Below are 121767 nucleotides of genomic sequence, written 5' to 3' on the forward strand. Positions count from 1 at the left end.
CCTGAGATGTGTTCCCTTAAATTTTATATAAAACCAATTGCTAGAAACCTGGTGTTTTATTGGACAGTGATTTGACTCTGTTGTCAAAGCTATCTTTTTTCAGCTCAGGCTCTTTTCCAAGGTCAAGCCGTTTTTAACAAGAAAAGATCTCGAAAAGGTTATACACGCTTTTATTTCAAGCTGGATTGATTATTGTAATGCCCTCTATGTTGGTGTTGCCCAGGCCTTGATTGCAAGGTTGCAATTGGTCCAAAATGCTGCTGCACGTTTTTTTAACAGGAACACATAAACTCTTGTCTTGGCATCCTTATACCGGCTCCCTGTGCAGTTCAGGGTCAAATTTAAATTATTGTTAATTGCCTACAAAGCCCTGAATAATTTACCACCTCAAGACATTTCTGACCTTCTGAAGCTATATAGTGCAGCACGATCTCTCAGGTCTGGTGAGCAGCTTTTACTTACAGTACCTAAATCTAGGATGAAGAGTCGGGGCGATCGCGCTTTTCAGTAGCAGCCCCTAAACTTGGGAATGAGTTGTCCCTGTACATCACGCAGGCCCCGACTCTTCCTATTTTTAAATCTCACCTTAAGACCTTTTTATACACATTGGCATTTAATACCAATGTGATGAGATGTTCTTCTCCCTGTTTTTATTTTACTATTGTGTGTTTTTATTGTCTGTTTCTATGTCTGTAGCTATTTTAGAATGGTACAGCACTTTGGTCAACTAAGCTGTGTTAAATGTGCTTTAAAAATAAATTTGACTTTGACTTTGACACCCTGGACAGGTCACCAGTGGAGGTGTGATATTTACTTGGAAAAAACTGGTGATGCTGCAGAGGTGGGCGAGGACATCAAGGGCCTCACTGTCACTTGAGACAATTTTTACCTCCTACTCACTTGCTCAGGAGCTTCTGCAGAACATAGTAGCCTTGGTTGGACAATCAAGAAAAATAAACCAGAGCCTTTGTCTTTGTAGGTTGTTGGGACCTACAGCTGCAGAAGGAGGACCAATCAGTGGCCACAGACATTATTTTTAATTTGGTAGACATATCTGCATAGCTTTTCCTAGAAGAACTGGGGAATTCTCTGGTCTCTGAATCAATATTGTTGAGCACCTCCCTCGCACACTACTTGCTGCCGCACTGGGAAGAGAGATGCAGTCTTCTGCAGCTGTGCCTCCAGACACAAAACCACAGACACCAGCAGATACCAGAAGATACCAGCAGCTCACACACACACACACACACATACACACACTATAATATGCTGATATAGTCTGTATAAAAGCCAGAAACTAAGCTTTCTATGCACAGGCCTGTGTAAAGGGTTTATGGGGCCACTTGGTTGTCAACAGTAAAAATCACAAATTTTACCTCTTCCCAACAGGGGAAACCACCAACCATCAAGAATTGCATGATTATATAGTGTCATGGCTGTGCAGTCAAAAAATGTCGTTATAATGGCAGTCAATGAGGCAAAAACATCCATGAACAGTAGTCAGGAAAAATAAAATCTGATGCTGCACAAAAAATAACAATGCATCAAAATCAATGTTCTTACTAATCTTTGACATATCCAAAAATGTGATAAATGGTAAAAAAAAGTATCCAGTCCACAATCACTTTTATATTGAAAATAAGGCATTTTGTGTGTTTTCCCCAGATCGTGGCATCGCTTATGAAATTGGCATTTAAAGAGTTAAAATCCTGGAAATATTTTTTTAACATTTAGTTTTGATTAGAACTGACGGTGATTAATAGATTTATGCAAAAAAAAATAAAAAAAATATTTATCTGATATATTTTTACAGCACTTTATTTTTATTTTAGTGGATGTTTTCATCCCGAACATAACGAAATGGTAGCGAAGTTATGTCCCCCCCGGCTACCCTATTCTGGTTGCCTCGTGACTGACGCTGGCCAATCACAGGCGAGAGGGCAGAGGGACGACAACAAAAAGCGGTGCGTTGAGGCGAAGTGGATGTGCAGTTTTTCGCTGTAAGAGCAGAATCAGTCGTTGTAGTGATTTGGCCAAATGTTTGTTGATGTGTGTTTAGTCAGGCGACACAAATAACGTGAACCCGTCGGAGGTGGCAGTGGCTCACCATCATCTCCCTAACGGTGATGTCAGATGGCCCAGAGTCCGTGTGAGGCTGACATGCTAGGACCATGTTCAAAAATGTGTTTGGTTCAGGGTTTCTGGTGCGAACAGCCCATGTGATTCTGACTTGGGTCGTCGCCCTCATCCTCTTCCTCCATGACACAGGTATGTGGGTCCCAGAATGAGGCTTGTTCTCTTTAAGGTGGCTGATGCTGCACAGAGCTAACACGCTGAGGAGCCTGGCATCCTCAGCAGGACTCAACATATTTGCACTTGTGTTTTGGTTGAAGAGCTGCGGAAGCAGGAGGAGACGGGCCAGCTGGTCCAGCCTGTGCTCTTCGTCCTGCTGGTGTTGGTGTCGGTGCTGCTTTACTTCGCCGTGTCTCTGATGGACCCAGGCTTCATCCTGTCCGATGACAGCAACCTGCAGGTGATTACTGACGTCTGGTGACTCACCGAGCACCTTTCTGTCCTGAGACATATTTACTGATTCCAGCTGATCTCCTGCTGTGTCCTCATGGCATCACAGACGTGTTGTGTCACAGTGCAGGGAAGTAGTAGACACACTTTAAAGTTGGTCTTAATTAGATCGCATTTTTAAATGTTTTTTGTTTTTTAGGGCAGCAGATCAACAGGTAATTGTAAAAGTTTGTACTGAAAATGGGCAGTGGCCTCACTGACCAGCTTGTCTCCTCTGTGGGTCCAGTTCATGCTGGGAGTGACTGAGGAGCAGCAGGACATGATCCCACCCAGCACCAAATCCCTGCGACAGCGTCGCTGTGGCCACTGCCTGCTGCAGGTACGCAGAGTGTCAGCGTGCTGCGTGGGGCTCACGGGGCTTAGGGTGGTCATTTCAGGACAACAGGTTAACACAATAGGAAAAAAAGAGTTTTGAGTTTGTTTTTAAATCTGTTTAACTTCTGTGCTTGAGGTCATACACTGTCCAACTTTTCTATCTGACTGTGAATTAGAGTTTAATGTCTGTGATGGTTTCTATTGCATGTCATTCATTGTGGGCATCATTTGCTCAGGTGTCAAGTATGAACTGGTGTTGGACAGGCTTGTTAGTTGTCATCCTCCCATGGTGCCAGTGTATCTTGCAGGCTGAAATGTGATACATGCAGTTCTACAATATAGATCCAGAGTGGTATAGAATAACAGGTTTCCAAACAGCACACTTGTCTTACGCCCCACAGCCATGATAGAGGAGCAGCTTTCTGTGCACAGCAGAATGCCAGCTTTGACTGCTCTGCTTGGTCCCCACATCAGATTTTGTTCTCAGACAGAAAACTGTGTTTGAGGAAGCCAAAACTAAAAAGTTGGATGCTACAGGAACCAAAACCAGAATTGATACTGTGGCTTTTCAATGGGAACAACTGAGAGAGAAAAAAACGTGCTGAAAAGTGGCCGTATTTCTGCTGGAGAGATCGGTTTCGTTTTGTCTGGGGAGGATTTGTTATTTTCCTAGAGAGAAATAATGCTGCCTGTCCATGTAACACGAATCCATGTTTTTTTTCATGCAGACCTCTGTTTATGTTTCTTCCAAATACAATGACCTTTGTTACAAGTAGCAGCCAATGCGATCGAAGCACTGCCAGACATGTCAGCACTGTGTCCGGCGTTATGACCACCACTGCCCCTGGATTGAGAATTGTGTTGGTGAGAGGAACCACCGCTGGTTTGTCCTTTACCTGGCTGTCCAGCTGCTGGTACTGCTGTGGGGGCTGCACATAGCCTGGTCAGTACAGCTTTCTCACCAATTATTATGGGACGTTCATACTGCGGCTGCAAACCCTCTACAGATTGCTTCTCCCCTCCTTGTTTCCTCAGGACAGGGTTCAGTTACGCACCCACTTGGCAGCTGTGGCTGCGGACCAATGGCATGTTGCTGGCTGTGACCGTGCTGGTGGCTCTGCTCTCACTGATTGTGCTCCTCCTACTCGGGTCCCACCTCTACCTGGTTTCTCTCAACACCACAACCTGGGAGTTCATGTCACGCCACCGTATCTCCTACCTCAAACACTGCGGTGCAGATGAAAACCCTTTTGATCGCGGCACCTTCCACAACCTTTGGGGCTTCTTTTGCGTGTGGGGCACAGTGGTGTGGGAGCAGGTGTACTTCAGGGAGAGCAGTGACCAAGTCTAGTGAGGTGAAAGCATTAACAGACTAACAGATTTGGATTTTACTCATGAAAAGTCTTTCTGCATTTGGGGGATCATGCACTTGACAGTAATGTAAAACTATACTGTGTGCAGTTTACCTTTTATATAGGCACTTGCCACTGCCATAACTCTTTAATCTTTCCTTCCTTTTTCAAAGGTCTTTCCTCTCAGTGGTTCAGTACTGCAGTGAATTGCTTGCTCATGTCATTTTTGGTTTTTGCCTTCAATATCTTTCCACATTTCCTGTTTTTTTTTTTTTTTTTTTTGTTTTTTTTCCTTGTCTGCCCAGGTCATGGCTGTCAAGTGACAAACAGACAATTATCCACAGCCACTTTAGCAGCCCATTACAAGACGTTTAGTAAAGCTAGTCTTAAAGGCCAGCTGACTCCAGCATATCCTGCTTGACCCACACTCCTGCTTCATCCGCTCAATCATTTATTTGAGGAGTATTTAAATAGTGTTACCATGACAGTAACATGGTAAACCTGACTAATGAACTGTTACATAAGTTTACTTCCAGTACATGTCAAATATTGCACCAATGTTTCAGTAAAAATTCTTGTTTTAGGTTTGTGTGTAGACAATCCAGATGTAGGGTTGCTTTTGTTTCTCTCATCACTTAGTTCTCTCATCCTGATCATAAGTTTGGAGAATTCTTTTTAAAACTGGTAAATTAAAAAGTTTTTTAAATTGTCTTAGTTAGTGTAGAAAGTTTCATTTTGTTTAGTTCCATGTTATAAATTGCTATTTATTCTGCACAGTGGTTTTTACAGGGTTCAACAGTATGTGTTGCTGTATAGTAAGCTGTAAGTCCCAATGAGGGAATCTTGATTTTTTTTGTAAACTTCTAGTTGAAAAAAACAGTTTTTAGCATTTAATGCAACCACTATGTACAGGATGCTTTGACTTTCAATGGACAAAGTGTTTTATATTGTATATGATTTTAAAACTATTTGCAGCCCCAAATGTCATTAGTGTTTTGATAGACTAACTGGGAGAATACTGTGAGAATGAGTAGAAAACTTTGAGTGTAAAACTCTAGTGGTATTTCTATTTGAGCTTTTCTTTGTGCAATAGTAAACTTGTAAGACAGCAATAAACGTGGTGAATTTGATGTACTGTAGTAATGTTGGATAATGAGGTCTGGTTTATATGAATTAACATTTAATTCATGTAATATATTTAAGAATTATATGCAATACTGTCATGCAACATTTTTTAACATTTTGAAAACACTGTATGAATTAATAAAATGTTTCATGAAGAGTTTCCTGGTCACTAAATGTCCAGCAGGTATAAATTTATTAATCTTTGCTTCGGGAAGTTTCATTTCACATATAGGCTGGTTTGTTCTACACAAGGATAATCTTCATAATAGCATTGTGTTGGCTGAGAAATAGCTATCAAGAAACTAAAAAAAATATGAAACAAAAAATATAGCAATTTATTATGGCCCACCATAGTTAATGTTAGTTAATGTTCAATGGATGTAAAATGATTATAGTACCAGCAAAATATACATGGAATTGCTTTGTCCTTCAGAATCAGTTATTATCACAAGAAGAGCATTTACAGTGTAGTACTTAGGACTGAGAAGGTAGTGCTGATATTCTGAACATTACTGGCACAATATTCTTTTGTAAGAAAATCCTGAGCAAAAATTAATTTTGCAGTTGTGACACTGAGTTCATAACCATAATACATTTCCTTCATACAGCGTAAACATTGAATGTTTCGCCCCAAGGCTCGATGATCTAACAGTCAGAATGTAACAGTTAGCTCACCATCTGTTTGGTAGAGTCAAAGGTCAAGTTAAAAAGTTAAGACTACCATGAAATCAGAGCGAGCACTAAAATGTGGCAGTGAAGCAGTTCAAGCTGGCAGCTGGGCCAGGTTGCTGGAGAACTGGCTGTCTGAAGGACTACACAGGCCACAGACTTGATGTGAACCTTAAAATGTGGAAGTGTGTGGACATGAAAGGGGCAGGACTACATTTCAAAATTTCTACTGAGTCAGAAGAGCTACACGAGAAGTAAAAGTAGGTACAAACGCACTTTGCCTGTGATCATGGCAGGACTGGTGGAATCCCTTTGGTCAACTCACTAAAGAAAAGTCAAAGTCTGCAAAGATTTCTTGCTGCTCAGTGGTGAGGCTGCAGGGTGTTCGTGGGAGGGTAAGGACCGGTTTGAGGCGAGTAAACTCCTCGTCGAAGTTACTGACGTCCTGCGGTGCCCTGATGACTGGTAGGAATGGTGGCTTCACCTTCTTGGCCAGGAGAGCTTCCCAGTGCATTCCCTGTCAACACACAATGACTTAATGAGCAGCAGGAATCCCTGACCTGTTGCATACAACAGATGAGTCAAAGTGAAAAACCTGCCAACATGATCTAGATTCAGTATGCACTTAAGTAGTGGATGTGCTACCTTGGTGGTGTACAATGAAAATATATTGGATTTGTTCATAATGTATTCATTTTTTTCACAGTAGTGTTCCTTGTGTTGTCAATATCTTGCTACTACAAATAAAAGGTTGTGTTCAGTGAAGAGTGCAGAACATATTAATAACAGCACATTTAAAATATCAACACAAACAAGATTTCTGTACTAACAGCTCCACTCTTTATTTCCTACTCTGTGACAGTTCATCTGCTTTGTCTCTTCACTTTCACTTCAAATGCTTTCAGTGCTTGCACCTTCAACCAACATCTCATTTCACTCTATATACTTCAAGTGGTATAAACTTCTTGTAGTAAGTATATATCTGCAGATATGGACCTGATGTACTGTGCCTTTTTTAGTTTTGGTAATGACTTGGAAAACAGTTTGTTACAGAAATTTGTAGAAGTATTGTTGTGAAGGAATTACATGGAAGGTGTAAGTACAGAACAATGACCTGGAAGAATCTGTGTCTTTTGATCACTGAGGCATCTTCCACTCCTGCTCCGAGTCTCATCTCAGGGTTTTTCTGCAGAAGCTGAAATACAGTGAGAAAAATGGAATAGAGTCACAAACACACACAAATCATTCAGAGCCTGTACTTCAATCAGACCAACTAGAGTTGATGTGTGGATATGTTTAACCTAAACAATTCAGATCCTATGATAGGACACCCACCTTTTGAATGAGAGAAACAGACTCAGGAGAAAGGAAGCGAGGGTAGCGCACATCATCGTTGACAATGCTGTCAAATACCTCTTCCTCATCGTCACCTGGAAAAGGGGACTGAAAGACAGCAGCACGTTTTACACTAGAGCGTCTTCAGGAAAGAAACAGCATACAGTGAGTTTTTCATTCAAATAAAACTCAACGAACAGCAACCTGCAGGTGTTTACCAATTTTTAATAGTTGTAAAATCTTACAAAGCTGTTTTTTTACAATAAGTAAAATGTTCTGAAAGCATTTGAAAAATCTAGTTTGGAATTTCTAATTTCTACATTTTTACCCAGAAATACTTTGTCAAATCAAGGTGGTTCCTGTCTGGGGGAAGTAAGTCTAACAGCAGTTTGGAACTGCACCAAAGCTGGATTAATCCACGTGGGGGCTGTAAAAGTACCTCACTATTGTCCCCAAGCTAGTGTGTAGTGTGTAGTCTGATTACTGTGTAACATAAATGGAAGTGTTGTATTATATCTATAGTAGATGCAGGGAACTACTACGAGACAAGGGTTCAAGATCATGTAAATATTACTTTTATACACCTTAAGGAAATGAACTTACCTCTTTACATTGCAAATAAGCACTAGCATAAGCACAATCAAAACCAAAAAAGGAGGCGGACATTGTGAGCATCCGACTCCACATGGGTATAGGTGTAATCAGGCTGTCTGTCAGACCTTAATAATTTCAGTGTGTGAGCCTAGGGACTCTGAGGTCCCTGAGGGTTTGTTTAGTACTGGTCTGGTAAGCCATCCTTGCACTCCCTCCTCAGAGACTCCGCCCTGCTCAGTTGGGTTATTAGCATGTATATTTATACTGACCTCTCCCACCAGCATCTCATAGATGAGGACCCCCAGCCCCCACCAGTCCACACTGCGAGTGTAGTTGCTCTCTGTCAGGACCTCTGGAGCTAGAAACTCTGGTGTGCCACAGAATGTTGAAGTGCGATCCCCATGACCCATACCTACACACAGTACAGTGATTACACACAGGCAATCAGGGCTGTGAACAGAAGCTAATTTTTTGCTGTATTGCACATACTAACTTCAACATGCAATTCTGATACATTTACATTTCAAATTCACACAGACAGCACAGAATGTTTCTAAGACAACATTTTACTGCTTTTGCTTTTATCATAGATAAAACGTGGATCAGATTTAACTGGACCTGAGAAATCTACATTAAAACTCTTCTAAAACATTGTACCTTCTTTGCACAAGCCAAAGTCTGCTATCCTGACAAAGCCATCAGCATCCATCAACAGATTATCCAGCTTCAGATCCCTGACACAGAGACACAGGGCAAGAACAAACCAAATTATACTACATACTTTCAACATGCAGCTATCAATGAAGTAATACTGCTCTGAAAGCAACATGAGGAGTACTCACCTGTAAACTATTTTGTTTTGGTGGAGAAACTCCAAAGCCAGCAGCACACACGAACAATAAAACCTTAAAACAGACAAAAAGTAAAGATGATAGAGAAATCAAACTACCATCCTGTAACTGCTACATGCCAGTGGGCTGTGGTTTAGAGAGACAGATGTGTGCTCACTGGGTCTGTTTCTCAGTGAAGATGCTGGTGTGAATGTGTGTCATAAGGTCTCCTCCCGCGGAGTAGGCCATCACAAAGCACACATGGTCTGCAGTCTGGAAGCAGCCATATAGGTTCACCAGGAAAGGATGTCGTGAGGCGTTGATCACTTCAAAGATCCTCTTTTCACACATGAGGCTGAACACAAACACACAGAGCTGGTCACTAATGAAACACACACTGGCTGATTAAGCATGCAAATCCAGAGTCTGCTTCATGGTCTGACCTTCATTAAATATTTATTTCCTAAACTGTCCCATTAGTAGGACATTTCCTGACAGACTTCTTGATGTTAAAGACTGCCCATTTAATATTTTACCATTTTATAAGCTGACATCAGTAGGCTTGTAATCATGAAATTGTGATAATAGTTAATCTTTTTTATCTGTTTATTGTCAATTTAATGTCATTACCCAAATGTTGATTGTAGATATCAACTTGTTGCTGATGCTTTTAAGAACTCTGGGATGTTTTAATGCAAATGTGCCCTTCATATAATTCTTTAATAACGTCCATGCTAGCTTGGGTGGGTTAGATTGTCAGACACTATAGCTAATTAGTGCTCTCAGGATAAATGAAATCACCCTTAACCAGTCCTTGCATTATCTCTTAGTGATAATCTAACTAGTTAATCCAGTAGCCTGTATCATGTTATGCAGCTACCTCTGAGGTAGCTTTTAGGTTTTCTGCCTCTCTCTAAAGGGGAGCACCATGGTTTTATCCATGATGTACAAGAGCTAAACACTAAACCTTCTGCTATCTTCTATGAGAAAAATAATCCATGGATTGTTTGTTAGCTCCAATGATTGTAAATGCAATATTTCTGATGTGAGATAAACCTCATCAGACAGCTACTTCTCTTCTCTGTGCTTGACATTATTTTTAACTTCTTTAATTCGGAACAGTTTGCAAAAGAGGAGACAGAGAAGCAAAAGAGTATTCTGTGCTACTGAGAAAGTTGAAAATAAACATGTTAAAAGACATATAAAAATAAATATATAAAATAGACACACTTCTGATATCACATGATCATATTTCATATGCTGCTTGTAACTAATTCAGCCTCTTTCACACACACTGTGTATTGAGGCTGACTTAAAGGTGCAGTGTTATATGTGAAAGATTTAGCAGCATCTAGTGGTGAGTTTGGAGAATGCAACCATCTGAGCGTCCTTCACACCCCACCCCAGTGTATCTAACCATGAGGGAGTGTTTGGTGGGTGTTACCATTGAACAAAATAAACCACGACCCCCTGTCTAGAGCCAGTGTTTGCTTTGTCTATTCTGGCCTACTGTAGAAACATGGTGGTGCAACATGGTTGTGAAAACCATGTTGCACCACCATGTTTTTTGTGTCAGGAGACCTGCTGCCTATGTAGATTTATAAGGCTCAATTGAAGATTAAGAAAATTCTGGTTATTACAAACTATCCATCCATCCATCCATCATCTATACCCCCCTTATTCCTAACCAGGGTCACAGGGATCTGCTGGAGCCTATCCCAGCTCTCTTTGGGTGAAAGGCAGGGGTACACTCTGGACAGGTCACCAGTCCATCACAGGGCCACATAGAGACAAACAACCTCACACACTCACACTCACTCCTATGGGCAATTTAGAGTCACCAATCAACCTGACATACATGTTTTTGGACTGTGGGAGGAAACCAGAGTACCTGGAGAAAACCCACGCAAGCACAGAGAGAACATGCAAACTTCACACAGAAAGGCCCCTGCTGGGTTTCAAACCAGGAACCTTCTTGCTGTGAGGCAACAGTGCTAACCACCAAGCTTTCATGCTCCCTGATTACACACTAATGACAACATATTTATGAATCCGGTATTCCATTTGAGCTAATAGCGCAATCTAAATATTACGCATTCAACCTTTAACAGAGTGCCAATACAAAACTACATGATACAGGCACATAGCTACACCCTACAGGCAGTGATATATTTAGATCCTATCCCATATGAAACAAAGTAGAAAAGTATTGTCACTAGCCTATAACTAAATTCCAAATGACTTAGTGGAGGAATTTCTTACCTGTCAACTTCGTCACGTGTGACAATGTCTCCTTTCTTCAGGGCTTTAATGGCGTACAGTTTGCCTGACTTCTTATATTCTGCTAGCAACACCTTGGATCAGTCACAGAGCACAGGAGAAAGTTTGATTTGATTTGAAACGTATTTGACATATTTCTTGAAAACGAGGGAACAGAAAGATGTAACAAAAGATTCCTGGGTGGATTCAAACTGGGAATGCTGTGATTAGGTCAGTAAAAATGTTGCTGGTGGTATTTTTATTTATATTTTTATACTATATTTTTAAGTATAGTGCACAGGAGAACAATTTGCATGTGTACCTTTCCAAAATGACCTCTTCCCAGGACAGAAATACAGTTGAAATCTTCCATCCCTAACTTTTCCTCCTTTCTGCAAGAAGAATACGAAAAGACACAAGCAAGTGAACACTAGTTAACACATTTTTACCATCCTGTTACAGTTTAGTGTGTGAAGGCCAAATACTTTCAAACAAAAATACTATATTCCACACTCCTACTGACCGTGGTAGTATGACAGATTGCAGAGATGGATGGACTGATGGTTGTTGCTTGGGCACTGGGCTTGTCTTCTCACCAGGAGACTGAAAAATAGATGCAAAATAAATGGACACATCAGTGAATGTAACCACCGTTACAGGAAATAATCTAGGTTATGACACTGCTCATGATATAAAGGCCTAAGTAAATGTTCTTTGTCTTCTGTCCTGGCAAATATTGTAACTGATAATGCATGACAGTGGTGGACAGTTCGACTTGCTTACCAATGGAGAGTCGTCTTTAGTATTCTTTCTTATGTGATGTGGAGATCTGCCAGGTTGTTCTTCAGCAAAGTTTAGACTCACTACAGTGGGGTCTCTTTAAAAAAAAAAAAAAAAAAAAAAAAAAAAGCACAAGCAGACTGTCACCACTCGAGACTGATGTTGGATTTACTCACTGCTTTTTGCATCAAAAACAAAAAGAATCCACAGAAAAATTTAGCCAACACACTGTTGCCGTCTCAAATACAATTACTGTACACACTGTCAGTTTCTTATATACATACACATTAATGAAGAAACTGCCCAAAAATGCATGGAATTATGCTTTAAAAAGAAAAAAAAAAGCCATTATCGGGATCACAAATGTGGAATCTTTGTATTTAAATTCTGCAGTTTCCACCTCCTTCATTCTGATGACCTCTGTGGTGTCAGAAGTGAATGGTATATCCTTATCTTATTCATAGATATACATTTGGGCAACAATATTTGAATGTTTGTCTTTTATTGAGTTTTTGAAGGAACTACTCAGCTTCTAGATAACTTCACCTGGATGACTGAGAATCTTCACAGACACTATGCAGTTGCCTTTGACAAACCCAAAGTTAATCTACAGAATAGAAACAGGGATTTTGGAACTATTTTCAGCTGTTTTATGTTAAGCACCTTCCCCGATCAGGAAGTGAGATTGGAGTCACCTCCACCCAGATGGTGGACCTCTAAAGGACCAAGTCCTCTTTCATGTGACTAAGAGGAAAAACTGCTGAACTAACCTTAAAGAATATACATTGTGAGGTCATACATTGAATCTCATACATTGATTCCTGAGACCAGACACCTAAAGAAACCCCACTTCCTCACCTCTCACCTCTCTTTGTTTGCCCATGATGCCAAATAAAGACTCAACAGTGTTATATGACTAGCAATAAATGTCTTGTTTCATGTTCCTGATCAGTTTTCTGTATTAAAAAAAGAAACACTAAATCTACACAGGTTTTGAGCCGCAAGGCAGCTGTTATCTCTGATTCACAGTACTCCACTAAAATAGAGAAATACATCAAGTAAACACAGTTCAAAGACTAACAATCATTTGTTATATCAATCCAACCGAACTTAGTGTTTTGTAGTGTGAATTTTATTAGTTTTACCATAGATTTTTTGATGCAATTCTGCACAAGACAGAAAACTGTTATGTGTTTAGTTATTTGAAATGACCACCTACATCCATCCTTCACTCATGGGTTATATGAGACCACTCTGCCACAACTCCCTTCTTGTTTCAAATTTCCACAGGTAGAGCTTCAAAGTTTGAGGTCCCGATGAACGCACAACTGTCAGAAAAACACGTCGGCGTCGATAAAAGGAACTGATAAGCAAGGAGGCATAAGATTTCGAGTGATCTGCAAATTTGGAACCAGTCTTAAACTGGAATTGAGTTTCAATTCTCATCCCTACTAAGTTACTGGGAATGTTTTTCTTAAGTCTGTACTAATTAGATTCTTAATGTTTAGGTGCTCAATTAACTGAGGTTTCATGTTCTGAGAAAACGCATCTTTAAAGTAACAACTCTGAGAAAGACTGCAAGTGGCAGCTACTGGTTAAAACTGAACACTACATCTCCTGTACATTAACTATATACAAATCTCTAATTTACATTAATTTGGACAAATTCAAACATATCAAAGTACTGCTACAAAGTATTGTTTAGTATATAAGCGCTTATTCTCTATTACCTATTACTTGTGTATACCCGATTACTATCAATGCATTTGATTCAAAATAATCATCGTATATATTGTAAAATACTATTTCAATGCTTAATTACAGTACATTACTTACACTGTTTTGTGAAACATTTTCATACATTCTGATCACTGGATCTAAGCTGTAGTGGAAAAGAATAGTTACAGTGATATGAACCACTTTTGAGAATAATCTTTAAAGAAAGAAATTAATGCATGCTCTGAAATACGAAACTAAGGCATAGATGCCAGGCTGCCTAAACAACAGAGAAAATTCAGATAGATGAAGATCAGGGGTAGAGAAATATTTTTTCCAAGGGGCCACATGAGAAACTGGGACTGTTCTAGAGGGCCAGGTTAATAGACAAACTTCAATTAAGCCAAATAAATATAAATATAAAGAGTAATTTGGTAATGAAAACATGAAGCAGAAATAGTAGAAACACCAATATCATTTAACTGACATTCAAAAAAAAAAATGTGTGCATGCTTTGCAATATCTCATTTGGCAGTATTGATAAGAACAGCAATAACATATCTTTATACAAAGTAACATTGCTATGTTGTTTGTCTCATTTTATTATCTCATTTACTGTTTTTTTTTTATTGAGTGAGAGACATCTAGTCTGGCTTGGTCTTTAATAAGTGCAGTTAGGTCTGAGGTGGCTATGCAAAAGACAGCTGGCAGGTTATCATCAGTGAGAAAAGATCTGTTTTTGGATTTGTTAAACAATGACATAAATGACATAAATAGTTTTTCATGTATCAGTTAACTTTATCCAAAGTGCAGTAAAGGGAACCAAAACTATATCTAATCAGTATTTGCAGCACTTCCCTTCGCCCTTAAACCAGCAGTTCTCTGGTTTGACCTGCACACAGTTTGTTCTGGCACAAGCTGCTGTAGTTCTTCTGCAGATTCAGGCTGTCCCAATGTTTCTATCTCTTCATGTGATTCCAGACTGACTCCACACTGCCCAGATCAGGGCTCTGTGGGGGGTCAGACCATCTGTAGGAGTAAGACTTCCGGTTCTTCTTGCCTCTGACAATAGTTCTTCATGAACTGTAATGAGTTCTTTATGGGCTTGTTGTTCTGTGTAATGGAACGCAGTATGAATCTGGGATCAATCAGACACCTGATGGTGTCGTGTGATAAGAAGCTGCCTAAAACCTTTGCACAGTATTGTATATTCCTGAATGTCCCTTTGGGATGAATAAAACTTATTATCTTTTATCACGTGTGGAAAGTTCTCTCAGAGAAGAATAAAAATGCAGGAGTGTATGTGACTGCAGATCAGTGAGTTTAAGCTGAACACCTACATTATCTACACTGAAAGTGAAGGGAAAAGAAATCATCTGCAATTCAATCTCCACTGTTTTGAAGACTTCACATCACCTTGAAAACTCACTCTGCACTGGTTCTAACATGGATGAGCATCTGCACAGGTGATAAGCTGATGTTGTGGCTTCTTTCAATGTGCCATGTAGGTGAGAATGTTACCTATTAGCAATTGGCTTGATAGAAACTACAATTTCCTCATGAAAGCCTTCACCAGACTGTACATTTCATGTGCAAAGAGGCCCTTGCCATGCAGCTTGGTATTTAGTTTACTTATTAGTGCAGTCACATTAAGAGCAAATGCAAGGTCTGCCATTCATTCTGCATATGTGTCTGCATATGTGTCCCATTTAAGTCCAAGCTTGTTGAAGCACTCATTTACCTCCATGTACAAATTACCGTTATCCCAAGTACAATGATGAATAACCAAACACTATTTGATAAATGTGGGAAATCACAAAGCTGGCCCTGTCTGCTACATTCCTGGATGTGTAAAGCTTTTTGAAAAGTCCTTGTGTTTAAAAACTTAGCTAGCAAAGCTTCAGTTGTCCATGCATGCTCTGCATCAGTCAAGTTCTCAGGTATTTCTCTTTGTGTTTAGTCTTGTAGTAGCAATTCAAATTTTAATCCTTTAAAAACAGCAATCTGTTCTCAACATGGCTTTGTATTTGACTTCAGTAAATAAATACTTAAGAGTTGCATATATTTTAAAATAATATATTTTATAATAATAATAATTTTATCATTTAATTAATTTCATTTCATTTTTAAAAACTCTATTCTGAATATTTGCTTCGTTTTTGTTGTGAGCTAAAATTTTTGAGGGCTAAGTTAAGTCACGTCTCTCATTTCTGCTTGCCAACACCTGATAGTAAAGTTGCAGACACATACACGCATACACATACTTCCACTGAATAAATAAAATTGCAGTCATCATAATAGCATTGATCTCACATTCTATACATAATGTACACTTATTTACATTTTATTCTTAATTTCCCCATTCACTTCTCACGGGTCAGATCCAGATGGATCAAAGAAAGCTATCAGAATATCTGTGGATAGATCTGAGCCTTTGATTAAGGCTAAGCTAAAGACTCACCTATTCAGAATTGCTTTTAGCACATAACAGCACTGGGACACTTTTGTTATATATTTTAACAATTGTTTTATTATTCTACGTGTTTTATGCTCTGTTTTCTTATTTTACACTGATGTAAAGCACCTTGGCTGATGTAGGGGGCTATACAAATAAAGTTAAATTGATTTAATTGAAAGCAAAACTTTGCACTAGTCTGGTCATCGAATATCATGCAGAAGTGACATCTTTGATCTTCATCTTAAATGTTCATACTGGCAGTGTGAATGTTAAGGGGTCTGGCTGCTCTCTGAAGCAACTACCACTATAGATCAGGCTTTAGATACACATACTTGTTGGAAGGATATATTCATTGCTAGCTTGGCTCTGTACATGGGATTTTATTAACAATAAGAAAAATACAGCATATCAGTGCTGTTATACTCATTTTTTTTTTACATCATTATAAAAACTACTGTGTCGGCTTTTTACCAGAGCTGAATGCAGTTCAATGATAATGCTATTAGGCCTCTACAGAAGTCATATTTTCTTTAGTCTCATAATATCAGAGGAGAAAAAAAACAGCCTCAGGACCCCATGAAAAGCTAAGCAAAAATGTTAATATATTCTAAAAGCTCTTTCATAAATGTGACAAAGAGATGTTTCTGGATCTTACCGTGATGGAGGAGTGGTGGAAGATGTGAGGGCAGTGCTAGGACCTGCTAATGGAGGGCTCATGGGCTCCAGGGAGCTGCAGGGAGGCAGGATACTCATCACCAAACGCCCCCAAGTGGCAAAGTTCATGTTCATCTGTGCAGCACGCAGGAAGTCCTTCCCTGTAAGGGGAGATGGACAGATGAAGACTAAAAATCTGAACTATTGACTATTAAAAAAAATGTATTTTGAATTCTCTCTTAGGAAACTACTGAACAAAACAATACTTTGTAATTTCCTGCAACTGTGAAATTCAAGTGCACACACACACACACACACTAGAGATTGACAAGGTACAACACAAATACTAAGAGGAGCCAGGATAACAGGTCAGAGTGGGGATGTCATCACCATCCCCACTCTCAGAGATTGAGAACCAAACCTCAATAGTAAGCTGCAAGCTCAACACAAGAGCAGCATTACAAACAATCCCTACAGCTGCCAGCACTGAGACCACTACCTGAACATCTAGCTGCACAAATGAACCAGCTGAGAATGTGGAAAACAAACCTAGAGGCCAACTTTAAGCCAACCACACAACCCCCTCAGTGAAATCATTACCAAGAGTGGTTACGGATATCGACTACAGAATAGAGCAACCATCAGTCAATAGAGGCAGGACCCCAGATAAACACTGTGCAAAAAGGCCCCTGAGACAATCCAGCACATAACAGCAGCATGTAAGTTGCTAGCAGGCATGGCAAACATCAAATGCCACAACCAAGTGGCTGGCATAGTGTACAGGAACATCTATGCCAAGTATGGGCTGGAGGTGCCAAGGTTAAGGTGGGAAACGCCCCTAAAAGTGTTTGAGAACAACCAGGCTAAGATCCTGTGGGACTTCCAGATACAGACAAGCTGGTGATGGCTAAGCAACCAGACATACTAGTAGTGGTAGATGCATCAATCCCAAGTGATAGCAACATCAGAGAGAAGGAACATGAGAACCTTGAGAAATACCAAGGGCCGAAAGAAGAGCTAGAAAAGATGTGGAAGGTGAAGGCGACAGTGGTCCCCATGGTAATCAGAGCACTGTGCTCTACATTTCCAGCTCAGTGTCAATTTTTTCAATTTCAATTTATTTGTATAGCGCCAAATCACAATACAAATCATTTCAAGGCACTTTACAAAAACTAAAACTAAAAACCCAACAAATCCCTTATGAGCAGCACTTGGCGACAGTGGAGAGGAAAAACTCCCTTTAACGGAAGAAAAAACCTCCAGCAGAACCGGGCTCAGTTTGGGCGGCCATCTGCCTCGACCGGTTGGGGTGAGTGGATAGAGGAGAGAGAAAAGAACAGCAACAATAAACAACAAGCTAGCTAATAGACTTAATATAGTCTGAAACTACATTTGAAGAAAGAACTAGGACAATGCAGTGTGAATAAATGTTAGTACCTTTCTCTTTAGGGAAAATTCTCCTTTGCCTCTGCAGTTTGGGACGTCGCTCAATGACAGGATTGATAAATGTCACCTAGAAATGAATAGCAACTGATTAAGACTTAAGTTAAGTTGTTGACTTAACTGTAGCAGCACAAAGGCTATATCATATGGAAAAAAATGTTAACTTCTTGAAATTGTTTTATCAAAACAATTATATCACACTATCTTTGTGACTTTTAGTCCCTGCTGCTTGATCCAGTAACAGAAAGTAAACAAAACAACAACAAAGGATACAGACTTAAACATATTATTGTTCTGGGGTAACAATAACAACATAAGAATCCAAATCTTCATTGATTTACGTATTAAGGCAACTCTGGAAAAATGCATGTGCAGTACATGAGAACCAAGCTATGTTTAGCTTTAGGTTCTAAAATGTTATTGTTCAATATTTATTGTGTGCCCAGGTGGTGTTTATTTGCAAAACCATACAGGGTGGCATGAAAGTAGAAGGTCTACAGGCTAGGAATGAAAGTGAGAACCTCAATGAAGAGGATGCCCTGAGGTTCCAGCTGGAGACACATGCCATGCCGTCGGTTATCCAGGAAATCTTCCAGCCGCAGGAACTTCACTCCACTTAAGGCCCGCCAGTCTCTCCAGCACACATTAATTTCAAGTTCCCTGGACTAGATGAACACATACATAAAAAACATTTATGTTCCCACACTTGAGAAAATGTGACTAATATAGTAAGACCTCTGCAACGGCACAAAATGAGATGCTCTGTTTTGGTAACTGACATGTTCATTTTCTGAGTGCAGCATAACTAAAACTCATCTCATCTCTCTGTACTCAGATGAATCATCACCGCACCTTGAGAAGGTCAGGGGATTCACAAGGGACAGAGTATAAAAGAATGGTAAAAATGTAACCAATGTAGGCTGGGATATCCTGACTGCTTCTGGAAATAGATATCATTTACTCAGTCAATCTCCTGGTACTCATCAGTGCGTCATAACCTCTGTGGTCTTTAATAAAAAGTCAAGTCAATGTACAAGCCTGCATGACATAAAGAGTTCAGGCTAGAAGTTAACTTCAACTCCCAAGGTGCATTTCAGCAATTAACATTATATACCCTGCTTAGCAGGAGGAAGATCAGGACTACAGTACTTAGAAAAGTGATTTTACAATGTACAGGTGAGGTGAATTTACTTTGAGATTTTAGACAATCTTGGGTGAATTCAGCAAACATGGGGTGGAAGGAATTTTCATATAGCTACAACATGCCACCTTCTGTTTCACCACAGACATCCTGGCTGCCCCTTATGTGAACTCAACAAAGACCTAATGTGTTAACATGACACTGTCCTGTCTCTCAGCAGGAGAACACAGGAAAAGCAGAAAAAACAGGTAGTCACAGAGGGTTGCTAATTAAATTTCTGACCAATAAACATTCATTTGTATACATGTAGTGTGTGATTTATGCGTGTGAGCTCAGCTGCTCAGTGGTTATAAAGGACTAATGCAGCCTGTTGGCTTGGTCCATCAAATCAATCCGACCTGGACGACAGGTCTAATTCCTGATTCTGCCACTTGCCAATTAATCTTGCAATCCTGTGAGCTTTACTCCAGCTCACACATCTAAGTGGCTTCTTCTCCATAGCAATGGCAACCACAGCTTACTGATACTGTATTCATCCACAACGCCAAACTGAGCCACAAATCATGATTTTTCAGAAACAAAGATCAAATAATAAAATCAGTTCTCCTGACATCACATTATTTAGCAGAGTCCCGTATTTGTATGTTGAATAAGGTTTAGGATGTTGATAAAAAAAAACATTTTGAAGCTAAACTAAGCACAAACTAAGCTATTAAGTATTCCCCACAACTAGTAAACTCTATGTCTATATGACTTCCCCTTTAAAATGTCTTATGCTGAGAATGATGGCTGGAAACCTTCAATGAAATATCAGAACTCAAGTCTTAAGTAGTGATTCTGCTGTGTGTGTAAAGGCAGATTAAAGCAAATGTCAGAGGATTAGTAGTGGGATTAAATGAGTAGAATAGATATTCTGCCTTAGAGGTACAAGAAGCCAGAGCTCCATGTCATTTTTTGGGGGGTTTTAAACAGATGTTAAAAATAAAGGGTAAACTTATGAGTTTCCTTGCAACACTGTTTAACATCAAATTAAACTGATATACTTTAAAGGAAGACAGCAAGAAAAATTTGTAAAGTAACACACTGTCAAATTACTGTTTACTTCTGTATAAATCAGGTTAGATGACCTTACTGCCAAGCCCCCTTTTTGTTTAGTACTAGTTTTCTTTGTACTTCCACAACAAAGAGATCAATGTCTTTATGTTATTAAACAGCATTCTTGCTGATTATGTTACGACTAATATTTTTACAAAGTGTTTACAATCAGAATTTAATTAGGACGCAGATGAAATGAAGATTTATTCTGCACAGAGGAACTTGTCACAGTGGCTGCACTGACCTTTCAGAAAATAAAATCAAGTCTGGTAGAGGATGAGCAGAGCAAACCACAGAAGAATTAATTACTAGATTAAAATCACCACCCTATAGCAACTATAGACTGGTGTACTAGGCTAGCACGAGAGTTGATCATGGCAGAAAACAGGGTATCTCTTAATAAAATTTATATAGTTTCATCAAATCAGCCAACACACAAGCTTCTTTGTTTGTTAGAACCAAAATACAGAATCTGGATGCATGTTGCCCAGAGAGATTTGGTTTCACCTTATGAAACACATGTATTTATCATTACTATATCACAGTCGATCACAAAATCAGTACATGTTATCATAAAAGCAGATAAGTGGAGTAACCACTAAAAATGTAGTTAAGCTGCTAAGTGAAGTGAAAGCCACTGACCCGTTCCAGTTCGATGCTGAAGCTCTGGCCCCAGGCATCTTTGCCCAGCTGTCTCCAGTGTGTGCGCCCCACTATCCTGTTGTCCACCTTCAGCACGGCACTTATCTCCGCTAAGACACAAATAGTAGCTAATGAGCACTATAAACATTGGAATGGGCTGCATGAATATTTTAAATACCAAAATATAGTGCTAGCCACCATAAATACGCAGACTAGTCCTCTGACTGTTCAGCAACTAAAATCCAGATGAGGAGAGAAAGAAGGTAATTCAATTGTACCAATTACATGGGGTGCTTTCAAATATTGTTGTGAATTCATAGTGTGATGAGCAGCGTCACATAAAATCATTTTAGAAATCTTTTTTTCATGCATTTGGGATGTATTTTGACATGTCATGGTAATATTATAATGGCAGGTTTCCACAACCTATCACCAGTAAAAGCCTAGGTAAGTTTTATTTTCTGTGGTTGACATGAGTCTAAAATCAATTAAACTTTTCAATGTATGAAAATAATAAACTTCCAAAAACATAGAAAACATGAACTAGGCTATCCTTTTTGCTTTGTTTTACTTCCCTTCATGTAGGGAAGTCTATAAGTAAAAAGAAAAAAATGTTTCATGGGAGTGTTGGCTTACAGGACAGGTCATCAGCTTTGGTTGTCTTCCCATTGGCACTGCGTCCTGATAGGCCAGCTCTCACCTTCATAGACTTTCCGTCCGGGGTGGCCAAGACACCCGTCACACGACCACGGCCCGGAACCGACTCCAGCAAGTCTTGGCAGCCCATCAAACATACTTCTAACCGACCTGAGGAAAATCCTGTTACCCATTCAATCTTGTGAAAACCTTATTCAAAGTATGTTGGACATCACTTATTTGATTGAGAGAGCAACCTGTTAGACAGGCTGGTTTAAAGAAGGAGGAAGAGGACGCTGAGGATGGAGAATTGGACTGCTTCTTTGGTGTGCAGTAGGAAGGCGAGGTTCCCAACATTAGTTCCTCTTTAATAGCTGTATGCTTGGGATGGTCCTGAGGCAGCTCACTTAAACGTCTCTCCAGGGAGAGTCGTAACAAATCCACCTTTTGAGATGACTCTTGCATTCGTGCCTGAGCCTGAGAACACAGAATACTCATAAGGAATACTGAGTTTCTGGGAGGTATATCAGACAGTGACAGCAAAGATACGGAAGGGAAACAGAGAGACAGAGAGACAGAGAGAGAGACTGCTTTATAAGCAGTCAAAACATAATGGGTAAATTTGACCCGGGAGGACAAAAGATGAGTCGTATTGTCTTCAAATTTACCACACACCTTTTGTCCTCCCAGGTCAAATTTACCCATTCTGTTTTGACTGCTTATAAAGCACAAGGTATAAATTGATCACCAATTTTTTAGTTTCACCTTTTTAGTGAACTTGTTTCCAACATATTACCATATATTTTACACTTATAGTAGGGAACCATACATGTAATTTTTGGTTTTCTTCCATATAATTAACTAAAGTTATCACATATTAACTTTTGAAAATGGGTCAAACTGACCCGAAGACAACAGGAGGGTTAAAATGATAAAAGGTATTAAAATTGATGTCACTTGTACAAACCAAATGGATTAGTCCAACTGTCATAAAGATCTCCAGGAAGACATTAATTATTTTATTTTAGATATTTCAAAATTGTCATGTTTCATGATATGCATTCTGTATAGTGACTGCCAGCACTTCTGATACAACAAGAGTTTACCTACTTACCTTAAGCTCAAGATGACACAAATACAAGCAGCCCTTATGAAAACCCTCAGGGTTCATATATACACTTGTATTTAATTACCACATCGCATAAGTAACTTTGCAATGTTGCTACATTTCACAGACATCAGAACTGACCGGAACACTAAATACTATTAACTAAACAGGTTGATTGCGTGCATCAATTCTAGTCAAGAAAATTTTAAAGGTGTAGTGTGAAATCACAGGTTGGTCTGGCAGGGCTGTAGGTGTCACCGTTTTGTTCTCAAGTTCATATATTGACAAAAGACTGCAATTCCCAGAGTTCATCCTGATTAGTCAAAAATAAATAAATAAATAACAAAAACAACACATCAACAATCCTCTGATATTAATATTACATATTCTTAGCTGCAGCTGTGATTATTTTGCAGACACAGTAAAACCTGAGGTAAATTTGGACTATCCAGCTGATATCCACCTCTGCAAGTATGCGGCGGTCCTGGATCTTACGTCCACTCAGCTGCTTCACCACATTTTTAGCGCCTTCTGCTACAGCCGACTCAATTTTCATGTGGTGCATGAGTTCAGCCACCCGCAGCTCCACAGGGCTAACCAACTCCACAGAATGACCTGAAGAACGGTAAAGTTCTGTATGTCAGACTTAAGTATCAGTAGCAGGTTTTAAAACAGATACGGTATGCACTGGCCTATGAAGAGCACTCTATCTGAACTATAATTATTTATTATCATTATTATGAGTAGTGATAGTACTAGTTAATGTAGTATATTACATCTACTAAGACATGTCTACCCAACACTATGTCACCTGTTTAAAATACAGCAATACATGCATTTTATGATTCCAGTAGGATTCCCATTCACCCAATCATCTCCAACTAGTTATTAGTTAATGTAGCTTATATGTTAATATGAAACATGATTTGTTGCATTGACTATCAATTTAGTTACTCCACATAACTTTTGATATTGTTGGTAATCGCCTTGCCACAGAAATGAAAATTTGTGGAGGGTGGCCCATGATAAAAATGAAAAGTTGTTGCCTATATTGTGTGGGATTTGTCACAGTTAACTTTTTAATAATGTGTGTTTTAGTGTTTTCTGGTTAAGATTATGAGGCAAAAACTGTAAAAACTGTACAGGCAAAAACTGTACATAAGTGCATTAAGGTTTACCCTGTGTGCTCTCCTGCTCCCCATCTCTTGCTTGACTGACTTTGATAATCTGCATGCGCAGTAGTTCAATCTTTGTGCGGCTGTCCTGCAACATCTGCTGGGCTGTAGACAGCATCTTCCTGTCCTAGAAAATAAAAAAAAGACAACTTAATACAAACCACAGTGCTTCTGCCTCAATTAGGTCATTCATAAAACAAAGCCATAGACATTCAAGCACCTTCCATCATAAAGACAAACAATCTGTGTAGGGAATTTCACACTTTTTAGAATCATTAAAGAACACACAGCACAAAAATTTTAGCTACAGTGGGTACGGAAAGTATTCAGACCCCTTTAAATTTTTCACTCTTTGTGTCATTGCAGCCATTGCCAAAATCAAAAAAGTTCATTTTATTTCTCATTAATGTACACTCAGCACCCCATCTTGACAGAAAAAAACAGAAATGTAGAAATTTTTGCAAATTTATTAAAAAAGAAAAACTGAAATATCACATGGTCATAAGTATTCAGACCCTTTGCAGTGACACTCATATTTAACTCACATGCTGTCCATTTCTTCTGATCCTCCTTGAGATGGTTCTGCTCCTTCATTGGAGTCCAGCTGTGTTTAAGTAAACTGATTGGACTTGATTAGGAAAGGCACACACCTGTCTATATAAGACCTTACAGCTCACAGTGCATGTCAGAGCAAATGAGAATCATGAGGTCGAAGGAACTGCCCAAGGAGCTCAGAGACAGAATTGTGGCAAGGCACAGATCTGGCCAAGGTTACAAAAGAATTTCTGCAGCACTCAAGGTTCCTAAGAGCACAGTGGCCTCCATAATCCTCAATGGAAAAAGTTTGGGACGACCAGAACTCTTCCTAGACCTGGCCGTCCAGCCAAACTGAGCAATCGTGGGAGAAGAGCCTTGGTGAGAGAGGTAAAGAAGAACCCAAAGATCACTGTGGCTGAGCTCCAGAGATGCTGTAGGGAGATGGGAGAAAGTTCCACAGAGTCAACTATCACTGCAGCCCTACACCAGTCGGGGCTTTATGGCAGAGTGGCCCGACGGAAGCCTCTCCTCAGAGCAAGACACATGAAAGCCTGCATAGAGTTTGCCAAAAAACACATGGAGGACTCCCAGACTATGAGAAATAAGATTCTCTGGTCTGATGAGACCAAGATTGAACTTTTTGGCGTTAATTCTAAGCGGCATGTGTGGAGAAAACCAGGCACTGCTCATCCCCTGTCCAATACAATCCCTACAGTGAAACATGGTGGTGGGAGCATCATGTTGTGGGGGTGTTTTTCAGCTGCAGTGACAGGACGACTGGTTGCAATTGAAGGAAAGAGTACAAGTACAGGGATATCCTGGAAGAAAACCTCTTCCAGAGTGCTCAGGACCTCAGACTGGGCTGAAGGTTCACCTTTCAACAGGACAATGACACTAAGCACACAGCTAAAATAACAAAGGAGTGGCTTCAGAACAACTCTGTGACCGTTCTTGACTGGCCCAGCCAGAGCCCTGACCTAAACCCAATTGAGCATCTCTGGAGAGACCTGAAAATGTCTGTCCACCAACGTTCACCATCCAACCTGACAGAACTGGAGAGGATCTGCAAGGAAGAATGGCAGAGGATCCCCAAATCCAGGTGTGAAAAACTTGTTGCATCATTCCCAAGAAGACTCATGGCTGTAGTAGCTCAAAAGGGTGCTTCTACTCAATACTGAGCACAGGGTCTGAATACTTATGACCATGTGATATTTCAGTTTTTCTTTTTTAATACATTTGCAAAAATTTCTTCATTTCTGTTTTTTTCTGTCAAGATGGGGTGCTGAGTGTACATTAATGAGAAATAAAATGAACTTTTTTGATTTTGGCAAATGGCTGCAATGACACAAAGCGTGAAAAATTTAAAGGGGTCTGAATACTTTCCGTACCCACTGTACTTGCCAATTGAAGACAACATTTCAGGAATTCTAATAATAAAACACAATAGCATTGACAGGAGCTCAAGTGCCTCACCAAAATGGAAAGCTGTCATTATTCCTTACATTTTCAGAAAAGATAGAAATAAATGCTAAGCAGCACAGGCAGCAGAGCTCATGTTCTATCCACTGAGAGGAACAGTCCTGTCCTTATAGACCATCTCTGCAGTGGCATTTCTTTGTGGTATGCCCATTTTGATGTTTAAAAAAGAATATTTATTTTGGTCCCCTCTAGTCTGTAGATATGATAGATATAATGAGAACCATTGTACTGCTTCAGAAGAAATATTAATGATTAATTGATACAAGCAGGTTATGATTAACCGTATCGAAGGCCTTTTTAAGATCAAGAAATATCAATATTAATATTGTACTGTACCTTCACTGAGCTGTTGGTGTAAGTCTGAATCATGTTCTCGGCACCATGTTTGACTTTGGTCTCCATGGTGAGCTGTTTCTTCAGGGTTCTGACATGAACGGCTAATGGCGATGTGGCATCTTCCCACTGACATGACTCTGTTGTCCGATTGAGTTCTTCTTCCAAGCAGCCTGCATAAAAATAATCGCATAGCATTAGAATTATACCTTTGGAAACAAAGTTTCAACAAATAAATTAATAACACGCAAATCACTGTATTGTTTTCGCTCATGCTGAAAACATTATCCAAACATTCACAGTGTACCGTCATTTGGAAAAAGTATTTGAACCCCTCAGCTAATGACCTTAACAAAAGCTAAGCTGAGTCAGGATTTAGCAAACCTGCAGTCACTGGCACCTGGTTGGAAGTGTGAGAAGAAAAAAAACAAACATTTTGGGTTTGCTCTTTGGAAGAACTGATATGCCTCAGTGATTTCAGAAGACATTCATTATTCCGCAGTCTGCAGTCAGACAAACCATCTGTGAATGTAGATGATTTAGTGCTTCAGGTACTCTCCCTAGAAGTGAACAGCCAGCTCAGATGACTCCAACCTCCCTGTTCTTGCATTTACCTCATGCAAATCGTGGTGGGTGGTATTCATGGCCTTACACAGAACTCACAGACTAAACCACTGCTCTCCCAAAAGAAAAAAAAAAAAAAAAGCAAAGCAGACCTGTGTGTCTGAAGTTTTCCAAAGAGCACCTTGATGCTATACAACACTACTTGAAAACTGCTTTGTGGATGCTTTTCTGGCAAGAGTCCACAGCACTGTTTGGTGTAAAAAGGGCACAGCATCACAACCTAAAAACATCATCCAAAATGTGAAGTACATTAGAGGGAGGTTCATGATGTCGGGCTGCTTTGCCGCCTCTGGGCCTGGACAGCTGCCATCATTGAAGGGAAAATGATTTCCCAGGTTTATCAATTTATGTTCCAGTATGTCAGGGTGACTGTCCACAAGCTGAAGCTCAGCAAGACAATGGCCCTAAACATTGATGTAACTACTAGAAAATGGTTTCAAACTGAGAAAATCCACTTTTGGACCAGTCACAGCGCAGACCTTAACCAACAGCAATGCTGTGAAATGGTCTCTGAGAAACATTCACACCAGATCCCCCTTGAATTTGGCTGAGCTGAAGCTGTTCTGTAAAGAAGAATGGTCCAAAGTTGTGCAGGTCTTATCCACAGCTACAAGAAGAACTTGTTTGAGGTGACTGCTGCCAAAGGAGGTTCAACCAGTTGTTAAAGCTGAAGGTTTTTCTACCAGTACTGATGATTAATGGGTGTGTTCAATAAAGGCAAAAGAGACTATCATTGTTTGTGAATTATCAGTTTGAACACACTGTCTAACTTAGATGAAGATCAGATCACATTTCATGACCACAACGGCTCACATACTTTTTCTTGTGGCTATAGCAATGAGTTTATCCATTCAATTCAATTCAATTCAATTTTATTTGTATAGTGCCAAATCACAATACAAATCATCTCAAGGCACTTTACAAAAACTAAAAACCCAACAAATCCCCTATGAGCAAGCACTTGGTGACAGTGGAGAGGAAAAACTCCCTTTAACGGAAGAAAAAACCTCCAGCAGAACCAGGCTCAGTTTGGGCACCCCAACCGGTCGAGGCAGCTGGCCTAGTTTTAGTTTTTGTAAAGTGCCTTGAGATGATTTGTATTGTGATTTGGCGCTATACAAATAAAATTGAATTGAATTGAATTGAATTGAATTGAATTGAATCTGCCTCGACCGGTTGGGGTGAGTGGATAGAGCAGAGAGAAAAGATCCATTGCTTGCACACTGTTGTGAACACTGTCCTATTGCTGTGTACCAGCATGCAATTGTTAGGGAGTGACAAACTTTGCAATGCTTTCCACAAAAGCCAAACTTTTGCCAAAAATGGGACAGTCAAAAGAAGCAGTGATACTGGCAGATATGACCATGACAAAACATGCTTTGCAGCTTGAAATCAAACCTTAAAGCATGAGTCCAATTTCAACTAATTTCTTAATTCAATCCATTAGAATTTCAGGTTCATTTGAAATTCATTCACATCATTTTACCATGCAGCAGGTAGAATGAAAGTGAATCTTCAAGATCAAGTGCAAAAGTAAGAAAGGACAAAGTGTTAGCCTCAACAATACTGCTAAAAAATTACATATCACAACTGGGAAAGAATTGTCACTGGCAATGCTCAGTGCTTTTGTGGTTTTTTTGATTGTATTTATTTTGTGCTGTATTATGATTTACATGATTTATATGTGCAAGACCTCAGTGTCATAATTTGACTGTTTAGTGCCTTTTTAAATATCTAAGTCATCATTTTCTGCAGGAAAGCTTCAAAAACAGACAGAATTCATCCTCTTGTGGATGAAAGAACATGAATACGCCTCAGTAAATTTCAAGATACCACATACTAAATTTCATGCCTGTCTCCTTCAAATATCAAAAAGTGGCCAAAAGGACAGACTGATGATTCACTTTTATTATTTTTTCAATGTATTTCTTACAAAATAAAATAATATAAAGATGATAATAGGTTAAGGAGTTGCTAGGTTTTCAGAAAAAGTAACTCCATCACATTCTCTGTTTTAGTTACCTGTGGTGCTGTCTTTCTCTGTAGCCATAGACCTGGCATTGAGCTCCTGCAATTCCATGTGCAACTTGTCCAGCTTGCGGCTGGAGGCCTTGAGTTGACCCTCCACGTCGGCTGCGCTCTTACGATTGGTGACAGCCCGACGTAGCCTCTCAGCTGCCTCCTTGATCTTTAGCTCCCGCTGGATCTCCTGTCTCAGAAGAGCACGGGCATCTTCCAAACGCTGCTGAAACTCTGGGTCAAGAATATCCCCATCATCCAGACACTGCAGGTTGCTGCCCTGAAAGACAAACCACACCTTCTCTATCAATGCCCTTGTTACTATTATATGTCTTTATGTATCATGTTACATTAATGGTCCAGGTATCTATACTGTTTCTGTAAAAACATGTCAATGTCATTTATTGGACTTTAAAAAATTACAATGTGTAATTGAGACAGATTGGAAAATTAAAGACTTTTTATTTAATAAATGAAGCTCAGGTTGCAGCCACCATTTGATGTAGCTAAACAGCTGCAGATTGCATACTGGAGTTTTTAGCTCGAGCCAAGACACATTCTTTTGCTTCACTAATCTTGTCTTGCATCACCATCAAACGCCACAGCTCCATAGTTTTCATAGAGATCAATATGTACCAAAATGATTCCACCTGTCAAACACTGGTTCTGGAAAAAAAATGTGATTACTGAATTGCATTAATATAGCATTTATATGTTAGCATATTGGTGTACTGAGGTGGAAGCAATTTCAATTTCTATTCAATTTATTTGTATAGCACCAAATCACAATAAAATAATCTAAAGGCACTTTACATAGAGACCCAAACATAGTGCTTGCCAGAAAAGCATCCACAAAGCAGTTTTCCAGTAGTGTGCTCAATGTGCTCTTTGGAAAACTTGAGACACACAGGTCTGTTTCATTTTTTCTTTTGGGAGAGCAGTAGTTTAGTCTGTGGGTTCTGTGATTATCACCAACCAGGTAATCATGCACCATGATTTGCATGAGGTAAATGCAAGAACAGGGAGGTTGGAGTCATCTGAGCTGGCTGTTCACTTCTAGGGAGAGTACAGATGATTTAGCGCTGTGGAGCACTAAATCATCTAGTTGAGGGCTTCACCTACATACATCCAAGCTTCACTGGGAATGTTTGAATTATATTGTCAGAATGAGCAAAAACATTTGGGTGTTATTAGTTAAAATAGATCTTTATCAAAAGTGTAATTTTGATCTGGTCATATTTTAAGACAATTAAATTAAATGGCAGGTAATTCTAAAGGCTTCTTACTTTCTTCACAGTAGACACATGCCCATATTCATACCTACAGTCAATGTCAATGCAAGTCTCCAGTGTCTTTAAATAGCAAAGAACCACACAGGGTAAAGCCACAAGCAACTTAGAAAACTTGTGACTAGCCAGAATATTTGACATATAACAAACATTTGTTGCATAAAACATGTGGTTGAAGATACAATGAGCTAAATCAGTTCTTTAATAGGTTTGACCTATCCACCACTAAAAGTAGCTTAATCACTATTCCACTGCCCCTTCCATCACTTACTTGCAGTAGGCAGCAGGCCCTGAGACCAACACCTGCGCCCCCTCACTCACCTAAGAATTTTACCACACTTTCACTTTCTCTTCAGCTAGTTTTAGTATTAGTATTACTGCTGACCAGGTGAAGAGAGAGTTGGAGAGGCTTCACCCCAGGAAGGCTCCTGGACCGGACACCCAGATGGCATCAGCCCACGCGTACTGAAGGCCAGTGCGAGCCAGCTGTGTGGAGACCTGCAGCACCTCTTCTCTATGAGCTTATACCATCAGAGAGTTCCAGAACTGTAGAAAACCAGCCATGTTCTTTGACTTCTCGTCTGCCTTCAATACTATCCAGCCTAGGCTACTGAGGGAAAAGCTGGAGGGCCTGGATGTGGATGTGTACAGAAGACTGGTGAATGACTTTGTGTGTACAGCTGAACGTGGACAAGACAAAGGAGATGGTGGTTAACTTTAGCCATAAGAAGTCCACACCTGTGCCGATTTCTATCGCGGGAACAGACATGGTGCTAGTAACATCATACAACATACATACCTCTGGGTTAATTTAGACCAGAAGCTAGAGTGGTCCACAAACACTGAGGTGCTTTACAAAAAGGGCCTGCGCTGACTCTATTTCCTTAGAAGGCTCAGTCCTTTAATGTCTGCGACAGAATGTGCCACATGTTCTACCATCTTCTTCACTGTGGTGTGTTGGGGACCAGGAATTAGGGTGAAGACTCAAACAGATTAAACAAATTAATAAAAAAGGCTGAGTCAGTTGTTGACATCAGGCTGGTTCCATTGGAGGAGGTGATTAGAGACAGAATGCTGGAAAAGATCAGGGCAATTATGAACAATGTCCCTCATCCTCTTTTTAGCACCTTGGACAGTCTGAGGAGAAGCCACAGCAAAGGACTGCTGCAGCCCAGATGTTTAAAGGAGCGTTACAGCAAGTCCTTATAATCAGATTATACAACCATTTGTGTGTTTTTAATGTATCTATTTATATTTGTGTGTTTTTTTCTTTTTTTTTTCTCTATGTGTTTGCTGCAAAGACAAACTAATTACCCCTTGGGGATTAAAAAAAGTATCTATACAGTTTTGGCTTAATCTGAATGAAACAAACTTTATGTGAACTTTATGTGAAGGCATCTAAGTAACTGTCGATCAAAAATTCATAAAATCACGTCGTTACTCAACAAACACACATATACACAACAAGTTACTCTACATACACAGTCTGTGTGTATGTAAAGCACATTACATACACACTTATACACAACACATTACATACACACATATATACACACACAACACATTACATACACACAACACTACATACACACATATACACAACATATTACTCTCCACAGACACACTTACACACAACACGTTACTCGACAAACACACCTATACACAACACATCACAAACACACATATAACACACTTGGTTTGTTTTGTTATCATCTTCAGGCATGTAGCCCCTTCCTGCTATTTATTTACCTTCTTGGGCTGATATACTGTTTATCCCTATGAGAATAAATGTAGAGCTGAAATAACTGGTTGGTTAGTCAATAGCCAGAAAATGGCAAGTAAATATTTTCATAATAAACAATCAGTGAAGTAATTTTTAAAGATTTAAAATTCCCAATTCTATATTGCTGCTTTTATTTGTCTTTTTTTATTATGTTATTGGAACCATACAGGCAATTTCCTGAGATTATCCTGGGCTTTATGATACAGAGAAAGGCATTTTATTTGCTCTGCTGACACTTAAGAGAATAAACATTAAGTATCAAAGAAAACAATCTGAAGATTCATCACTAATCAAAAAAATAACCCTAATTGAATTCATGACACAGGTTATATCAGAGTAAGCAGTAACAAAATATAATAGTATATGGAACAGTATTAGGAACACAGTCTTTGGGTTTTGGACTTCTGTCAGTACATCATTTTGACTCTGCTGTGTGTTTTGAGTCACATCTTTCACCATTATACTTCACACTGTCAATTGAAAATAACTGTAACCTACACTAGTAGATCATTTCTCCTTTTGCTACCAGTAAGTGACTTTGTCATAGGGCTGAGCAAAATAACAGCTGCTGAGACTAGCTGCCCTTTGTGTTTGGTATCTGTTCATCTCTATGGCTATTATCCTCTGTATTACCTAATAGACACAGCCCCTGTCAATCAAAAGAAGTAGAACTTGTCCCAGGTTGTCGAGTCCATTACAAGACAGTGAACCCATAATCTGAAACCCAGCAGTTATCTATATCAATTAAAAAAAAAAAAATCAACAGAGCCCACCCAACTTGACATTTTTCATTTTAACTATGTAGAAACTATGTGGAAATTAGCCGCAAACTCTGTATATATTTCAGCACGACAGAGTTTTGAATGTTACACGAACAAAACAAAATTGTTGCTTCCTAAAACGCTCCTGGGTCCCCGACACTGGGTGTTAGCCCAAATAACAAAGAAGGACTGGTTTAACCCTTCCCATCTTTAATGTGTGAAACTGAGTCCTTTAAGTAATTACAGTTAGACTTGATAGGTATTTGTCGATCTACCACAAAGAGAAAGGAACTATGTGGACAAGCAAACAAGACAAACAGGAAAATCGAGTGCGCCTGTATGCCAAAGTAGCAGCTGGCCTTGTTCATCAACAACCTGAGAGCGTTGAATTCATATCTGTCGACTCCACGATAACTACGAGCAGTTTGAAGGAGTGAGAGACATGTACCTGCGGTGTTAGACCCGACATGGTGGCTGTCAGTCTGTCCGTCCCTGCTGCCAGCGGTCTTCCCGACTCAGAAAGTGAGTGAACAGCTCCTGGAGGAATGGCACGACTACCCAGGTAACTAAGAGCCGCATGTGAGACCCAGAGTCTGCTCGTACAGACTCTTTCTTACAGACGTCTCGTGTCCATCGTAAAAAGTGCTCTGAGGAAAAGTTTGAATTGAGGGAAACTGCGGCTCGACACAAAGGTGACGTCAGTAGACGGCGGCACGGTCGGTTGGCAGTCGGTAATGACATGTGTGATGCAGGGACCAATCACATTTGATTATTCAGTGCACCTGCCCAGGTTGTCTACACCAAGGCAGTCAGGCCAAAAACGGTCACAATGGGCAAAGGAGGGGACAGGAAGCACAGTGGCTGTTGTTGTCGCCCTGTAACCTGCGTAACAGCGTTTTACCAAAGATTTCACCAACAGCTGGCCCAGTCCTCACCCAAGGCAGCCAAACAGCCAATCTTCTCTCTCATGTTTCTCTGTGCACCTAATGAAACAGAAATATAAGCATACTCTTTCCTGAATGGGAGATGAGCAGCATGGGGGATTAGTGGTTACCACTGTTGCCTCACAGCAAGAAGGTTCCTGGTTCAAAACCCAGCAGGGGCCTTTCTGTGTGGAGTTTGCATGTTCTCCCTGTGCTTGTGTGGGTTTTCTCCAGGAACTCTGGTTTCCTCCCACAGTCCAAAAACATGTATGTCAGGTTGATTGGTGACTCTAAATTGCCCATAGGAGTGAGTGTGAGTGTGTGAGGTTGTTTGTCTCTATGTGGCCCTGTGATGGACTGGTGACCTGTCCAGGGTGTACCCCTGCCTTTCACCCAAAGAGAGCTGGGATAGGCTCCAGCAGATCCCTGTGATCCTGGCTAGGAATAAGTGGGTATAGATGGATGGATGAATGGGAAGATCTCGAACTGTCTGAACATGATAAATGTCTAGACCTGGGAGCAGGCAGAGGTTAGTGGTTAGGATTAGAGTAAGTCTGAGCTCTGTTAAGCATCCTAACACACAGCTGATGGTTAGGTTCAAGGATTACCTCTTACATTTTAATCATACAGCTCTGATAATTTACTAGTCTCTGTTTGTCAAACACCTGTTTCCTTTTAAATGAAAGGCCTGAGAAGAAACATATCTCTAGGTGTGATATTTTTGGAATAATGTATTTGCCTGCTTTGAGTCTACAGTAAAAAAGAGCTGGATTATGTATGAAGGACTAAAACAACAGTGTTTTGCTGCTATAGCAAATAAATTAGTATTATTACTTTAGTGATGCTGACTAAATAGTAACAGATACAATAATGTGGCAGTCATTAACAACACCAGGAAAGCGCTAAATAACTAAAAAATATATACACACAAAACTGAAGCACATGAATAAATTTAATCAAGCACAACAGACAACCAGAGGATTAAAGTGTTACTTTCTGACTAGAGTAATGTGCAGCGTTTCAGAGATCTGAGAAAACTCCTGAAAGCCAAACACCATTTGAAATCTATCCATTCATCTATTATCTGACACCTAGAGCATCCTGGAACATTGAGGGCCCCTGCGGGCTGGAGTTTATGACTGAAGCACGTTACCAAAATACCTAAATAATTCATCAGAAATTCAGCAAACCCAAACGTAATGTTTTCTAATGTAAAAGGTGATTAGGAGCTGATCTTGTGTTTAAGCCAGTCATTTAGTGGGACCAAAAGTTTAGAATGATCACAAAAAATGCAAGATCTCTTCCCTCACATGCGACCTTGTTCCTCTTTGGGTTAATGCGGCCTGTTTCTCTACATAACTTCTGCTTCTCCACACCGTCAACTCCCTCCATTTACAAATCTTGACATCACCAGCTGATCAGTGGCCTTTCTGTCTCTGTCCTTTGATCCAACCAGTTATCAGATACCCTTCTAGAATAATCTGTCTTTCTGACCTGCTTTACATCAGTAGAGTCTCAATCAAAGCACACCTGTGCTATTAGCTTTGTTCACCAGATGTAGATCTTCAATAAATTGTTAGTAGGTTATGTTTGACTGTTTGGCTTTTGGGAAATTTACTGAGGTGAAATAAAAATGGTTCCACAGCCTGTTTGTTAGCTCTATATACAGGTTTGAGTTAATGCTAAGATGATCCTGGTTTGCTATTTGTGTCATGGATGGAAAGGGAACTAGTTCAATTCAATTCAATTTTATTTGTATAGCGCCAAATCACAATACAAAACCTTACAAAAACAAAATACCCAACAAATCCGTTATGAGCAGCACTTGGCGACAGTGGAGAGGTAAAACTCCCTTTAACAGAAGAAAAAACCTCCAGCAGAACCAGGCTCAGTTTGGGCGGCCATCTGCCTCGACCTGTTGGGGTGAGTGGATAGAGCAGAGAGAAAAGAACAGCAACAATAAACAACAAATAGACACTGCAGGTTGGTGGGACCAGTAACTGCACATCAGCAATATACAGCTCCAGGACCAGGGCCACCTGCAGAAGGTACAGAGAGAGAGAACAGAGAGAGAGGGAGAGAGCACAAACTAGGGGAGAGAGAGAGCATGAGGTTAGTGACATTCAATGGTGGAATATACATGAGGTGGGAGGAGAGGAAGAGAGGGGAAGGGAGGGGAGGGGTAGGGGAGCTCAGTGCACCGATGGCAGTCTAGGCCTATAGCAACATAACTAAGGGATGGTTAAGGGTTACCTGAAGTCAGCCCTAACTATACACTTTGACAAAGAGGAAGGTTTTAAGTCTAGCCTTAAAAGTACAGAGAGTGTCTGCCTCCTGAACCCAGACTGGGAGCTGGTTCCACAGGAGAGGAACTTGATAGCTAAAGGCTCTGCCTCCCATTCTGCTTTTGGAAACTCTGGGAACCACAAGTAGACCTGCACTCTGAGAGTGAATTGGTCTATTGGGATAATATGGTACTATGAGGTCTTTAAGGTATGAAGGAGCTTGATCATGAAGGGATTTGTATGTCAGAAGGATTTTGAATTCTAATCTGTATTTTACAGGGAGCCAATGAAGAGAAGCTAATATAGGAGAAATATGATCTCTCTTGCTTGTTCCTGTCAGGACTCTGGCTGCAGCATTCTGAATTAACTGGAGGATTTTTATGGAGATACTGGGACATCCAGATAATAATGAGTTACAGTAATCTAGCCTTGAGGTAACAAATGCATGGACTAGTTTTTCTGCATCATTTTGAGACAGGATGTTCCTAATTTTGGAAATGTTGCGCAGGTGAAAGAATGCAGTTCTAGAGATTTGATTTATGTGTGAGTTAAAGGACATATCCTGGTCAAAAATAACTCCAAGGTTTTTTACAGTAGTGCTGGAGGCCAGGGCTATGCCATCTAGAGTAGCTATAATTTTAGAAAAGTTATTTCTGAGATTTTTTGGCCCAAATATAATGACTTCTGTTTTCTCCGAGTTTAAAAGTAAAAAGTTACTGGTCATCCAGGCCTTTATGTCAGTTAGACAGGCTTGAAGTCTGGTTAACTGGTTTGTGCTAACAGGTTTCATAGACAGATACAGCTGAGTGTCATCTGCATAGCGGTGGTAATTGCTTTCTAATAACACTGCCTAAAGGAAGCATGTACAGGGTGAACAGAATCGGTCCTAGCACAGAGCCTTGTGGAACTCCATAACTAACTTTTGTGCGTGTGGAAGGTTCATCATGGACATGAACAAACTGGAATCTGTCTGATAAATAGGATTGGAACCATTTTAATGCCGTTCCTGTGATACCAGTCACATGCTCCAGTCTCTGTAATAACATGTTGTGGCCAATAGTTTCGAATGCAGCACTAAGGTCTAGGAGGACAAGTATCGAAACAAGTCCATTATCTGAGGCTAAGAAGATTGTTGGTGACTTTTAACAGTGCTGTTTCTGTACTATGATGTGCTCTAAATCCTGATTGAAAATCTTCAAATAGTTCATTCCTGTGTAAGTGGTCTGATAGCTGCTTAGAAACAGCTTTTTCTAGGATTTTAGACATAAATGGCAGGTTGGATATTGGTCTATAATTAGCCAAGACACCTGGATCAAGACTAGGCTTTTTGAGTAAAGGTTTGATTACTGCAGTCTTAAAGGCCTGTGGTACGTAGCCTGATAGTAGAGATAAATTTACTAAGTCTAATAGAGATGAGTTAATTAATGGCAGGGCAGGGTGTCTTTAAGCAGTCTAGTCGGGATGGGGTCTAAGAGACACAATGAAGCAACTACTGATGTGAATTCAGAGAGATCTATGGGAGAGTAGCAGTCTAAACATAACTGAGGTCTTAAAGATGATTCAAGAGCTACTGTAGTAGAAAATTAGTTTATTGCAGGTATAGGAAGCATCTGCTGAATTTAATCTCTAATAGTTGTGATTTTATTTGTAAAGAAACTCATAAATTCATCACTGCTGAGAGCTAAGGGAACACTGGGCTCAACAGAGCTGTGACTTTTTGTCAGCCTGGCTACAGTGCTGAAAAGAAACCTGGGATTGTTCTTATTTTCCTCTATTAGTGATGAATAGTATGCAGTTCTGGCTTTACGGAGAGCTTTTTTATATGTTAGTAGACTGTTTTTCCAGGCTAGAAAAATTTCCTCTAAATTTGTGGAACGCCACTTCCTTTCCAGCCTTCGTGATGCCTGCTTTAAGGTACGAACATGTAAATTATACCATGGGGCTAATCTTCTCTGATTCACTAACTTCTTTTTCAGAGGGGCTACAGAATCAAGCGTTTCACGCAGTGAGGTTACAGCGCTGTCAACAACATGATCAATTTGGTAGGGAGTGGGATTGAGGCAGCTGCCCTCCACTATGTTCGTACTTGGCATAAATGTAAATAAAGATGGAGTCATTTTCTTAAATTTATTAACAGCGTTGTCGGATAAACATCTGCTGTAGTGGAATTTTCTTCCAAACGCTGCATGATCCATCATTTTAAATTCAAAAGTTATTAAAGAATGATCTGACAAAACAGGATTTGGGGGAAAAACTATTAGATGTTCAATTTCGATGCCATGGGTCAGAACAAGATCAAGGGTGTGATTGAAACAGTGGGTGGGTTTATTAACATTTTGAATGAAACCAATTGAATCTAATATAGAATTAAATGCAATACTGAGGCTGTTATTTTCAACATCTACATGAATGTTAAAATCTCCCACTATAATGACTTTATCTGAACTAAGCACTAAATCAGACAGGAAGTCAGGGAATTCAGTTAAAAACTCTGAGTAAGGGACAGGTGGATGGTACACAATGACAAGTAGAACTGGTTTTTGTGTTTTCCAGTTTGTATGTGAGAGACTAAGAGTGAGGCTCTCAAATGAGTTATAACTGTTCTGAGGATGAAAGTTTAATAATAAGTTTGAGTGGAAGATTGCAGCTACTCCTCCACCTCGACCTGTGCTTCAAGGAACATGATCATTTTTATGACTGAGGGGGGTTGATTCATTCAGACTGACATATTCATCCTGCTGTAACCAGGTTTCAGTAAGATAAAGTAGGTCAATTTGGTGATCAGTTATCAAATCATTTACTAACAGAGATTTAGATGAAAGAGACCTAATATTTAATAGTCCACATTTGACAGTTCTGTTTTTCTGTTCAATAAGAGGAGTGGTCTTAATTTTTATTAAGTTTTTATAAATAACTCCTCTTCTGTTAACTTCTGATTTATTTGATTTATATGTTCGAGGGGCAGACACAGTCTCTATGTGGTTTGAGGGGGGCGGCGGCTCTAAGGAAACTGCAGAGAGGCGTTTTAGACTGAGTCTCTGCATCCCGGTCCCCAGTCTGGATTGTCAGGCTTTAGGTTGGCTAATAAACTCGGCCAAATTTCTAGAGATGAGAGCTGCACCATTCAAAGTGGGATGGATGCCGTCTCTCGCTACCAGACCGGGTTTTCCCCAGAAAGTGGCCCAATTGTCTATGAAGCCCACATCGTTTGCTGGACACCACCTAGACAGCCAGCGACGGAACGACGACATGCGGCTAAACATGTCATCGCTGGTCAGATTGGGGAGGGATCCAGAGAAAACTACGGAGTCCGACATTAATTTAGCAAAGTTACACACCGACTCAACATTAATTTTAATGACCTCTGTCATTGACGTAATCGGGTGTCATTGCTGCCGACGTGAATAAGCAATTATTTTTAATGCCCTAGTGCGTTGATCACCAGTATACTTGAAGAGGGATGCAACGATTATGGTACAGTTATACTCTGAGGAATAATCACATTTTCACGAGTATACAATTATTATGCGTTAATTAATTTGACAACATTACTAATCACATTAACACTTAAAGTGGTTTTAAAGTGCTCTTTATTGCTGCTTTTTAAAACAGAAACAACACAGTAAGCAAATAATTCAGCACAAAATAATAAAGACAAACAAAAGTTAATCTCTCCCTTTGCAATTAAAGAAAGGTGATCTCTGCCCTGTAAACATCTGTCAGTATTTCCCTTTTAAAAAGAACAAATAGAAATAGATCACAAAATGATTTCATAGAGTTTTCAGTGTGTGGATTCTTTCTATATTTCTTTAGGACCTGAGGTAGAGCTACTACTGCCTGGAAGTCTCCAAGCTCCTGATGTTATGTTAGTGTTACAGTTACTCCTGCCATATTAACTCACAAAGCCCAACATTTACTCAGCACAGACAGGAGGAAGCAACAAGGTGTAACGTTAAATGTTCATTGACTGAAGGTCTTGAGAGGACTACATTCTGACTTCCATAGCTCAACCTTACAAGCCTCCTTGTTTACATTGCACTAAAAGCCCTAACTCTCACCACTACAGCATCGATTGTACCAGGTTTACTTTTAATGCCCTACTTGGCATGTAATTTAACTTAGTTGTTATGTATTAGCTTTACTTGGGCCTGCAAAGTTGGGTGGTGATCCCAAATTGGATGTATTGGCTCCTTTAGCAGCAACATTTTTACTTCAGGTTTTGCAAACGTGTCAATGTGTCATCCTGCTGTACCCACACTACTGACTACTGGCGTTTCTTTGGTAGAAATAAAGCTTTTGTTGCCATAGTTAATCTAGTGTCTGTAGCAGCCTCCATGTGTCTGATAAACACGGCACTTTAAGCTGGTTTGTTTTCGTTCCGTGCAAACAACTTGCAGTGCCATACTCCAACCACCTTGGGGCAGTAGAGCACCATAAATATGTTGATCGACCAGGCGCCCCAGAGAGAAACAAGCGTGCGAAGCTGCGTTCATCTCTTTATCGTGGGCATCAAGAGACGCGCTCGGTGTAAGGTGGAAGTAACTTTTATCCTTCAGAGAAGAGTTAGAAACCGCTCGGGACATACACCTGGTCAAAAGAGCCACGGTCAGCTTAAACCATGTCGGCCTCATCGGCGAAAGTCAGTAGGAAGGAGAATTCAAATCACGACGGAGCGGACGAGACCTCTGGTAACGTTAAGGAATGGCGGTTATCCTGTTCAACGCCATTTTCATTTGTTTTTCGTCATTTTGTTGTTCGCACTGTCTGTTGGGTAGTGTCGAGCTGAAGCGAAACGGCTGTGGATGCACAGTTTAACCTGCATCCTCCTGCATATACACACTGCGGTGTGGCACTAATATAGCATACTAGCATGGGCTAACTCTTTAGCCAGCGTGAGGGGTTAGCTAGCTGTTAGCTCACACTGGCTAGTTCCCGTGTGGAGGCCAGTGCGTGCAGTTAGCTGTGTATGCACTCACTGTTGGCACACCGTGGGAAAGCGTTGGTGGTGGAAGGTGTGGGAGAAATCGCATGGAGCTGTGCGTTTCCTCCTGTAGCTGCGTGTATGGTCGCGTTAGCATTAGCAAGTGCAGCGTTCTGGGTCTCCCGCTCCACAGTAGCCAGGCCGAGCACGGTTGGCTGCGTGCACACATGGCTTTGTGTGCCAGTTTGTAGCTGAGCGCAATGTAAACAAGCGCTTCGTGCTCCTGCAGGCAGCTCTAGTATCGCCGTGAAGCGACCTCATAGATGCTAATGTGTGCCTGACGAGCGTAGTGAGGCTTTTCCTAAACCTGCAGCAGTTGTGATCAGCGTAAGGCAGACAGTATTTTGCAGCCCCTCATTCAAACCAGGCCGCCTTTAGCTGCAACAGGAAGCTCCAGACTACAGGAGGCAGGGGTCTGTCTGCCACGGATCCACCACACACACTAACACCAGCACCAAGCAAACCCCCGACGCACTCTAGAGTTTCCCTGGCTGCAGAATTCGACTTTTGCGATGGTGAAATCAACGCCAACATTTAAAATATTAGAACTAAGTCCAAATCAGATTGATAAAGATGTCTCGTACTTGAAATAAATTAATATGATGTTCGATTTCACTTTGAAAACATTTGAATTAATTACTTAAGCGTGAAAAAAGGGGATTTGAGGTTATATCAGCTGTGGCCGAATGTGCTGCAGCAATGACTTTTATTAAGGTAAAATCATGGTTTACAATTAATTTCAGTAGAAGAGATATAGGTTTAGTTATGGATCCTAAGTTAATCACAATATATTAAAAAAAAAAGTCACTATGTTAAAAAAATCACATATAGGCATGTGTAAATGTTACATCACAATGACTCATCCAAGCAGTGTGATAATCACAGATGACTTCTAAAACTCATGGGTATGCAGAAAAAGTATTTGATGGAATATCCTGGCTGAAGGGTGCAAAAGCATTCAGATTTAATGAACACTGTATTCGCTTTTGTTACATTAGTAATATACGTCTGAGAAGCAATGGGCAACGCATACGTAGATCTGAATATCTGTAACTGTGTTGGAGTTGAGTCTTAAGACTTTAACCAGATTGAATGATAAACCATGTCAACAGTTGAAAACTGTTGTTGCTGCTTTGAAGTGTTCATTCAAAACCCCTGCATTTAAAAGGGTGTCTTCCTTTTTCAGAAAAAGAGCAACAGGAAGCAATTGAACACATTGATGAAGTACAGAATGAAATTGACAGGTGAGTTTTGCTTATGCGCATTGAAAGGTGGGTGTATGGAGAAAGTTTTCTGATTGACATGTTCCTTTGCTTTCTCCCTCAGACTGAACGAACAGGCTAGTGAAGAAATTTTAAAAGTAGAGCAGAAGTACAACAAATTACGCCAGCCATTTTTTCAGAAGCGATCAGAACTCATAGCCAAAATCCCCAATTTTTGGGTCACAACATTTGTCAACCATCCACAAGGTAAAGTGTTACTGTGTTGTCATTGTTTTATTTGTGTGCATGTATGTGTGATCAGCAGCTAACTGTGCATCTGTTGTCTGATTTGCAGTTTCAGCTCTTCTGGGAGAGGAGGACGAGGAAGCACTTCATTACTTGTCGAGAGTGGAGGTCACTGAGTTCGAGGATATCAAGTCTGGATATAGAATAGATTTTGTGAGTTGTCAGGTTTACTGTGGACATCCTTAATACTATACCATATTTGGCTACAGCTGTGACACAGATGTTCTCTTTTCCGTAGTATTTTGATGAAAATCCCTACTTTGAGAACAAAGCCCTTTCCAAAGAGTTTAATGTAAATGAGAGTGGAGACCCTGTTTCCAAATCAACTGAAATCAAATGGAAAGCTGGAAAGGTTAGTTTGCTTTTTTTTTTCTTTAGCTTGTCTGTGACTTTATTAAAACATTGTTTTACTACTAAAAAATAATCACACTAACCTTGGTAGTAGGAAAACTGGAATTCAGAAATTGAATTTACTTTAGTGCTACATGTTGTATTGCACTGTTTGTACTTCAGCCTCTCTTGTCCTCCCAGTGCAGCAATCTGTTTATGCTTTTCTTTCAGATATGTGCATGTATGAAAGTAATTACAATTATTTTCTTATTAATGAACATTTTATATCATTCTGTCGTGACCCTGTTTTCCTCCTAGGACCTGACAAAGCGTACTGGTCAGACACCAAACAAAGCAGGGAAGAAGAGGCAACATGAGGAGCCAGAGAGCTTCTTCACATGGTTTACTGACCACTCTGATGCAGGAGCTGACGAGCTGGGAGAAGTGATCAAGGATGACATCTGGCCTAACCCGCTGCAGTACTACCTGGTAGGATTGTTTCCTCTAGTAGTATGCAGTGTTCATACACTAAGACGACCTGCAAGGTGCTTTGTTGTGTGGCTTTAGAGGCATGCCAAATATCAAATTCAACCCAGGAGCTGCAGTAGAAATTACAGATCTGTAATCAGTGCAGAGTTTGGTGCTTAGACAGAATTTTTCACCACTAGAAAATGAATGTGGCAGGAATTATTGTCTTTTGTTGTGGCAATCACATATTTAAAAATAGAAATAGTGTTTGCAGTCTGAAGTAACTTAATGCAGATACACCCTTATTGTGGCAAATGATAGCACATTGCAAAATTTGTTGCTATTTAGCAGAATCTATTCTTCCTTTTCTCAATGTTTCTGTGCCACTTGCTGAACGTTACCCTGGAACATTTTACAAGCTGTTCTTTTCATTAAATACTGCTCCATTTTGCTCCTTCTTTCTCCTGACTGTGGTCAGCAGGCTCAATTTGAACTTCATCTGGCATTTCCAAAATGAGTCTTGTTTATCATGGATGTTGCTTTGTAGACTTTGAGATCTTCAGTAAGATCTTTAGATGAGTTCATAGTTGCTGTTACAACAGGATTGAAGTCAGACAATTCCTAATGAAAAGTTTTCATTTGAATTACTGGCCAGCTGAGACCTAAAGCACTAATGAAGTTATGTTTCATAAGTAGATGGGTGCACAAACTTTTGCATATGCTGCAATTACTGTTATTTTTTTCTAAGATCACAAAAGTAAAAGTACCAGTGCATTAATATTTGAAAGGCTGATTTTAATGTTTATAATTTATATTTATGTTTGCTGCAGGGGTTGGATTTTCTTCTTTGTAAAAGTCAACAAAATGTGGTATTTGTCGAGGGATGTCTAAACTTTGCCATGGTCGGTTCTTTTAAGAGTCAAACTTAAATGTTGACAAGGTCATTTGCCCATTCAGCTGACATGTTTTCAAAAATATAACTCAAATATTGGTGTTTTGCATTGGTTGTGCTCCATTGTGGTGAGCATAGCTATGCCAGACTGTAAGACTAAATAAGGTAAGGTGAGACTTAGGGTGTGCAGGGTGGTAGTTCACTGATGACTCAATGAAGAACTCATTCTGAATCTGCTGGTTAATGTGTAAATACCCCAAAGGTCCCAGACATGGAGGATGAAGAAGGTGATGGTGATGATGATGAGGATGAAGAGGAGGGTCTGGAAGATATTGATGAGGGGGAGGAAGAGGAAGGTGAAGATGAGGATGGTGATGGAGACGATGGAGAGGTAAGGGTCAACAACACACTATGGAGTGCAGAAACAGTGATTTTAATCAGTGATAACCTAACTCTCATGGACTGACAGGCCTCTTCATAGGAAATCAGTCGTTGATTGGACACTTCAGATGAAAGATTGGAGAGAATAACTCTCTAAAAATATATTTGCACATAAGGAAAGACATAAAGCTTTTAGGGAATTGAGATTTTCCCCATAGAAACATGATTTGTACAATGATGTTCTTGGTTGAACAACCACTGTATATTTTGTTTTTCTTTCAGGACGATGGTGAGGACGATTAAACATTTCAGCCAACAGTTTTTCCCAGTTCTCCCTCTGTGATCATCCTACAGCCCATAGGAACAAAATATTTTGTTTGTTTTGGGGGGTTTTGTAAAAAAAAAAAAAAAAGAAAAAAAAGAAAGAAAGAAAGAAAACAAAAAAACTTTCCCTGTGTGTTGTCAGCCTGTCTGTTTCTTCCTCTGCAGCCAAGCCTCTCTTTAATGCTATGGCTAAAGACCAGCTCTATACACAGCAGGTCTACATGTGGGGTGGGAGTGTTGATGGCTCTCTGGAAGTCTCACCTGTCATTGTTTCTGTACATCTCCCAAAGACATGTAAAAGAATAAAAAAATTTGTAGCATTCTGCACGTCATCCTACGTAGAATTAAAATACGTAAAAATAGCAGTTTCTATGTAAGAATGAAAGTTTCGTTTAAAGATGTGAGTTCAATAAAATAAGCCATGGTGCAGTGATAACGTAATCATAGCATCCTTAGCCACTTTTATATATAAATGTATATTATAATATATCCAGTGGTGAGGGTTACTAAGGCTAATTAGAAGTTGCATTTTCCTTTGTGACTTATTGTACTAATGGAATTGATTGAAAGCACCAGCTTTTCCTTTCAGCCGTTGTAAATGTTTTTGGAATATAGATGTATCTTAGTAAGTTGTTAATTGTACACAGTTTAATGGGGAGGTCTGGTGGGGCAGCAGGGCTTTGACACATGAATAGATTTAAAATTATTTTGTTTTTCAGGCTCCTACAACAAAGTTTGAAATACATGTTTTTGTTTTTTTTTTATAAAAACCTAAAGCTGAAATTCTGAGCTTGGCTTTGCATATTGAGACAGGAGGGAGGACAAAATTTCTGTCAAGTGATCTGAGGAGTCTGCAGCATTTCTCCTGTTCCACTGGAAACTTGTTCACATTAAATTAAGTGTACCAGTTGCTTTGTAACAATAAATAAATGTATACATGATGTTTGGAGGAGTTTGGTCACGTGGGTTTTCCGCTGTAGTTTGGATACAAATGCAGCATACTTGTGAATAGGCCAGTGCATAAGTTAACTGAGTATACTGTTGAGATGCCCTTGAGCAATTGAATGGTTAGCAAAGGTTTTGTTGCATGCAGTCTGTGGTTGGGCCAGTTGGGGTCAATGTATTTGATACATGATTGTGTAGGTTTGGTCAGGAACTTTGTGGAAAGTTGTTTGTAGCCTTACCACACAATTAAACATCACAATGCAAATTGGTATGCTGTTTGTGTTAGGAAAGACCTGCACTTACGGGTCTGTCAGCCTCTCTGAGGCGAAGCTTCATCCTTTACAAAGGATGGAAGGGATCACTTATAAACTGGTAAGATTTGCTCATTAAATTGAATTGAGATTTCGCACAGTTGGGTTGTATCTGCAGCTTCAATTATTTTGCTAGCAGTATTTACTGTTCTCTGCAGTTTACGCCTGTTCCAACATTGACGTGTCCATATCACATGGTCATATTAAAAATACTTTACACCATATTCTTTAATCACCTTTTCAGGAGTTTGTTTACCACAATTAAACTCATTCAATTTCCTCAACACAAAGTGTCTGTGGCTTTTCTGTCAACGTACTGTTCTTTGTAAAACCAATGTGGTCCTGTGGTATTTAAAGCTAGGATAGGCTGCACTTAGGCACTGGTTCAGCACAAATTAACTACATTTACATTTTGCTGTCCCATTTCAGGATGTGTACTATATTAGGCTCTCCAGGAGCTACTAAAACAATGTTTCTTTCCTTAGGCTCCGCAAAGAGAACAGTGCTATAAATTATTCTTATGTTCCGCAATGAAACATGTATCAAGGCAACAGAAAACATCAATGTGGTGGTGGCCGATTCCAGGACCAGCTTGATTGAGATCTGGATGGGATACCCGTTGCTCATTCACACCATGACAGTGTCTTTGAGCAAAGTGGCCTAACCCCATGTGTCCCTGTGGGCAGCAGGTTGGATGGAGTTTCATTGTGAAACTGTGAATGTTACTTCCTGTTGTCTTCCTGGACACTGCACAATGATGCATCACGCTTGTGTAGTGTATAAGAAAAATGCAATTTAACACATTACAGTTAAAAGTTTGTTTCATATTTCCCCAAATTCCTGTGATAAAATTCCATTTTCAGTTTATTTGTATATCACCAAATCACAATACAATCATCTCAAAGGACTTTACAAAAAAACCCAACAATTCCCTTATGATCAAGCACTTGGTGACAGTGGAGAGGAAAAACTCCCTTTAACGGAAGAACAAACCTCCAGCAGAACCGGGCTCAGTTTGGGCGGCCATCTGCCTCGACCGGTTGGGGTGAGTGGATAGAGGAGAGAGAAAAGAACAGCAACAATAAACAACAAATAGACACTGCAGGTTGGTGGGGCCAGTAACTGCACATCAGCAATATACAGCTCCAGGACCAGGGACACCTGCAGAAGGTACAGAGAGAACAGAGAGAGAGGGAGAGAGCACAAACTACAGGGATAAGTCTTAAATTATATTTTGGTTCATTTTGAAGGGGGGTGTCAATCGCCACCTTTTCTTTTAGGAAACAAACTTGTTTCCAGTGTATGCTGCATACCTGTCATCTTCAATAAAACGTCATATCACTCTCACACCAGTAGGTGGCAGATATAACACGTTAAGGGACGGAATAAAAAGAGCAGCAGTCAGAATGGGTAGGCCTACATCTCAATTAATTTGTTAAATTCATTTTTTTATAGCTTCTTAACAGAACCTTACATTTTAACACTTTCTTTGACACATGTACTGATTATATCCCTGACATTTTATTCTGTAATAGCTGTGTTTTAATATGTAATGACTTGTGATGAAATTCAAGCACTGTGCCATAACAGCCTGGAAATTAAGGGGTTCAAAGATGGCAAATCAAAAACGATTTCTGGTTGAGCGAGATTCTCGGAGCATATCTACACGATTCACGTAAATCACCTATTTCAAGATGAAAACGGCTAATGTCGCTGAAAGGTGACAAGTTTCACCCCTCATTATCTATAAACCTTCATTAGCAGCCTTTCATTAGTTCAGCTTTTGGATCTAATAGATAGATAGATACTTTATTCATCCCCCATAATTCAGATTGTCAAGCAGCTCTTATATTAACTTTAACATAGAAATTTCACTATAAAATACAATAAACAGATACAGACACTCAGTCAATAACATATAACATAAATAGCATAAATAACATATCAACAATTACTATTAAAAAGTCTAATGGCTGTGGGGACAAAGGATCTCCTCAACCTCTCAGTTCTGCAGCGCAGTGAGATGAGCCTCTCATTCGCAGCTGCTACTCTGTTTAGTCAGTATATCAGCTTCCTTCACATCTGCTGCTCCACCACAGTTCTGACAGGGTCCAGCCCCCTGCCTAGCACAGAACTGGCCTTTTTTCACCAGTCTGTAATGCCACTCCCCCAACAATTCAATTCAATTCAATTCAATTCAATTCAATTCAATTCCATTTTATTTGTATAGCGCCAAATCACAATACAAATCATCTCAAGGCACTTTACAAAAACAAAGCAGAACCAGGCTCAGTTTGGGCGGCCATCTGCCTCGACCTGTTGGGGTGAGTGGATAGAGGAGAGAGAAAAGAACAGTGTCCACCATGCACACATGCCTCAACAGCCGTATTATCACAATACTTCTGAATGTAGGAAGACTGAGTTATACCTAAAGTCCGATGTGTAGACTGTGAACATAAAAGGAGCAAAAACAGAGTAATCGCAATGTCAAGGCATTTGACAGATGATTTTCCAGGTATGTGATACACCTTGGTAAGAGCACAATTATGGAGAATCAGCTCTAGATGTTTCAGAAAAATCTGACTAGTTCTCATTTAAACAATGAACACAGGGAGTTTCTTCAGCTCTGACTTTTGAAGGATTGTTGCTCAGCAGTAAGACTAAAGTGTGGTGGTGAGATGGAGCAGCCTTGCTTTATGCAAACTGGACTGTTTGTATTTTTGGATTGGTTTTGGGTCAGTTTTTCACCACAACCACACAGTTCCAGAGTTTTACATTGAAATTAGGGTTTTAGAGAACTGAATGTTGTGTAAAAACCAAGAAATAAAATGACACCATCATCCTTTATCAAGTCACTGTTGTCAATTCAATTCTGTGTTAGGAGTTGAGTGAGCCTTTATAAGCCCAGACTGGATTTGACTAGTTATTTGATGGAGCGTGTGTTTAAAGTGGGTATTTAAAGTGTGAGCAAATAGTTTAGAGTCACTATTCAGAAGGGAAACAGGCAAAGATTATTCCTTTCCTGGTTTGGGAATTCCTTGTCACATAGTAACAGGAAGAATCTAGTTATCCATGGACTTCATAAAAACCTATAAGATTTCCTCTGAGTTCCAGAAATGTTTATAAAAATTAGCTGGAGACTAAATCAGTTCCAAATCTGTTTCCCAGTCTAAAGCTCTTCATTTATTAGATTTATGTTAATAGAGTTGCTTCCTGCATAAGAGGAGGAGCCTCCATAGACCCCCATAGAATGTGTTAGGCTTCTTCTTATGTTGAATGTGTTCATTAGATTTGTGTGTGTGTGTGTGTGTGTCCAGTATACAGAAATAATAATATTCAGATGGATGTTGGTCTGAGCCAGTTCTGACACGGGACAGCGCTCTGTCCAATGAGCTGCAGGTGTGGACAGTTCAATGCTGACGTCATCCAGCATGTCGTCGCCTCGTGTTTTCGTTGGCTTTCTTTGCTATGACGTAATGCCGCTGCTGCGCAGAAGAAACGGAAGTGATTGTAGACTTCCTGTTCGTAACCAAGGTAACATGGGTAGGAACGCTGTGAGGGATCAGACCAGTCCGCTTCTGTGAGCATGTTTTCTGACGAAGCCCTAGGCTCAGTGAGCATCCGGTCCCAGTGGAGGAGGTCTCAGCAGCTGGAGCGGGACTCGGTAAGTGTGAGCAGCAGCACCAAGCTCCACTCACTGAAATCTGACAGAACAAATGTTGTTGCTGTGAACTGAAGAAGCATGACTGGTTTTCAGAGAGGCTGTCAGACCGGAGACGTGCACAGTGCTGAGGCACAGGTCCAGACCGCCTGCACGGCCACCAACTGCACCCAGACAGAGCCTCCGGACGACACAGCGGAGCTCTTCCATCAAACCCAGGCTGAGCAAGAGCCGCCTGGCTTGAAGGACTTTGTGCAGCGGGTCGAGGACGCGGTGATCAGAGAGCTGGTCAGAAATGGCAGGAGTCACGCCTTCGATGGGTTCCAGGTGAACTGGGACGATCGTAGTCAGCTGGTAAGCAGCACCGCCCCCTGTGGTCAAGGGCAACACAGATGCGCAGTTCAAGCTGCTGACAAATGCACCTACACTTCTAAATCTAATGTATCCAGTCTTATGTCATGGCGGCAACCCGTCCCTCGCACTTAAAAGACACCAAACATCCCGTGATCCTCCGTGAAGCCTCGTCCCAGCACAGCAACGAGTCTATAAGGCTCTTCCTAAAAACAGCCTCCAGAAAGCGAGCAAATGTCAGGAAACGCTGCTTGAACAGAGCAAATAAAACACATGACACGGAACATTCAGCAGCTGGAAGTAAACCAGGATCAGTTATCATTAAAAGCATTTGTTGTTTTTAAACAGCTCTTTGCTTTAGAAATCATTAGTTTGGTCATTTGCGCTTTAGCCGTGCGCGCCCCCGTGTGATGCAGGCAGGCTATTGTCCCATTTTGCTGGCGTCGGCAGGGCCGTGCACAGACCCTTTGTGGGGCATGTGCTGAAAGTGAAAAAGGGCATCCCCCTGCACCCTCCCTTTTTAATTGGTCACATCTTAATGACCAATAAATAACACAAAATAATAGTCTCAAAAGCTTTGTATTTACCTCCCTCTCCTCTCTCTCTCTTTCTCTATATATATATACGAATAAATGTCAAGATGAATGAAGTATCTATCTATCTATCTATCTATCTATCTATCTATCTATCTATCTATATATAATAGGTGGGTACACACATTACATTCTACATGATAAAATTTTCACAGTGGCCTGATTCTGTAATGTTTTTTTTGTTACTACAACATTACTGTAGTAAAACCGTGTTTTACTATGGGTATACATGTGAAGACCAGCGGACAGTATAGAATATTAGATTAAAAAATGAGCTAGCTAACAAATACTTGCATATTAACATTGTAGACATAACCATGGTTTGACCATATAATATGAATAAGTGTTAATAAATGAAGTGCATCAGCAGATCGCCATCATAAACCAAAAGACTAGCTGATGAGGATTACTGATGAGGATTACTGTATCAAACTCAAATGCAGTTACAGCTGGGTTTTTGACCAGCCAATGTGTGCAAATGTGCAATTTGTCATTTTTCATCAACGGGTTACAAAGTTTGTTGTAGCAATATGGGCGCTCAGTTTTTCCTGTTCTAAAATACATTTGGCCAAAATCTCATTTTATAAAAGATGAAATGCTACTGTATGCACAGGATATTTAAGTGTAGACTATTGGCTGTGACTACCTTAGATGGCAAATGCTAGCCCTCTCTCTCAGACCTCAAATGCATAAAATATGAGCCTTTATAGACATACTAGTGTTTCTTGTGGAAAGACAACGCTGTACTTATTCAAAAACAAGATATTTATTTACCCTTGCAAACTCTTTTTAATACCTTTCATTGACTAAATATATTTTTAAGACAGACAGGCATTGATCTATTGAAGAACAAAAAAAAAACAAAAAAACACCACCTTCAAAAAAGGGCACTTTGGATTATAAGGACAAAAGGCATGTGCTCTGCACAGGTTGAGCCCTACCTGTGCACGTGCCTGTGTGTCGGCAACCATCGGCCACCGCACTGTCATGTCCTGACTCCTCTGTCTATTAGGAGCATCTAGTTACAAAGGACAAAGACACTTGTTAAATGATTGTCTCACACTTGGAGCAGACAGTTGGCTCAGTGTGCATTTAATTCATGTAATAAACTGGGGTTGATCAACAGCCAGTGTGTGTTGCATTTTGTATTGAGAGCACTGTCTTCCATGTTTGCAGGTTTCATGTCTCCACTGCCTTCAACATCCCATCGCTCAAGAGCAAGGTCTTCATGTAACCAGTGTGTCCTGGAGTTATACAGGTTCAGTCATTGCCTGTGCATATGGTCGGTATGTTCCTGTTTTCCCTAATGTGTATGTTTAGATTTTTTGTTAACAGAGCTGAAAGTCCACTGAGAATGTGCTGGATGTTGGACCTGTAATCATCAGATGTCTATGTATTTTTCTTGGGCAGGATAGACGATGGACACTGGAGCACTGAGAGGTCCTACGTATGTACATGGAACCTGGACCGTCGAGGCCTGAGCACTACACAAGCTGATCTGGCCATTGATGTGCCCACTGCGGTCACTGCTCTGTGCTGCCACCCCAGCCAGCCCGCACTCATTGCAGGTATACTGTCACTCTGTGCTCTCACATCACCAGTTGTGGAGTGAATGCAGTTATATTTTTTAATGATTCATTTTAATCTTAGGACTGGGAAAGCCTCCTGTTATTTTCATTCATGCTTTATTCCTGTTATCTTAGTGGCTGTCAAACCACTCTGTATGTGTGTTGGCTGCTGTGGTTGCAGGGGGTCTCTACAGTGGAGAGGTGGTGGTCTGGGACACCAGTCAGACTCAGGACCCTGTGCTGGCCCTAACTGGAATGTCAGCTGACAGCCACACAGAGCCTGTTTATCAGGCCAGTATATACAATGTGCTTGAATGTATGTTCTAACTGAGCTGGGTCTACCATGGATTGGACTCTGATAACTTATGGCATGTTTGAGCCACTGGACGCCAGTCTGACCTGTGTGTGTGTGTGCGTTGGTGCATGCAGGTCACCTGGGTAGCCCTGCAGAAGAAAGGAGAATTTGGGGTGCTGAGTGCCAGCTCGGGGGGAAGGGTGCTGCTGTGGACGGTGGACTCAGACCAGGGCAGGTTTATCCTGAATGTTGCCTACGCTTTAGTACAACAGCAGGTTCCCCACAGCAGCAGCAGCGTCAGCTACAAGGTGAGCGTCACAGTGACAAAAGGTGAAACTGAAACAATGACACTATTCTACAATATCAGTGTAGAATAACTCAGAGATGAGACCAAACAGAGAGCATCACTGTGTTTAGCTGGAAAATACTTGGAAAGATGCAGGACCCAGTGTAGCCTACTATCACAGTCTAACAGAGTCCAGATTTAATATTTTTCTTATCATTCAGATTGAAAGCTAATCAGTGATGATCAGTAGCATTCAGTAAGGATTTAGGAAAGTTATAGTTTTGCATCTTATGTCTCCCACAGGCCCGCGGCAGCAGCGCTGTGGGTGTGACCTCCCTGGCTCTGTCTCCCTGGGATGGTGATACCTTCCTGGTAGGCTCTGAGGGTGGCCTGCTGCTTAGGTGCTCCTTCTCCTCCAAGATTCCAGCCACTACACCCTCAGAAGGCCAGAGCATGACCCCAAGAGCCCCAGCAGTCTTCTCATTCAGGCCTTGCAGTGGCCCTGTCCACTCCATACACTGTTCTCCTTTCCACAGGTGACAGCACCACACACAGACTTTACACATATTCTGCAGTGATTTTACAGGTGTCCTGACTTGTGTGTCATTTTATCTGCAGGAACCTGTTTGTAAGTGCAGGGACCGATGGCCTGGTTCATCTCTATTCTCTGCTGCAGACCAACCCACTGCTCTCTCTCAGGGTTTCAGACTCCTATGTGTTTCAGGTGCAGTGGTCTCCCACCAGACCACTGGTTTTTGCTGCAGCCACAGGACAAGGTGCAACATACAATTGAGTATATGGATGGTGTAAACGTTAATCTATATAGTTTTTTAAGGTTTGCATGTGTCACCAGACAGACCTGTGGAGCCATGCATGAATTTATTACACACTATCTCCAAGGTCAAATATCAGAAGTTGAAATTTCAGAGCAGAGACCTGTGTCATTGCTCTGGACTATTGGTTACTGACCTATTCTTGTTAATTAGCGAAAACCAGTTGAGAAGCAGAAATACCAGCTTAACATGCTGTGCCATGTAAATTAAGCAACATTACCAACCGTTTCATTATGTATTGTGTGTCTCTCCCAGGTGACGTGCAGATAATTGACCTGGGCCGTAGGTCACTACTGAGGCCGGCAGCCACCATCAAGCAGAGATACTCAGGCCAAGCTGCAACTTGTTTGGCCTTTAACTGTCAAAATCCTCATCTCTTGGCAGTGGGAAATACAGATGGGACTGTTGGTGTTTGGCAGCTAAGCAACGATTTGACTGAGCAGAACCCCAGAGAGAGCAGTCAGCTGGAGCAGATAGCCAATCAGGTGGCAGAATGAGATCATTACTGCTGCACAGGACTGCTTATGTCTCCATATCATCATATAAATGAACATGTGTGGAAGGGAAATAAAACGAGAGTGGAGGTTTCCAGTTCTAACCAGTAGCGTTTATTAAAGCACACTGCAGTTGTTAAGGTGTTACATTATTGTTGGGTTCTTTAATTTTATTGAAAGCACAAGCTAAAACAGCTAAAACAATCACATTCAAATGTAGAGAGAGCCACTATGCTATTATGAGAAGCACAAATAGTTAAGGGTAGAGCAAGATAAATAGATAATACAGATAGCTGTTGTTAGTGAGTATTCCTAGTGCCACAGTCATGCAGTTTCAGCTGTGTGTTGAAGTGTGTAGGGTAAACGCATCCAATTGGTCACTGGTTGTTAAGGGACTAGTTGACAAAGAGAGAGCGTGTGAATTCCACAAAGTCGAAAGCTGATGGCAGTTCACGGCCCTTGCTGTCAAGGTAGGGCTTCATGTGTGAGAGGCAGTAGTCTGCCTGCTCCTTGGTCAGATTCTGAAAAGAGGAGAACCGTTAGAACTTGGGAGTATGTGAACCTGAACCGAAAGTGAGCAATGAACACATCTGACCTGATAGAGCTCTTCTTTAGTGACGTAGGGTTTGTTCTCGGTGCTGAGAGCTCGGAAAGCACTCTCTATCTCCTCACTGGATTTGACGTTCTCAGTCTCACGGCTAATCATGAACGCCATATACTCCTGCAATGAAACGTTTCCGTCCCTGCAGGCACAGATTCCAGTTAGCCGGCAAATACAACAGTGTGCAAAATACAAACGATGTGCACAATACAAAATAACAAAGACCTGTTAGGATCCACTGTGTCGAGTATGGCCTCAAACTCAGGATCAGGTTCTCCTTCTTCTACCATGGGCAGGTCATACCCCAGCGAGCGCAGACATGACTTGAACTCCTGGTGGTTTAGACGGCCAGACTTCTCCTTGTCAAAGTGCCTGCAGACAAACAAGTAAACATGATGTTAGCTGGTCTGAATGAAAACAGACATGAGACTGAAAATGACATGAGGGAAGGTCAACACCACTTACTTAAACATCATGCTGAACTCCTTCAGAGCCTCTTCTGTCACTCCAGTGGTATTCCTGAAAACCAAAGAGGAACATGAGCCTAGAACAGCCACAGCAGCCGCATTTGAGCAGCACCTATAAAGGCTTAAACATTTCAGCTTTCTTTCATTTGGCAACAGAATCCTTGACTAGCAGTAACATGCAGTAATCCTGCTGCTGTGTACCTGGCCTGTATCTGTTGCTCCAGATTGTGCTGCATTCTCATTCCAAGTTGATCTAATTGGTCCCACTGCTGGGCCAGGCCCACTGTACTGTGCTCTGTGTACTTGTTGTCCAAGATCAGTGCTTCCTCCATAGCTGCACCCAAGTCTTCAATCTTCTTCAGCTGGCTGCGCATGGCCCTGATCTCCTGGTGCTTACGCTACACACACACACACACACACACACACACACACACCAACAAACCCTGTCACAGCTCAGCTCAGAACTCATAAAAAACATCTTGTTCAACTATTTGTCTACTGAGAGCGACTTGCTACATTTTAGGACTGGGAACTCCTCTGCTGGTCATCTCCACCAGCAGCAGTGTTAACAGGTATTGATTTGGAACAATGACATTTACCTTGGTGGCCTCCAGCTGGGACTCCAGGGTGCCTGACTCTTCCACCATACACGACCTAATGCCAACAGAAACTGATATTAGGAACGAAGCAGCACAGTCTAGAAACGTACTGCACCCACTCCTGACATGGGTATTAGAAGACATGTTCTCTACAACCCAGCATACCCAGGCAAACCTTGATGAATTAGATTTCATTGTAATGTATGGAGGTGATCTATTACTACCATTACTTGGGTGAATCATGTAGTATGTCATTATTTGGACAAAATGACTTCACATTTGTAAGTGAACCTGTTATGCTGTCTTTCTTGCCAGAGAGTGGAGTTGCATTCATGCAAAAACTACTGGTAACCCAAACCATGCAAGGTCAGGGCTACTGCACAGAGGACGGAAACTGCAGCACGTCATTAGTATGCAATGATTAAAGTCAGCTGGTGCACAGAAACTTAAAAAGCCCCAGTGTCCACATGGAACCAAATTCTATTCAAAATTCTACTTATGCACTAGTTTTTAAAAAAATTTATATATGTGCAACAAAAGACAATTTGCACTTTTCATCCCTTAAGTGTACACAGGAAATATGATGACAACTAGTTAGTCCCCTGGCTGAAAGCAGTGCTGACAGCATCTTGGTCCTTGGAGTTTGAGGACGGGGTGAGTGTTAGTGCAGCAGTGTGGCACTGAGCACACCAGAGCCTAACATGGTGTTTTTAGAGTGAAGTGCATGAGGTCAGCAGCCCTCACACTGAGTGGGTCAGAAAAAGCAAAAACACCAGAGCAAGTCTTAAAGGAGGTTGACCTTCCAGAAAGATCATCAGCTACTTGGTACTGATAGACACAGATAACCCGTCGATAGGCTATGCTATTCAGAGAGAGGATGGGGGAAGAGGGAAGACCAGAGATTAAAGATCAGATAAGAAAATGGAGGGAAAACACAGGGAATAGTCCAGAAGAAAATCATCTAAGTGAAGGAGCAATAATGGGGATATATGGGTTTTAAACAGGTCTTAGCAAGCTTGATCATTTTGAAAACACCCACCTTAGAGATCAAAGATTTGCTTTCATCATCACATCCCACACAGTTCTTACAACCACACATGGATCAAACACTTAATCACATAAAAAGAGAAAAAAGTGATATTAACCCATCCAAAAGATATGTCCTGATTATCACAGTAATCCCCAGCACCAGCGAGGAGACAGCCAAGAGGAAGGCGAGGGGGGAGAGAAAAAGAGAGAAATACACATTAACAACATGAGACAAACAGTGCTCACTGCAAACAACCCTGAAAACTCAACGAGCTAAAGACCAGTGTGCAGGTGGTGAATATGTTCAATGCCTTGGCTTTGAGAACTGAACTGTCTTCTAATGTGGTGTTTGTGCAAGACAGCAAACACTAAGCATACAAGTAAGCATGCCTTGTGCTGAGATTATTCAGTGGCTTTACAGAAAGACTAACACTGCAGAAAGCATCCTCACACATAATATTCAGTGGGTATATAACTGTGGGTATAAAATGTGTGTGCAGCTGAAGATCATCATGCAGCCAAAGTTTTCATCAAAACAGGATCATGTGTCACTGATGTTGACCTCTAAAACCCCAGTACAGGTTTATAAAGACATCATTCTCTACCTGGTCTCCTGCAGCCACTGATGGAAAGCGTTGGCGTGTTGCGCAAACTCCTGACGCAACTTGTCGTTTTCCTCCTGCCTCCTCTGTTCCTTCTGCAGCTCCAGCTCTCGCTCCTACACTCACAGTTACAGGCAGGAGCAACAGGAAGCAGCAAGGTAAGTGCAACAAGCTTTTCATTGAGACTGCATCCATGGTGGTGTTTTTGCAGGCAAAGCCAGTTTACGTTAAGTCATGTGTACTTAGCACAACACTAAAAATATCGAAAAACTAATATTTGTATCATAATAGTTACATTCGACACTGTGCTATTAAACATTCTTTCAGCCTTGTTATGGTAACTTTTATTGCTGACTGATCTTAGGTAACAAGACCATAAGATGTGAATGAAAGGTCCTGATCGCAAATAGACCTTGAACCACAATAATATAAAAATATCCATGTACATTAGAGGTTGACCGATTAATTGGGCTGATTTGTGCATATTAAAACTGGCATCAGCTGATGGTTGAGCGTATCAGTATAAGCTGATTAACAGACAGGCAAATCCCAGGGCAGCCCAGTGTGGTTGTGGAACATGTGTGACTGGCCCCTGTGTTAATCAAACTGCCATTCTACCAGACCACAGTGGATGTTGCCAAACTAACTTTTGGAAGACTGAAAAGAAGAATGCTGTGAAAGAAAACAGTGAGGCTAGAATATGTATACGTAATATATAACATCCATAAGCTACTTTGGAACTGTAACATTATTGATAGCTGTAGCTTAAAAGGAAGGGATAGGTACCAAAACCTGGCAATAGAAAATCAGCCCAACATATCGTTAAAAAAAAAAAAAAGCATCAAAAGAGCACCATATATCAGCGATCCCGACTTCTATAGATTGGTACCAGCATCACCATTGAAAAACCCCATCGGTCAACATCTAATGTACGTGTGGAAAAGGCCTTATCTGCATATGTGAATGTATATAATGTTTGATGTGGAGACCTTGATGATCTTCTGCAGGTTCCTCCAGGTCTCTTCTAGTGCTTCCATTGTGAACCAGGTATAGGGGTTGGACGCCACCTGATAGCTCTTGATCTGCTGGTCAAGCTCGGCCAGCTGGTTGAAGTCAGCCTGAGCTGAGCTCAGTGAGGCACGGAAGGCCTCATGAGCTTCACGCAGTGCTCTAATCTCCTCCAGAGAGTTGCACCTCACCGGGTCTGTTAGATCTTCTTCTGCATTCTCAAACCAGCTGTTGAAGGCTGACGCCTTCTTGGCGAATGTCAGGAACAAGTCTTCAACCTGGAGTGGAGAAGATATGATACTTAAAACCAGTCCATAAGTTAGGGTATGTTAAAATGTTTTAATTCAGCTGTTGAGGTTGAGTCATGGCAACTGGACTTCTAGTTTTTAGCTCTTTTAGGTTTTTTGACCTAAAAACTGGACGACTGAGAATCTTCACGGACTTACTTCAGCTAAATGGTCTTATACTTGTATAGCGCTTTTCTACACTCAAGTGTACTCAAAGCGCATTTACACCATTCACCCACTCACACATTCATACACCTGTGGAACAGCCACCGGGGGTGGTTGGGGTTCAGTGTCATGCTCAAGGACCAGGAAAGCCAAGGATCGAACCACCAACCCCCTGGTTCATGGTCGACCTGCTCTACCTCCTGAGACACAGCCACTGCAGCCGAATGGCAGGTTTGATTTTGAACAGTATAATTTCAGTTTGTATTTTTGTGAATGAACAAAACTGTTCAAAGAGCCTCTACTCAAGCCTCTTTACCTTTCTGAAGTGCTCCTGAGCCTCCAGAAGCTTCTTCTTGCGAGTGGACGAGTTGGACAGCAGCTGGTTCCAGCGCTTTATCAAGGCAGCATGACGAGCTTCAATGGCTTTTGATTGGACGTGCTTGGCAGCCAGCAGCTGATCTTTTAGGGCTGTGATGTTTGTGATGCCCTCCTGCTGGAAGGCCTGGAGACCTGCATCAAATGTCTCCTACAAACACAAAAATAAGAGATGTCAATTGAGAGGTACAGAGGGAATGTAGAATACTGTTTGGAAGGAAGGAGGGCGTACCTGCTTGGTGAGCAGAGTCTGCACAGAGGACAGGTCTCTGCCATAGTCATCAGTCTTCAGGCTGTTTTCTTTCTCACCTAAATACAAACCACATCCACAGGTTCAGTAAATGACTGGGATAAAAACTGAGAGTCCTGCCTAGACTGAATATAGTTTAACTCAGGTCTCAAGAAGATGCAGCTTTGTATTTGGAGAAATACAAAGTCAGGATGTGATTAGCCTAGCTTAGCATAAGAATTGGAAGCGAGAAGCATGAGGCAACAGCTAGTTGGGCACTCTCAAAAGAAGGCCTATAAACAAAAACTAATGCATACATTGTACCGCTCTTTTTTAATCCATACTCAACAAGAAATGTTAGCACTTATGAAAGTGAAAGTGACTTAACTGGCCAAGTATGGTGACCCATACTCAGAATTTGTGTTTCTGCTTTTTAACCCAATCCCAAGTGAACACACACACACACCGTGCACACACACCGTGCACACACACCCAGGGCAGTGAGCAGCCAGTGCTGTGGCACCCAGGGAGCAGTTGGGGGTCCGGTGCCTTGCTCAAGGGTCTCACCTCAGTCATTGTATTGTTGGACGGGGCGCTGGCTGTTCGCTACATGACTCCCTATCCATTAGGCCACAACTGCCCCCTAATTCTTTTTTCTTTTCTTTCTTTTTTTTTTTTTTTTTTAATGTGCAGTACCAAACCTGGCAACATCACTGTGACAACTGCACACACTGAATGTCGCTGTTACTGAATCTGGCTATTCTTCACCCAGAAACTGAAATACTTCCAGGATGTAACTCATTCTGATAGTAATGGGCATTTTCACTTAAATTTCTGTTTTATTCCTGACTTACTATCACCATCCGACAAAGCAGTCATCATCATCTAGTCATGAGTGTTAAAGTAGTTGCCCTAAACATGTGACTGCTGATAACAGTGTACAAGTGGTCACATCATTATGCTATCTATTTTTAACAAACCTGCGTGAGGATGCATCATTAGCAAACCTGCTAAAGCTTGCAGGAAAAATCTACCTGCTTCTGTTTATTGATACTATAATGAAATTGCTAAATGAAATAGTTTCTGAGCCTTTCGAGAACCTTGATAGTCTGAGGCAGGACAGAATGTCAACAAAGTACCTTACAGACCCCTGAACATGATAGAAATCAGCTTCTCTTTTATCAAACACAAAGCTTCCTATGTTCATACCAATCCAGGACTCCACCACATCAGCTTTCCAGTTGAACTGCAGGAAGGCAGAGTTTTCATCCAGCTTGGCCTTCCTCTGAGCTGCTGCCCTCTCCAGCTCAGACACTTTGCCTCGCAGAGCTGACATCTTGGCACTGATGTTGTCCACATGATGGTTGTTCTGTTACAGTGACAAAAATTACCTTAACACTGCTTCTGTATTCTAAAATAAATCAAAATAAATGAGGCAGCGGATGGAGTACACATGTTCTCAATAGCGCTCTGTCAATCTCAGATTATTACACTTTATAGTCAGTCAAATTTATTATTAGTTCGTTCTAATTATCCAAGAAAATGCCAGCGAGACAAAAGTAAACCGACAAGTCCAACATTAACGAAGAAGAAAACCCTGTTAACACTCCCGAGGAATCATCGGTGGATGTTAACGTTAGTCAAGTTTAGCATTAAGGCTACGGAGGCTACAAACACAGACCATCATGGAAGCAATCGCGAAATTAAACAGCTCCTTTGGCACGAAATTTGATGTTCTTTCATCGACATTAACAGAGGTGAAGGTATCTCTTGCCAATATTTCTGCCAGAATTGCTGAAACTGAGGAAGTTCACAAAACCCAAAATTGAGTCGCTTGAGAAACAATACGCAGACCTGGAATCAGAGTGTGGGAAACTCGGGGGAAAGACTTCTGATTTAAAATCAAGGTCTCGACGCCAAAACATCAGAATGTTTGGAATTAAAGAAGGAGTCGAGAAGGGTAACCCTACAGAATTCGTGACTGAACTTCTGGAGCAGGTACTGGGCGAGGGGGATTCCCACAGGCCAGTTCAGATCAACAGAGCACACCGATCGCCACAGACCTCGGGCATTTACTGTTCGAGTCCATCACTACCAAGTGAAAGAGCGCATTCTACTCTTGGCAAGATCGAAACCTCTGCAATTTGATGGCAAAGCGATACATGTTTTTCCGGATATTTAAAATAGCTAGCAACTCCTTTAAATATTTGGGTATAATGATCATAGAAAACCTAAATTGTTATTACAGTCGAATTGAAAAAAAAAAAGATAGATCACTTAATAAGGATATTAGCTATTGGAAAATGCTTTCCATGTCTATGATAGGTAGGATTAATGCTATAAACATGATAGCACTACCAAGATTTTTGTATTTTTCAAACTATCCCATTTTGTTTATCCCCCTACACAATTTTAAACAACTAGAATCTATAGTAGCCAGGTTCATTTGGGCTAATAAAACTTCGAGGATTAACAAGAAACATTTAAATAAACCAGAGGATCTAGGAGGATTTAGCCTTTCAAATTTTAAATATTATTATTGGGCAGCTAATTTAAACGCATTGGCATGGTGGAGGAAAACTGGTTTGATGGAAAGCAGCAGAGGAAGCATCTTGTAATATATCATTAACTGCCCTGCTTAACAGTCCTACTAAAATAGATATAAAAAGCATTAAAGATAACACAGTCATTTCTAATTCAATTAAAATTTGGAAACAAATTAAGACACGTTCGAAAATTCCGGATATGTATTTGGATACTCCAATTTGCAACAATCATGCGTTCCCTCCTGGATTACATGATGTTTTCTTTTCTAAATGGAAAGATAAAGGTATCTTAACAATTCGAGATCTATACAAAGAAGGAATGTTTAGTTCGTTTGAACAACTAAAACAAAACTATAACCTGACTTCAGCAAATTTTTTATGTTATTTACAAGTTAGAGATTTTGTAAGAAAACATATTTCCGATTTCGAAACAGAGAGGTTGCACTCTACCTTAGCGGCAATTGTTAAAATATACCCTGGAACTAATGGGAACATATCAAATTTTTACAAATTATTTTTAGGGAAGATGGATACCAGCACAGATAAAATAAAACGTGACTGGGAATTAGAAATGGATATTAACATTCAAGACCACGTTTGGGAGGAATGCTTAAGTAATATACATAGATGTTCTGTGAATGCAAGATATCACTTGATTCAATTTAAAGTCATTCATAGACTCCATTATTCTAAATCAAAACTCCATAAAATGTTTCCAGCAATTTCTCCATGTCGTAGCAAATGTAAGATATCAACAGGTACCCTGTGTCACTCTTTGTGGTCATGCAGCAAAATTAAATCATTCTGAAAAATTTCTTTCAATTTTTTACTGATGTATACTTAATCAATCTGGAACCTGATCCCTGTGTAGGACTTTTAGGTGCAGGTGATGCTTCTTGCGATAAAAATAAAACAAGCAATCTTCTTTTGCATGATTATTGCAAAAAAAACTCATCCTACAAATGTGGAAGGCAGAGGCCGTCACCACTTTTGAAATGTGGGCTAGAGAACTGGGAAATATGTTGCATATGGAAGAACTGCGATATATTTTAAAAGACAAATTGTCCGCTTTTAAAAAGATTTGGAATCCAATAACACAATTCTTACTGACAGATTGAAAGATTTGGAGACATCCACAAGGTTATTGTGTGTCTCTCATCTATTTATTCTTGGTTTATTTGTTTTATTTATTTGTTTCTTTTGCCAACAATGTCTGATTATACCTTACTGTAATTCTTTGTCCCTGCCTATGTTGTAAAAGAAGTGCAAAAAAAACTTTACTATTCATATGTGCCTTTGGATATAAAAATGTAAAACCTTCTACAGACATTATGACCCGTGTTGTTGGGTGGGCTGGGAGGTAGGGTTTGGAGCTGCTGGTGTGCCTGATGTGTAATACATTCTTGTATTGTGACTTATGGGTGGCACTGTATGTATATGTTTTCCAAATGAAAATAAAGAGTTTAAATAAATAAATACTTTTCCACAGTGCTGTATGGCAAGTACCTTCTTGATCAGCTCTTCTCCGTTAGCACACACATCGTTGACTCTGTCCCTGTGCACAGTGAAGTCAGTTTCAAATGCTTCATGTTTTTTCAGCAAACCCTGTTGAAAACAAGAGCCTGACACTCAGTAAAGCTCATCATCACTTACTACACTTAAACACTGAATGTCCTGTTAAATTGCAGTGCTCTTGTTAGTAACTGAAAACCACCTGCACAGCAGCCAGTGTATCTCCGTAGTCCTCACTCCCCACTAGATTCAACTTCTCATTAATCCAAGCTTCTTCCTCTTCCACATTGGCCACAAACTGCTGGTATTCCAGTGACTCCTCCAGCCTCTGGCCCCTGCAAGGAAACACACATCACACACATTAACACACCTGCCTCTGTGTGTTAAGTGTCCCAGGCTGCATTGTGTCCAACTGGCAGACTGTGTACCTTAGCAGACTCACCTTGCTCCAGACAAGTCTTTCAGTTCCTTCCAGTGGTCGACAAACTGGGCGAGCCTCTGCTGGATCTCCTCCTGGCCAATGGTGTTGTCATCAGATAGCTTCTTCCCAGTTTCCAACACCGACTGGAAGCACACAGAACAAAGAGATCCAATCACTGTCTACTGAGCCAAAATATCTCAGCAGACTGACAGTTGACAATAATGCAACCCAAATCCTGCTCAAAAGGTAAAAGGCTCAAAGCATGCTTTTGAGACACTCTGTTACCTGTTCAAATCAATTGAAGGCTTGCTTTTAGGGATGAAAAGATCCCTCTCCTACCTGAATGGCCGGTTCATGGGCTCCCAGCTCAGCCTCCAGTCTCTTGTGTTTCTTCCTCAGATTCTGTACACCTGTCAAATCACGTCCATAGTCCTCCGAACTCACAAGCAACTTCTTTTCTCTATGTACGGTCAGGGCAAAAATAGGTTCATTTAATTTGTCTTTTTCTTCTCATGAATGAATACAATAAAAACACAGTAATTTTCACTACTGATATTCTTCCAGATAATAATAATATGAACTGAGAAGGAACTTCTCATACTTAATCCAAGACTCTTCATCATCCAGGTCCCTGAAGAACTGATGCAGTCGGTGGGACTCGTTGAGTTTAGCCCGACGGCCAGCAGCCATGCTCTTGATCTTGGCGAAGCGGCTGTTGACAGCATCTCGCTTGTCCTTCACCTGCGAGGTGTCGAAAGCGTTGCTCGCCATCAGGCTGTCAGCCTGGCCATTCAAATCCTTTAGACGATCCTAGAGGGAGGAAAGAGGTGGTCAGAATACCTTTATGTTTTGAATACCTTCTCATTAGGTGAGAATTCTCCAATGTTCCCTGAGGTATAGCTGACCTATATGTAGAGCTATTGGTAATGTGCTGCTTTACCTCATGGGCAGAAATATCAGCTTCCAGCAGCTGGTGTTTCTTCAGCAAGTTGTTGACTGAGGCCAGATCTTTACCATAATCTTCAGAGGCAAGAAGGGCTTCCACCTGAGAAGCAATAACATGTATGAGCCTTTGAGATTATTTTCTATACATTAGTGTGTCAATCGGACGTGTCACTCTGACCTCAGACAGCCAGAAGTCGAAATCCTTGATGCCCGTGTTAAAATTCTGCTGCTTGTTGGCCTCTTTGAGTTTCTGGCTCTTCTCAGCAGATTTGTTGACAAGGAACTGCCACTGTTCATCCAGAGCATTGAGACGCACCTAAGAAATACACACCGTTATACTGCCTGTCAATCTCATTTCTCTTAAGCCTCATTTGTCAGATGAATGACAATACAGACATACCTTAACTGCGTCCTCGCTGCCAGCACAGGCTCCTCTCTGGATGAGGGCATTGCCAGTGTCAATGACACCACGGATTCTGTCGGCATTGGCGTGCAACTCTGCCTCAAACGCCTGATGTTTCTGATGCTTACTCTGACAGCACAAGAGGTAGAAGGGAACACATGAGAACCACAGGGTGATTTATGGTATATGTTCAGAACTCTCTTTAACTTGTGATGGGTCATTCAACACCCAACATCTAGCAATGCTTTCATACTTACATTCAGCACTTTTGCCTCTTTTGACCAATTTTGACCAATAAATGGTCTGAAACTATATGAGGCTCACATCAAATATGAATTAGTGTTTGATAAACTAGAAGGTGGAATACATAAAATTAACACAGAATGGCAACTATGACAATATGCCTGACATTGATAGGCAAATAGGACACACAAGCTAAGAAAAAAAAAAAAAAAATGGGAGTGCCGAGGAAAACTGCAACAGAGCTGACTTTGAGGAAACCTATTGGTGGAAGTCACTTCAAGTTTGCTTCATGTTTGCCTCTTTCTACAATTGCTTTTACAGCTGGCCTACAAAGCATAATAAATAATAATAAATAATGTTAAACATGAGGCACAGAGCCAGTTAGGGACCAGATTGCTTCTCACAATGTAGAATTTGTCAGCTTGACACTGAGGCTGCACAATTAATTGCTTTTTATCTCAATTCAGATCCCCCTGTTATCTCATTGTCACATGACGATTCTGCAGGGTTTGTGGTAGCAGGGAGACTTGTTGCATCCAGTGCTTCTTTTTTCCACACTGCCAAGTTAACCCTCAACAGGAATGTGTTATATTGTGTGTTCATATGAGCTGTACACAGAAAGAATAGTGACTCGAAAGCAAATTGAACATCTGACATTGTGAAAAGGAAGACTTAACTACACTACAATGAGTCATTCTTGAGAGTCTTCAACTGAAAATAGGGAAGATGAAACAAATATTTCCAACCTCATTGCATTCAATAATAGCAACTTTGTAAAGATCAGGTTGTTACTTCTACCATAATATATAAAAAAATCTAATGCAAAAAATAATAAAGAGAGCATTTCATTGGTCAGAAACCAATGATCCAGTCTTAAAAAAGAAAAAAACGTGATTTATATTTTACTCAGTGCAGCTCTACTTGACACCAGTGTCATGCTCACAAGCTACTGTAATATTGGTCAATAAAAATAATTTTATTTTCAGGTCCAATTTGATGAGTTCTGACTGCAGACTCAAACATCTGAAGCAAGTTTAAAGGTAGCTCCCCCAAAATGAAAATAAAAACTGGAAGCCACACCTGACAACTAGCAGCATTATTGATAGAAAAACCTAGCATAAAATATGAATATAAACATAGAATTAAGCCAACATATTTTAAGTTAACAAAATTAAAACCCAAGTAAAAAAGAAGCTGAATAATGAGGGACAAACTCAAGATGGAAGGAATGCTTGTTCTATGTCGTGTCTACACACATAGCAAAGACACAGACACATGGAGGTCAACCTCCTTTGTTGTTAGTCAGCTGACACGCTACTCAGACTTACCAGCAGCTTGGATAGCTATAAAAAATAAGACAGTGAGAGAAAAATTCAGTCTTACTCTAAGCAGGACAAAGAGAGGGATTTCACATGGTTAAGGAAAACGATTGTCAATGAAACAAGACATTACAATTTCAGTTTAACATCTGGTTCATTTTGTGACTTCTCCAACTGAGCTAGAACCAGTCACAATTTGTATGTTTCTTGAACCTTGTTTTGTTCTCCTGAACTTTTAAAAAATGTTTTTACAAAGAACAAACTGTCTTTTTTTATACACTGAATTACACCTAAAACCACTTCTGATGTCTATGTACTGCTTTTAGATCAGCTGTGTTGCTATGAACTTCTGTGAGTTCAGCTATGCATACCTGAATGTTAGTAGGATCTTTGTAGGACTCATCAGTTGCAGTCTGCAGCTTCTCGCTGATCCATGCCTCTATCTCGTCCACATCCCGGCTGAACTGTTGCAAGGTCTGGGATTCACCAAGCTTAGAACGCTTTTCGATCATTTGGGCCTTCAAGCGGCGCCACCTTTAAAACAGCACATTTTAAAAAGTTAAAAAGTCAGCTCAAACACATTATTTAACAGGAAGGTATATCATGTCTTAGAATCTAAAGACATAACATGCGGGGTTACATGTATGTATGTTCATGTAAAATGCCTTGAATAAACAATGTTGTCCAACAGTCTGTCGTTAAATATTAAGGTGACTAAAACAAGAGGGACCTTGAGATACCAGGTCAGGAATAATGCAGCAGGTTATTTTTTTTCTTGAGCTATTTAATTGACGTGGATAATTTCTTTGTAGTTTGCACAAACACTTTATTGTTCAGTGTTATCTGTAAAATTAACATCTTGGAACCATCTTAGCATTACATATTCTCACTTTAACATAAGATGGATTGGTGTGTTCTACATAAAAACCCAAATATTTCCTACCTGTCAAGGACTTCATTGCGGCGCTTGAAGATCTCAGGTTTGGCATAATGGTCAGCTCCAATCAGCTGATCAGCAAAGGACTGCAGAGCAGCAATCTTCTCCTCCTGTACAGCAGGACAACATTTTACCATTTACAGCATTAGTGTTTAATTTTAAAACTTTCGCTCCGTGATGAACCACCTTACTGACCTGCACATTAATGGCCTTGTCAAAGTCTTCATGCTTCTTGATGAGGGCCTCCACACTGTCCAGGGAGTCACCTTTGTCATCACTGGCTAGGAAAGCTTCACGAGCTGCCATCCAGTTCTCAGCCTGTTCACAGTCCCTGTTGAAGAGCTGGTGAGGAGAAGATAACAGTCAGTGGAGGGACAAAAAGCAGCTGTTAGAGACAACATAATAGCCATTTCTAACTTGTCATCTCATGGTGATCTCATCTCAACACTTCATTACCTGGAGTTCAAGGCACTGGTCCAGCATCATGCGACGTTGCACCCAAGCCTTCTCCAGATCAGCACGCTCACGGTCTAGAGCCTCCAGTTTCTGCTGAATCTCAGGACTGGCATAGTGTCCTCGTGCCAACAGTTGCTGACCAAACTGTTCAAAGGCCTGGAAGGTGCCAGCACGAGCATCAATCTCTGTGCGGTGTTCCTGGAAAGATTTAAACATAAAAAAGAAAACAAAGGAAACATGGGTGGACATTGTAAAATGGGCAATAACATTTGCAATTTTGTATAGAAACAGAAGGTAGCAATTTAGTACCTGGTGTCTTTCCAGAAGGGCCTCGGCTCCGGTCACATCTTTGGCCAGCTCCTCGGAGGACACAAGCCCTCGGATGCCATTAATCCAGGACATCAGATCTCTATGGAGAGATAAAGAAGTTGTAGGTACTGCACATATCTTAGAGCATCTTGTGGACCTTAACCACACTTTAAAACTAGTTATTGACTCAAACAACAAATCTGACTCAGTGACTCTCCTCTCCTCACCTGAAGTCAGAGAGGAAGCGTTGCAGGTCATGGGAGTTGCCCAACTTGTCTTTCCGCTGGTCAGCACGTCCAACCAGACTGCTCCAGGCAGTGTTCAGCTCAGTACATTTCTCCTGGATGTCATCCACTGCCTCTGGGTGGGACTGGATCAGACGCTCCGCTGTCTCACCAAGAGAGTTCACCTGGACAGAGGTGCAGGGGGAAAAAAAAAAAACTGTTGGAAGAAATACATTTAATATCTTATATTGAGCTAAAACTATATTTGACTGACCTTATCACCCAGAGCTGCCAGATCTCTCTCAAATCCTTCATGTTTGCGCTGTAGAGCCTGAACACTGGCCAAGTCGTGACCGTAGTTGTCAGTGTTGAGGGCCTGGTTCTTCTCCTCAATCCACTCCTTGGTTTCATCAGCATCCCTGTAGAGGCACAAACACAACTTAGGTCACATGATCTAAAAGAGAATCACAGACAAACAGCGTGACGAACTCTGTGTTGCACTCTCGTGTCTCTCTTTAATGTCGGTGCAGCACTGTATTCACTGTTTTATAAACAGAAAACTTTTACACTTAAAGTATCTATATTAGTGCATTTTTGTTTCATGTCACTTAGGCACACACTGAGCTTTCAAAACACTGCAGGTGATGTCACAGACACTGCATGTGTTTTCCTGCAAGTCTTTGGTTCTTACCTGTGGAATCGCTGCACCTCATGGGCACTGCCCAGCATGTTGCTCCTTTCTTCAGCCAACTGCTGCAGTGACCGCCAGCGATTATTCAGCTCCTGGACATAAAACAACATTAAACTGCATTTTACACACATCACAGCCCCTTCTAGTCTGTTTCTTCTAGTTCAGATGCAAAAATTGCTACTTGCAGCAGACGTAATGCAACTGAACAGCAAGTCTTTGCATGATTAAGTCAAGATTACAGATAGGGTGTGAAATTAGGAGAAAAAAACATTGTAAAATAAACTAAGATCAACTTTTAAGGTGAGGTGAGAGGTGCTAAATTAAATACAAAACGTGAGTGTACTGGTTATCTCTAAAATGTTAAGTAATTACAATGTCCTATAATACAAGTGTATTTGTTTCAAGATGTTGAAGAACAATGAAGCTAGTTGCTTGGAAAAACAGAAATGTTCTATTAAATAAACAGAAGCCTGTGTAAACAGTGATGTGTGCCTGGCATAATTTTTCACGCACAGCCATGTTGTGGGTAGTATTGTTCTTCCAATAGCTCCTAACCACTGAGGTAGCTGTGTTTAATGACTGATGCTCCTGTACCTTCTTATATCTTTGTGAATTTTCAAAGTCTGTGTTCTTTTTTATGAAACAATTCTGTACCACGTGGAGTCATACTGCCTTAGACAGTTTCTTTTTTAACATTGTTTATGTAGGTAGCCTCAGTTTTGTTTTCTACTTTATGTAAATGAAGATTGCAAACATGTATAGTTTGTGCTTGATGTTACATTGAGGCAGAGGCAGTGATGGACAAACAAAGGCAAGTGGATAGTGAGGGTGACATGCACAGGAATAAACACATGGTAAGAACATTACACAGTATGAAGACAAAGAAAATGTTCCATACTGCAATAAACAACAAGATGAATCAGGACAAAAGGACAAACATATCCCATAAGACACACTAAGGAACCAAACTAAAGTGAACACTTAACACTAGAGTCAGGTTTCAGACGACATCTGAGAGCAAAAGGAAACTATAATGATGATGGGGTTAGTTTGCTGAACTCAGTGCAGGACACCGGAGCAAAAGGAGGAATGATTTCATATAAAGTCAGGATGGACTAATAAATCTTACCTTGATAGTGTTAAAGTTAGCCGTTGTTTGAACAGCCAAGCGTATATTCTATAGTCAAAAGTAGACAAAACATGGCAGAAAGATATGGGGAAAAGGAGGAGGACAAAAAAGACAATATCAGTCAAGAGTGTTATGAAACTGTTGGGCTTCTTCCAAGACTATCCAAAATGTAACACCAAGGAGGACAGAGTGAGCATAGCAACTATGGGTAGAGCAGTACCAACCACTCAACCCTGAACACCAAATTATGATAAATCAAACAAGATAAATGCTTGAGACATAATATAAGTTCAAGGGACATGTAAAAGACTCATTAGTGTCATATTGAGCGAAGACATGTAACATTAAGGGCCCATGCTCATAAAATGTCATTTTGGTCACGACTACAGTAAATGCCAGAACTGACACAATTCTATAAAACATGAACCCTATTCTGTCATGTCATGCACAATTACAGAGTATTAGATCAATACTGACAGGCTGTCAAATCTCTGCAGTTGATGCATTTTGTCTAAAAATACACATGACAACTAAATATCTGAATATCTTTTTTGGATCCAAAAAGGATGTTCACCTTCCACGGTGATGCGGTCTTTGAATCAGCTTCATCCTTTAAAAGAGAAAAAAAAAATCATGATGTGAGAGACATTTCATTACTGTGATACCTGAAAAATTTAAAATATCAAGCAAAATGTAAGTAAAGGTTATGATATGTTAGATGTTATGGTTACAACCTTTCCAGGAGCAGCACCCAACAACTCTTGTTGCTGCAAATAGAATAAAAACATGATATCCATTAATTTACATCAAAAATGTGGAATATGGGTAATTTGGTTGATCTGTGGAGGTAGAACTTACTTGAGCCTGAACCATGGGGGCTTCCTCAGCCATGAGGCCTTCAGACTCCAGCTCAGATGCCACTTTGTTGATGTCCCTCAGGCGAGACTCATTGGCCTTTAGGTCCTGCATCAAAAAAAAAAAAAAAAAAAAGATTAGTCACCATCAAAAGATCCTTTACTCTGAGTGAGACATTATCTCAAACAACTACATGTACAAACAAAAATAAATAATTACACTTTTGGATACACACAGCATCCAACATTGTAATTAGGTAAAAAGCAGCTGAAATACTGATGCGGTAATGAATGAATGCAATAACAGAGGGACACAGAGGACCAAAGAGGATGCAAGTTTTTAGACAGAAGCCACCGTGCCGTACAGTGAACAATAGGCAACCGGAACACACTTGTATTCACAAATGAAATGCTGTAAGATTGTATTGAGAAGCAGGAGCGAGGGGGCCAAGGCTATACCAGATGTGGGTCTCAATAGAAAAAACAAGGTGAAACATCTAGGTATATTACCTTCTGGAAATCATCAAACTTTTTCTGCAGGACCTCAACTTGCTCCAGGTCTGAGCCAACCTCTTCATTAGTGAGGGCGCTCTCCTTCTCATTGATCCACTGCTGGAGCTCATTGGCCTCACGGAATAACATGAACTTTTTGCAGCTCTTTTCCAACATGTCCTTGCGTTTCTCCCCTAGCTCCAACAGGGTACCATACCTTGAAAAACAAGGTAACATAAAGATTATCATTAGAGAACTACTGGAAAGTCACTGGCAAGAAAAATACTGACATGCTTGTACGGTGGGAGCTTGCGCACACAGAACATGAGTTTTATGAATCGTAAATGCAAAAAAAAAAAAAAAAAAAAAAAAAGAAAGAAAAGAAAAAAGGAGGGTTGTGAAGTGTTATTTTAATCCTGACTACAAACGAACAAGAACCAGCTCAAGTTGTCACCACAGGCTCTAATCAAATCAATTAATGTGTCTTATCATCACTGTTATATCACGGCTCATTTTTCGGATTGAACAAGACAATTTTGTTGAGAATCTAATTTGCATTTATTGCTAGTTGTCACTTCATTTCTTTGCTGAAAGCATCATCATCAGAGACTAATTTTAGCTTGTCAGTGTCTACACCTAGTCATTAAAAAGGGTCATTAAACACTGGATGCAAAGCGGCTACAACCTACTAATTTCCTTTTCCCAGGATGTGGCAGTGCCAGCAAATGACAGGGTAGACAGGTTAGACTCACAGCAAGCTATGGAGACAAAAACCTTGCAAGGTCAAGCTGCTGGTGTTTACACCCTGACTTTTATGTTGATAATACTTCCTCTTTCCTGTCAGCTGTTCAGTCACCACACAGGTAGATGTGTGGCTTAGTTTTTAAAAGGGAGGGAGGGGTAACTGGACAGAGGTGAGGGAGAAGAGGAAAAGTGGTGACTGAAGTTTAAGCAGGGCACCACAGACTTATGTTGGGTAGCTCTTGCCATATGGTGTTTAAAACAGTCTAATAGGTGCTTTCCTCTTGTATATGGTTCAGTCTTTAGTGAGGATCAAGTTAATTAGTTGTGTTCTTTGAAGGACTGGTTTGAGCCGTACTCAGGGCCTTTGCACACTCTCTGTGCCAGGGCAGAAACCCCAGGCCTCCCTGGTGAGTGTTGGAACCTTTTTTTCTAAAGGAGTTGTGGACCTTTTTCCTTCTTTTCTTGTAATGCGTTGCTTATTTTTTAAAAGAACAAACTGAACTATTTTTGGACAACATTTGGAGTTTCCTCTTTTCCTTTTTTTGGGGGAGCTCATTGCTTCTTTTTTTTTGGTACCCAGTAGATCTTAGAAGGACTATTTGTTATTTATTTTTTTTTTTTTTTGCTATGGAGTATTTGATTTTCAGAAATATATATGTATCATAAGTATATCCTTTTTTTTGTATTGCCATATATTTGAACAACTGCGAGGAGGTCGGTGTCAAATTAAGGGCAGCTATTCTGATTTTTTTTTCTTTCTCTAATAAATACTCCATTATTTGACCTTTCAACCTAACTACCTTTGTAATTTGTATCCTCCAGGTGCTCTTTATTGTTTTTGGTTCAGGCAAAGTGAGGACAGTAGGACAGTAACTACCCAAACATTTATGTGACATAGCTCTGAATAATAAGCCAATTGTTACAAGAACAATACCAGATTTACTTTTTCCAAGAAGATGTTCAGTCAAACCAAACACTGATCTGAGATACCTGACAGCACGTCCCTTATAAGCAGGAAACAGAGATTTGTTGCAGCATTTTAACATTTTATAGAACACAATACAAACCTTATGAGATAACAAGCAGAATGATTATACAGCACTGATGGTGATAGCAAAAGTTTTAAATTTCAGGGAGAATGTCAAGGGGGAAATGTCAAGTTTTTACATGTTAGGAAAAGTAGAGAGAAACAGCCCAATGAGTAATAATATGATGCTGATGTGTTAGAAAAGGAGAAAAAAAAAAGAGACTGTATTTACCAGATCGACTACTGTCATCAATGGCTGCAGTTAAAGCTCAGCGTTTGTAACAACAAAGGCCTGGTATGTAAAGTGTCCTATTGTTAAAGGTGAGTAGCGTCATAGTATGGCATAACTATGGTCCTGATAAGAACTGATAACGAGACACTGAATGGTGTGACAATGCCTGAATCAAATGAGTGCCATGCACCTTGGACCTGGGGTAACCTAAAAACATAACCAAAGCCTAGTACACACAGAGCAGAATGGTTTATAAGGCATGTCACAGCTTATGATACAATAAGAGGAAATCAGAAATTAACATCAACAGACAAGCCTTGAGAAAAGTAGTATGTGAGAGGTGGGCAAAGATACTTCTATCACTCTACTAAATAGAAGGATACAGGTGAAGCAGACAAAGTGTAGCACAACATGTGGGTTTTGGGGTTGAGATGGGATGTAAAAATGCTAATGATTTTTACTAACATATGAGCACAAGAACACGAACAAGGACACTGATTCCTACTCACAGCTCTTCCACCTGCTTCATGCGCACAGACACGCTGCAGGCCTCCTTGGTGACAAGCCTGCTCAGCAGCAAGGCAGGGTGAATGCACAGCAAGGCAAGATTAAATTGTTAAATATAATGAGAGGACAGCAGAGGAGACAGACAGAGGTCAGGGGCAGGGTGATTAGTGTTAAAAAGGGAGCAGAAAATCTTATTTAATGGAAATAAAGAGAGGTTAAAAAGCAGAGAAAAGACTGAACACTAAGAAACAGTTAAATCTAGTAGGAAAGAAGAAAAGTTAATGAACTACACTACTACAAAGTATAGATGTTATAATGTGGATTTCTTACTGATTCTCAATCTGTTCTTGGCGCAGTGCAATGCTTCCATGTTCATCCAGCAGATTTTCTCTGGAAGATGACTGAGTGGGGTCCAGCTTCTTGACATAAGCAGCTGGAACAAAGCCCTGGCGATCATTCACCTCCACCTTCCACCAGTCCTGCAGCAAAGAGGGAACAATACTTACAATTCATGATATAAATCCTTTTGCTAATATTTCCTGCATTTTATTTAGGCAAATACTCATATGGTCATTACATACGACAAAATTACATAATATTTCTAGTAATATTCTAAATATTTATTTTTCAACAAATTCAAGGAGTATTGTTTGTGTACCCAAAGTCTGAAAATAGTTTACTCTGTGCAATAGAGCTCAAGAGTTGTCCAAAAACTATTCACTTAGTCACATGTTCCTTCTTTATTATAAATACGCAAACTGTAGTTTGTTTTGACTCAGTTCCACATAAACCATCTTGGTGCCCCAATTAATGAATAATCTGCCACAATGCATGATTTCCTTGTTTGAGAAACAAGGAAAAACTAGTGAGTTTCAAAAAACTAGTGAGTTTCAAGTCATTACTGAACTGTATTTAAAAATGAAACTATACATGTGTGAGAGGTCTTACAGATTTCCATCATTAGGAACCAATAAGCTTGGGGCTGAGAAATTAGAATTAGCCTTAGGAATTTGTTGAATATTGTCAAAATGATTAATCAGTTACTGATCATTAGTGTTTGCAATTACATACTTTCACTGTGCACACCTTATATTAATTTACCTTACAAACAGCTTAACTTTCTCCTAGTATAATTTAAAAAAATTTGTTGAAGCAGGTATATTTTCTGGAGCAGTTGGGCAGGCATCCTATTGTAAACTGAACTGGTTTGAACTGTACCTTGTTGGTGCTGTTGAGTAGGGTGAGGATGTCCCCTTTCTTCATGGTTACTTCACGGGGGCTCTTCTCCTGGTAGTCGTACAGGGCCAGAACCAGCTCCTTCCCGGTCTCATCATCTGTTGGCGCCACTTGTTGCTGTTCAAACAATCAAACCATCACTCATTTGTATTCTCTAAAAACTACAGAATATTAGCTGATCAGGAAAACCCATCCATCTAGCTTTCAGAAGCTCTACAGTGCAGTAAAAAAACTGCACCAAGAAGCTAAGCACACATGCTGAGTTGAGATGTGAGAAAAGGGGGATTACCCTGCAGGACTGAGCCTGTTCCTTTAGGCCCTGAATGCTGCTGCCATAGGCACTCAGGTCAGACATCAGAGCCTCATGCTTCTTCAGCAGAGCCTGTGCAAGACAAATTATTCAGCTCAACTGTATTTGTCACAGAAAAGGTAGCGATAAAAAAAACTCACGATGAGCTGCAGCACATTCAGAATGCTGCTGCTCAGGTCCTGACTAGAACAAAGAAGTACAACCACATTACTCCTGAACTCAGATCTCTGCACTGGCTTCCTGTCGCTCAGAGAATAGTACTTTTAACTTGTCTTTTATTTCTGTAAAGCCCTTTGAATTACTTGTGTATGAATTATGCTATATCAATAAACTTGCCTTGCCATGAATACACAGAACTGAAGGTGGAAATGCTGAATGGGTCAATAAAAATACACAGATGGCAAACTGATCTTGATATTGACTTTGAAATTATTTATTTTTCTATTAATTTGCTATTAATTGTTTTTTTCAGATGACCAGAAATGTTTAAGCATACACATTGTTATACTTCAGACTAACTATCAAACTTATTGAACAGACAATTGTATTAAGAAAAGTACACTTAATGAACAGGATGTATATTTGAAACAGATGAAAATGCTGTGAAGCAATAACAATGGATTTGTTACTGTAGACTTTTTGTAGTGAATATGTGCCCTATACTCCCTCCATTCACATACCTCAGCAGAGTCCTCATCTTTGCCATAGTCAGTGCTCCCCACGATGGGCTCCTTTTCCCTCATCCAAGACTCAGCTTCATTGGCATCAGCAAAGTACTGCTGGGCCTGCAGAGAGTCCTCCAAATCCTGTCTCCTCTGGGAGGCTTTAGCCTTCAGTGTATCCCAGCGTCCATGTAGTTCAGCCAGCTTAGCTTTCACATCCTCCCCAGCAAAGTGTCCTAGTAACCCCACACATGATGATCAGCATTTGAATGTTAGGACACTTGCTTAAATGGCCACTGTTATCTCTCAGAAGACACCAAACAAGGCTTAAAATTGAAATGACTACCTTCCTCAGCCATTGCCTCCCCTTTCTGGGTGACAACCTTGATGCGAGGCTCATGACCAGTTATCTCAGCCTGCAGTGCCTGATGCTTCTTTAGCAAGTTCTGGACACCAATCAGGTCTTTCCCTAAGGAAGAGAAAAAAAAAACAAACAAACAAAAAAAAAAACATCAAGAGAAGGCCACTGCTTAATTATGTAAATCAACGTCTTGAAGGAGACTTTATATAGTTTCATCAAACATGAGATAAGATAAGAAACCTTCATTTGTCCAACAATGGGGAAATTGCATTGTTGTAACATCAAGTACACAGCAGAGTGCCAGAAGTAGCAAAGATGTCAGATAAATAAGAAACTAAAAATATAAAAAAAATACTAAGTGGAATAAAACTATAAAGTTACAAGAACTATAAGTGTGTACAGTATGTGTGTATATATCTGAATTTCCCCCATGGGGGATGAATAAAGTATCTATCTATCTATATAGACATTGACAGATAAATAAATAAATACCAGGTAAAGTGACTACATTATATTGCACTGATGTGATTTACCTTATACTACAGTATTGTACATTACAGCAGATGGATGACAAATGTAGTGTTAACATATCCTTTATTTTGATAGTACTATACATTACGGTGACATGGATGATGATTATTTCAAATTTTACCTCTGTTTGTAGAGGCTGCGATGGGCTCTTTCTCACGGATCCAAGTCTCTTCATCCTCCACATCTCTGAATAGCTGCTGAAGCCTGAGAGAGTCTGACAGTTTCTGTTTGCGTGCAGCCATGGGCTCACGCAGGGCTTCATAACGAACAACTAGAGCTTCCTGTTTCTTGCGGATGTTGTCAGCATCAAAGTGTCCAGCCTCTTGGAACTGGCGAGCCTGGATTGTTATGCCATCAATACGATCCTAAGAGAGACATTCATAAAAGAAGTTTTACATTTGCTATTCCACTGCCATTTACAAAAACACTGTATTAGCCATGCCCTCATAGTGATTGCCTAGCATTGTGTACCTGGTGAGCAGCCACATCGGCCTCCAGTAATGCATGTTTCTTCTGCAGGTTTTGGACGCTGGTTAGGTCTTTTCCATAGTCATCTGAAGCCAGGTGGCCCTCAACCTCATACAACCACAACTCAATGTCCTCTACGTTCCTGTTGAACTGCTGCTGCTGGTTGGCTTCACGGAGCTTGATACCTAAAATAAAACAAGAGAAATCAAAACAGCCCAGACTGTCATCAGTAATGGATGTTGCAAGCCTCAATTCATGGTCCATCACTATTTACATCATACATAAATAGCAGTATGTTTCCTAATCAGTACTTCTCACTCCCTTTTTATAATGATAACAAAACTGTGCCTAATTCTGCTCCAACCTAATCCCTGACTACAGTCTGCCTTTGCCTTTGCTGTCTAGTTATCATGTCATAGGAAGCATCCAAAAAGAGACTGCATTAACATAGCCTTAAAGTCAGCAGCAGAAACATAGTGTTCATGTGAAAAACCAATCAACCAGAAATATGTGCTTGGATACATGCGACTGGCCAATATAGCAACTTGTCAGAGGACCTCAAGCTGCATTGCAAAAACACTGCACCAGATTACAACATTTTTTTGCATAAGGTTGCATTGTTTTCATTTCGTATAGAGTCGAACACAATCTACCTTTTCTAAGCAGTAATGCTATTATTCAATGGACTTCTTCATCTGCACTTGGTTACAGAGATCTTTTGTACTGCCATGCAAACCCTATCTGCTGGTAAACTCAGTGTGTTCCACTGCTGACCAATACATTTCCTGCACATCACTTTTCTCTTTATTGTAATATTGAATTGTGTAATGATTGGCTGATTATGACTTTTTTTTTTTGTTCCCAGGTCTCTCTGAGCTCAGTGAGATTACTTAATTAAATATAGTTTCTAAAAATCTTACACTATAATACAGTTAACTAAAAATTTCCTTTGACATCTTATTAAATTAGTACAGGGATGAAATCTAATCTATCCATATACACTAGTACCTTCAATTTCAGTCTTAAACACTGTTTATTACTGCTTTCCCCTAGCCAGTACCTTTGAGCTCAGTGGCTTCCAGCAGTTTTTTCCACTGCGAGCTGACCTCCTCCATGCGGCAAGCCACCTCAGTGGAAGCGTAATGCTTTCCATCCAGTAGCTCCTGGCCAGACTTCTGCAGAGCATCGATGCGGCTTTGGTTAGCTGACAGCTCAGCCTCAAAAGCCTGGTGTTTTTGCACCTTGCCCTGCAAGTTGGAGGGATCCTGTTGCCAAGAAAGGAGTCACAGAAGTTGGAGGATGCAACAGAAAGATAAAAGGAGTTTAACACTGGAAAGTACAAATACATTTCAAAATGGAGACTAAATGTATCTCTACAAAACCCAATGTGCAACACTCTGATAGTACCTTGTAAGCCTCATCAGTTGCAGTCTTCATCTTCTCATTGATCCAGCTTTTAAGCTCATCAGAATCCCTGAAGAACTGTTGCAAGTGGAAAGAGTCCTCCAAGGCAGCACGACGAGACTGAGCACGCTCATGCAGGGCATTGCGGCGACTGAGCAGCTAAATGTGCAGAACAACAGAAAACGTGAGAACATTAATTACTGGCTATCTACTTTAGCATTATGTGCTTGTATTTGAGATAATATCTACATGCACTTACAGCATCTCTTCGGGTAGCCACATCTTCTTTAGCATAGTGGTTGTTCTGGATCAGTTTGGTAGCAAATTCATCTAGGGCCTGAAGACGAACACGATGAAGACAATTAAGACTATATTCTTTTCAACCAGTACAGAAGACTTAAAGGTGGAATGTGAATCGTGTAAGGAGATAAGCTGGGGTAACTTACAGTGATCTTCTCTTCCTGTGCACTAAGTGACTTCTCAAAGTCTTCATGTTTCTTCAGCAGTGCCTCTACACTATCCAGAGAATCACCAAGGTCTTCATTCAAGAGGAAAGCCTACACAATGAACATGCAACATTAAACACTTGCACATTACATTTATGAACTAGTTATATTATACCAGGGAAACTCTTTCATGAAAACAGGTATTAATTTTTGTTGATGTATTAGGTTACCTCTTGTTTACTCATCCAGTTGTCAACTTGCTCAGTATCCCTGTAGAAAAGCTGCAGGTCCATGCACTGTTCATACTGTTGCCTACGAATCTCCCATAACTCCAGCAGAGACTCCTTCTCCTCACGAAGGATCCCCAGCTACACACAACAACACGCACCACTGAAACCATGGTACATAGTCGTGTGCTGGTATAGATACCAACGATAACATTACATCCAAAAGAGAGAACAATGGATTCTGTCATAGACTTACCTTTTCCTTGACCTCCTCAGATGCATAGTGTCCTGTATTGAGCAAGGTCTGGCCAGATTCATCAGTGGCTCTAAAACTGTCCTCATGGGCATCAATCTCTCCCTAAAAAACAAAGAAAAACACATGACATATTTTTTTATGTGTAACATAAAATGACATTGTATTTTGTATTCAGCTTTTAAAATTAAATGATCAAGATGAGTGACCTGTTTAAGTCTGAAACACCCATGTTACAGGAAAATTTACCTTATGCTCCTGGTGACGATCTAGCAGAGCCTCAGCTCCAGCCACATCATTAGCTAGTTCATCAGCATTGATCAGGGCCTTCATCTCTGTTACCCAGCTGGTCAGATCTCTGAAGTCAGCAGTGAAGCGCTGCAGTCTGAAAGACATTATGACAAGATGCTTGGAGTTAGCAAACATCTGAGAGATGACACAAATAACCCATCAGTAATCAAGGCTTTGTGCTAGAATGTTTACTCAGAAATGTATTTCACTTTAACAATACAGATACGTGAATATAGCTGACTCAAGGTGTCAGTCTGAGATACAGTATATTTTTATGTCAGAATCTGGTATTTTACCGATAAGAGTCATTCAGACGGGCATGCCGTTCAGTGGCTATAGTGTGAATTTGTTCCCAGTTAGTGATGAGTTCGTCCTTCTTCAGGTGAATCTGGGAGGCATTTTGGGGATGTGTCTGTTGCAGGCGCTCTGAATCACCACCCAGTGTGTTGACCTAATTGAAGGAGCAGAAAAAGTAAGGACAAAAAGAAAATAGAACAAAGTTTTACACTTCATGGCTGTCCCATGTGTGGATATTGTGTAGAGCAGCATATATCCTGCCTTATCTTCCAGAGCAGCAAGATCTCTTTCCAGACCCTCATGTTTGCGCAGCAGAGCCTGCACACTTGCCAGGTCCCGACCAAAGTCATCAGAGGCCATCAACTGCTCCTTCTCCTTGATCCAACTGATGGTCTCATCCACATCCCTGTCAATCAGAATCAAATGGAAAGCATGCCAATATCATCAACAAAGCAAACAAAGACATAAACACTAGAGACATAAATACAAATAAACAAGCACAGTGTGTTACAGCTGTCCACACTTCTTCCTGGTTTACCTGTTGAAACGCTGCACCTCAGCAGCCCCAAATAGCTTGCCCTGCCTCTGCTGGGCCAGGCCCTTCAGGCGCTGCCAGGAAACATTGACCTCGTCCTGTTTGCGTACTATGAGCTCAGCCTCAGGATGGGCCTCTTGTATCAGCTTGGCTGCCAGCTGGTTCACCTCATTCACACGTTCTTCATGAGCTGCCAGGTCTGTCTGAAACTCCTCAAACTTCTTTTGCAGAAGCTCTACATGCTCCAGGTCCTGGCCCAGCTCCTCTGAGGTGGCCATGGTCTCCTACAGGTAAAAGTGGAGCAAAAACATTGAGGCCAACTTCAAACAACTTTTATGTAAAAGCTATAAACTGTACTTATGTGTTACAGTTACACTGTTTAAATAAGGTCATTTCTAACCATAAAGTCAAATTTTCAAGTTGAACATTCCTAATGAACAGCAACATTGACTAATAGGCACCATTTCAATCTCTAACCAACTAAACTAGATAATCTAATAATTGTAGCAATGTAGTCAACTTTAAGATTCTTCATTCATGGTGACGCAGAAATTAGCATGGTTTTCATTCAAAGTCATTTGTACCCTGACCTTTAGGCAATGTTTCTTAACATGAATCTGACCTTATCACTGATCCAATCCAGGGCATCTTCACACTCACGCAGGTATTGGACCAGTTTCTGGGCCTGCAGGAGACGCATGCCTTTTTCCTTCGTCCTTTGAAGCAGGAGATCCCAAAGACGGTGCAGCTCTTCTAGACGAGTCTAACACACAAGAGAGAGGTGGATTTTTTTTTAAGTTACTGGAAAGAGGCCAAGAAATTACAAAAATAATTAGACAAATAATTAGACAAATATGCCCAGCATTAGACATACCACTACAGCTCTGTTCATCTAGTATTTAAGAGGAAATGTCTATTTTGGTTTAAAAATATCAGCTGGAAATAGCTCCTACAAGCACCAATTCCTCTGTGAGCTAACCCATATCAAACACAAAACGTGCAATAAAAGGTCCGCCCATTTTATAACAGAATAACAGAAAGAAAAAAAACTGATTGAGAGGAGCTGGATCTGGAAGAATTGACACTCAGCACTCAGATGTCACACAGCAGCTCAACACCTACTTGTATATACTCAGCCATATTGACACTTGTAACTATAGGTCTTTGCTGTGTCCGGTAAGGCGTGTAGGACTAAATCAGATGGAAGACGTTAACAGCAGACAGGATATTCAGGAAGCAAACCAGGCAAGGTTTAAGTGTGTTTCTATTTTGCTGTAAGAATTTGTTTGCCCCTAATGTTGCAGTCTAACTGTCCAGTCCACCATTCATACACAGTTTAATGTCAGCAACGAATACTACAATATTATTGTGACCACAGCTTCATCACTGTGTGACTTACGCGAATGGTCTCAGAGGCAAAGTGGCCTTCGGTGATCATAAGGTTTCCAGTCTCATCCAGTTTGATAATGGCACCGGAGTTGGCCTGAACTTCAGCTTCAAACGCCTGATGTTTCTGCAGTTTACCCTGTGTAAAAGAATCCATTTGGGATAGACAGAAATCATTGCATAAAATATATGCGCAGACACACCACCACTCAATGGTTTGGACACATATACATACAACAGAGCAATAAACCAAACAAGGACAATGTCCTGGCTTAATTCATGTCTATCAATCAAATTCTAAAAAGCATTCAATACATTTTGGCTTCAGTTCCCTTGTAAAAGCTGTGGTAATCAAGTAATCACAACTTTCATTATCTCATTGTCATGAAAATACTTTTTTTTAAATGCACAATAGAGATGTAGCATGTGATCAAAGATCAGATCTATTTGGATCCACTTATCCACTTAGTTATCAGGTATATTGATAACCTGATTAGAGTTAGACTTTGGATTTGGTCCTGGGTCAGGTCTCAGTTCAGCAGAACCAAGTGAAACCATGAAAACAACTAAATTAAATGCACAGTGAGACATAAAAACCAGGATGACAGACCTGCAGGTTGGATGGGTCCTTGTAGTTCTCATCAGAGGCAATCTGCAACTTCTCCTGGATCCATTTTTCCAACTCGTCAGCGTCGCGACGGAAGAACTGAAAGCGGTAAGAGTCCTCCAGCTTCTGCCGGCGCATCATTGACAGGTCTTTGAACCGCCGGTAGCGGTCCAGCACCTGCTGCCGGCGCTCCTGAATATCTTCCGCTGTCTCCAGCACTTTGACCCCTGTGGTGTCCATTTTCTGCAAATGCACCATAAGGAATATTTAGGCAGGACATCTATGCTATACAGTAACATAAATTCTCTTGCTGCAAGGATTTGAAGAGGTTTGTATATAATTCATGATGCCCAAATGGAGACTCTAAAGATAAAGTCAATATTCCCTTTTCCAACATTAGTCATCAATTTTAATGGCAACTCAGATACAATCCCATTTATACTGTGTATTCTACTTAACTCCAGATTACTTCATGAAATCACAATCAACTCTGCAACTGTGACATTTCTATTTTCTCTGCTAAGAATAATAATGATTTAACCCTGAGGAGTCTCTGATCAGGCCAGTCTGATTAAAATCACTAAGCAGGTTCAAGTTGCCACAGTATAAAAAAAAATTAAAAAGTCACTACACTGTTTTTGTTTGATCAAGTAAAAAATTTAAATTTAATTTAAATTTGATGTAAAAATCATTCAGTATTTTTTTCCACATTTACAACCTCAGTTTATATTTTCAACCTATAAAAATCCTTTATTGACCACGTTAATATAAAAATAAAAAACAAAACAAAAAAAAATTCCAAATACGATTTTATGAGTTTTGTGTGCAGTATATGGGCTTGGTATATCAAAGTGAAAATCAAATTGTCAGGTCATATTGACAACGTCCTTTATTTAAAAAAAAAAAAAGGTGCTAGGATTACCAGGATTTGTAATGCAGTATATAAAGATAAAATCAAGTATTCAGAATGGCCAAAACTGCTCAAGGCTCCAAAGGGTTTATGGTCTCATGCCCTCTCACATCTCTCGAGTGAGTTTACCATTAGTTTCATATTCAGTGAAACAAAATATAAAATTTGAGGGAAAAACAAATGAAAGGGAATTAATTGTTCCTCTACACTCTGAACTTCTACAACTTCTCCTATTGAAGGTTCTTTTTGCACTATGGGGTGTTGCATCAACAAAACTCCATATCCTGTGTCAAGCTGAGCAACCAAGCCATCAGCTGAAACAGTGAAATACCACACAGGGGTGGGGGCGGAAATTCCACATGCATGCAAGCAGTAACCAGGCCTATACAATGGGACTGCTGCAGTCAGCCCAATATGCCTCTGGCCCCATGGCCAGTGTAGCCTCAAACAGTAGGTAAATGGCCAGCTAGCAATCTTGTTGAAACATGACAAATCTGATTCGGTCGGTCATCCAAAGCATCTTAGTTTCTAGGAACTTGGCAAACAACAGGGAACTGGCAGCACAGTCTGGTGAGCTAAGATGAGAACCATTCAGAAAGTCAAAATAAATGTAATTATCACTAACTAAGGGATGACTTCTAGTGTTTTACCAGACTGAAAATGTTATATTTATTCTAACGACTAAAGACCGATGATCTGTCCAGGGTATACCCCACCTCTCACCCAATATCAACTCGGACTGGCTCCATCCCACCATTACTACTGGTAAGTGTTATAAAGAATTAACACATAAGACAACTTACAAAATACAAGAGATGACTATATCAATAATAAACATAAACCTGCAACTTTCATCTGTGGTTATTTGATGTACAAGGAATCTAAAAGCATCCATCCATCTTCTTCCACCACTGTAGTGGAAGTGGGCCTTTTATGCTAAGCCCAGGATAGACACACTTTAGCTCCCAGAGGTACCATTACTCTTCTGGACAAGCAAGCATCCCAGCAATCCCACAAATACACAAACAGACAACACATTTCCACTGTACAGTCACTAAAAGAAGATTAGTGACACCAACCCACTGTCTAATAAAAAGTGGCTTTCCAGAAAGCTGGCCAGCAGTCTTAGCCCATCTAAAAAGCTTGCCTCAGTCCACAAAGTGCTTAAATCATCTCCGGGATTTAACTGACCTCAGTGTCATCATGCACAGTTTTGCCTGGTATACCGATACCAGAAAAGTATCGCAATACGCAGCCATTAAAAACTGTACTATATCTCATTTTATAAGTGTTGGTTCTTGAACAACAGTTTTAATAAGATTCAAATATTCCAAGTTACACTGGTGTGTGACGGGGGCAGCACTGATTGTGATTTCAAATCAGGGGAGATCTTTCCTCCTTGTCTTACAAAAAAACAAAGACCATCTTCCCATGTACCTGGTGAAATTAGAAATGACAGTTAGTTTAAAAAAAAACAAAAAAAAAAAAAAAACAAAACATCTTTTTCTACCCATGGAACATCTTAACTGAGGAAACATTCTATATTTGAGCCATAGTACACAATCGCCACATAATCTCTACTATTTCAAAATCATTAAAAAGTAGGAAATGGTATGTCTGTCAGTGCTTTCCATTTTCCAATTTAATTTAAAGTTTAAATTTTACAAAATATAATTTTTCTTACAATATTTTTAAAATATTGTACCTGCATGGTAGAGAGTTGGATGAATGAACTTGCTGTGCGTGTGGTGCTGTTTAGTTCTGGCTGACACTGCCAATAAGCTGGAGGACAATGTCATATAAACCGAAGTAAATGGGACCCACAGACAGGCAAAAATACTTGCAAAGAAACAGGAGTACACAAATGATACATCTCAATAGTAATTCTTAAGCTCTGTAAAGGCACACTAGTGCTTTATGAAATAAAGCCTGCAGTGCATAATCAAAGTATTTTGTGTTCGCTGCCAACAATTATTAAGACATATGCACATATCTCTCCAGACTTTTAGGCATGTTAACAATAGGTAAAGGTGGATTTGTTTCCATATTGCATAATCTAAATCATCTGATGCTGCTCAGTGTGAGCCATTTCCAGCTGCAGTGACACAGCAAATTTAACCACACAATATCCTAACGATGTGACTGATGAAGATGATGAAGCTACTTGGATAAGTAGTGAAACGTTTCAACCTAAAAACCAAAAGTCCAGTTGCCGTGACTTCAACCTTTAGACAACTTCACCTGGACAACAGAATTTCCACATAAATGTGAAGATGACACATCTTTCCAGAGAGCTAATTACCTTACATCTTTAGAAGGATGTTTGCAAAACATGACCAAGTTAGCATCAAAGGTGCTCCAGCACAGACGGCCCTAAATACAGCACTGCAACTGCTGATAACATGTTGCTCCAACCTGTATCAGCAGATAAGAGCTTTCCCTCTCTTTGCCTCACTGCTGCCTCTGAAGGGTGTTCCACTCACTGATATCAGCCAAGAGCACTGCCAGCTTCTATGGACGGCTGTAATCACGCAACCCTTACTCCCTTTCTTACATTTCATACTTAACAGTTTCATCCTGGGTGAGATCTCTGAACTGCAGTTGAGTCACTTGAAACATGATGCTGTTTTTTTCTATGTTATGCAGAATGACACTAAAACTACATGAGCTGACTGGGCAACCAGGGGTGATGGGTTGAAACGAATATTGGAATTGAAAAAATAAAAATCCATGACTCAAAATGTTTCCCCACAAGGACTGCATTTAGCTATTAGAACGCCTGCTAACACAGCCAAACAACAGCTGCCTATAAAAATCATATATATTAGTGGCACGCCAGTTTCAAAATAAAAACACCTGCTGATAAGAATGGGTATTTGCTGGTAAAGTATGAGTACATCATGTACATAACGAAAGGAATGACATTCCTACTGGTGTAGGCCAGTGAGGCACGACTCATACTGTATGCAATTTATGAAAGGCATTGAGAACTTTTTCATAATGGTTTTATTGCTTTTACTTGTCTGTGATAACTGCAAACAATATTTCTTTAGCATGTTGAATGTTTCTTCTCTTCAAGGAAAAGAGTAATTGCTCATTGAAGGAAATAGCCCTCTATTTTCTGCTTTCTCCAGCTGATAAAAGTTTTAAAATATTTTCTTATATAACTATAACTGCTAGTCTGGGTCAGCCCTTTGATAGACTGGCAACTAGCCCAGGGTGTACCCTGTTTCTCACCCGGTGTCAGCTAGGGTTGCTTCCAGACCCCCATGAGTCTCCACAGGTTACGTTAATGTGAAGATAATTGTAATTGTCCTAGATAGATCATTATTACAAAACATGTTTAAACTAACAAAAAAAAAAAAAAAGAAGAGAAACAGTATTTATTTTTAGAGAGACTGTAGTGTGCCTCTAAATGCTGAGTGACAACTTGCTCTGCCTGAAGATAAAAGCCATGTGTGGGTGGATGAATGAAGAGTATGGATGGGTATCATTGGGATTTTTTGAAACCAATACTGCTTATCTATACCGATACGTATCAATATTCTTAGTGATCCAACTCTATAGAATTTGGTTTCTGAACAACAGTTCAAACAATGCTCTTACAGTTATGAATGCATCCATTACAACATGCTGGCAAATGGTAACTTTTAATAAATAATCCATGTTCATATATTTAATTAGGTGTGTACCTGCTCTAGGCTGGTAGCATATGTAACATATCTGGGCAAAGATGAATTACAACCTTTGCAGGAAAAAAAAACTGCATTTCTCTGCCTGTGAGACTTTTGCGAGATGTTTCCATGGGCTGCTCATGCTTTTGCCCTTAAATGCAAAGAACTTGTTGCAATGGTTAATGATTCTCCAGTGAGATAGGCACCTAAATTACTCTAACGTCTAACAGCCTCTAAAAAATGCTGCTCATCCCACATGGCCTCAATACATCAAAGGGGCGATGAAATCAAACATTAATATTGAGGGTGGGAAAAAAGCAGGATGACACAAATTCCATGTTAAATTCCCAACTCTTAAGTAAAGAGACTTCTTAGCTAACCACATCATGCGTGTGGATTCCATGGAGCATGGCTACATCCTGACATTAGCCTGGCTGAGAGAATACAGCATCTTTCCAGTACATGAATGATTTACACTGGCCTTCCCTGTCCTCTGATGACATCAGAGCCCCACAGAGGACTGGATGAAGTCACTCATGCAACTCCCAGTTTTCATTTTGAACTGCCTGTATTAAATAGGGGACACACTGACACTACACTGGGAGGAGGAAAGCTAAAGAATTTGCAGGAAATGGGAGAGTCTACTGAGGAACAGAGAACAGACACGATAGCAACAATTTGTCTTTTCCTCGACCTGCACTGTCCATCTGAAGAAGTTATTTTTAAGTTCACAATAATTGATATCTAGTAAAAATCAAGGAGTATGCAAACCAATTTCAATTATTTCTGAAGCATGAATCACTAAGTCAAATTTTAAAATGCAACTACTTACGGCATTGTCTATTTATTTCAAGATTAAAAAAACATGTTTGATATTCCATTTCATGCAAAGAAGGGTTAGCAATAAAAGCCATGCATTTCAACTTAACTAAAGCCTATTAGTCCACACTGAAAGCATGAAACTAGTCCTGGGTAAATGTAACAGAAACCAACAGAAAGACAAACACAAATAGAATTCACACCAGCAGCCACTTACCAAATCCTTATGATATTCGATTTTAACCAAACATTATGTTTTTATACTGACACACCTGAGTTGACAGTTTGACAGGATGAAAAATAGTGCAAAACCAAACCATACACAGGAGATATTTCTAGCCTGGATCCTTAGGTTTTCTGGTATCTTGGCTGATCAGAGGGCTACATCTGTGGCAAAGTCATAGTCGGCAGCAGTGTGTACAGCTATAGTACACTCCTTAACAGTCTGACAATGACTGAGGAAGCAAAGTCTCTTTTACAGCAACACAGACAGACGCATTGCACCTGCAATGACTATGCTGTACAAAAGAGCAAGCCAAGATGTAGCCCAGCCCATGCGTCTCTCTGCTCCATACCTCCTACCCCTCCCTCTAGCTCTCTCCCATCCCATTACTCAGCAAAACACCACCACCACTGTCCAAACGTTTTCTCGAATCTTCTATCCTACACAAACTAAAAAGCCAAAGAGCACACACAAACTTTCAAAGGCACACAGTAGTGACAAACATGATTGTTACCTGCAATTTGGGTTTAGTAAAGGTCGACATGTTGGTTTGTAGGCTGGCTACAGAAGGATAACAGTAATCAGACATCATTAAGAAGCAACCAGCAGTGAGTAGTCAGAATCAGAGTTTGTTTTCAAAGGTAGTTCATCATTATAATGTTGATGTGAATTCAAACAAAGACTCAATGTACATTTGAGATGGGAAGAACTTTACTATACCACAAGTAGTTCATTCAACAGTAGAATGACAATGAGTTAGCAAGCTATAGTGTATATGTAGGCCCAGCCCCAGACCTGACAGCCCGAGAGACATGGAGTCCTATTTTCTATATGGGCCATGGCTCCTCTTACTGTTCTAATGCAAAAAGATATTTTGTAGCCTGCACAAGTAGATAGGGAGCTAGGATAATTCTGTAGGTTTTAATTCAGTGTAACAGACCATGGCATATATGAAGGTTTGTACAGCTGTGTTCAAATACATTAGGCTACACAACAGAAAAACAAAGTGGTTGATGACAAATGACTGCAGAGCTGACCAAGTACAAACTGTCTACAGTTACAATTACAAATCACCACCACAGCTAACTGATTCACACCACACATTTATTTATAAAAATGTTGCGCAGAGGCAAACATTTAAAAAAAGTAGAATATTTATGTTACGTGAAATCATGTGGTTTGCCCATTTTACTTCTATGTTTCTGTATTACAGCAGTAATAAAGCAATTCAGCTCATAGCAATGACCTATTACTCTTTGCATTACTAGCAAAGGTTGGCAGTGCTGCAGAACTACTCGCTATCTAAAATGTTCCCGGTTGTGGATCTGATGGATATACAATTAGTCTTCCTCATCCAAGAGTCAGCAATAACTGCGGCCAAACAATGATATATGCCACATGTTTAATTTTGTTTTATAAAACTGCCATCATTATTAAGCTCAAGCATAGAATGAATTTTAAACTTAAAAAGGATAGTGAATGACAATCTGGGTCAATAAATACTCTCCTATACAGGTAGTAGGATAGAAACAGGGAATAAATCTTACACAGCAATGCAACCATAACATTAATCAGGACAGGGGACTGGATGGATCTGTAAATTTACAGCCACTTCTTAAATCCACTCTCTTCACCTGCTGTCAAATGACTAAACTGTTTCAGAAGCATTGCCTGAGGCCTACAAAATATTAAATTACGATTCCACACTGTGAATTTGCAGTGGCAAGATTTAGACTAAATTAAATACACTCAAAGTTTCTGAAACAAATGTTTTTTTTCCTAACAGAAAATGCATGACCAGATGAGCAGCTCAAAGGCAACACACATCAGTGGCATACCATGTGTTGCATTATTAAATGTGTGTGACCTGGGGTGAATTCAGTGCAGGAGTACTGTAATGGGTGAGTACTGCAGCAGCTCAGCGTTGTTTTTGTCAATAACACCATAGATGACATTTTTGACATAATATAATCATCTGAGCAGTGAGAATGTCAAGAAAGACCCCAGTTTATTACATGAATGTGAAAAGGTATATTTTTGATTAAATACACACTGAGCCAACTGTTTGATCCATGTTTGAAACAATTTTTCAGACAATTTACCAAGTGTCTTTGTCCTTTGTAAACAGATGATCCTAATGGACAGTCGAGTCAGGACATAACGGTGCGGTGGCTTATCGTTGCCAACACCAGAAGAACAGGACAATAGCACGTCAGTTGGCAGACAGTGTGTAGGCTAATGTAGGAAATAATGGGTGTGGGTGTTATGTTGTGCATCACCTGCCGCTGGTGTGTGTTGCCTTATGTGTTCCTAGGCTAATTAAAGGACCATGGACTAGAGGGGCAACTGCTACGTGAAGAATTTGGCACCACTCTGACAAATCCGTTTGTGGGACAGTTAGTAGCAGACGTTTGAGATAGCACCTTCACGTTATCTGCTCCTATTTTCCACAACCTTATAACAAGCCATTTTATCACCAAATAGATTTCCCTTCAATATCCATAATGCCATTTCAGATAACTGAAAGTACATTTTGACTAGTCAAAACTACAATGTGACTAGTCACAATTCTAATTCAAGATATCTACAATTACATTTGAACTAGTTACAATTCCATTTTGGATATCTGAAATAACGTCACAGATACAGCTACGCCATTTTAGCATTTATCAGACTGACACAATTCACATTTAAGATATCTATAATGTATTTATGACTAGTCACGACTGTAATTAAACATATCTGTAATGTATTGATGACTAGTCTGCAATGAAATTTTGACTAGTAAGAAATGCTCATTGATTTGAATGGAAAAACTACTTTTATTATTAAATGTGAGTCCTGTCGATCTATTTGATGTTAAAACAGCTTGCCATACAAACACTATCTTTATATAAGTCACATATTTGTCATGCTCTGTTCAAAATACCAAGCTATTTTCATGGACACGGACCACTCCTTTATAACATGTAACGCAAGTTAATGAATTTGACAAATTAAGAATAAAGCGGTCAACAGTGACATGAATGAAGGCCAGCACTCTGGCAGCTGGGTCCATATGTCCAAAGGTACTCAGCTGAACTGGGCGGCTCCCTTTCCGCCGCGGCCGACAAGCTGCTGTAGTTAGCCATCCCCACAGCCTTTTTATTGTTATTCCAGTTACCGCTGACTGAGTCAAAGCACACCATACACATAGCGTTACATCCACACATATATTATTTTAATGCATACTGGAAAATCAGATGTGACTCAAGTTACCGCACAATAACTAAAGGACGTTAGCTACGTTAGCGTTAGCAGCCCGTGGTTTTGGTTCGTTAACGCGAACATTTGAAACCTAAAAAGCAATACACTTCCTAGACAGAAAACATAATAATTTGTTGACGTTCGATATATCGGCCTATGAAGGTTTGAGTCAACCACTTTGCATGAATTTGACGCAGGTTGGCTATAGTCTAAGCTAATGGATGTTATTGGGTAACGTTAGGATTAATGTTTAACTAGACGATATATAACGGCAACCTGGTAGTCTAGAGACAACGTGACAAGCCATCACCAGCTTGCATTTTACATACGTTACTGTACTATAGTTAAAAGTCGTTTAACAAAAGGAATGCAGCTAACCTAGCTAATGCTAACCCCTGAATTCAGCAGCCGGGGAACACAAATCAACAGATCAATCAGGAAAGCACAGTTTACAGTCTGCATTGAGTCCTTTTTAATACACGATTGACGCAATAAAAGCATAGACATTTTTCATACCTTGGTGTGCTTCGAAAAGCTTGTGAGATGGAATTTATCGAAACCGACCGACGATGTACGATACGCAGCTGCTCTCTGGGACGGCTGTTTTTTTTTTTTTTTTTTTTTTTAACCCGAATGTGACGTCATTTTCTGCAGCTCTACGGATGAAAACGATAAATACCGACTGGAGCCGAAACGATCTATACACGTAACATACTCAACACAAAATGTTACTTCAGAGATTATCATTGCTATGTAAAATTGTGCAGTAATAGTGGTTGTGACACAAATCAGCAGTCACGAATAACCAGAACTGAAAGCTGGTAGGCAAGCGTCACATTTTTTCACACAAAGTCCAGGCTACTCCTCACTGTACACAGTGTACAGCAACACACTTTGTAAGGGTAATTGTTTGCTGATTACACACATCACATTGTCTACTGTTACATATTGGTAGAGATCGTTCATATTTAACACCACCTTTCTAATGTAAACTGAAAATATACATTCAATATCAATAACAGTTAAGTATTACACCTCTATATCTGATGCATATGCAACCCTTACAATGACTGTATTCTTATGCCTGTTGTGTAGTTCAGTTTTACTTTGTAAATTTCAACATGACAGTGAATAATGAAACAGGTGCTATGTTATGAGCTATAATACCTTATTAACTGTCAAAATGACAGTGACTACAGAAAGTCCACAAGCCCACACACAGTTAATACCAGTGTTCTACTGTATCCTGTTTATCATGATGTGGCATGCACAGAATACAAGTCCAGAAAATTACATGTATTCATTCATTTTCAGTCAGTTTGAATCAAGTGAAAAATATTTTGTTTTATTGCAGCTTTACAGTAATGTATAGTATATACATTTTTCCGGTATAAATTATACACTGTAACAACAAAAAGCATGATTACCAAGTATTGATTCTGGTAACACCTGGGTGTATATGAGAACATACACCTACAATAACTATTTTGAAACAGTCTTGTACCAGCCATAGGACAGCAATAGCACCACTGTCTTCAGCACCATATAACTGAAAAGCACAGATACATGTAAGCACATAATGTATCACAAATGGCTTTGTTACAAAGAAAAATTAAATCTATAGCACAGTATAAATACAATATACAGTACAACTTCTTTATTTTGGGTAACACAGTGGCAAGATTTAGACAATGAAATCCATTCAAAATTTCTGAAAGATATGTTTCTTTTTTCTAATAGAAAATGGACGACCAGCTGTCATAACTATGCAATGCTTGGCTAAAAATGCAGTTTCTGTCTTTGGCATGTAAAGTAAAAACCTCATTTCAAAATATATATTTATAAAGTCCACATTGAATCTTAAATACTACAAGCTGCCATCAAAACACACTCAACACAACAGCTTTGAAAAACAGGTGTAGTAAAAACTGGAAATGCACATGAGACTATTTGGATTGAAATCATGGAAAACAATGGAAAACCAAGAAAACCAACGAGTACATGATGTCTATAACAATGATTTCCCTTTGAACTCAATAAGCTTCTGTTTAATGTGTTATGACTCATTTTTGCATAGAAAAATGCCTAGTAGGCATTTTTGATGTACTTTATTTCAGTACAAAACCATGAGGTGAGATGCTGACTGCACACAATTTAAGGTCACACATTTTGCATTGCACGTCCTTTATCACATAGCTCATCTAACATGTCAATGCTTTAAACGGCTAATTGGATAACTAACTCCTGTCAGTTACATTCTCAACTCAAATTATGTGCTGAAAACTTAAAAAATGGTAGAAATGCATTCATTGAGTTGAAGGAATTCATAAAATGAGAACTGGTAAAGTGAAAAGTTTCAGAGGTGACAATAAACAACAAATTGTTCAACAAGTACTTTGTCTCATTTTAATTTAAAGTCCCTATGAATACAGTTTTTATGTGAGTAAGGCATCTTTCAGACTTTTATCAGAGGGGTGAGGGAGCCCACAGTGAGCTGCTAAGGCCCAAATCTCCAAATACATTGGTGTAGGATGCTTTAAGGAACTGAACATAGTTCTGTAGGCTTCGGTTGGTGCTGTCTGACTGCTCCAGGCGATCCTTCATGTCCTGCAGTCGGCTCTGATATTTTCGCTCCACCTAATCATCATAAATACATGCTTTATAGAGTGTTTATACAAACCAAAATTTGAGCAACCTATTAATGAAGGTATTTACCTGCTCTTTGCTGCGCTGCATTTGGTTGATTTCTGTGGTTGTCTTACTAAGCTGGGTTTCCAACTCCATCATCTTGGACTGAGTGGAACGTTCTTTGGTGGCAGCATGGTCTCTGGTCTCCAACATCTGGAAATAAATATAATGCATTGATGTTAATTAATGGGAAACATCAGGTGATGCTTATATATCTTAACAACATGCACTTCATGACAAGCAGATGTGCATGCATCAGCAGGTGTTCAGACAGATTTAAAAAGTTTGCCAGTTTCAGCTCATTTGCCAGGCAACCCAGCATTTCTTCAAAATAACTTCTGGATGTGAATCTGTCAATGCAGACGTCTCATTGAAATGAGAGAGGAGGCTATATTCTTTAATGCAGCAGTTGGGCTTCTACTGAGGTCTTAAGTATCCATTTAGTATGGCCAGTGTTTAGCTGGATATAGCTGCTTTGAGACTTAGACCTGTTGGTGAGCATCATCTAGAGCCTCCTCCAGCTTCCGGCTCAGTAGGGAGCATTCTCTTGTTTTTTCTTCCAGACGGACCTGATTGCTCTGGATAGTGTCATCACGTTTGGCAATGACAGTCAATAGGTCACTGTTCTGATTGGTGGCCTCCACCAGCTTTCTGCACATTGACAAAAGAAAGAATATTGACAACAACAACAAATAGTTATAGGTGGTTTCATTCTTTACAAGGTATATTATCAACACTAATTTGTGAATGACACCGGCATACAATTTATGAAACTAATTATCAGAAAATGTTTTTTTTTATGAATGTTTGTGACTGCTTCTCTTGTAGGTCACTACACAAGAGGCAGGAGTAGCTTTGGCGAGTAATTTCTGCTTATTTAACTAAACCTGTGCTATATAGCCTGAACCTGAGGTTTTCAAATGTTTGGCATCAAAATTCACACTAATCCATTTAAATATGAACACACAACTATAGAGCATATTTTTTTGACACTGTGTGACTTACACTTTCCAGTATAATTTCCCATCATGAATAAACTTACAGAAATATGCTAATTTGACAAATTGGCACCATGTCACATTTGAAAACCTCTGGTCTGGACAAAGTGGCAAAGTCAGTGAAGTAAAACAGACCTTTCCAAACTCTCCACATGCTGCTGAAGTTGTCTGTTCTCCTCCAGGAGAACCTTGTTCTTTTGTCTAAAGAGCTCCATTTGACTCCCTTGGGTCTCCACCTAACATAAGAAAAGCACATTATTGTGGATGTAACTGAATAATTAGCCCTCCAGCCACCAATGAGCACCTTGTTTGAAAGTTGTATTTAACAAAGTCAGAACTGATTAACTATGGAAAAGAAATGCGAAGACCATTTCTCATACCTCTGAGATATTTTTATTGTGACTATCTACAGTGCTTTTTGCATATTTGTCACACTTAAATGATTCAGAACAAAAAGTGAAAAAATAATTGCCTCCAACAACTGGGTTTTCAAGCAGCCTGTTAAAGGTTGTGCCATAGCATCTCAACTTTTGTCTCATCAGTCCTTAGAATATTTGCCCAAATGTTTTGGAGTTAATCAAGATTTCCTTTGTATTCTTTTTGGTCAGCAGCAGCTTTCTCAGGGAACTCTCCCATAGTTGAATCATGAACACAATTTTGTTAGGCTGGCCACTCCTTTGAAGATAATGGCTCTCACTGTGGTTCGCTGGAGTCCCAAAGTCTTGCTTGTAACCCTCTCCAGACTGATACATATCAATTACTTTGTTTCTCATCTGTTCTTGAATTTCTTTAGGTCACAGCATGATGTATTGCTTTTTTAGATCTTTTAGCATGCTACACTTAGGTTCTATTTAAGTGATTTCTTGATTCAACAGGTCTGGCAGTAATCAGGCCTGGGTATGACAAATGAAGTTTAACTCAAAACTAACTCTTTCGAAAAAATGTGGCTAAGCACAGTTCATTCATGATTTAGTGAGGAGGGGCAATTACATTTTCACACAGGGCCAGGCAGGTTTGGAGAGACAATTCATTATTTTAAAACTGCATTTTGTATTTACTCAGGTTATCTTTGTGTAATATTAAAATTTGTTTGATCTGAATCATTTAGTGTGACAAATGTGTGAAAAACCGGCAGGCCAAGCGTACAACGGCCCGAGGCGGTGGCAAAAACATAGGCTTGGGAAGAGTTCGGTGAGGCCATGGAGTGGACTATCTGTCAGCCCTGAGGAAATTCTGGCAAACCGTCCGTCAACTCGGGAGGGGCAAGCAGTGATCTGCCAACACTGTTTACAGTGGAGGCGGGGAGCTGTTAACCTCAACTGGGGATATCATCAGGCAGTGGAAGGAATACTTCGAGGATCTCCCTCAATCCCACCAACACGCTTTTCATAGAGGAAGCAGAGGCTGAGGACTCGGAGGCTGGTTTATTCAATCAGCCAAGCCGAAGTCACTGTGGTGGTTCAGAAGTTCCTCGGTCGCAAGGCAATGTACGGGGGGTGGACGAGATCCGCCCTGAAGTACCTCAAGTCTCTGGATGTTGTTGGGCTGTCTTGGCTGACACGACTCTGCAACATCACGTGTCGATTGGGGACAGTACCTCTTTTCAAGAAGGGGGACAGTACCTCTTTTCAAGAAGGGGGACCTGAGCGTGTGTTCCAACCACAGGGGGAATCACAGTCCTCAGCCTTCCCAGGAAAGTGTATGCCAGAGTAATGGAGAGGAGAATTCGGCCAATAGTAGAACCTCGGATTCAGGAGGAACAATGGGGTCATCACCCTGGTTGTGGAACACTCTACCAGCTCTATACCCTCTCCAGGGTGCTCAAGGGTTCATGAGAGTTTGCCCAATCAGCCTACATGTGCTTTGTGGACTTGGAGAAAGCATTCGACCATGTCCGGGGCCCTTTACTAAGGGCTGTCCAGTCTCTGTACAAACAGAGCAAGAGTCTGCTTTGCATTGCCGACAGCAAATCAGACCTGTTCCCAGTGCATGTTGGACTTCGGCAGGGCTCCCCTTTGTCACCGGTTCTGTTCACTATTTTTATGGACAGAATTTCTAGGCGCAGTCAGGGGCCGGAGGGAGTCCAGTTCACGAACCACAGGATTGCACCTCTGCTTTTTGCAGATGATGTTGTCCTGCTGGCATCACTGAGCCAGGACCTTCTGAATGTGCTGAATTAGCATGCGCTGAATCAGCACCTCCGAGTTCGAGGCCATGGTTCTCAACCGGAAAAAGGTGGCTTGCAATCTCCTGGTCGGAGGAGAGATTCTGCCTCAAGTGGAGGAGTTAAAGAATCTTGGGGTCTTGTTCACGAGTGAGGGAAGAACGGAATGGCAGGTACTGCAGCAGCGGCAATGCAATCAATGTACCGGTCTGTCGTGGTGAAAAAGGAGCTGAGTCGAAAGGCGAAGCTCTTGATTTACCAGTCAATCTACGTTCCAACCCTCACCTATGGTCATGAGCTTTGGGTCATGACCAAAAGGACAAGATCTGGGCACTCCCTTAGAGATAGGGTGAGGAGCTCGGTCACCCGGGAGGAGCTTGGAGTTGAACCGCTGCTCCTCCACACTGAGAGGAACCAGCTGAGGTGGCTTGGGACTTATATAATAAATCTGCATTAGACATTGTTGGTCAGCTATGGACTAACCATTGTTATGCCAACATTTTGATTTTTTTTTTTTTGATAATGCGTGTTGATTAATGTTGTGTGTGCTTTTATTAGCAAAATCACTTGCCTCAAATTTCCTCTAGAGTTACTAAATGCACATACACATAGTACAGAGGCCAGAATTTGAAATACTGGTCACTTACTGTTTTTGTCAAGAAAATTAAGCCAATATCTGATTAGGTTAGTTTAGATTAGCGCAATGACTTGTCATTTAATATCCTTATTTTGTGATGCTAACTTGAACCTGCATGCATAAGACTGTGACCTTCATGCGGAGATCTGTCAGGGTTGTACTGAGCTCCATGCTGCGTCTCTCCTGGCTGCGTTCCCTCTCCTGAGCCTCTTGCAGCTGCAGCTCAGAGCGCTGTAAGGCTTCAGGAAGAGGTTCCAGCTCTGCTAGGCGTCCCAGTAGCTCCCTGCGCACTTCTTCTATCTCCTGCTCCAGCTCCCCCCGCACCATTTGGGCGTCCCGCTCTGCCTTAGTTAGCCGAGTACCATACTCATCCGCCTCAGCCCGAGTTTTCTCCACCTGCATGGTGACAGTGAGCAGAAGGAAAAAAATGGGTTCTATTGGATTGTTCCTAACTGTAATACCTGGATATCCATCATGAGCACACACAGAAAGCCTTATATCACATTTGACCTAGATGACATGATTTTAGAAGTGTACACTTCCCTTGTTTCACTTCCCAAGGTTTCCCTTGTTCAGATGCTTTTATTACTTGCTGGAGAGTTTTCAACTCGGTACAACGAGTGTTACAGCTTTTTTGTTCTGAATTACTTTCCCCCATAAAGCTGAATTTAATTTGTGGCTATAGCTGCCTCAGTCTGGGGCAACTTTCTCACACAGTGAATCACTCATTGGTCCAGCCCCCAATGGTCATGCTACCTGCCGTTATGTTCACCGCTTTCTACTCCTGCCTCGTCCCTCTCAAACCAGAGGCTGGTGGTGACAGGTGTCTGCTGTGCCTTGGCAGTGTCTCTTGATATAACCATAACCCTAACCCTCCTTAGCATTAGGTGGCAGTAGGCTATATTCATCTTTCAATAAGGGAAAGTGGAAAATCTATACTGAAGACATACCAAGCAGCATATTCATAACATGTTTACACCATTCTTGCCCACCACAGATAAATGATAGCTACTTCTAACTAAGAATATATCTGACAAGAAGTTGTAAATGGCACTGATGTTGACAGTTGTCTTTTTATTGTGGAAGAAGAAAGTAAGAGGCAGAATATCTGAGTCAATTGCAAAGGAGGCAGTTGTGGAGGAGCTGCTTCCTGTTGCTGACCTAATATGTCTGGTTCGGGTATCAAGAGCATATGTGTCACTTGGGTTTGTCTGTTGTGTATAGAATTGGAGGGTTCTGCTGTGTCTAAACAAAGGCTCTCTCACTGAGTATAGATTTGTGATTTTGTTGTTATGAAGTCCATCAGGAGTTACACACCACCTCTGGCAGTCAAGAAGAATGAAACAGAATCAGAGTTATGAATATAACTGGTTCTATGAAATTCTGGAAAACCATCATGATTCACTATCACTTTGAATGTTGATGAGAAGATTCTGTAGGATGACTGCTTGGTGACAGGCTCATATAACTTACCGCACACACCACCCAAGTTACTTGTGTTGGAATAAGGTCATGACCTTCTGCACATGAGCACGCTAAGGTATTATGTACTGGCAGTCATCCAGACTTCATAGAACTGTAGTTACATCTATAACTTTCATCCAACAATTTCATGGACATTAACAGGGGGCATGGTACTGTCATCCACTGCTTTTTCAAACCGTTGCATTCTTTGTCTACACATGATTAATTTACCTGGATCTTATAGCTATCCAGTAGGCTTTCATATTGCTTGATGGAAGCTTTAACCTGCTGAAGCTCTGACTGAGACAAGGCAAGCTTCCCCTCCACCGCAGATGCTGTAGCCTAACAGGAACACACAGGTTTACATTATGTGTCATCATGTATATAATGATGTATATAACCAAGAAATGTAATTCTAAGGTTATTAAAATGAAAATCAAAGCCAGGAAATATATTACCCAAGTCACAAAAGCATTACAGCTATACAGAAACTCTGATCACAGGAAGCTCTGGGTAATATTTAATAAATTTGTTGTCACTGTAAAGGGAATTTAGTGGGGGGTTTTTTATGTGTCACCTTGAGGGACTGGTTCTCCAGTTTCGCAGCAGTACTCTGTGTGGTCAGGTCATGCAAGTGATCCAGCAGGGCTTCTCTCTCCACTCTGCATTTATCTTCTGTTCTCTGCAGCTGCTCGGTGAGCTCTGCTATACAGCTGTTGTACCACATGACATATCAACATCAAACTTGTTTTTCATAGTGGAATGTTATATGCATGTAATAGCAATTTTGGTAGGATAACCTGTGTGTCTTCTGTGCTAAACCTGTAATATCTGGTGTCATTTTAATAGCAGAGCATTTTGGGAAAATACCTCTAAAAATGATATCAGGGATGACATTCAACATATGTGCAAAGTTAAGTATAGAAATATCTGTTAATAGTGGTTTAACTTTACTTTTATGTCAAGATGAAGTTAGCTCCTCTGGATGCTGCTCTTTTTACCAAAACTATACTTAGGTACTCTAAAACTAATACAACTAATATTTAACAACTGCAATAAAGCCTCTGCTTTTTGGAAGTTGGACTCAACTGTGTGATCATCTTGGAAGATGTAGGTAGTGCTGCTGTTATGTCATGATGCTCAAAAGCCTTCTTACCAGAAATAATCTCCTCTGTGGCACTGCTAAATTGTCATAGATATCATAACTATCATTTAGTATAGCTTTATGGTGTATTCTCATTATTTGAGTCTCGTCCTTTATTTGACAATATATTTTCATGTTCTAAGTTGGTTCAATCTCTTTCTCTCCCACTATTAAGTAGTGCTTACCATTCTGAGTGTACTGTCCCTTCTGCTTTTTGCCATACTACCTGTGCATATTTTACTAAAAATTGTGGCCTGACTGCAGTTTAAAATTAAAACCAGTGTTCAAATAATTACATGGAAATATACTACCTATTTGTCTGTATTGGGAGCTGTATGAGAACTGCAATTACCTGTTCAACACTGACAGTTCTATCTCCAGTTTAGTCTTGTCTTTCACTTCTTGGGCATGGCGACTTTGCCAGGTCTCAGCTGCTGACAGTGCATCTACCAACTGCTTCTCCTGTTACACAGAAAAACAGAAATACCTGCGATTTCACAAAGGTTTCTCTTTAATATACAGTCAATAATATAATAATTGACAACCATAACTAATTAGGGTGGGAAAAATCAATTATATGAACCAAACAGTCCTGCATCTTGTGTCTCTGTGACAATAAATCCTGCATTTTAGTACAAGTGCCTATCTGCTCTGTGATGTGGCCCTACCATATCCAGCAGCTGGGCACTCATCTGGCCTGTAGTGTCCTCACTGCGCTCAGCTCGCTGTTTCTGGGCTCGTGTGACTTGTTTCAGAACCTCTCGATCTGCACTGGCCTGCTGCTTTAGCCTCTTTACGTGCTCCCTTAGATGATCCATCTCTGCCTTCTGCTGGTTGGCTGCTCGTTCCAGGTTCTGCACCAACAGAAGGGGAAAACCAAAGACTATAGTTGGGTCTACTGTTTGTGATAACACTGATGATGAAGAGACATACTTGACAGTGTTTGACAAGTCTAACTATAATCATAGTAGTAACAATAATAATAATATAAAAATAATAATAGGTATGCAAAATGGAATGTTCTTGACAGAGAAAATCCCTTGACAAACCTTTATCTGCACAGTAAGTCGGTTGTTCTCTGCTTCTTTGCTGCGGAGCTGTGCTTGTAAATGAGCTCTTGTTGACTCCAGATTCTTGGACAAATCAGCTGTACTTTTGGCATTCTTCTGCATTCCCAAAATCCAGAAGAACTTACATTACTAAAAGATGTATTCTACTTTGACATACTTAACTAAAAAATTGAATGCTTAAGGAAGATGTTGCTTTGGTTTGGATCCTTGTTTTAGCCAGCTTCACTGTTTGATCAAGACATATTTACAGTAAAAATGCATTATGCATACTGACTGTTGGGTTCTGAGTACCTTCTCAGTGTCTAAAAGTTTGGAGAGTTGATTAACCTCTCTTTCTTTCTTTTGAAGTTTCACCACAAGATGCTGTCAAAAGAAAAAAAGATATTTACATCAAGATAAACAACACAAAACATAAAAAGGAATGTCAACTATTAAAAAAACAAACCATTTAAGCTAATTAAAATGAAAGTAAGTCAATTTTGCCTGCTATCAAACTCACAGCATTTTCTGCCTCTGTGTCTGCCAGTCTCGTCATTAATTCATCCTTTTGTTCTGAAAGTTGGACTGACTCCACCTGCTCAAAAACGGATTCCCAACAGACACAAAGTCTGAGGCAGTGTTACAAACAAAACACACTGAGAGGCTAACAGCTACAGCAGCTGTTAATACAACAAATAAAATATTCCACACTTTGCTGTAGACTGCCAGAGTATGGATGTTCACCACTTGTATTTGAAATCATACGGTCAATATCCAAAACCAACAAACACAGTATCCAAACCATGTACTTTTCTCATCATCACAGCAAATGGTGAATGATGGTGGTGTAGAGGTGTCAGTTGAGGTAACAGTAGAAGGCAGCACTGTGGTTTTTCCAATGGATACTGAGTGCCTGGTGCCCCTGACCAACCAGGAACGAATCTCAGCACCATATGGGCTAACCCTCTCGTCTGAGGTCTGAGGGTTTGGGAATGTGGTGATCTCCACTTTCTGCACTCTGTTAGCATCCCACATCCAAACAACCAGAGTGGCCCTTTGGAATCAGTTTAACATACAACTCCCTGGAGTTTTAGCAGATGTAGACAATGTTTGATAATGTGTTTAACACAGTACCCGAGATCCATGCTGCTCCCTGAGAAGGTGCCGTAGTGTTCTGTTTGTGGCCTCAAATGTCTCCAGTTTCTGCAGCAACAGCTCCTTCTGACGGGCCAAGAGTAAAGACTCAGAGCCAGAGAGCTTCTTTACAAGCAAACAGATACAAAAGGCCAAAGACACTGGTTCACCAAATAAAGTCCAAAAAATGTTTCTGAAAAATCACTCAATTTAATAATATAAACTGTCATTTCCAAAAATATGCTACAACAATATGCAATTTTTGCATCAGAGAATGACACCCTTTCAGAAGATGCTTTTCAAGCCTACCAAAATTACCATAGATTGGCACCTAAACTGCCATTTTCACATAAGTTCACAAGTTTCTGGAACAGGACATACACTCTCCTCCAAAGGTATTGGAACAGTGAGGCCAATTCCTTTATTTTTGCTGTAGACTGTAAACATTCGTGTTTGACGTCAAAAGATGAATATGAGACAAGAGATCAACATTTCAGCTTTTATATCCAGGTATTTACATCTGGATCTGATACATAACTTAACTTTTGTTTGAACCCAACTATTTTTCATGTGAGCAAAAGTATTGGAACATATGACTGACAGGTGTGTTTTGTTGCCCGGGTGTGTCCTATTTCAGTGATTATTCAAACAATAAATAGTGCTGAATGTCTGCACTCAGTTTCAAATTTGGGTTTTATCTGTGCAGACTGCATTTATAGTCGGAGGTGTAACCAACATGAAAACCACAGAGCTGTCTATGGGTGAAAAACAAAGCTGAGAGAAGATGGAAAATTGATCAGAGCCATTGCACAAACATTGGCCATAGACAGTACAGCCATTTGGAATGTCCCTAAGAAGAAGGAAATCACTGATGCACTAAGTAGCAGACTTCAAACAGGTAGACCAAGGAAACAGCAGCACTTGACAACAGAAACATTGAGAGCTGTAAAGAAAGACCCTAAAACTACTGTTAGTGACATCAGCTACAACCCCCAGAGGGCAGGAGTGAAGGTATCACAATTTACTGTTCACAGAAGACTTCATGAACAAAAGTCATTAGCAAAAAGAAGAGGAAGGCCAGGCAGGAAGTTGCCAAAAATTACAGAGACAAGCCTCAGAAATTCTAAGACAAAGTTTTATGGACTGACGAGACAAAGATTAAACCTGAGTGATTTAAAGCCTAAAATTTGGAGAAAGAAAGGATCTGCTTATGATCCCAAACATGCAAGCTCATCTGTGAAAGACAGTGGAGTCAATGTAATGTCTTGGGCTTGCATAACTTCTTCTGGGATGGGCTCACTAATCTTCATGGAAGATTTGATATAAGACATGATGGCAGCAGCAAAATGAACTCAGACTTCTACAGAAACATTTTGTCTGACAATTTAAAGAAAGATGCAACCAAACTGATTGGGAGTTCCTTCATCATGCAGCAAGATAATGACCCAAAACACACTGCAAAAACAACAACGGATTCATCACGGCAAGAAGTGGAAGGTTTTAGACTGGCCAAGTCAGTCTCCAGACTTAAACCCTATAGAGCAGCATTTTACCTCCTAAAGAGGAGACTGAAAGGATTAACCTCCCAAAACAACAACTGAAAGACGCTGTGGTGAGCTGTTCCAATACTTTTGCTCACTTAAAAATGTGTTGTTACATTACAAATAATGCAACTTTCTAAGTTGTGTATCAGATCCAGATGTAAATACCTGGAAATAAAAGCTGAAATGTTGCCTCTTGTCTCATATTCTTCTTTTGATGTCAAACCCAAATGTTTTCAGTCCACAGGAAAAATAAAGGAACTGGCCTCACTGTTACAATACCTTTGGAGAGGAGTATATACTGAGGCCAAATATTGAATTATTACTCACACTGGCACCACACAGTTTGGAAACCGACTCTCGCAGGGCTGAGACTTGCTTTGCAGCTGCTGACCCATCCACCTCAGCCTCCATTAGTTTCTTTAGCAGAGCATCTTTATCTTGCGGTGTACTGTCCAAGAAAAGAGTCTATATTAAGAAAAGCTCTATTACTATTGTTACAAGAATATATCTAAAGGTAGACATGAATATATGATCTATTACACACATGTAGTTTTGATTTTTTTAATTGAGATTCTATAGACACAATATCAGCACAAACAGAATTGAATTTTGAATTGAATTTTTTTCACATGAAGTACTGTAAAGGTGTTTAGTAGAATATTTGCCTGTTGAATTCAGTCTCTTCCAACATCTTCTCCATAGATTGACGTAATCTTGTGTTCTCCCACTCAGTTTCTTCCAGCTCCTTAGTCACCTCAGCCAGCTCTTCCTCCTGCTTGGCAATTACCCTCTGGGAGACACTCAGCTGCTCCAACTGACGCTCCAGCAATTGCTCCTTCTTTCTCAGTTTAACCTGCACACATACAGTACAGATGTTATTTGCTATTGTGGATGCATGTGATGCAGGGATTTTGCATATTGTCACCCACTTAAAATAATGGCCTACGTCATATTTTCAAGTTTTTCAAAAAACTGAAAATACAGATATACAGTATATTATATTCATTAATCATTTCGCACAAAAAGGTTATGGCAACACATGACTATTGACATGCAAATAATGGTGTCATTCATTTAAGTAACATTAGAAGATTAGATGACTTAGGCCAATTTATGAACCTGACTTTGGCCAACTTATTTCTGGAATAAATGACTTCGGTAAAACAGTGCACTTCTTTTTTTCCCCACTACTGTGACAGACCATGGGGAAGTGTAAGCAGCAGCAAACACCAAAACTGTAATCACTCTTAGATAAACCAAACAAATGGCAGGTAATATTTTCCTCTGTGATAATGTTAAATGATTGTTCAACTCTGTGCACAATAAAGCACAACTAAACAATTAAACAAAAGGACACATGCATCTCCTCACTTCTCCCTCCACCTTATCTTTGCTGGGTTTTTGAATCTTATCACTTACCAATGGAGTCTGGGTCCTGTATTATGGCACTAACTTCGCTAGCTAGGAGGAATTTCTTTCTTTGTGAGTCACAATGTTGACATAGGCAATTATATTATGGGGTTAGAATTGCATGATCTGTTCAACTGAGGATTCAGGCGATTTTCTGACGATATTTAACCACTGATAAAGACGCTTTAGGCTTAGTGTGAACCATGAAGCACTTCGGAGTTTATGTTGCCAGCAGTGACAATACAGTGGTTTACCCAGACAACAATCTGTAAGCTTTCCTAGAAAAGTTCCAAGAATGATTTTATTTTCTTTGTACATGTTACCATTAGGAAGAATATGTTTCCTTTCATCTGTATGCAGATGAATTACAAATCTACCGGCCATTTGTTTCTAACTCTTTTGACACACTCATATCCATCCATAGGTGTTTGGATGACATCAAACTCTGGTTATCACAGAACTTTCTTAGCTTGAACAAGAGCAAAACAGAATGTATTCTCTTTGGCACCCCCAACCTCCCCAGTTTCGCAGCTTCTGGTTTTGACTCTCTGACACCTGACTTTAACGAGGTGGTCAAAAACCTGGGGATGACCTTAGACAACAACTTAAATTTCCACAAACAAATTAACTCTGTTGTCAAGGCAAGCTTTTTTCAGCTACACCTGGTTAAGCCCTTTCTGAACCGCAGTGACCTAAAGAAAGCCATCCACGCTTTTATGAGCTCCCCATTAGATTATTGCAACACTCTTTATATTGGCATTAAAGCTGGCATCCATCGCTTGCAACTCATACAGAATGGTGCAGCCCACTCGCTGACTAACACCAAATAGCATGCTCATATCTCACTGGTCCTACACTTTGTTGTTTACTTTTAGTGCAATTAATGGCATGGCACCCTTGTACTTATGTGAGATTTCAAGTCCTTACCAACCCAACAGAGCTTTGCATTCTGCCAGCCAACATCTGCTAGTGGGGTGATTTTTTTCTGTTGCAGTGGCAGGTCCCAAACTCTGGAACACTCTTCCCACTGAATTACGTACCTCACTGCCATACATTACAGTGCAAATATTACTGATATTCTGCTAAATTCAATGAGGATTAATGGATTTGTTTATACTATTTTTGTTAGGATGTTTTTTATAGATAGATAGATAGATAGATAGATAGATAGATAGATAGATAGATAGATAGATAGATAGATAGATAGATAGATAGATAGATAGATAGATAGATTGATTTAGAGTCCCTTTGTATTACATGATTCTACAAACCGAGGCCTCCTCATTTGTCAATGATGCCCCTGTTTAAAGCTAAACTTAAGACTTACTTATTCAGACTGGCTTTGGGTTCATAGCATCACCCTGACATTTTTGTGTTTTTGGGCTATTTTATATTCTTTTTTATTGTATATATCCTTTATTTATTTAGTTGTTTTTAATGTTGTAAAGCACTTTGGTCAACTTGGGTTGTTGTAAGGTGCTATATAAATAAAGATTGACTGATTGTTTGACTCATAAAATACGGCCTTATAGTCAGTGTTGTGTAAAAGTCACTTCAAAACTACAACTAAGAAGATTTCCTTGTATAAACTGTTTTATAACCCTTTAGATAGTTATTTTAAATGTATTTTTCTCAAAAGATAAATTAAAAACAAATCTGACAGGGCACCATTTTGTACAGTGGATGCCACGAGTGTAGCAACCACACAAAGATAGTTGAGATCTCTGCAGTTCAACATATGTGATGGTCTCTTAGTAGATAGTACAACCAAATCCCAACAAAACATTTACTATTACTACTTGTGCTGTGAGACAAGTAAACAGAGCTTCATGCGTAAGCTTATTAAGTAGTCCCTTTAAAGCAAATTATATTGTGCATTTGCTGCAGATCCCAAAAGTGAACCAATTTATAACTATCTAATAATAATATTGATACTAATGATGATATTAATATAAATTGATGGCTTGAGTCCCCTGGAGTACTGGTCTTACAAACAGTGATGCATCAAAAAAGACAAAGCCAGTTATAATGAAATATAGCATGCTAGGAAACTTGTTTAAGTGGAAACTGAGAAGACACTGACCTCATTTTTCAGAGAGCTAACTTCAGACAGTAAGTTATCAACTTTCTTTTCATACTGGCTGATTCGTCCCTGTAGCTCTTCTTCTGATGTGAGGTCAGCCAATTGCAATGCAGAATATTCAGGTTCTTGCTCAGGGAGCACTGGTGTAATCTCAAGTCGGTGCGTTGGACCCTTGGTGCAAATTACACTTTCAGTAACACTACATCTCTTTCACAATGCTGAGACAAAAAACTAAGAGGTGGAATTTCCCTTTATGATGCATTACCTCCCACTTATATGAAGCGTCCTGAATGGAGGTCTTTCCTGGTGGAATCCAATGCACTCGGGATTTTACCTTTGCTGAAGGACGGAGGTTTCCACTGTCCATCTTAGTCTTCATCTTTAAAACACAGTATGCAGGAGTGTGTCACTGCTGTCTAACAATAACTACACTGTATGAGAACAGGAGTGTATTATGAACAGGAGCAATTGGGCTAGGTGAAGAAAGGTGCACATTTAAAGTAAATCAGAATAACTGAAAATATTAAAAAGAAATAACATCAACATTATAGACTGTTCAAATATAAGTAGAGTCAGTTTCTAACCTGAGCTGTTATGGCAGGACTGGTCCTATGGCTCTTTACATGCACATGGACTGGTGTGGCATCAGTGACGTGCACGTGAACAGGAGGCGAACCAGATCTGGGTCTCATTGCCGTCCTCTGTGAAACAGTAGGTGATAAGCAATACAACAAATGTAACTGTTCACATTAGAATTTAAAGGATAAATCGACCTCGGTCCAAAGCTGAGGGCATGAGCTCTGTAGCACAGCAACTGGTTATCAGTTACTGGGGGTCGTAATGTTTGTGTTTAGAATTTCTAATAACACAACTTGAATTATGTTGCTACACAAACATTTGGAGCTAGGAATTCCAACCAAGAACACCTGCACTGGCAACGTTTTCTGTAAGACAACACTTCAGATGGTAGCCGTGGCTGTGTAATTCTTAAAAACAGAAACGAAGCAAGCGTGGCTAACCAAGAACTACAGATCTTACTAGCTGGCCTTAATTCCAGCATTTCTATCATTTCTGCTCTTACCATTTGAGAAGCCAAAGTATAGTCGTCAAGACTCCACAGTATACTTCATTAACACAACAAAGTTTCTTGTTTCCGAGAAAAATAAGCAACTAACCTAAAATGTCTGTTGTAGGGGAAGCTTGGACAAACATCGACAGGCAGAGACGCTTACTATGTTTCCTGTGATTGGTACGTTTAAAGCACGTGACACCCTTCTCCAACAATGACTGGGCCAGAGGGGACGTCCTAACGTTCCTTAGCGACAAACTATCAAACCAAACCCCGGTAACGCCGGAGACGAGTGTTTTTGTGGTTTATACGCACATCGTCATACAAATAATAAATATCAGACGACTCATCAATCCTGATGTAAGTCGGATGATAATATCACTTTAAATAGCTGCACATCTGTTTGGGAAAATGTCTAAATTAAATGTTGTAAAGGTGCTCCTAGCATCCAATTTAATGTAGTGCTGTAATACCGTACCGTAGCCATAACGACGTTACGTATGACCCCGAGGATCCGAAGCGTGTGTCAGGTACTAACATTGATGCTTGATATCGAAGCGCCTATCGGTCACGTGATCATTGACAAATAAGGAGGCCTCGGTTTTTTTCTATCTATCTATCTATCTATCTATCTATCTATCTATCTATCTATCTATCTATCTATCTATCTATCTATTGTCTACTGAAAACATCCTAATAAAAATAGTATAAACAAATCCAATAATCCTCATTGAATTCAGCAGAATGTCAGTAATATTTGCACTCTAATGTACGGCAACGACGCGTTTATGATTTGGCTGCACTTCGATACTTTTGCCAGCAGGTGACACCATTGAAGACTGTGTTCAATGAGGCTTCGAGTAATGAATCTTCTGTGATACAGTTTGTTCTGAAGCCTCAGTGCTTCACGAAAGCCTCGTTGGGCCATCAATACAGGAGGATATTGAACAACCACACATTCTCATTCTAAACCTTATTCATGACATAAGAGCATAATAACAATTTGTTGCAGGGCTGCATTCATAATGCATAAATGTATAGACTTTATTATAAATTGTTGTGTTTTATACACGTGGTGTAGAAAAGAGTGAAATAAGGGTATACTAACTCATTAATAAATGAACAAAGATTGTAGGCATTGAACTCAAAAAGCTCTTGACAAATCTTCACAAATACAATATCATTTTCTAATTCAATAACAAAAAACTAGAAGAACAGGCAATATTTGGTGGGATTGCAGTGCAAGTAGGCATTCCTATGATATGTTCCTCTTAGGTTAAGAAAATCTTCAATATTATTAATATCATTATTATGACACATTTTTCTGTAACTCTTTCTACACTGCTTAGCATATTTAAACCATTCAAATTCAACTTTGATTGCCTGGAATTTGCATATACACCTGCTATTTCCTACTTCTCAGTGACCAGTTTAGCTGTTGCTCTTTGTTCACCTACAATAATTTGGACTCTATTTTTGTGTCCTTGTTTGGAACATTAAATGTGTGTCTCAGGTTAGTTCTTTGTCTCTGGCATGACCCTGTGTTTTGTTCCCCATGGTTGTCTTGTTTTTTGTTGTCTCGTATAAATGTCTTTCACTGTCGCCGTGGCCACCCTGTTCCTGTTTACCCTAGTCACCCTATTTTTTGTGTTCACTAACTTCTGTGTGGTTTGCCCTATTCATTGTGTTTTCTACTCTGGTTCATAATAAATACCTTTCCAGCATCCTGCCTCTTTGCCAAATACTATTATATTATTACTATATTTCCCAGGGCATTGTTTGTGCTAAGTTGGATTATATGCCCATATTACTTTTTCCCAGGTGGATTTTTCTTGTAGGGTTCTGATCAGTTTACTATACCTCGAAGCTGCTTCCCACTCTGCTAGCCTTGGGCCTACTTGATGTTTGCCTATGACTCAGCCTGCTAGGCCCCAGCTAAAGTTACAGCCTGCCCCTCAGTCAGTCTGCCTCCAACTTGCCTGCCTTGGACCCGAGTTTGGTGGATGACTAAGAATCTCCTTGTTTTGGGTCTCGCCTTGCCAGCTGATTTCAGGGTTATTCACAGCCAGGACCTGATCCACAATCTAGCCTTTGACCCTCTCCTCAGCAAGTCTCACAGGCTCAGCCTTCTCTAGCTGTTAGGAACTCGAAATCAGAGTGCCAGTTTCATGCCTTTATTGTGAAGGACTTTCCAGAAACGATGCAGGTAACTCCTACAGCTTAACATAATCAAGATAATTGAGTTCGCCTGTGACTGCCACTACTTAAAGAGTTCAACAGCCACACATCTTTGCCAGATTGTGGTTCATCGTACATGATCGCTCTCCAGCCATCCGAGTAAGAGACCTGCTAACTTGATTAATTTATGCCTGCTCTCCTGACCTTGTTTCCTGGATCCAAGCCTGTCTGTATTCCAGGTCGCCTCATGCCAGAGCCATTGGTATTCTGACCTCTTGCTCTCTCAAACCTAAAAAGACAAGTACAAGGATTAATATTAGATTCTACCCTATTGGAAGAACTTTGGTATTCTGAGCCTGAGATTCAGGATTCCGGATCACTTGTGGAATATTCAAATTGAAGGAGAATATCACCAGCTACTAGCAGCAAAGAGTCTAAGTGAGACTGTTTCCCCAGACACTTATTCCTTGGTCTCAAGTATAGATATTCCAATCCATTGACTGACTGGTATCGCCCCCTGTTGGTGTTGCTCTCCGGGTAAGCGAATCACTTTGTCTTGCAAGCGTATCGTGTTGTGTGTGTTGCATAGTTCGTCTACAGATTAGCAACAGACTAGCTATAGTTTAACACACCTAAAAACTAACTAACCTCTAAACAATTCATTAACTGCTACATTCCGGTACTAGTCAAGTACCTTTCTATTTTGACCGGTATTTATTGCTATTTCCTGACTTAGCGCTCGTTAGCCTACCGGTTAGCGTAGCTAGCTAGTTAGCTTAGCTAACATGGCCTCTCCCTCTCTCTCTCTTTCTTGCTCAGTGTGCCACATGTTTAGTTATTCCTCTGCCTCCTTTAGCGATAATGATACCTGTAATAAGTGTAAGGTTCTGTTAGCCTCGGAGGCGAGGATCACTGATTTGGAAGCGCGGCTCCGCACCTTCGAACAAAAGCCAGCTAGCCTAGCCCCGTTAGCTGGTGTGGAGCCACCGAGCTCAGGGTCTGTTAGCGGTCCAAGGGCAGCTCCGGAGCAGCCCGGAGAATTAGCCTGGGCGACGGTCCGACGGAAACATACTCCTAAGCAGAAGCCCACGGCTCATCACCTGCCTGTTCATGTTTCTAATAGATTTTCCCCGCTCAGCGACAGACCCGCTGAGAAACCGACTCTGATAATTGGCGATTCCATAGTCAGAAACATGAAGCTAGAGACACCAGCGACCATAGTCAAATGTTTCCTGGGGCCAGAGCGGGCGACATCGAGTCAAATCTGAAGCTGCTGGCTAAGGCTAATCGTAAATATGGGAAAATTGTTATTCACGTCGGCAGCAATGACACCCGATTACGCCAATCGGAGGTCACTAAAATTAATGTTGAGTCGGTGTGTAACTTTGCTAAATTAATGTCGGACTCCGTAGTTTTCTCTGGACCCCTCCCCAATCTGACCAGCGATGACATGTTTAGCCGCATGTCGTCGTTCCGTCGCTGGCTGTCTAGGTGGTGTCCAGCAAACGATGTGGGCTTCATAGACAATTGGGCCACTTTCTGGGGAAAACCCGGTCTGGTAGCGAGAGACGGCATCTATCCCACTTTGAATGGTGCAGCTCTCATCTCTAGAAATTTGGCCGAGTTTATTAGCCAACCTAAAGCCTGACAATCCAGGGTGGGGACCGGGATGCAGAGACTCAGTCTAAAACGCTTCTCTGCAGTTTCCTTAGAGCCGCCGCCCCCCTCAAACCACATAGAGACTGTGTCTGCCCCTCGAACATATAAATCAGAAGTTAACAGAAGAGGAGTTATTCATAAAAACTTAATAAAAATTAAGACCACTCCTCTTATTGAACAGAAAAACAGAACTGTCAAATGTGGATTATTAAATATCAGGTCCCTTTCATCTAAATCTTTGTTAGTAAATGATTTGATAACTGATCACCAAATTGACCTACTTTATCTAACTGAAACCTGGTTACAGCAGGATGAATATGTCAGTCTGAATGAATCAACCCCCCTCAGTCATAAAAATTATCATGTTCCTCGAAGCACAGGTCGAGGTGGAGGAGTAGCTGCAATCTTCCACTCAAACTTATTATTAAACTTTCATCCTCAGAACAGTTATAACTCATTTGAGAGCCTCACTCTTAGTCTCTCACATCCAAACTGGAAAACATAAAAACCAGTTCTACTTGTCATTGTGTACCGTCCACCTGTCCCTTACTCAGAGTTTTTAACTGAATTCCCTGACTTCCTGTCTGATTTAGTGCTTAGATCAGATAAAGTCATTATAGTGGGAGATTTTAACATTCATGTAGATGTTGAAAATAACGGCCTCAGCATTGCATTTAATTCTATATTAGATTCAATTGGTTTCATTCAAAATGTTAATAAACCCACCCACTGTTTCAATCACACCCTTGATCTTGTTCTGACCTATGGCATCGAAATTGAACATCTAATAGTTTTTCCCCCAAATCCTGTTTTGTCAGATCATTCTTTAATAACTTTCGAATTTAAAATGATGGATCATGCAGCGTTTGGAAGAAAATTCCACTACAGCAGATGTTTATCTGACAACGCTGTTAATAAATTTAAGAAAATGATTCCATCTTTATTTACATCTATGCCAAGTATAAACATAGTGGAGGGCAGTTGCTTCAATCCCACTCCCTACCAAATTGATCATGTTGTTGACAGCGCTGTAACCTCACTGCGTGAAACGCTTGATTCTGTAGCCCCTCTGAAAAAGAAGTTAGTGAATCAGAGAAGACTAGCCCCATGGTATAATTTACATATTCGTACCTTAAAGCAGGCATCACGAAGGCTGGAAAGGAAGTGGCGTTCCACAAACTTAGAGGAAATTTTTCTAGCCTGGAAAAACAGTGTACTAACATATAAAAAAGCTCTCCGTAAAGCCAGAACTGCATACTATTCATCACTAATAGAGGAAAATAAGAACAATCCCAGGTTTCTTTTCAGCACTGTAGCCAGGCTGACAAAAAGTCACAGCTCTGTTGAGCCCAGTGTTCCCTTAGCTCTCAGCAGTGATGAATTTATGAGTTTCTTTACAAATAAAATCACAACTATTAGAGATAAAATTCAGCAGATGCTTCCTATACCTGTAATAAATGAATCTTCTACTACAGTAGCTCTTGAATCATCTGTAGGACCTCAGTTATGTTTAGACTGCTTCTCTCCCATAGATCTCTCTGAATTTACATCAGTAGTTGCTTCATCGAAATCATCAACGTGTCTCTTAGACCCCATCCCGACTAGACTGCTTAAAGGCACCCTGCCATTAATGAACTCATCTTTATTGGACTTGTGGAGCATGCGACTGGTTATCAGAGGAACAGCGTTAAAGTGGTTCCAATCCTATTTATCGGACAGATTCCAGTTTGTTCATGTCCATGATGAACCTTCCACACGAACAAAAGTTAGTTATGGAGTTCCACAAGGCTCTGTGCTAGGACCGATTCTGTTCACCCTGTACATGCTTCCTTTAGGATATGTCATTAGGAAGCACTCTATTAATTACCACTGCTATGCAGATGACACTCAGTTATATCTATCTATTAAACCTGTTAACACAAACCAGTTAACCAGACTTCAAGCCTGTCTAACTGACATAAAGGCCTGGATGACCAGTAACTTTTTACTTTTAAACTCGGAGAAAACAGAAGTCATTATATTTGGGCCAAAAAATCTCAGAAATAACTTTTCTCAAATAATAGCTACTCTAGATGGCATAACCCTGGCCTCTAGCACTACTGTAAAAAACCTTGGAATTATTTTTGACCAGGACATGTCCTTTAACTCACACATAAAACAAATCTGTAGAACTGCATTCTTTCACCTGCGCAACATTTTCAAAATTAGGAACATCCTGTCTCAAAATGATGCAGAAAAACTAGTCCATGCATTTGTTACCTCAAGGCTAGATTACTGTAACTCATTGCTATCTGGATGTCCCAATATCTCCATAAAAAGCCTCCAGTTAATCCAGAATGCTGCAGCCAGAGTCCTGACAGGAACTAGCAAGAGAGATCATATTTCTCCTATATTGGCTTCTCTTCATTGGCTCCCTGTAAAATATAGAATAGAATTTAAAATCCTTCTTCTCACATACATATCCCTTCATAATCAAGCTCCTTCATACCTTAAAGACTTCATAGTACCATATTATCCCAATCGACCACTTCGCTCTCAGAGTGCAGGTCTACTTGTGGTTCCCAGAGTTTCCAAAAGCAGAATGGGAGGCAGAGCCTTTAGCTATCAAGCTCCTCTCCTGTGGAACCAGCTCTCAGCCTGGGTTCAGGAGGCAGACACTCTCTATACTTTTAAGGCTAGACTTAAAACCTTCCTCTTTGACAAAGCGTATAGTTAGGGCTGGCTTCAGGCAACCCTGAACCATCCCTTAGTTATGCTGCTATAGGCCTAGACTGCCAGAGGACCATCGGTGCACTGAGCTCCCTACCCTAACCCCCCCCTTCCCCTCCCCTCTCTTCCTCTCCTCCCACCTCATGTATATTTCACCATTGAATGTCACTAACCTTGTGCTCTCTCTCTCCCCTAGTTTGTGCTCTCTCCCTCTCTCTCTCTGTTCTCTCTGTACCTTCTGCAGGTGTCCCTGGTCCTGGAGCTGTATATTGCTGATGTGCAGTTACTGGCCCCACCAACCTGCAGTGTCTATTTGTTGTTTATTGTTGCTGTTCTTTTCTCTCTGCTCTATCCACTCACCCCAACCGGTCGAGGCAGATGGCCGCCCAAACTGAGCCCGGTTCTGCTGGAGGTTTTTTCTTCCATTAAAGGGAGTTTTTCCTCTCCACTGTCACCAAGTGCTTGCTCATAAAGGAATTGTTGGGTTTTTAGTTTTAGTTTTTGTAAAGTGCCTTGAGATGATTTGTATTGTGATTTGGCGCTATACAAATAAAATTGAATTGAATTGAATTGAAGAATATAGAGTTTATATAATATAACATATTAATGGCTAAAGTCTGATAACACTGTAATCAGCACAAAATGGGCTACAATAATATGTGAGCAGCATGTTTATACATGATTGTGTTGTTTAAAAAACAGAATTATGCATGGTTAGTGAAAAACAAAAAATTTAAAGTCACTCAAATAAGACCATAAAACACATACAGAACATTGGTTCACAAGACTTTTGAGAACTGCAGCTTGTAGTCTAGAGTGTTTGCTTCAAAATGATGTGAAAATAATCTTGTTCACTCAGCAGTCGTGGCGTAGGGAGTCAGACTTGTAACCTGAAAATTGCAGGTCGAGTCTCAGGTTCAGCAGGAATTATTGGTGGCACGGAGTGAATAGCCAGCGCCCTGTCCACCTTCAATACCATGACTGAGGTGAGACCCTTGAGCAAGGCACCGGACCCCCAATTGTTCCTCGGGTACCGCAGCACTGGCTGCCCACTGCTGTGTGTGTGCACTTGGGTGGGTTAAATGCAGAGCACAAATTCCGAGTATGGGTCACCATACTTGGCCATATAAGTCACTTTCACTTTTCTTTTTTTCTCTTTCATTCACAGAAAACAATACACTGATTTAAAATAATTTAAATTTTCTAGGACACTTTTTATAGTAGAAAAGACATATGCAAGGCGGTGTGCCTGATCATGATTAATCAGGTGATTTACCTTAGAAGACAAAGACTCATATAATGAGCTGCCTAATGAACCTTTCAGTCAGGAATGTGGCTGAGAGGGAATTAGTGCAATGCAATGCAGATGTAAACGTCCGTCATCCGAATCACGTTTTTCCTGTCTGGTTCGCTGTCTGGAACCATACAAACCATACCATTCTTCACCCGCGTAGCGTGCCATCATCCAAACATGCAGAAAAAGTGAGTACATTCTGTGATAAAGCTTTGAAGTTTTATGCCATTTCTCAGGAGCGTGTACACAATTACCTCGCAGAGTAATTTAAGTTTGTTTTGCTGCTATCAGGAGAAGATGCTATAAAATGTGCTGGCGTGTTTGTCAACCCCTGGGGGTTAACCACAAGCATGAATGACAGATAAACAATATCACAGCTTCTATATCACACTGTATTCTGACAGTGATGCTCTGTATAACTCTGGTCACATATGTTACATACAGTACTTAGCAATTACAGCAGAAATATTACAAGAACACTTCATAAGTCATTGCAGAGGTTTCAGGTCTTGCCTGAAAGGGAGTAGTTTTAAGGTATTTTTGGTCGGGTGTAAGCAGGGGAATTTCTTTGTCAGGAGGGTTCTCTCAGTAAGAGCCAGTGGTCTGCTGTATGTGGTCTCTGGACTCTTGACAGCTGTACCACTTCCTGTTGTTTACCACAGTAGGTCACTAAAAGTTTTAGAACCATAAATTCCGAAAAGGGTACAAGTCTTGGAATGTGAACATAATTCTGCTTTAGGTCTGCTACACTATTGCTGACCAGAGAGCTATCACAGTGGCCAAGTGTCTCTTTAACAGTTACATCCTCGAGCATGGTGTGATGGAGATACTCCATACGGACATGGGGAGGCAGTTTGAGTCTGAAGTTGTGAGAAAGTTGTGCAGAATGTTGAGTGTAGAGAAAACACACACCACACCCTACAATCCCAAGTCTGATGGCATGGTGGAGAGGTGTAATAGAACACTCATTGGGCAGCTTGCTAAGACTGCTGGCATGTGAGGGTGAGTGGGATTATTTCCTGTCGCAGGTTCCATTTGCCTACAACACCAGCGTGCACTCCAGCACAGGTCTCACACCTTACTTACTCACCCATAGTAGGGAGGCGTGTATTCCGGTGGACGTATTGCTGGGCCCGAGGTTGCAGAGCAGCCCTGGACATGACTCCCTTCATGACTTTGTTCTCTCCCTCCGCAGATGACTGGAGACAGCAATCTGGCAGGCTAGGGACAATAGTGTGACTGCAAGTGACAAAGAGAGGACTTTTTATGACAGTAGACAAAGACATTGCCCTTACGAGATTGGGGACCGACCTGACTGAGGGTATAACTGGCTCCATGCTGGAAAGGGCCCTATGAGGTGCAACAGAGGCTGGATAGGGATGGCTTAATTGGTGTTATATATGTAATTAGTAGCCCATTTGGGATAGAAGCTCTCCTCCAAACTGTGCACTACGACAGGCTGCGCCATTACAGTTTACCATTGCCATTGGCTGGCGCATTACGGACTGCTACCATGGGTTCACCGTCCTCTGAGCCATCAAATCCTTCTCTTTCGCTGGGTGTTCCTACAGGTGCTACCCCTTCCTATATGCCCTCAGAGCATAATGTCGATGCAGGGTCTAGTTCTTTGAGTACCCCTGTATGTATAAATATTCCACTTTGGGTCTCCTGTTTTGTGGTCATACAAGACCACCTCTGCATTATGCTGACTATGTGATGAGTTAATATGTACCTGCTGGTGTGTTGTTTAACTATGTTACATTGTTTTGATAATATACTATGTATTTTGTTTTGTTTGTTGTTCTTTGTCATTACTGTTATTTTAGTGATAGTGAAATGGGGACATTTCATTTTGTGAGGGGGGACGACTGTAAGCGGGTATCTGAGCTGTGTTAATGTGCGCCTGCGTAGGGCTGTGCGATTAATTGAATATTGATTTTGATTACGATTTCGGGTCTCAACGATCACAGGAACTATGTAATTGAGAAAAAATTATTATTCCGTTTTTCCAAGTTATTTTGGCTTGCATTCTTAATGAAGCCACAGAAGTCTTTGGTCGACAAAAGAGGTAGAAGAATTGTGCTGTTTGAGAACTGTTTGGATTCGAAGAAGTGACGTAATTCAGAATAAATAAAAGAACAAGTGTGTTTAAAAATGTGTGTGAAAAACAACCGTAGCTACTGTGGTCCTCTGCATCCTGGATCCTATACCCTATACTAGGAGGCATGGTGAGCCTGGAACATAAAAGAATTAAAGGTAAACATGTAGTTCTTCAATAAAGCAGAACATGTGTGTAATAACAAGCGTGTGACGTGTGAATGTGTAGAGAAAATCTATTAGAAACGTGAACAGGCAGGTGATGAGCCTGGGCTTCTGCTTAGGAGTACGTTTCCGTCGGACCGTCACCCAGGCTAATTCTCCGGGCTGCTCCGGAGCTGCCCTTGGACCGCTAACAGACCCTGAGCTCGATGGCTCCAGAAGCCAGAAGTAACAGGTCTGGAAATAGCAAGTAGTATGTGCTTTGTCCCTAGGGACCACTGCAGAATCCAGACTGTCATAAACTTATTTAGGACATGTTGATTATTTCATAGACGTATTAAGGAGAATTATTGTTTGTCCACAAACAAATCCAAATTTAGCACCAAAGCCAGTCAGTACCCACATGTGCAGGGATGGTGAAATCTGCCTGATCTGAAGATGAGTTATTATTGAACATATGTGCTAGTGGACAGTAATGCAGTGTTCATAAGTACTTTGTACCAGAAAATCATCACCTGGTGGTAAGCTGAATCAAATCAATCAATCTGAGAGGGAGACTGCTGTAAAGATAATGGTTGGTGATTACCCTGCTGATTTTTATGTGTTTCAAGTTCCAAATTTTTAAACTCATATTAACAAACCAATGGCAAAAGAGTGGATTTAAACATTGTTCCCACTTCCACAATAAAAACACTTATTGGTCCTTTTATGAAGTCAAATTTTGTTTTTCTTTATTGGCTCCATCTGGAAACACAGAGAAAAAACATTCAATACAATATTTGATGTCAGTCATTGATATGCTGGGAATGTGACACCACTCTTTGGCACATTCAATACTAAAAACAAACATGCTGCCTACAGAGAAAAGCATCTGTGTATTTTTTAAAAATATTCAAAGTACATTTGACACTAAGTGAAAATTACACAAGGCAGATCACACATGTTGCTACGAAGGAGGTCTTCACCCACCATACTTTTTACAAGTATAAAAAGGTAGAAATGAACACTGCATATCTGGGGGAGAAAACAGGACTGATCAGTTGGCAGTTATCTGTAATGTGTTCCCAAAAGGCGTGGCTATAGGTCGCTTATTTGGAGCAGTGGCCACCCATGCATCCATTTTAAAAAACAATTTCTTGTGCTCTGGTGGATTTATATTCCGATCAAATCCACCCTGTTGCTATTTTTCAACTATCAAGTCAGTGTTGGTTTGCATTTTCTCTGTATAAATGTTAGAAATGCGTAGTGGTAGTTTTGGACAAGAAACTGATTCTCTGCTACCGAAACAACAATCTGATGTCTGCTGATTATCTTTTAAGTAGCCCAGCTGAAATATTTTCTGCTATAAAATTTATAACTGCTAGGAACTTAATAGTATTCAAATCACCTAAGTTTGGGCAATTAACTCGTATAAATAAGAAAACAAACCCCAAATTGGGCACAAAAATGTAAAAGTGTGTATTGTCAAAAACAGCAAGGACCCAGGTGACAACATAACAGTCTCTTAAGATATTTCACTCAGCAGCATAAGGAATGGCAGCAGAGGAGAAAGGAAAGCCTTATGTTGTTCGAGTGGGGTTTTAATCTTGGGCTTGTCAGTGTCCATCCTGCACAAGGCTTCATGATACCATATGAGTATAGTATGATCTCTGCAGTCAGCAGATCTAATGTGATGAAAGAGACTCACTTCTATGGATAAAAATCACACAAGTTGCTGTCTTGTGTGGACAACTTATCTTGTTTGAACAAGTTAATGTCCTGGTAACATCTTGTTTATATAATCCATCTTGTAAATTCACTCACTTCATTTATTCCAGTAATCTGGTTTGTATAAAATACTTGTTTCCACACATTTATAGCTTGTTTGCACAAGTGATCTTG

The 121767-nt window shown here is 40.3% G+C and overlaps 6 protein-coding genes across 21 annotated transcripts; 3 read left to right on the forward strand and 3 right to left on the reverse strand.

Annotated features, from left to right (window-relative positions):
• The first annotated feature begins 1933 nt into the window (after positions 1-1933).
• zdhhc12b (zDHHC palmitoyltransferase 12b) lies at positions 1934-5491 on the forward strand. Of its 2 annotated transcripts, XM_026297981.1 has the most exons (6): positions 1934-1964; positions 2060-2268; positions 2394-2533; positions 2810-2902; positions 3675-3841; positions 3934-5489. In XM_026297981.1, exons 2-6 carry the CDS (start codon positions 2172-2174, stop codon positions 4247-4249), a joined length of 813 nt encoding a protein of 270 aa, XP_026153766.1. In that variant the 5' UTR covers positions 1934-1964; positions 2060-2171; the 3' UTR covers positions 4250-5489. The 2 variants fall into 2 exon arrangements, with proteins under 2 accessions (XP_026153766.1, XP_026153767.1); XM_026297982.1 differs by lacking the exon at positions 2810-2902 and having other exon boundaries at positions 1940-2268; positions 3934-5491.
• A 122-nt stretch (positions 5492-5613) lies between these two features.
• On the reverse strand, positions 5614-33427 carry pkn3 (protein kinase N3). Of its 2 annotated transcripts, none has more exons than XM_026297980.2 (22): positions 33184-33427; positions 28906-29182; positions 26263-26432; positions 23914-24037; positions 23199-23350; positions 21885-22104; positions 21628-21789; positions 20992-21101; positions 18635-18778; positions 18108-18183; positions 16672-16831; positions 11846-11939; positions 11586-11665; positions 11385-11454; positions 11066-11157; positions 8982-9158; positions 8816-8878; positions 8631-8707; positions 8243-8385; positions 7380-7487; positions 7159-7239; positions 5614-6561 (listed from the first exon to the last, which is right to left on the reverse strand). In XM_026297980.2, the coding sequence occupies exons 1-22, from the start codon at positions 33202-33204 to the stop codon at positions 6361-6363; spliced, it is 2802 nt and encodes a 933-aa protein (XP_026153765.1). In that variant the 5' UTR covers positions 33205-33427; the 3' UTR covers positions 5614-6360. The 2 variants fall into 2 exon arrangements, with proteins under 2 accessions (XP_026153765.1, XP_026153764.1); XM_026297979.2 differs by having other exon boundaries at positions 21628-21798.
• Positions 33428-40401: 6974 nt separating this feature from the next.
• Positions 40402-45776, forward strand: LOC113124903 (protein SET-like). The gene is made up of 8 exons (XM_026298073.1): positions 40402-40631; positions 42111-42168; positions 42251-42393; positions 42482-42585; positions 42671-42784; positions 43081-43251; positions 44385-44513; positions 44786-45776. The coding sequence occupies exons 1-8, from the start codon at positions 40562-40564 to the stop codon at positions 44804-44806; spliced, it is 810 nt and encodes a 269-aa protein (XP_026153858.1). The 5' UTR covers positions 40402-40561; the 3' UTR covers positions 44807-45776.
• A 3597-nt stretch (positions 45777-49373) lies between these two features.
• On the forward strand, positions 49374-54194 carry dync2i2 (dynein 2 intermediate chain 2). The gene is made up of 9 exons (XM_026298132.2): positions 49374-49747; positions 49841-50098; positions 51865-51974; positions 52099-52256; positions 52438-52547; positions 52686-52859; positions 53141-53373; positions 53456-53613; positions 53926-54194. The coding sequence occupies exons 1-9, from the start codon at positions 49670-49672 to the stop codon at positions 54165-54167; spliced, it is 1521 nt and encodes a 506-aa protein (XP_026153917.1). The 5' UTR covers positions 49374-49669; the 3' UTR covers positions 54168-54194.
• A 68-nt stretch (positions 54195-54262) lies between these two features.
• Positions 54263-93019, reverse strand: sptan1 (spectrin alpha, non-erythrocytic 1). Of its 8 annotated transcripts, none has more exons than XM_026298123.2 (56): positions 89672-89693; positions 83535-83774; positions 82938-83063; positions 82161-82301; positions 81542-81822; positions 81265-81409; positions 81003-81157; positions 80665-80800; positions 80419-80520; positions 80166-80303; positions 79936-80046; positions 79749-79826; positions 79493-79648; positions 79146-79350; positions 78089-78270; positions 77739-77982; positions 77072-77194; positions 76744-76961; positions 76043-76135; positions 75736-75870; positions 74848-74996; positions 72026-72224; positions 71520-71624; positions 71396-71428; positions 71236-71271; positions 70662-70709; positions 69533-69624; positions 69116-69260; positions 68845-69026; positions 68618-68717; positions 68309-68506; positions 68048-68194; positions 67859-67962; positions 67287-67449; positions 66925-66939; positions 65351-65482; positions 65129-65266; positions 64946-65050; positions 64607-64815; positions 64345-64465; positions 64027-64148; positions 63787-63919; positions 63579-63677; positions 60736-60895; positions 59530-59606; positions 59239-59448; positions 58452-58748; positions 57466-57578; positions 56977-56994; positions 56631-56693; positions 55832-55886; positions 55434-55630; positions 55231-55284; positions 54991-55137; positions 54760-54907; positions 54263-54685 (listed from the first exon to the last, which is right to left on the reverse strand). In XM_026298123.2, the coding sequence occupies exons 2-56, from the start codon at positions 83769-83771 to the stop codon at positions 54560-54562; spliced, it is 7446 nt and encodes a 2481-aa protein (XP_026153908.1). In that variant the 5' UTR covers positions 83772-83774; positions 89672-89693; the 3' UTR covers positions 54263-54559. The 8 variants fall into 8 exon arrangements, with proteins under 8 accessions (XP_026153908.1, XP_026153912.1, XP_026153914.1 ...); XM_026298126.1 differs by lacking the exon at positions 89672-89693 and adding an exon at positions 92920-93019 and having other exon boundaries at positions 54560-54685; XM_026298127.2 differs by lacking the exon at positions 56631-56693 and having other exon boundaries at positions 89672-89692.
• A 708-nt stretch (positions 93020-93727) lies between these two features.
• odf2a (outer dense fiber of sperm tails 2a) lies at positions 93728-109953 on the reverse strand. Of its 7 annotated transcripts, none has more exons than XM_026297450.1 (19): positions 109894-109953; positions 109303-109419; positions 108984-109097; positions 108719-108889; positions 105891-106078; positions 105553-105673; positions 103682-103807; positions 103068-103142; positions 102860-102931; positions 102548-102664; positions 102167-102352; positions 101851-101960; positions 100932-101067; positions 100586-100696; positions 99002-99286; positions 96225-96325; positions 95580-95742; positions 95119-95244; positions 93728-95040 (listed from the first exon to the last, which is right to left on the reverse strand). In XM_026297450.1, the coding sequence occupies exons 2-19, from the start codon at positions 109408-109410 to the stop codon at positions 94870-94872; spliced, it is 2481 nt and encodes an 826-aa protein (XP_026153235.1). In that variant the 5' UTR covers positions 109411-109419; positions 109894-109953; the 3' UTR covers positions 93728-94869. The 7 variants fall into 7 exon arrangements, with proteins under 7 accessions (XP_026153235.1, XP_026153239.1, XP_026153234.1 ...); XM_026297454.1 differs by having other exon boundaries at positions 103682-103768; positions 109800-109943; XM_026297449.1 differs by having other exon boundaries at positions 103682-103804; positions 109800-109943.
• Positions 109954-121767: the final 11814 nt, after the last annotated feature.

The sequence above is a fragment of the Mastacembelus armatus genome, chromosome 12, assembly GCF_900324485.2.
Source record: "Mastacembelus armatus chromosome 12, fMasArm1.2, whole genome shotgun sequence".
NCBI lineage: Eukaryota > Metazoa > Chordata > Actinopteri > Synbranchiformes > Mastacembelidae > Mastacembelus > Mastacembelus armatus.

Bases quoted from the DNA above. Each gene is read 5' to 3' on its own strand.
- zdhhc12b (XM_026297981.1), top strand. From the start codon at position 2,172: ATGTTCAAAAATGTGTTTGGTTCAGGGTTTCTGGTGCGAACAGCCCAT. The intron at 2,903-3,674 runs GTACGCAGAGTG...TGTTACAAGTAG, and splicing joins GTGGCCACTGCCTGCTGCAG to CAGCCAATGCGATCGAAGCA. The intron at 3,842-3,933 runs GTCAGTACAGCT...TTGTTTCCTCAG, and splicing joins TGGGGGCTGCACATAGCCTG to GACAGGGTTCAGTTACGCAC.
- pkn3 (XM_026297979.2), bottom strand. From the start codon at position 33,204: ATGTCGGGTCTAACACCGCAG. The intron at 11,455-11,585 runs GTCAGTAGGAGT...TTCTTCTTGCAG, and splicing joins CAATCTGTCATACTACCACG to AAAGGAGGAAAAGTTAGGGA. The intron at 11,158-11,384 runs GTACACATGCAA...GACTGATCCAAG, and splicing joins GAAGAGGTCATTTTGGAAAG to GTGTTGCTAGCAGAATATAA.
- LOC113124903 (XM_026298073.1), top strand. From the start codon at position 40,562: ATGTCGGCCTCATCGGCGAAAGTCAGTAGGAAGGAGAATTCAAATCAC. The intron at 42,394-42,481 runs GTAAAGTGTTAC...TCTGATTTGCAG, and splicing joins ATTTGTCAACCATCCACAAG to TTTCAGCTCTTCTGGGAGAG. The intron at 42,785-43,080 runs GTTAGTTTGCTT...TTTTCCTCCTAG, and splicing joins TCAAATGGAAAGCTGGAAAG to GACCTGACAAAGCGTACTGG.
- dync2i2 (XM_026298132.2), top strand. From the start codon at position 49,670: ATGTTTTCTGACGAAGCCCTAGGCTCAGTGAGCATCCGGTCCCAGTGG. The intron at 49,748-49,840 runs GTAAGTGTGAGC...ACTGGTTTTCAG, and splicing joins AGCAGCTGGAGCGGGACTCG to AGAGGCTGTCAGACCGGAGA. The intron at 53,374-53,455 runs GTGACAGCACCA...TTTTATCTGCAG, and splicing joins CACTGTTCTCCTTTCCACAG to GAACCTGTTTGTAAGTGCAG.
- sptan1 (XM_026298124.1), bottom strand. From the start codon at position 83,789: ATGGTGCATTTGCAGAAAATGGACACCACAGGGGTCAAAGTGCTGGAG. The intron at 67,450-67,858 runs GTAGGAAATATT...GCTGTTTTAAAG, and splicing joins CGCAATGAAGTCCTTGACAG to GTGGCGCCGCTTGAAGGCCC. The intron at 64,816-64,945 runs GTAAAGCAGCAC...TCCTCCCTCTAG, and splicing joins CTGATATTTCTGCCCATGAG to GATCGTCTAAAGGATTTGAA.
- odf2a (XM_026297448.1), bottom strand. The intron at 103,143-103,681 runs GTACTGTGTTAA...GTTTTTGAGCAG, and splicing joins GGGAGCAGCATGGATCTCGG to GTGGAGTCAGTCCAACTTTC. The intron at 102,665-102,859 runs GTACTCAGAACC...TTGGGAATGCAG, and splicing joins AACTTTTAGACACTGAGAAG to AAGAATGCCAAAAGTACAGC.